At 43.2% G+C, this 143,272-nt stretch overlaps 5 protein-coding genes and 1 long non-coding RNA gene across 8 annotated transcripts in view; 3 read left to right on the plus strand and 3 right to left on the minus strand.

The window, feature by feature from the left end:
- Positions 1 to 7,308: 7,308 nt before the first annotated feature.
- PLPPR1 (phospholipid phosphatase related 1) lies at positions 7,309 to 86,251 on the plus strand. Its single transcript, XM_075726758.1, has 7 exons — positions 7,309 to 7,371; positions 50,441 to 50,629; positions 64,417 to 64,549; positions 74,889 to 75,139; positions 81,922 to 82,098; positions 84,068 to 84,199; positions 86,219 to 86,251. Exons 1-7 carry the CDS (start codon positions 7,309 to 7,311, stop codon positions 86,249 to 86,251), a joined length of 978 nt encoding a protein of 325 aa, XP_075582873.1.
- A 5,598-nt stretch (positions 86,252 to 91,849) lies between these two features.
- MRPL50 (mitochondrial ribosomal protein L50) lies at positions 91,850 to 93,258 on the minus strand. Of its 2 annotated transcripts, none has more exons than XM_075726848.1 (2): positions 93,173 to 93,258; positions 91,850 to 92,370 (listed from the first exon to the last, which is right to left on the minus strand). In XM_075726848.1, exons 1-2 carry the CDS (start codon positions 93,256 to 93,258, stop codon positions 91,980 to 91,982), a joined length of 477 nt encoding a protein of 158 aa, XP_075582963.1. In that variant the 3' UTR covers positions 91,850 to 91,979. The 2 variants fall into 2 exon arrangements, with proteins under 2 accessions (XP_075582963.1, XP_075582964.1); XM_075726849.1 differs by lacking the exon at positions 93,173 to 93,258 and adding an exon at positions 92,802 to 92,893.
- A 114-nt stretch (positions 93,259 to 93,372) lies between these two features.
- LOC142596608 (uncharacterized) lies at positions 93,373 to 101,492 on the plus strand. Its single transcript, XR_012831852.1, has 3 exons — positions 93,373 to 93,477; positions 96,468 to 96,567; positions 100,810 to 101,492. It is a non-coding gene; the product is annotated as an uncharacterized LOC142596608 (long non-coding RNA).
- On the minus strand, positions 95,126 to 105,182 carry ALDOB (aldolase, fructose-bisphosphate B). The gene is made up of 9 exons (XM_009478602.2): positions 105,147 to 105,182; positions 98,520 to 98,641; positions 98,028 to 98,239; positions 97,446 to 97,500; positions 97,131 to 97,291; positions 96,823 to 96,906; positions 96,162 to 96,336; positions 95,807 to 96,006; positions 95,126 to 95,586 (listed from the first exon to the last, which is right to left on the minus strand). The coding sequence occupies exons 2-9, from the start codon at positions 98,629 to 98,631 to the stop codon at positions 95,491 to 95,493; spliced, it is 1,095 nt and encodes a 364-aa protein (XP_009476877.2). The 5' UTR covers positions 98,632 to 98,641; positions 105,147 to 105,182; the 3' UTR covers positions 95,126 to 95,490.
- A 9,501-nt stretch (positions 105,183 to 114,683) lies between these two features.
- On the minus strand, positions 114,684 to 115,925 carry PGAP4 (post-GPI attachment to proteins GalNAc transferase 4). The gene has a single exon (XM_009478603.2). It carries the CDS (start codon positions 115,923 to 115,925, stop codon positions 114,738 to 114,740), a length of 1,188 nt encoding a protein of 395 aa, XP_009476878.2. The 3' UTR covers positions 114,684 to 114,737.
- Positions 115,926 to 139,340: 23,415 nt separating this feature from the next.
- The window catches only part of RNF20 (ring finger protein 20), an 18,257-nt gene continuing 14,325 nt past the window's right edge, over positions 139,341 to 143,272 (plus strand). Inside the window, exons 1-5 of one of the 2 annotated variants that reach the window (XM_075726172.1) lie at positions 139,341 to 139,372; positions 142,143 to 142,313; positions 142,448 to 142,615; positions 142,731 to 142,878; positions 143,039 to 143,221. In XM_075726172.1, the coding sequence (XP_075582287.1) occupies positions 142,185 to 142,313; positions 142,448 to 142,615; positions 142,731 to 142,878; positions 143,039 to 143,221 (628 nt within the window). In that variant the 5' untranslated portion in view covers positions 139,341 to 139,372; positions 142,143 to 142,184. Of the gene's footprint in view, positions 139,407 to 142,142; positions 142,314 to 142,447; positions 142,616 to 142,730; positions 142,879 to 143,038; positions 143,222 to 143,272 lie in introns of both variants that reach the window. The other variant, XM_075726171.1, reaches the window with a different exon arrangement.

Raw genomic sequence — 143,272 nt, forward strand, 5'->3', positions numbered from 1 at the left:
GAATTCTTAAAATCTCTGGCATTACTTTCTTCTGTGGATCAAATCAGAGATTCAGCAACACATTTTTAAGAGGCTGGCAGTTTAGGGATCCAGATAGCTATTCATGTAGCTTTCTTCATAACAAGGTGCAGTTTGTGTCAAGGATCATCATTTCAGATGTGCTGTGAACTATATTACTTGGGTATCAGTTTGCCATAAAATGGTTTGCTAGTATCTGTGCAGAAATGTTAAAATGTGACCTCTGCTAGCAGAAAAAGGTCAGAACTCTCATCAGAGAAGGTGTTTTTCTGGCTTAATACTGAAATGCTGCAAAATTGTCTATTATGATGGTGAACGTGTGGATTTATTTTGTGTATTGGTGGCAGGTTTTTTTGTTCTTTTGCTCGCTATTTTTACTGATATGTAATTAGTTTCTTGTCATTGAGTCTGGGGAGACACGCATGAGAAACACTTTCACTGACAGGCCAATTCCTTTGAAGGGCCATCGCTTAAATAGAAACCAGGCATTTATGCTATTAGGGAAGTTTATAATAAATTTTATTCTGCGGTGAGATCTAGATCCAGTCAACTGAGCTCCTGCTACCTCTGTTCAGCTCCTCTTTTCAGTGTTCTTGCAAAGTAGGAAGTTGTGCTGCTGATATGGGACTTCTCTGGAAGACAGACAACAGACACTAGGGAGATCTTGAAACTTAGAACACACATTTGTTTATGGTCAGCTACTAGGCAATTTGTCAATGAACAACTAAAAATCAAGTGCGACTCAAACATGTTAGGGTTTGGGCATACACTGTCAACAGTCTGACACTGTGTTACTGGTCTGATGGCCATGGTGTTGGTGACTCTTTGCCTCTTAGTCAATGGTGGATGGACTAAAGAGTTATTTGATGATGGGAAGCAGAGCTAGGTGAGTGTCTTCCCTTTTGCCCAAGCTCCATTGTGTGTATGCACTTTTCCATAGATCAAGGGCAACCAGATCTAAAGGATAACTTTCTCATCTGTAGGTCAAAACCAGTGTGTTCTGGCTCACTGAGACAATAAACTGAGTGCCAGTTGTCTCATACCTTCTAATTGTTGCAGACACAGTGCTATTTTCTTAGCTTTACTATTTGTATGCAATAACACCAAGCAAACAGTCTGTGTTATGTTTGGATCAAAGGCAGACAAACCAAATCACAGACAGGTCTTTATGCTACAATATAATCTGGACTTTTCTTCACACAATTTGGATTTTGGAATGATTTATACCACTACTCAGTGTTTCTGATTACTTTGAAAACACTAAAAATGTCTGTAATTTAACCAGGGAAACAATAAATAGCCATGACTGCCTTTTGCAGGAAAAGCTTACCTTTGATTCCTCAGGCCCTTTTGTATGCATTGGTTAGGTTGGTCATGTGGAAAAGAGCTTTGGAAAAGACATTTTAACCCTCTATTATCCTGTTGCAACCTGTTCAAAATTACATGCCATGGTTGCATTGGGATAATGAGGTGCCTTTGGACATGCCAGATGTGAAGTTGCATAGAGAGGATGCGAGGCTGTCATGTCTTGGAGTATGTTTGATTGGTGCTTGTGCAGAGTTGTGATGTGCATTCTGTCGTGGTTTCAGTAGCAAGCTAAGGGAAACCTCTATTACTTAAATGCACAATGAGAACTGCATAGTTCTTGTGCAGGAATTAGCAAGTACATTTCAAGTGTAGAGATTGTATAGTCAAGTGGATAGAGCACTTGACAGGAGTCTGAGAATAAGATGTCTTTCTTTAGCCTAGACATTGACTCACTGTGTGATGTCTGGCAAATTGCTTCAACTCTTTCTGGCTCTGTTTCCCCCACAGGAAATAGAGGACTCTGCTTTAGAATGAGGTCTCTAAGAGCTAGGGTAATAAATAGTGGTTGTAATGATACAGTTCTCTGCAAAAGCTTGGATAATAATCTTCAGCAGTGGCATTACTTTGAATTTGTTTTCTTAATTGAATGCAGGTTTGACATATGCAGTTTGGTATTTCAGTTGGGCAAAGAAATCCTTGATGGACTGGTGCAGAAGTTTTAGTGATTTTTTTTTTGACTAGTAAAAAGAATTATTGTTTTAATGAGAAGGAAGATCTTTATAATTTGAAGTTAATTGCCAACAGAGGGTTGCAAATTGATAATGCGAGGTTAAGCAAATTTACAAATGGGGGAATGCTTGTATTTTAAGTGTCTTTAACATTGTTGCAGAAACACTACAGTTGTGTTCCTCCTAATATAACATTTACATTTTATTTAGAAACAGAAATGCAGCTGCCGCTGAAAAGATCACAAAACTATCTAGATGAAGAGGGACAGGAAATCCAATCCATTTTTTTGTGCCTGCATCACTTCCTGGTACCAAATGATCAGTGGTTGCCCTCCTCACCTCTGGTCTGAGCAGATCTAGGGTTCTGCAGTGAAGTGATGTCCCACGTGTGCCAGTGGCTATGCTGCTGCACAGCAGTTACCGCATTTCAGGCTGGCAGCCTCTGAGCTAATGGCAAAAGAAACATGCATTGGTATTGACTAAATGAAACATTGGTTAAAGACTACAATAAGCGGTGCCTCTTAGCTTTTCTGGATTGTTGATTTTAGTATTTTCCACAGGTGCCCAGTTATCCACTGTGGCAGTATGTAAAGCCATAATGTTCATTTTCTCTTCTCACCTATGCAGGACATAGTTTAAAAAACATAAGGGTGACCACTGTCTCATGAGGAACAGGCAAGCAATTAATTGGTTTGGGCACTGATAACACAGAACAAGGATCAGTTGTACTGTGTCTGCTGCTGCTGCAGGATATATACTATAAAGGTTCAGCAAATGCTAGTTTGTCCTAGATATGTCCTTTTTACTGTCTGCTACGTGCTGACATAAAAAGCTTTAGAACATTCCTGAATGGGGCTTTTAGAAATTCTGCTGCTGGTTAGTAACCCGTAAGAAAATACCTTTTTTTTTTGAACATTCTTCTTTCCTCCACTCTTTGACTCTCATTCTTCTTCCTTCCCCTGGTTGGATCCCTGCGGCAAGAAAATCTCTTCAGCTTGTATTCTTTTTTCTTTGCTGTCCTTTTCAGTTAATTTTCAATTCACTTATGTATATTCTATGTCTTCACTTGTTCTCCCGGGAGATACCAGACAATAACCTCCTACACTGTAGTTCAGGGGCTTTCTGAAAATGCATGTGGGGTAAATTGAGCAAGATGAGAACTAACTAATGCTAATTAATTCACAGATGTTGTATTATACAATTATATATATTGTTTAAAGAGCAGAAGCACCTCATAATACCAGAGCTCCAGATTATTAATATTCCCTCTGCAGTGCTCACATACCAGGCCTTAAAAGGTCACAGCTTAGTGGGATCTAAAAAGGCTCTTACAGTTTTGCTAACGTTAGTTCCTTAACAATTGAGTCAAACTGATAAAAATAAAAATAAAAAATGGAGAAGGCAATACCAGGTGCTGATATTGTAGCTGATATTTCCTGTTGCTTTGGTCAGAGGCTTTGCACTATGAAAATTTGTTCAATGAGAAGAGATCCGGTCACGAGCGTTGTTCCCCAGGGCTCCATTTTGGGGCCAGTCTTGTTTAACATCTTTATCAATGATCTGGATGAGGGGATTGAGTGCACCTTCAGTAAGTTTGCAGATGACACCAAACTGGGTGGGAGTGTCGATCTGCTGGAGGGGAGGATGGCCCTGCAGAGGGATCTGGACAGGCTGGACCGATGGGCCGAGGCCAACTGGATGAGGTTCAACAAGGCCAAGTGCCGGGTCCTGCACTTGGGTCACAACAACCCCATGCAACACTACAGGCTTGGGGAAGAGTGGCTGGAAAGCTGCCTGGCCAAAAAGGACCTGGGGGTGCTGGTTGACAGCCAGCTGAACATGAGCCAGCAGTGTGCCCAGGTGGCCAAGAAGGGCAACAGCATCCTGGCTTGTATCAGGAATAGTGTGGCCAGCAGGAGCAGGGAGGTGATTGTGCCCCTGTACTCAGCACTGGTGAGGCCGCACCTGGAATACTGTGTCCAGTTTTGGGCCCCTCACCACAGGAAAGACATTGAGTTGCTGGAGCGTGTTCAGAGGCGGGCAACGAAGCTGGTGAAGGGTCTGGAGCACAGGCCTTATGAGGAGCGGCTGAGGGAACTGGGATTGTTTAGCCTGGAAAAGAGGAGGCTGAAAGGTGACTTTATTGCTTACTACAACTACCTGAAAGGAGGTTGTAGTGAGGTGGGTGTTGGTCTCTTCTCCCAAGTAGTTAGCGATAGGATGAGAGGAAATGGGCTCAAGCTGCGCCAGGGGAGGTTTAGATTGGATATTAGGAAAAATTTCTTCATGGAAAGGGTAGTCAAGCATTGGAACAGGCTGCCCAGAGAGGTGGTGGAGTCACTATCCCTGGAGGTATTTAAAAAATGTGTAGACATGGCACTTTGGGACGTGGTTTAGTCTACCCTTGATTGGTTTAGTGTGGCCTTGGTAATGTTAGGTTAATGGTTGGACTGGATGATCTTAAAGGTCTTTTCCAACCTAAACGATTCTCTGATTCTATGATTCTGTCTTTGTGGATTATAAAACAGGACTGTCACAAAACACTTGTTTTACATCTTCTTACGATTCCCTGGTTCTTTGGGCAAAAGTGGGTTATCTCTGACTGCTCTGCAGACTGAAGCATCTAGGAATTGCTGTAAGCTGTGTTTTACTGTCTGTGTCCCTAGAGAACTCAGTGCCAGCTGGAGAGAGACAAAAGATGGTGCTTCCACCAAGATCACAGTGTTCTTCCCCTCTCCTCTTCTCTTGAGTGAGCTGATGAAAAGACCTGCTATGACAAGCACAGGGTAGCTGAGAGTTTTCCCACAATCTGGGAATTAGCTGGCCTGATCAGGCAACTATTTGCTATTTTACTACTTATGTATGACACAAATGTGTCATCACATAGGAGAGAAGCTGATATGTAAAATGCTCTCCCATAGGCAATGCAGTTTTTTAAACCAGTGGTGCACAATAAGCTTAAAAGAACATAGCGCTACACTTTTATGACATCAGGAGTCCCCTAGCTTTAAATTAGGAAATTTTGTATGACTATTAAGAACCCTCAGCTTCTTTGCTAGTCTGTGCAGTTGCTTTCAGTCATCTGTTGGGAACATTTCTTAAATTCTTGGGTTGCCTTGCAGGCCTCTGCTTTGGTTACGAACACACAGCAGTCACAGCAGTTGGAACTGAAAGCATGGCTTGAAGTTACAGGATAGTGTTATGAAAGACCTTGGTTATTGCTAAGCTTGATCTGGGAGAGCGTTCATGAGGGTGCTGAAGTATCTTTGCAGTAAGCCATTTGAAAAACAGGATTTGCAAAAAAGGTGCTGATAGTGTATCTCCAGGATACAAAAGGAGTTTAGTGGAATAATGCTTTATAAGCTGCTCTAACTCTTAACCTGCTATTCGACCAGGCACCATGTGTTTGCCAAGTTAAAGGGAGAGCCAGAAGGCACAAGAGCTGGTGGTATGAAAAATGTTGTTAAAAAATGAATGATTGGAAATTTTTTCCACAGCCCAAACGGGATTGGATTAGCTTGTCTTCTTTTTTTAAACAATGACACTAACCTCTAAGATAAAACCTATTTTCTCCCCTAAGAAAAGTTGAAGTATGTTTGGAAAAATGGGCTTTTTGAAAATCCAGAGTCTTTGTGTTTCAGAACTAGGATACAGTGTAGGATGGGAGTGTCTGAAGCATGTCATAGGTAACATTTCCTGAGTATTTCGTTTGACCTGGAACTGCATTTTTCAATGGTTGATACTTCAGAAGCCATTCTGACATGGGATGTGGTTTTGCTGGAGTCACTATAGCTGTGTTGTGCCTAGAACCATGTTACCAAAACCGCCATATACATTGTGTATTTTACAGCTCTGGGTCAAATTGTGAAGAGCTGGGATAAACACATTAAGTAGTTCATAGGTGGCAAGACAAAAGCCTGCATCATGTTGCAGGTGGCAAGCACTGGCAACTGATCCAGCTCCTCAAGCTTTGTAACCTCTGCTGAACTCAGTGCACTGATAATAGTATTTCTTCCGGTAAACCGGCTGAGAGCTGGTGAGAAAGCACTGACCCCTTCGTGAACCTCACAGGCTCTGTATGCCAAGGCCTGAATTGCCACCCAGGTGCCAGTGAGGTCAAAGAGCCAGAAGATGTTGTGCAAAGCATGCTCTGGAAAATACACCAGCTTTCACCTCCTTCCTCCCTGGCCCTGGCCTGTGGAGATGCTTATGATCAGGGCAGGGTTTCTGTGTTAGTGTTGGAAGTGAGGTCGGGCCCACCTAAATCTGTGCTCTTGCTCATATTAAAATTGATAGCAAAGGATTTCCATTCTCTTCTGTGTCTCATGCTCTGTGCAAGCATGCACCTGGCAGCTCTGAGCTAGATGCTTTTCCAGCACCCTCTTCCCTACTAGCCTTTTCCTTTCTCTAAAATCATTTAGGCCAGACTTAGCTTCTTGATGTATTACCTCATGCATGCAGAAAGGCACACACGCTCTCAGTAAAAATTCTTCATGTTAGTCTTCTGTTCTCTCCTTTCCTACTTTTTGTGCTGTGATTGTCTTAGCACAGAGTGTTATAAGGTTGTGTTAATTAGAATAACCAGTAGCCCGAAGTAATGCTAAGTAGGTAGGATTTTGTGGGTTAATATACAAATTTATAGCAGGCTGGAAAGGCTCTGCAACAAGGGCCCAGTCCTTCATCGCATTTTTGTTGTATTTGCTTGTTAGGGGTTTTTTTGTGCGTAAGACATGCTGTCATCTCGAGCAGGTCACACTTCATGCAGATAAACATTTTGATCATGTGTACAATTAATGTACTATAAGTGTGTCTTTTAAAGTACAAGTTCCAAAGTCAATTACCAAAACCTCTTCATTTAAAACATGCTGTAGGCAGGACAGTAGGCTGAAAATGTGATTTTACAATGCTGGAGAAGAAGCCTTTGCTTGGGAGTGGATTGTAATTAAAGAAAACAGTTGTATTCCTTATCACTCTTTGCTGTGTAGATGATGTATCTTGTAATATGTGTCTGTCTCTTGCATTTGTGCTGCAAAATGAGTGCCACCTTAGGTTATTTTGTACAACCACAAGTTAGATCTTGATGGGTTTTTTTAGTCTGTATCCCTGGTCCAGTATGTCAGCGCTCCATGTTACAAACCTTGTTGTGTTAAATGTGGAGTTTGTAAAAAAGGGAAACATACTGAAATATCTTTGTCTTTTCTTTTTCAGGATAATAAAGTTTTGAACAGTGCCTCCGCAAGAAGTGTGATGAGAAATGGCTTTAGGAAACAATACCCAGAGAAGTTATTCCATCATCCCCTGCTTCATCTTTGTTGAGGTGAGTACAGCAGTCAGTTGCCAAGCCTACATGGAAGGCAGCTCTGGCATGCAGGAATTAAGTAATTTGTTGGCCATTTTGTTTGTAAGGAAGAATACTTTCTTACTTGATAACATGAATGTCCATCTTCATACTCAGTGCCATCAAGTTCCCCTGAAAACAGTCCTGCATAAGTTAGCTAGATCTTAGGTACAAGCATGTGAGAACAAGTAGATGCTCTGTTTTCAAGAGTTGCCTCTACCCAATTTGCCAGCTAGTCCTGTGGTATTTAGTAGAGTAGCTGCAGGTGTAGTTGGCAGCAAGCAGGTGATTGCTCATGTTCCTATTTTTCCTCAGACCTCTATCCATCTTGCTGCGGCACAAGGACTAGACCTTGTTTAAGGGAATGTCTGATCTCACAGTCTAATGGTACATAGGCTTAGGAAGCAACACTCACCTCTGATTTCAGTCCAGGTGGAACATAAAATTTGGATGAGGCATACCTATCCTTTAAGTGTGATGAAGGAGCTTGGCTAGTGCAAGGACTGTGAATTGACTAGCAGTGAAGTTACAGGAGTGGTTGTTCCCACAATGAAGTATGGCTCCACATTTTTGTTAAGGGTAGGGTTTTTTTTAAAATTGGCTTGTTATTTTACTCTGTACAAATCACTTTTTTGTGGTGCTTCTTTTACTTACCCTAACACTGCCAGACTGAACAAAATCATTATTCAAATCATTAGGTTCAACAGGAGCTTATAAGGCTGGGATGGTTTTCTTGGCAAGGGGGGAAACTCCGGGTTTCCAAGGAGGATGAAAGCTTCCATCAAATTTAGATGGTGAAAAGGAGAAAACTGCCTGTGACTGACCGTCTTCAGAGCCACCCATCTGATGTAGCTTGGATGCCATACTCACTCTTTGGCCCAAATTATGAGGCGACTTGTGCTCTTCCACAAGAGAAGCACTAAGAACAGTCAAAAGACTAATTTTGTAATGCTGGGTGTTGTGTAAGACTTATCCCATTTCCACTGAAATCTTGGAAAGGTTTGAGTGTGCTGCAGCAGCAGGTGTAATGGGCACTGTGACTGGTTGCTTTCCAGACCTCCTGAGCACTAACCTTTCCCCAGGGACATGGGAAAAGCATGCAGTGGTGTCCAGGACCTCTCTAACCCTTACTCACCTGGAGTCCCCTCCTCTTAGCGTCTTCTCCAGCCAGGAGATACAGTTCGCTTATATGCACTCCCTACTTTCTGTACTACCAGCTTAGCCCCCAAAACACAGTCGGATGATTGCTGGGTGCTTAATCTAATGTAAGTAGTAGTTTTCCTCTTGACTTGAATGGGTCTTCCTTGCAGGAGGAATCAGGCTGGTTGGAAGACGAGAACAGAGGAAAAGCATAATAAAACCACTAGTAACACTTGGCACAGGGCCTTCCCAGCTGCAGCAATGTGGGAGGGTGGCTCAGCCTTTCAGTGCTTCACAGGGATTTGTCACTGACATAATGTCCTGCTTCCTGGGGAATCTCTGTCTCTGCTCCCGGGGGAAACTGAGGAGCTGTTCTGACTGAGAAAATGGGTCACTACTTTACCCCATCAGCTAGAGAAAGAAAGGTTAAAAATAAGGAAAAAACAGCAATAAGCTCAGAAGAAACCAAATAAACACCATCAGGAATGAGATGTCTCAAATTTATTGCTTGAAACAAGCAGCTCTGAAGATTTTTAGTCCTCTTAAATGTATGAATTATGAGCCTGGTTGGCAGCCTATGACAGATATAAATTGTCCTTCCTGTAGACAGGACTGACATGAATATAAAAATAAATCTTTTTACAGGAGGAAGAGAAAAGAATTTTTTGCCCTGTAAGTGTACTTTCCTTTTCCTTTTGTATACTTGCCTTGCTGATTAAAACACAATTTTAAATTAAAAATCAGTCAAAAGCAGATAGGTGGTGTCTGAAAAGATGTTCTCTCTGCTACATTTGATGAAAACATGTATTTCTTCCCGTCTTTGTCCACAGTATAGATTTTTATTGTAGCACTACTGGAACTACAAATACACAGACTTATGTCAAGCATTGTAGCATTAAACAACAGGAAATCTGATTTCCTGCTGGGAGTGCAGAGATGATTGATAGTGGCCATTCGGTCTGAAAAGTCCCTGTAAATCTCAAGGCACACGGAGGGTGTTTTTCTTTTCCTACTGCCATGATTCTGAGACTAAAGGAACTGCTTTTTAGAGGAGCCACCCCAGATACCAAGTCCCTGTGCTGGATTGCCTGGGTTAGGATGGGCCCTATTTTTGTAGTTTAGAAGCAACCATGAGAATTGATTAGCTGTGGGACACCTGGCTGCAGTTCCTAAAGGTGCATGCAGGACAGCTAAAAAAAAGTTGCCTGCTTTCCTGATAACATTTTTCCATGTGAAAACAATCTAACAGCAGATATGCTAAGTGATCATGAGTAGGAAGAGAGATGGTCAGTAAATATTACCATAGGCCTGTTCCCAGAATGTGCTGCCTCCCCCATTGTCTTCCATGGAGTGTGGTCCTGTGATTAAAAGTTTTGAGGTATTTGCTTTTAAGAAAAAAATGCTGAGCCTTGATTGCCATGTCAGATGTCCTGCCAGTAGATACTTGCTAACTGCCCAGTATGCAGTCTGTGTTCAAAGAAGTTGTGATGGTTGTGGTGGAAATGACGTGTCACAAACAGTTTTGACTTTTTAAATGCCATTATGCTTCATTCTGTACAAATGTGACATTTATAATTTCAGTGGTTAGCTGCATTTCTGTTTTTTTCCATTTCATTTTCCTCACACTCAACTAACTTGTACTAGTTAGTTCTTTTAAAACCTGACCTGAAGACGAATGGCTCATTATAAACACTTAAATCCTGTGCCTGACTCTACAAATTCCTTTTTATGTTCAAAATATGAACTTTTTAATAATATAGAGATACCATGTGATGCCTAATCTATAATGACATAAATGTTAAATCAACATTTTCAGTCCCTAATTAGAAACACAATGTCACATTATGAGTAGATTTAAAGGCTAAATAGGGAATCATTAAACTAATTTTTAGCCACTTATCAAATCTGAGTCCCTCTCCCAAATAATGTAGGCAGCTATCTAGATGGTTCTTTATTGTATTATAAGAGGTATCATTAGAGTCTAGCATTTGTTACCAAACGTCTGTGAAGATTTGGTGTATTACATTTTGTTAAACACCTAAGCAATTAATTAGGAAGTACAGGAGACTAATATTCTCCTTTTCCCTGTTCCTCTTTGCAGCATTGTTTGCAGCCAGCATCAGTGAAAAGAGCCTTCAGGAGGCTCTCACCCAGCCTTGGCTTATGTGTAAAAGGTTGCAACAAGATGAGACCAATGTTGTTTTCCTCATTCAGCTGACATGTGCCACTGCTTTGAGCAGTGCATGGACTGTTGAGTACCTGGTCTATGAGGACTGCTGCTGCTAGCTGCTCACAGTTGTTAAACAGAAGTGCGAAGAGCAGGATGCCCTACTCCAGTAGCTTCCAGAGCCCTTTGGAGTCAATGATGGATGCAGAACATGCAGCAAATGCAATAGAGCTCCTAGCTGTTGGTATGCCCTGGACCTATGCCAGCAAATGCAAACAGTGCACAGCAGCCTGTTTGACCGTATTTTGATAGCCAGGACTGATCACTAAAGTGGTCTTAGGGATTGTAAGCTAGCATGAGAGAAAGTAGGAGAAGCAGCATCTGGGATGACAGGAAAAAATTTCTAACATACTCTTCTTTTTTCACATACTTTTGGCTTATGGCAGCATTTGTTGCCAAAACTTTTTCTGGAGCATCTCCTCCCTCTTTCAGCTGCTGGGACATGCGTGACAAAGTGCTGTCAGAAACATCTTTATGATGCTTCAGCACAGGTGTCTCTCTATTTTGCAACCCTGCTTTGCAAAGTTTGGTCCAAGGAGTGCTATGTTACATCCTTCACACAACATCCACATGTGTACTGGTTGAAGGTGGAGAAAGGTAAAAATCACAACTGGTGAAGGTGTGTTTTGTACACAGTGGCCCAGTTTTCTGCAGGCAGGGAATAAACTGTCATAACAGCTAAGCTCCCTCAGATCTAGGCAACATCAGATGTGTAAGTGGGAGAAGTGCAAAGCATGGCGAATCCCAGTTCTCTTCCTAGGGGACTGGTGAGCTGCCCTGAGGTCTTGATCTAGTAGTGCTTTCCATGCTCTGTGGTCTTTGTCTTTCTTCATCCTATTTTGGGTGTTAACTTTCTAGGACAAAACTCATGCTAGAGGCACGCTAGAGTGTAGGGGAGCTGAGTATAGTCTGGCTTTGAATGTAGTGGGTCAAAGTGATTTTACTTGCTTTTTCAGCGTATTTGATGATTATCATTAGTGACAGGAAGTGTAATGCGGTGTAATAATTGCATTTTCTAATTCATGTTGGAAGGATAGTTACACACTATGAGTAAAAAGCATCCCCACAACTATATGTGACTTCAGGGGGAAAGTATGCGAACAACTTTTGAGCCATTGTGTCTGTTTGAATGGTAGTTTTTAAAGAAGCAATAAGCAAGCAACACTTCTTTTTCCTCCAAAAAAACGCCTCTCATCTCCTCTGAGTCAACAGCAGTTATGACTATCATGGCTCTCTAGATAATAAAAGGAGAAATTTATTCTGAAATTTCTGCTGATGTGATGCTTTCTTATTTCTCCTCCTCCTTCTCACACGGCAAGTCCTGGTTTGAGGGCTTGAGTTGTTTCAAGGCATGAGTTATCTGAGGATTTATTTTCAAGTACAGTTACTTCTAAAGGGGTCAGGCACGTCTGAGGTGTGGCTTTGCACATGAAAACACTGCAATTTTCTGGCACCAGATTTAATTAAATTGTCTTAAACTGATCAAAGAGTTACTGAATACCAAGTGACTTTAATATGACTGATGTATGTGTCACATTGTGCTTTATTGTAGATTATTGTAATCCTGACATTGACAAGGTAAGTAGGGGCAGACTCAAATAAGCAACACCATTAAAACCTAAAACATTGGACATCTTTCAAATTCTGTAAACTGAAGATCCTACTTTTTGATGCTAAATCCATTATTCTGCCCTCAGGAAAGCTTTTGCAGGCAGAGTGGAAACTGTTTCTTCTTGACAACTTGATATATAGTACATTGCAAAGAACTGAAGATTTTGTAAGAAAAATCTCTTCTCCCCTTCCCCCTATGAATAAAATGAAACATGCTGCAAAATACAAAGCTCTAGTCCTGCTTCTATTCTGATGCAAACTTTTACTTGAGCTGTAGGTATGTTACAATCAGTGGGGTAGATTTTCCTTTACTTCTTGCTGGTTTAGTTTTGGACAGATTGAATCATCTTCAAACATCAGTTCAAACATAATTAAAAAAAAAATGTTTCAACTTACAGAAGCACAGAAAGAAAGCATTCTTCTTTCTCTGCCTGCCTACATTCTCCTGCCAGTATTTCAGGTAGTCAAGCCAACAGCTGAACTTCTCTTTAGCAGGAGAATTTCTGCAATACTGAAACCATTTCTGTAAATGAGATAAGTGCCTCTTGAACTCTTGTTTGTCATCAGCATCACAGCAGGGTTTAGGGAGCTATGAAAAATAAGTGAATTCAGAACAGTCATGACATATGTGGCACATTTTTTATTCTAATTTTTGTTTAGGTGTTCTGAAAACTCAAAAGATTTTGCACATTTGGGTGTACTGGCTGGTGCCCTCTAATTTTGAGAAGTGTTTGGGAAGTGTGAAATGTCTTTTTCTGTGTGGTGTGGTCCTCAAAGCTACATTTGTAAGAGGCATTCAATGGATTCGGAGTGACTTTCTATTTGTGTTTCTTTAAAAACAAGTCACTTGTCTCATGAGAAAAACTTGTTGTTTGCATTAGAGCTTTAATGGTATGGTTAAAATTGCATAAAGGATATACAAATGTAAGATCACAGTTTGGATAATCAAAATATAGGTTTTAATTTTGGTAAGGTAATGTACAGTTGTCCTAGAAAATGCCAAAAAAATCCAGACAGATTTTAATATAAACATTAAATAAAAAGGCATCCCAAGTTGAACTAACTTCCAAATAGTTGGAATGATCAGTGACTCTGTTCTGTAGCAGTATCCAGTATCCACCATGTGGGGCTTTTTGATTTTGTTTCCTGATGAGGCAAAAAAGAAGGATTTTCCAGCAGTTCGTGTGTGCCAGCTCAATGCTTTCCCTTGGTATAGGTGTCATGCACATAGCTATTTAAAAAACCTGTGCCTTGTTTCTCCATCTGTGCCATGCAAGCAGTAGTGCTATCCTGCTCCACTGGGATGCTATGAGGACAAAATGCCCTGAGGGACGTATCCTGTGCTGGTGTTGTATAAACTGCCTGTCATTAGATCCTCTAGTTAGACCGACTGTGTGAATTGATGGTGACAGATGCTGTGCAAATTCAGAGGAGCTCCTCTTGTAGCAGGGTGATGTTTCTGCATAATCCCTATGCTTCAGTGACTTCTGTTTCTTGGGATTCATTATTTCTTACTTTATTCGCTCAGCATATACATCAGTTTCTCTTTGTTACTCTTTCTAAATGTGTCTTTATGTTCCCCATTTGCCAGTCATTCCTTATTGGTTGCTTTCTTTGTTTCTCCACCACGTACCTCCTTTGTTCCAGATGACCGGATAACTCCATATTGTAAAATTGGCTTAATCACAGTGGATAGGTGTCTCCTGAATGTTGGATTAGTTTTGTGGAATTGCTAGGCAGCTTTCATATTACCTGACAATAAACTACAACTTAATTTTCTGAAATGATAATCCTCTAGATGCTTCACAATTGGGTGAAAAGCACAGAAAACTCATGGCCAAAATGAGCACTCTGGAAAAAAGCAGATTACTATTTGATTCTCCTTAGCTTCTTGAGGACTTTTTAGAGTTAACATTAAGGGACTGCCCAAGAGGGATTAGCAGCTTTACTGCATTTTTCTTTAAAACATAAATGAAAGAAGGATTGTATTGTTGCTCGCAGACATGTGAAGCCTATTTTGTATCTTCCTTCTTTATCCTGAAGATTTTCCATCGCAAATAATCCCTTTGACAGCCTGCATAATATCTTAGGTTTTGCACCAATGAATTTGGTGCAGTTTTCAAGGAAGACACTAAAGGTACCAAAATTTCTTTGTCTTTATGAGTAATAAAAAAATGCATTTGGTAGTAGAGAAGAATGTTGTTAACATACTGCTTTATCTGTTTCACTGTGCCCTGAAACTAGCCAACACTTTTGAGAACTACTTCAATTTATGGTACGTTGGTCTATATAACCAGGTTTATAAGAGAAGGAATTGTGTTTTCTTAATTACTTAGCAGTTAGAGAGATTGAACTTACTTTGTTCTTTAAGTAGAAATCCATTTTGTCAATTTGTAAGATTAAAAAAACCCATAGCTTTAGTAGATTACTGCTAGAAAAACTAGTAATCAGAATTGATTGTATAGAGATTTTAAGAAAATTGATTACAAAACCAGGTGCCGTTCATGCAAGTTTTCTGTATTATATGTGCAGAACTCTAAAAGCCATGTTTGAAGCCTTCTAAGATGGCAGGTATTTCCAGCAATGACTGGGCAACTTTAATTAGGCTTAAAATAGATAGCAATGTGAAAATACATATGACACAATATGTAACATGGGCATCTATCTCCCTATGGGATATTATCAGTGAATTATGAGTGAAAATTCCTGCTGAATTTTTCCCTCTTTTCTTTTCAGAAGTATACTTAGTTTTTAATGTTTCTTGCAGATTATGGTAGAGCAGTTGATGTGTTACTTCTTGTTTGTTTGTCTGCATGCTTCAAAAACCTGAGGGGTTTTTATATTTTCTCTCCCTTGCGCACAGTGTTGAGCTATTTATTTGCTCAGATATATGAAAATTTGGAGATCATTGCAGGTGCAGTGCATTATCATACTGTTGATTCCTGTGTGACACAACTGCACCATTTTCTCTGGTCTGCATCTGTGAACACACGTTTTTTTTCTTTGGTCTGTAGGAATATCCCTGGGTTTATTTAACATGATACTTAATTTGCATAAGTTACATGAAGTTATAAAAAGGGTGGAAAGCAATGAATAGGGACTCAAAAATCTGTACTAAGTAACCCTAAATACAACAATCAAGCCTTCCGAGAACTGATCAGCAGGAAAGATCTGAGAAACGCCAGAGCAAAGCAAGATGCTGAAAGCATATTTTGCAATATCAAACCCATTCAAACTTTCTGACAATGGTTTTGACATCAGGAGATTTTTCAAAAGTAAAATAGGTCTCTTAAGTACTATGTCCAATTTCATGAGGCTTGCAAAGGAATTGATTTCTGGCTCCTGACCAGCCACTCCAGGCATTGAAAAAGAGGGGCTTGTTTTAGCAGTGTTACAAGGGTGAAGTCATCAAGATCAGTCTTACAGCAAACAGATTTGTACAAATGATTTAGCTTTTGAAGAGTATTAGCATTTTCTGCTCTCTAGAAATTCCGACAGCATTTATAAAGAGCAGCTTTAGGAATTAGTCTGCAAAGTCTTGTGTTTTCTTTACAAACTTAAGGTATTGCACCAACCATTTAGAGCAAATGGCTTCTAAATTTTGGTATCTTCTCCCTCCAAAGCACAAACGGATAATCCAGTTACCATCACCTGAGTAATACCAAATAAATAAAGCTATTATGAATGCAACAGAACATGGTAACAAATAAAATAGAATACAGCTTTCTGGAGAAATTTTACTGTATGTTTCCATATTTCTAACTCACTTCGCTGGTGCACCTCAGCTTTCATGATTTATTTCATGACTTCTGGGGCAGTCTGAAGGGAGGCCTGCTACTTCCCATCTGTCCGTTCCCACATCCCAGCATTTTAGCAGTAAACATTTCTTCCTCTGGTATATTTCCTTACAGTCATACTGCACTTCAGTGGTGTATTCCACCGGGAATTTCTGTGAGGCGTTGAATATAGTACAAGTAGTTCTCAGATCACATTCCTGAAGTCCGATCATATACTCTCTCACAAAGGTAATTTTGCATGTGTCATATGTTTGTTCACAGCTATGAACTCAGTGGGGCTGTTGAAGAGACTATATGAAAACTGATCATACACAGATGTGTTTGCAGGAAATATGTGAGAGGGTGGTATCACTGGGAATTGATGATTTGAAAGTTGCTACATCTTGGGCACATGATGCTAAATGGGCATTCAAGTCTTAACACACATGAAATTGTTACTTGTGATGATGATTGCTTACAACAGTGATTAGAGATTGACCCTCATTTTTAGAGCTCATGAGTCTTCACGGATTATCTTTAAGCTTGATAATAAATAATTCTGATTCAGAAGTTCAGGTTTCATAAGATTTTGGATATCTGTGACTTTGGTATAAATATACAATGATAAATTGTATTAGCTTTTCCTGAAATACTCCAGCTTTAAATTAAAGAGTCAGGAATAAAGATGCATCTTCATCTTGAAATGGAGTGAGTTAATGGTCAAGATTTCTGTTGCAGATAGATTTTTAGAAGTGGTTGTTAAATGAATGACCAATCAATATTTTACTAAGCACATAGTCAATTTTTAAAGAGTTGTTACACAGCTCAAGAAACCAAATGGTTGTTCATAATGTCTGTAACTCTTACTTTTGGGTGATGTGCTTATTGTACGCACTGGGATTAAGATCTGCATCAGACTAGACATACCTAGAGTCCCGTGGCTGGCTGTGGTCTCTAGCGGCCTTGCAGTGAAGACTGCATGTTTGCAGAGGGTCAGTGCAAAAAGCCAGGCTGTTTTGCCCAAAAGTTTTAAATGTACCCCAAAACCCTGCAAAACACTTCTTTCTCATGTCACTTCCTTTACAACCTGATCACATGAGCAGATGAATGGGAGAACCCATGTATTAGGACACATGGGGGATAGGCTATTACTAGTTTAAAATAGGTTTGAATCATTTATTAACTTTTCACAATTCTACAGTGTTATTAACTTTTTATGATCCTACAGTAATTATTGATGGGATCTACCAAAAATATGCTGCAATAAGATTAAAGCAGCTTGGAAATAATGAAGCAATTATTACTGGAGTTACTGTAAGTTTTGTCATGGCTTCAGTAGGGTGAATTCTATAATTTAAAGGGTAGCTACATTTGGTCATGTAATGGCTGAATTATCCCTGTATTTCCTTCTCCCAGCTATTAAATGCTGCATGTCCATCCTAAAAATCAATAATCTATTGTTCATCGTGACTTAATGGCTTATTTGTGGAGCATAGACTTTGCATACCTGGAAGGAGCTATAATAATAATAATAATAATAATACATCAATACTTGTTACATACTTTATTAAAAAACAGACATTTCATGTGTGATTATTTTGTGCAGATGTACAGCATTATTGAATTAATACTGCTTTTATTTAGATTAAACCATGTATAACAATCTACTTGATTTTTCAAGACTCATTGTGAGTTTTGCACACTTCAGGGAAAGGATGAGGTTTGACCTTTAAATTTCTTCTCAAAATAGTTTGTGATACTTTGTTTTTCATAGTGGAACTATTGCTCAAATTTCCATTTGATTTATCGTTGTCTCTAATCAATACTGCATTTTTTATAAAATTATAGCAAAAATGTGTAAATGTACCTAATGAACATAATCTAGTTTCTTATTAGTACCTGACCAATATAAGATTCCAGTGATAATGGAGTGAATTAACCTTTCAAATAGATTGGATAGCAGTTACACTTTTATTAGTTTTATAGTTGTGCTAATCTTTGACTGGGAGCCAGTTAAATCAGTAGTCATCAGGGATCTTTATGATCTTATTTAAACCAGCCAAAGCAAAAGTCGGTGCAGCTCTGTTGCACTGGTAGGAAACATACTGAAACTCTCAAACTGATGAAATTGTGGGAACAGAGTGCTTTATACAGTGTTGGTTTCATATGAATACATACCAGCATTGGTTTATCATTATGAGTTTCAGGCTTTTAATTCGTATTGCAAGAGTCTCTCTGTAGAGAGAAAGGAGAAAAACAGTTTGGGACTTGGAAAAAACTCGGGAGTAGATACAATTCGAACAAGAAAGGCAGCTAGGGTCAGCCAAGTCAGTGAGAAACCTAAGTCTATACTTCTCTGAGTTAAAAGAAAGGTCATAGACTCACAGCATAATTTAGGTGGGAAAGGATCTCTGGCAGTCTCTAGGCACAGCATGGCTCAGAACAGTAGGAGCTGGATTAAGTTCCTCTGGGCTTTGTCCAGTTGAGTTTTCCTATTACCTTACTAGGCAACCTGCTTAGTTTTTGAGTATCCTCATAGCAAAAACGCTTGTCCTAATATTCTTTCTAGTAAAATGATGTAACCTGATGTGAAGGAGAAAGAATCTAGGCCCAACGGCAGTGAAAAGAGAAAGTAGGATGCAACAAAAAAGAGGATGGGTAAAGGAAAGCAGTGAATTGTAAAAAATCCTCCTGAATTTTACAGTTATGTGCAGTTGGAATCTTAAAACCAGTTATGTTTGCCCAGCCCCTTTTGTTGCAATAATTTCACCTAGGTGTTTGCATACCCAGTATGAAGATGCGTGTTGATTACTAATAGTCATTGTGTTGATTTCCTTGTACACGTTCCTTGTGTAGAACCCAACATGTTAGGTAAAGCTTCCTATCCCAAGCCTTGCCGCCTCACTCTGTTTTGTAAATCAATGAGATGTATCTCTGTGCTGCTTTTTCCCTAATGTCTGAAGTAATTTCTACTGGAGCCTTCTCCATACTCTCCACTATTTAGCTTCTTACAAAAAGCACATGTGCAGCTTAATGCCTCCTGTTACTGTGCCTTGGTTTAGTAAGACTCTAAAGGACATAAAACTGCCCTTTGTGTATGTGGAGACTTCTTAAAGAGAATCTTGATGAACATCAGTAATGTTAAATCCAGGTTCAGACAGACTATTCTTGAATTAAAACGAAACCTCTTCATGATAAATAGCCATAGCAAATAGTACTGAATATTTCTAGCTGTTTTGACAGAGCTAACATTGAAAAGAGAATGGTATCATTAAGTGAAAGGGACAAAAATGAGCACCAGAACCTAGGGATTTTATGAAAGTTTTCAAAACCCAAGTTTTCCCTTCTTCCCTACCCTGCATTCACAATTATGTAGCAAGACGATTACAGATTCTGAAAAATGAAGTGGTCATTATTAATTTTTTCATATGACTGCCTGCCAGTGATAAAGAGTTGTATGAAAGGATTGGCTCAGACACAACATGACTTGCAAGCAGCAGATGAGATTCCAAGTGATAAGGTAATTGGTTTTTTAAAAGCTTCCTGTTCAGTTGGAAAACTGTTGGAGGCCAATAACATGGATTTTATAATGCACTATACATATTAATAAGACTGTGTCCATTTAGGTGAAGTAAAATGTCTTTGATAGTTTCCTATTTAATTTAAAACATTGCCTCTATTTGGTTCTTATGACTGGTCTAAAAGTCATGCAATCTTGATATCAGCAGATAGTTTCTTTTGGCAGTAACTGCTGCATTCATCAATGTCTAACAACTGTAAACCTGCACTAGTCTATTAAATAACATCGGTGTGGAAGCACAAGCAAGTTTTATAAATTTTAATGAATTCTGTTCTATTAATGACAAAGATTCGGAGTTCCAGCCGCCTCCAAGGTTGTCAACTTAGGGGGAGAGACTTTATACCTGGAAGAAATAGGCAACAGAACAAGCATCTAAGGACATGATAAGGTCAGTGTTGTTACAATAAGACTAGATTTGATTTTCCATCTCCTACAGACGTTTTTGGAATGATGAATTCTGAACTGCCTTGATAGTGAGGAACTTGGTGACCTTTACTGGGCACAGCAGTTCAGTGCAAGGGTATTGGAACACAAAATACCTAAATACAGAACACGTCAGGAAATTTCCATCAGAAAACATTGTTTAGAATTGGGTTTTTAATGTAATTTCTAATTTGGTGTATTCACTGAAACTCTGGTAGTAGATACTGTGTTGTCCCACTAACTCACCTAGAAGGCAACTAGAGATCCTGGATTTTTAAGATTCATTGTTGTGACACAGCTTGATACAAAAAACATAAATTTATCCAAGTCTGTGCCTGCTAAGGCATTGTCACCTTTAAGACTAACAGGAAGGTTAAGAAGCTGCAGTTTGGGTTTATGCAGCAGAGCTCCTGCTTCTAAAGAGGGCCTCTCTGCAAGTCTGCAGGCTTGGTTTCTTGATGTTAGCAGGGGAAGCAAACTGGGCAGGTAGGCTTGTAGGGTCTGTGGCTTTGAGAGATTTTATGGTCAGAGGCAGATCAACTGCTTGGAGATACCAGCAAAGAGTCTTGTAGGCTCTTGAGTCAGAGAAAGATCTGGAAGACGTTACACTTCAGAAGAAGCATGTAGCCTGGAAGCTTTGAAGTTGAAAGATATCTCCCAGTGAAATATTTCTTTGTTTTGAAATTAAATTTGCAGATTTTGCTTTTCAGCATGCTCTGGTCCTATAGGATCTAGGTTAGGATGTAGCATAGCATCAGCAAGCAGATCCATCTGAAGCTGTGAGACACCAGCAGCACAAAATGATGTGCTGCGTTTCTACACTCAGGCACTGTAAACCAAAGGTAGGACAACAGGGAGCCACTGTGCCTCTGTATGTCTGCTGAGGGGATGGGGTGCCTGCAAGGCCTGCAACACAAGGGTCCTGCACTGTTTTCCCTGCAGTATTTTGCCTTGTCTGCTGTCCTTATATGAAAATCGAATAGGCAGCAAGGCTGATCACATCCCTATGCTGACCATTGTCTTGTAACCTTCTCTGCACTGCTCTGTTAATGCTAATTACACTGTGATTTGTTTGTGTAGTGCCACTGGAGATCTTTCTGTCTAAAGACATCAAAGTGCTTCACAGCTATTAAGAGGATACTGAGCTGATTTAGAAGAGAGAGGAAAAGAACTGCGTTGTCCCCAACCCAAGCAACCCTTGACCCAGGAGGATGACATCTTTCACCAGTAGAATATAAGGCAGTTGTGAGCCAGACTAAAAGCCTGTTTTGGCAGCAGGGCTCTGAACATCTGTGGTAAGGAAAAGATAGCTAGGGAAGGGTATAAAATAGGACTGCTTTATGGTGACTGTCTCTGATGTGGTGTTGGTACTTCCCCCAGTCAGAGGGAGTGTTGCTGTATTTGATAGCTTGTGTTAGATTTTTATTCCAGGTTTTTTTTACAGTTGCTTTTTGAACCCTTGTAAATTGCTAGCACCTGTAATTCCTATGTTAGGGAGTTTTACAGCTTACCTATGCCATCTGTGTTTTTGTTTATGTCACCTGATAGCTTCATTTAAAGTCTCCTACATCTAATGCTTGAAAAGACTGCAGTCTTTCCCTGTTCACCTGTGCCTTTATGCCAGACACAGCCATTTACACAGCCATTTCTGGGCTCTGCTTTGACACTTCCTTGATCTTCCAGGAACAACTTCTGGGATTATCAGGGGAGTCCTGCGAACCCTTGGAGGAATGTTAGGGTGCAGTGAGGACACCTAGATGAGCTGATCGCTTCTAGCAAGCTCTGCCAGCTGCTCCTGATCAAAGCAGGGCTCTGAGCTTGCAGATCTTGAGTCCTGCTCAGGGACAGTTAAGCACTCTTCCAGCAGGTACTCAGCAGAGGCCTCTGTAAGTCCTGGCCCAGAGCACAGCTCTCAGAGGCAGCTGTACAGCAGTTTGTATAGAAGGGAACTGGTAACTGCTCACAATAGCACCTGTGTCCTCAGTTATGCCAGTGATGTGTCACAGGATCTCGTCGCCAGCAGCCATTGGAGCAATTTTCCCTGTAGCAATGGAGACCTTGACTGGCACATGGAGCTGCAGAAGGAGGATGCAGCTTTGCAGGCCTCAAGCTGAAGAGGCACCTGGGGCATCTTGCTGTGGCTGGGGCAATGGGAGATGGCCTTTTGGCCAGCAGGATGGTTGTTCTCATTGAGGATCTGTGTCACCAAGTACTAGAGCTGTGGGAGCAGGTCAGCAGACTGGCCAGCATCAGAGGTGACAAGACAGAGATCAGTCAGGTCCTCTCTGAGACCCTGCAGCTTCGAAAGCCTGAACTTTCAGCTGCAGCAGAGGGACAGGCAGAGTCTCTGTGTCTCAGGTTGGAAAGCTGGAACTCCCATGATGGTGAAGGCTGGAAGCTGGTGACTTCTGGGGAAGGCTCCTGCTCCACATGCAGATCTGCAACTATGCAATAGATTCAGTGCCGTGGCAGCTCCCTGGCTGAGAGCTCTGTCCAGTGAAGCACTTGAGCCAGCTGAACCTGAACCATATAGCAAGAGTGGTGAGTGATAGTGGTAGGAGACTCACTACTCATGAGGAATGAAGGCCCCCATCTGCCAACCTAACCTGCTGTCTGGAGAAGTTTGTTGCTTACTGGGGACTCAGGAGTGGGATGTTGTAGAAAGACTGTTTCAATCCTCAGACTATTACTTCCTGCTGCTCTTCCACCTGCACACCAATGATGTCGGGAGTGATCTGGGAAGTACCAAGCGTGACTACGTGGCTCTGTGTGCAATGGTTGAGGGCTTGGGAGGCCAGTCAGTGGTCTCCTTGATACTGACAGTGAAGAGGAGGGCCTGAGGAGGACTGGAATGGATCCTGTGGGTCAACAGCTGGTTGCACAACTGGTGTCAGCAGCTGGGTCTGTCTTCAGTGACCATGGGACCCTCTTTGAGGATCAAGACTGCTTGGAAGGGGATCAACCTGGCCAAATGGAGCAAAAGCATCTTTGCCAACAGGCTGGCCAACCTGGAGAGGGGACCTTAAACTATTAGTGATGGGAGAGGGAGATAATGATGAACAATCGTGAGGAAGTAAAGGAGCAGGTTGGAAGGACCAGTGAAGGACCAGGACTGAGCAGAGGGCCCAGCATGATATGAACAGGAGACAAAAGAGCAGTTAAGTGGGATCCTGCCAAGCATAAGCACATAAGTAAGGAAGTGACAGGGAAAGCTCTAAAGCAATTTTTGGGAAATCAGCACAGCTGGATGCTTCTCTATCACACCACATTTAATAGCTTGTGACTTGGGTTTGTGGATTCCCCTGTGAGAGAACCAGATCACACACACATACTTGCTTACGATTAATTATAAGCTTTGGTCAGCAAGTAAGAACTGTTACATGCCAAGTACTAACTGATCCCTGAACCTCTGATCCCAATCACCATCCTCTCAATTCTGCAGAAAGAAGTAGGTTCGTGGAGCAACAGGAGGCGTCCCTGCCTGTTGGTGGTAATGGGAGCCCCTCCAGTCCACCCATCAGCAGCCTGTTCCCAGCACAAAGGGTTAACAAAGCAAGCTCATATTTGTAGCTGGTTTCTTGCCAGCAGTGCAGGTCATACCCTTAACAGGTTTTCTTTGTCTAGCTTATTGCCAGGTGTTCTTTGTCCAGCAAGTGGCAGTTTATTATTGGATTCAATGTTTCAGCTTGAGACCAGGTTTTGTGGTTTCTGAGTTGGGACAACATTCAAGACCAGGGATGCACACTCTAGCTTTGACAATATACAAGGCTGGGGACAAACGCACGGTCACACTTTCTGAAGTGCCTGTACACTAATGCACACACTGTAGGATGGAAATGAGAGGAATTAGAGGACTATGTGCATCTGCAGGACTATGATTTCCTTGGTGTCACAGTGATGTGGCGGGATAGCTTACAGGACTGGAGTGCTGCCATGGATAGACAGGCTTTTTCAGGAAGGTCAGGCTGGGACAGCAAGAAGGGAGAGTTCTCCTTTATGTAAGGGAGCATGTGGGACACATCACACATCTGTCTTGGGATGGGCGATGAGCCAGCAGAGAGCTTGTGAGTCAGAATTCGCTAATAGACCAAAATAGGTGACATTGTTGTGGGTGTCTGCTATAGACCGTCTGATCAGGAAGCAGTAGATGAGGTGTTCAGACAACTGGAAGAAGCATCACTTTCACAGACCTGGTCCTCATGCAGGACTTCAGCCACCCTAATATTTGCTGGCGGGACAACACAACAGAGCCCAAGCAATCCAGGAGGTTTCTGGAATGCATTGAAGACAACTTGGCACAGGAGATCAAGTTGCTGATGTAGGATGCTCTACTAGACTTCTTACTTGCAAACAAGGTAGGATTTGTCCAGGATGTGAAGGTCAGGGATGCAAAGGCCAGGGACATCCCTGGCAGCAGTGCCCAGGAGATGGTGGAGTTTGGGATTGTGAGAAGGGGGAGCAAGTCAGAAAGCAGAACCACAGACCTAGATTTCAGGAGAGCAGACTTTGGCCTGTTCAACGAACTGCTGGTAAGAATCCCATGGGATACTGCTCTGCAGAGAAGAGGCATCCAGCAGAGCTGGTTGATTTTTGAAAGATCACTGCCTCTAAGCTCACGATTAGTCCATTCTGATGAGCAGGAAATCAAGCAAAGGCAGCAGGAGGTCTGCATGGATGAACAAGGAGCTCCTGACTAACCTCAGACACAAAAAAGAAGTACAGAAGAGGCAGTAGCAGGAACATGACCCAGGAGGAATACAGAGGCACTGTCTGAGCATGCAGGAGTTGGGTAAAGAAAGCCAAAGCCCACCTGGAGTTGAATCAGATGAGGAATGTGAAGGGCAACAAGAAGGTTTCTACAGGTGTATCAGCAGCAAAAGGGAGATTGGGGAAAATTTGAGCCCACTCCTAAATGGGTTAGGGAACCTGGTAACAAAGGACACAGGAAAGTTTGAGAGGTATTCAGTGCCTTCCATGCCTCAGCAAGACTGGCCTGCAGGAATCCCAGGCCCTTTAGGCTGGTGGGAAAATCTGGATCAAGGAAGTCACCCTTAGTGGAGGAGGATCAGGATAGGGAACATTTAAACAAACTGGACAGACACAAGTCCTTGGACCCCAACAGAATGCACACATGGGAGTTGCCTGATGTAACTGCTTGACACTCTTGAGTATCTTTGAAAGGTCATGGTGATAGGGAGAGGTTCTTGAGGGCTGTGAGGAAACAAATGTCACTTCTATCTTCAAGAAGGGAAGGAAGGATGATCTAGGGAACTACAGGCTGGTCAGCCTCTCCTCAGTCCTTGGTAAGGCAATGGAACAACTAATCCTGGAAACCATTTCTAAACACATGAAGGACAAGAAAGTGATTGGGAGTATTCAGCATGACTACTGATCTCCTAATTGTGAAGGGAAAAGGACCTGGGGATGCTAGTGGACAAGTTGAACATGGTACAGCAATGTGCTGTTCGTTGTGCAAGGAAAGCTGACAACCTCCTGAGTGCCATCGGGAGGAGCATTGCCAGCAGAAATCATCCTTCCTCTCTGCCCAGTACGGGTGAGATACATCTGGAGAGCTGTGCTGGACCCCCCAGTATGAGAGAGACTCTTCTCTGGTACACAGTGAAAGGATGAAAGGCATTGGGCAGAAACTGAAACAGGAAATTGCATTTAACAGAATAAAAAGCTTTCATCCTTCAAGGGTGATTGAACACCAGGACAGGTGGTGCGGAGAGATTGTGGAGTCTCTGTCCTTGAAGATATTTGAAAACCAACTGGACATGGACTTGGTCAACCTGCTTTAGCTGACACTGCTTTGAGCCACAGGGTTGGACTAGGCAATGTCCAGAGGTGCATGCCAACCCCAGCAATTCTATGAACTACAGATGAAAGCCTGGCACCTTGTTCAGATACATTTGTAGTTGGTGGCTCCGTGTAATTGTTCTCTCATTTGCCAGATCTCCTTGATGCTGAGATAACTACTGTGACATGTGGATTACAAGGGGAGCTGTATTTCAGTTTTACAGATGGGGAAACTGAGGCACGGAGTGACTTGTCTACAGTTATTTCTTTGTCTAGGACCAGCATCTCTGCATCTGCATATGAAGTCTTTTATCCTGACTTTTGCTTCAGTCTGAGATGTGACTGTCTCAGATTTGCCTGAGAAAACTAGTAGCTGCTAGTTGAATACTCACCTCTTCTCTTCTTTGTAAATCTTTTCTTTTTTTAATGGTCTTGAACTATCAACAGAATTTTTCATAGCTTAAAAAAGTAGTTTGCTTTTAGAAGTAAACATTTATCAAGTTATAGCTCCATTGCACTGGCACAACATTTTAAAATATATTTTAGTAATAAATAAATGCAGTCATCTGTAAAGCTGCTGTCTCTGAAACACAATTATTCAGCCTTTTCCTTTCTTCTTTTCCTCAGCAGGTAGCAGAATAGGAATATTGAAGCATTAGTCATTTAAAAATGTGATAAAGTGTTTTCATGCATATGGGAAAAGGAGGGGGATTAAACAGATACTTAAAATGTGTCAGAGTGCGATGCTCCTATGGGAAAGAGAGGGAGAATATTAGAGAGACTGCTGCAAGAAGTAGTTAATAACAATAAACTAAGAACTTAGCAGCAGGGTGAAGAATTTAGAATTGCCATTTGTTGTAATTGATGAAATTATTAGAACATCATTTATGAAGGAAAGGAACAGGCCAGGCACACACGAGTAAGCACTCTCTGACTACGAGGAGAGTAGAGATCTGAATGCCTATCAAAATCTTCCTAAAAGACCAGTAGTTTGAGCACAGCAAAAGAGCAATAAAATATACCTCTTTTTGGTAAGTGCCTAGGTGGCTTGTGGAGCTACCACCAGTTTCGTGGAGGGAAAGCCCCTGCTGCAGCAAGAGAGCTGTGGCACAGGGTCTCTCCATACACATTTACTGCTGGGAAATTATTTGCCCATTTCTAACCCTGCACACCTACCCAGAGCACTTCCATAATTAATGAAGCTTTCAGAGAAGCAGACAGCTGTTAACACCTTTCAAAATCGATGGTGACATGACCATTTGTTTCAAAGGCAGCAGAAAGGGGCCCAAGAATGTACAGTGTCTAGGTGTTTGGCTTCTCTGAGGCTTTACATTTACCATTGGATTTTCTGGGTTGAGAAATATTTGAGAACAACAGTTCTGTCTTAGAAGAAAATAGAAGTTATTACTGTTCTTCAAAACCCCGCAGCTCTCCAACTTGGCAGTCTACCTGCAATGGTCACTAAAATATAAATGTGGGTATATGTACTGATTTGCTATGGAGTTAGGCTTCCTTTCTACTCACATTTGCATTGCCCAAAGCAACATCTTTTAAGAACCTCACAGGATTGGTTTCTGATTCAGATTCTCTCCTAACAGGCAGATTGATGAACAGAACTGTCCTGGTTTCGGCTGGGATAGAGTTAATTTTCTTCCTAGTAGCTGGCATAGGGCTGTGTTTTGGATTTAGTAGGAGAAGAATGTTGATAACACACTGATGTTCTAGTTGTTGCTAAGTACTGCTTATGCTAGTCAAGGACTTTTCAGCTTCCCATGCTCTGCCAGGTACACAAGAAACTGGGAGGGGGCACAGCCAGAATAGTTGATCCAAACTGCCCAAAGGGCTATTCCATACCATATGATGTCATGCTCAGTATATAAACTGGGGGAGTTGGCCGGGGGGCAGCGATCGCTGCTCGGGAACTGGCTGGGTATCGGTCGGCAGGTGGTGAGCAATTGCACTGTGCATCACTTGCTTTGTATATTATTATTATTATATTGTTACTTTATCATTACTATTTTACTTTATTTCAATTATTAAACTGTTCTTATCTCAACGCAGGAGTGATTCTCGCTTCTCACTCTTACTCCTCCGATTCTCTCCCCCATCCCATCGGGGTAGGGGGAGTGAGCGAGCGGCTGTGTGGTGCTTAGTTGCTGGCTGGGGCTAAACGATGACAAGAACAAAAGAGATGAAAGCATGGGCAAAAATGTCTGAGGAGAGAGCAGATTTGGAAAGTATTCTCAGTGTGAGGAAGGTGAGACCATGGGCTCTCTGATGAGCTGCTCTTCCTAACCGCGCACAGTTACCCTATGACTTTATTGTAAGGTTTTCCTCCTTGGAGAGGTGCTTCCCTGAGCCTGCAAGGCAGGGATGCTCGAGAGTGGAAAACAGCTTCCCCTTCTTTTGGCCAGATACGGTTCCAGCAGCTTTTAGATCTGTCAGCCTGATTGAGATCTTTTTAATAGCTTCTTTGGTCTTCCTGGAAGAGTAAAGTATGGATGAGGCAATGGTCTGTAGACCCCATGGCAGCTGTCTGCAAGAAGGTAGCTCCTTTCTTCCAAGTAGCAGGCTGGGAATGATCTTCAGGAAAAGAAAGATGCACGGGGTATGAGAATAAACAGCTACATTGGGTGGAGAGCATGTACTACTATGTAGAAGGCTATTCTGCTGTGACACACCTTGGCATTTGTCTAGAAGTCAGGATGGGCAGAAGTCCCCTCCTGACTATGTTTTCCCTTGAACTTTCCTCAAATGTGTTGCTAGAAATGTCACCCAATCTATCACTAACAGTTCAGTTTACAGTCTGAAAACAAGCACAGGGAAAGTAAGGATTGTGTTTCAGTGTGGTTTGGTATTCACTTTCTTCAGATCTTTGTTCCTTTTGTATTTTGCTTTATACTAGTTCTCCTTTTCATCTGATTCTTCCACCATCAGTCCCTCCAATCTTCAGAAATATGCTTGCTTTTCTACCTACACAGACACATCAGAAATCAAAATGTACCTCGGTATCTCTCAGTGAACAGCTTTGCTTATAGATACCACATGAAGATACCACAGAGCAATCATGAAAAGCGTACTGAAAAGATACATTAGTCTGTTGTGCCAGAATCCTGTGTCTTGTTGGAATATGTTGCTTCTTGTCATTTAAGGAATAGATTTTACTGACAGTTTCTATTTAAGTGAAAATAGTCATTAGATTAAAATGCCTTTAGAGTGGCTGGCAGATTTAACAGCTTTTATGAGCCATTTGTACAGTGAAATACCATCAGTCAATGAACCATTCTCAGGGTTGTACAGCAACTTAGAAGTTGTTGTAGCCAAGGGCAGTGTTTCAGCTTTCTTGGGCAGTCCTTGTATCGGACACTTTCAGAGCACACAGCCTTATGCAGATAGAACGTGTGTGTGTGTGCCAATCAAATCCATATTTTGTGTGGAATGACTGTGGTACTTCAAAACTAAATAAGCTGCAATTTTGTGTTTTGGTTACTGAAATTAGGCAGATAATGAATTATGACAAGATTTTGTGGCATTTCTAGTGCACTGGATGGCTCGTGTGAGTATAGTCCAGGTTAAGAACTGCTGTCAAAAAGAATCAAACTCCAAACAGCCCTTTCACAGAAGAACACATCTTGTTTCAAATTAGAAGGACAAATTCAACACCAAATTCTCATTAAAATTTCTGGAGTTGCTCTGAGCTTTACAAGACTTTTATTATTTTGCTATATGGCACTATTTAGGTATTTCAACAAGTTTCATGAATTCAGATATTTCTGAGGCTGGAACAGACCATTAGGTAGATCCAGAGTGATGTCCAGCAAAAAGCAAGCTGCAGAACTTTATCCAGATAACCTTTTCTTGAATATGATGTCTTGCTCATGACTAAGGCACCTCTTTCATAAAAACATCTCACACGGTGTGAAGATGTCATGAGAGGACAACTGTCTGTCCTGTCGCGTCCCATCTACCCCCGCAGTGTATATCTCATTTGGGTCCTTTTGCATTACCTGAGTCCCGGTGCTGCTGTGGCTGATCCCTGTAGTCACAGGAGTCTTGTTAGGCTTTATTGCACTGCAGGATGCTCTTTGCATTACAGTCATTGTCAAATCTGCCCTAAGCTCAGGGGAGACAGACTGCAATCCATTATGAGGCAGATAACTAGGGGAAGAGCTGCTCTCCAGATACATTGCCAGTGCATGGGCTCACTCCCCAGGGAACAGTTTAGCATAGTGAGTGCTGAGATACTGGATGTACTGAGGCTTTGTAAAACATGCTGTAAAACATGCTGTAAAACATTAATTTTGGGTGATGCTAAGCGGAGGGGCACCAAAACTATTACCATGGACTTCCGGAGGGCAGACTTTGCCCTCTTCAGGACCCTGGTTGGGAAAGTCCCTTGGGAGGCGGTCCTGAAGGGCAAAGGGGTCCAGGAAGGCTGGGCCCTCTTCAAGAAGGAAGTCTTAAGGGCGCAGGAGCGGGCTGTCCCTGTGTGTCGTAAGACCAACCGGAGGGGAAATCGACCGGCCTGGCTGAATAGGGAGCTTTTGCGGGGACTCAGGGAAAAAAGGAGAGTCTACCGCCTTTGGCAGAAGGGGCGGGCAGCTCAGGAGGAGTACAGGGATCTTGTTAGGTCCTGCAGGGAGGAAATTAGAAAGGCAAAAGCCCAGCTAGAACTCAATCTGGCCAGTGCTGTAAAAGACAATAAAAAATGCTTTTATAAGTACATCAGCAATAAAAGGAGAGCCAAGGAGGATCTCCATTCTTTGCTGGATGTGGGGGGGAACATTGTCACCGAGGACAAGGAAAAGGCTGAAGTACTTAACGCCTTCTTTGCCTCTGTGTTCAACAGCCAGACCGGTCATCCCCAGGGTACTCAGGCCCTTGAGCAAGAGGATAGGGATGGGGACCAGAATGGAGCCCTCATAGTCCAGGAGGAAGCAGTTAATGACCTGCTATGCCACCTGGACGCTCACAAGTCTATGGGGCCAGATGGGATCCACCCAAGAGTACTGAGGGAGCTGGCAGAGGAGCTTGCCAAGCCACTTTCCATCATCTATCAACAGTCCTGGTTAACAGGGGAGGTCCCTGATGACTGGAGGCTTGCCAATGTGACGCCCATCTACAAGAAGGGCTGGAAGGAGGACCCGGGGAACTACAGGCCTGTCAGCCTGACCTCGGTGCCGGGGAAGATTATGGAGAGGTTCATCTTGAGCGAACTCCACAGGCAAGTACAGGTCAACCAGGGGATCAGGCCCAGCCAGCATGGGTTCACAAAAGGCAGGTCCTGCTTGACCAACCTGATCTCCTTCTATGACCTGGTGACCCGCCTGGTAGATGATGGAAAGGCTGTGGATGTCATCTACCTGGACTTTAGCAAAGCTTTTGACACCGTCTCGCATAATATCCTCCTCGGGAAGCTGGCAGCTCACGGCTTAGACAGGCATACTCTTCGCTGGGTAAAGAACTGGTTGGGTGGCCGAGCCCAGAGAGTAGTGATAAATGGTGTTAAGTCCAGTTGGCGGCCGGTCACGAGCGGTGTTCCCCAGGGCTCTGTTTTAGGGCCAGTCTTGTTCAATATCTTTATCAATGATCTGGATGAGGGGATCGAGTGCACCCTCAGTAAGTTTGCAGACGACACCAAATTGGGTGGGAGTGTCGATCTGCTCGAGGGTAGGATGGCCCTGCAGAGGGACCTGGACAGACTGGATCGATGGGCCGTGGCCAACTGTATGAGGTTCAACAAGGCCAAGTGCCGGGTCCTGCACTTCGGTCACAACAACCCCATGCAACGCTACAGGCTTGGGGAGGAGTGGCTGGAAAGCTGCCTGGCCGAAAAGGACCTGGGGGTGTTAGTAGATAGCCGGCTGAACATGAGCCAGCAGTGTGCCCAGGTGGCCAAGAAGGCCAACAGCATCCTGGCTTGTATCAGGAATGCTGTGGCCAGCAGGAGCAGGGAGGTGATTGTGCCCCTGTACTCGGCGCTGGTGAGGCCGCACCTGGAATACTGTGTCCAGTTTTGGGCGCCTCACTACAAGAAAGACATTGAGGTGCTGGAGCGTGTTCAGAGGCGGGCAACGAAGCTGGTGAAGGGTCTGGAGAACAAGTCTTATGAGGAGCGGCTGAGGAAAGTGGGGTTGTTTAGCCTGGAAAAGAGGAGGCTGAGGGGAGACCTTATCGCTCTCTACAACTACCTGAAAGGAGGTTGTAGTGAGGTGGGTGTTGGTCTCTTCTCCCAAGTAGCTAGCGATAGGACAAGAGGAAATGGGCTTAAGCTGCGCCAGGGGAGGTTTAGACTGGAAATTAGGAAAAATTTCTTTACGGAAAGGGTGGTCAGGCATTGGAACAGGCTGCCCAGAGAGGTGGTGGAGTCACCATCCCTGGAGGCGTTTAAAAAACGGGTAGATGTGGCACTTCGGGATATGGTTTAGTCTGGTCTACCCTTGATTAGTCTAGAGTGGGCTTGGTAGTGTAGGTTAATGGTTGGACTGGATGATCTTAAAGGTCTTTTCCAACCTAGATGATTCTATGATTCTATGATTCTATGATTCTATGCCATTGGCATGTTGGATAGGACATAGACTGGGAGAGAAGAGCCTTGGTTGGCTCAGTACTAGAGGTCCATCTACTGTATTTTAGAACAGAATCTCATTTTTTTGAGGAGCTAACCCTGAATCCTTTGAAGCACAATTTGGAGAACAGTTCTTTGAGGACATCCTGGCAGACTGTTTTCTGTTTTCTAACCCTCCTGTGGGCAGTTGCATGAGATGCAAAGAACTTAGCCTACACTTAGAAGAATCAGTGACAAATGTTCCAAGTCTTCCAACCAAACAAGCTCTTTCAAAGCACTGTTTCTAGCAGTGGCTAGTCATGTGATGCTTGAAATATAGAAGTTTTTACTAATGTGTTAGATGCTGGATTTCATGGAGTTGGTAAGAGCTCTCTTAACAAGTCCTGAAGATGATCCCAGGATTTTGTACTGTTTGCTTTGGGCAAGCAGGATAACCAATCCTGGAGTGTAACTCATTTTCACTCAGCCCCAAGTGGTCACATGTATCTGCTGCCTCAGTATCTCTTCCTTTCCCCCCTCTCTCTCTTAGTTGCAACAGCAAGTCTTTAAACTTGGGGAAACCTGTATAGGGCTGCTTTGAAAAAAAGCTCCTGTTCTTGTCATTGGAGGTGCTGTATAAGTGTTATTGGTGCTGGTACATGCCTGAACACTAAAAAGTTCAGTGATGTTCTCTTCATTGGAAAATGCTCATTCTGCAGATGCCTTGATGGGCAAAAGAAAAGGGAAGAGGGAAGAGGAAAGGGAAAGGGAAAGATGCCCTTGGCTTCTTCTAATTTAATATCACAGTAGTCAAAATATATCTATGGTCTGCTTCTGTTGCTAAAAAAAACTTTTGGAACAGATGCTATTTTAATGCAGCCTTTTTCTCCTAAGAAAATTACTTACTCTCTGTCATAGTTTGTTGATCATTTTAAGGTGTTAAGTGCTGGAAGCAGCAGTTTCCTGGATGTGTGCCATTTGGAACTGGATAGAGCATTAATGCCACCTGCTGAAAAGCCTCATGGGACCTGCTCAAGGGAAGATATATGCTATATTTGGGGCTTGGAGGTTTCAATAACACTTGGTAATAGTGATTTCAATAACACTTGGTAATAGTGATAACATTCTTCATGTACAAAGAAAATATAAAAATTAAAAAAATCTGATACATTCTCCCTCTTGACAGATGGAATTTTAATTCACTTATACCCTTGCTTGTATAAGTCTCATCCTGACATATATCAGGAATGCTATCAGATCCAACATTACTCCATATTTCTGGGGTCTTGAAGGAAAATTACAGTATAAGCATCAGGTTTTGCTAAGAGAGGAGTCTCAATTTTCACACGCAGAAGATAGCTGCCAATTTCATAGGAAGTTCAGAAGGCCAATATTACTACAGCTGTTTGAGGAACACATTTTGTTTTACTATTGCATAACTGGTTTTTGCAATAACAAAGGCAGCAGGTTGCATGTACCTGAGGAAAATATGTTAAGTGAATTACAGGATGTGTATATCAGAGACAGAAAAAGCGTGGAACATACCATGCTATCCCAGATACTGGAGCAAAATCTAGAGGATCTGGACCTGAAAGCAAGACCTACGTCACTTCAGAGAGTAGTTTGCCACTGTAGCAGACAAACTGCTTAATGACCCACATCCTTAATGTAGGTGTCATCTGAATCATAGAATCATAGAATGCTTTGGGTTGGAAGGAACCTTTAGAAGTCATCTAGCCCAACCCCCTGCACTGAGCAGGGACAGCTTTAACCAGATCAGGTTGCTCAGAGCCCCATCCAACCTGACCTGGAATGTTGCCAGGGATGGGGCCTCCACTACCTCTCTGGGAAACCCGTTCCAGTGCCTCACTACCCTCATTGTAAAAAATTTCTTCTTTATATCCACTCTAAATTTACTCTCCTTTGGTTTAAAACCATTATTCCCTGTCCTGTCACAACAGGCCTTGCTAAAAGGATTCTCCCCATCCTTCCTATAGGCCCCCTTTAAGTACTGAAAGGCCACAAGAAGGTCTCCTCGCAGCCTTCTCTTCTCCAGGCTGAACAACCCCAACTCTCTCAGCCTGGCCTCATAGGAGAGGTGCTCCAGCCCTCGCATCATTTTTGTGGCCCTCCTCTGGACCTGCTCCAACAGGTCCATGGCCTTCTTGTGCTGAGGGCTTCAGAGCTGGCCGCAGTACTCCAGGTGAGGTCTCACCAGAGCAGAGTAGAGGGGCAGAATCACCTCCCTCGACCTGCTGGCCATGCTTCTTTGGATGCAGCCCAGGATTTGGTTGGCTTTCTGGGCTGCAAGCGCACACTGTTGGCTCATGTCCAGCTTTTCACCCACCAGCACCCCCAAGTCCATGTCCTCATGGCTGCTCTCAATCCCTTCATCCCCCAGCCTGTACTGATATTGGGGGTTGCCCTGTCCCAGGTGCAGGACCTTGCACTTGGCCTTGTTGAACCTCATGAGGTTCACACAGGCCCACCTCTCCAGCTTGTCCAGGTCCCTTTGGATGACATCTCATCCTTCTGGCATGTCACCCGCACCACTCAGCTTGGTGTCATCTGCAAACTTGCTGAGGGTGCACTCAATCCCACTATCTATGTCGCTGATGAAGATGTTAAGCAGCACTGGTCCCAGTACAGAGCCCTGAGGGACCCCACTTGTCACTGGTCTCCATGTGGACATCGAGCCGTGGACCGCTACCCTCTGGATGCGACCATCCAGCCAATTCCTTATCCACTGAGCAGTGCACCCATCAAATCCATATCTCCCCAATTTAGAGAGAAGGATGTTGTGGGGGACTGTGTCAAAGGCTTTACAGAAGTCCAAATAGATGACATCCATTGGTTTTCCCTTGTCCACTGATGCAGTCACTCCTTCATAGAAAGCCACTTGCCCTTGGTGAATCCGTGCTGTCTGTCTCGAATCACCTCCCTGTCCTCCATGTGCTTGAGCATAGCTTCTCGGAGGATCTGTTCCATGATCTTCCCAGGCACAGAGGTGAGGCTGACAGGTTGGTAGTTCCCAGGGTCCTCCTTTCCTCCCTTTTTAAAAATGGGCACAACATTTCCGTTCTTCCAGTCAGCAGGGACTTCACCTGACTGCCATGACTTTTCAAATATCGTGGAGAGTGGCTTGGCAACTACATCAGCCAATTTCCTCAGGACTCTGGGATGCATCTCATCAGGTCCCATAGACTTGTGTACATTGAGGTTCCTCAGGTGGTCTCGAACCTGATCTTCCCTTACGGTGGGAGGGGCTTTACCCCCCTGGTCCCCATCTTGCAGTCCATCGACTTGGGAGGGGTGAGGAGAGAGGTTGAAGGAGGCAAAGAAGTTGTTGAGTACCTCAGCCTTCTCCTCGTCTGTTGATACTAGGTTGCCATTCTTGTTCATCAGGGTGGGTACGCTTTCTTTAACCTTCCTTGTCTGGTTGACATTGAATGGTGCTTAAAGTCCCAATGTTACTGTGTATTTGAAACTACTCTTCATTTTTCTTATAAATTCCACTCCTTGAATCAAGTGATGATGTGACAATCTCAACTTTACTTTAAATACATCAGCTAAATTTTTGGCTTTTTATTGTGGAGAAAAAAAATACAGTGCTAGCCCAAGGAATGTAATTCCTGTCAAAATTTTAAATTAATGTCGCTTGATGCTACACATATGGACATACTGTGGGTTATTGTAAATGACACATAGATTTTAATACAAGAAGATCAGACCAGATTTGGTAACTTTTATGCCAACACTGAACAAAGTAAGAATGAGAGCATGGTGTGCCAGGAGTAAGGATCAACCATGAGTAAAAAACAAAGGAGCAGAGCCAATGCACCAGTTATGTCTTCCTCTTTAACTTTGACCCCTTCAGTCACCAGCTTACTGCTAGATTGACTTTCTGACAGAGGAGCTTTGTGAATTGCCTTCAATAATGTGTAGAAAAAAAAGTGTATTCTTTCTATTGTTTGTTAGTGTAGGAAAACTAACATAAGGTAAAATCCTACTGGCATGAACACCTAGATTCATTCCTTGTAATGGATAATTTAAATTATCAGCATGGTTACTTTTCCCTCAGAGTCAGTGGAGAGTGAAATGGTGCTATTGAAAAATTGCCTCCTGGAAATACCTCTCTTCTGCAGGTCAGTAGCTACTGTCAGAGTGCAACCATTCAGAGTGCAACCATAGGAAAGTGGGGTGTTGTTAGTCATTTCCTCAAATGTGCATGATCTGATGTCAGGGAGCAACTGATGCTCATGAGAAAGTATCTTCCATGAGCGTTGAATCCACCTATTCTTGCTGGAGATAATCCCCTTTGAAATTGCTGGCTGCAAATTTACTGATCATAAAATCAGCCTCTCTTCCTTTAAACTACAGAAAACAGGGACAAAGATGTATTTTTAAATTCAGGATAAAGCCCACAATAGGTTATTAAACAAATTGCTACTCTCAGCAAATGGCCTGGACTTCCAGCTCTACTTTAAAAAATGAGATGATATTGTGAAAAATACAGGGGAGAAACCAAACATATTAAAAACATAAACCACGGCAGACTCTGCATGGTTGTTTAGTAGTTTGGCATTTGGAATTTAATGTTGCATTAATGCCCCCTGCTGATAAGCCTTCAGAGGTCTACTTTGGATTAAGCTCAGTATTTAATAGTACTGTGCATCAATCCTTTCCTTAAATTAAAAAAAAAAAATCCAGTGTATATCTCATCATAACTGGATTCATCTTAAATAAATCACATTTCTTTTAAATCTGCTCCATAACAAGGCCTGTGCTGTCACAGAAGCAGTAACAAAAAAGTCCTTATAATTGTCACATATGAATCCTTTCTACTGTTTGTTTAGTAAAAGGGACAAAGGGATGTAGCACGACTGTGTAGGAAATAAATCTTAAAGGAGAGAAGGAATCTTAAAAATGTTGTAAAGAAAGCAGATTATTAGAATGAAATATAGCTTGCCAAAATAGAGAAATTGCAACAGATGTATTGCTATTCAAGGTTATACTAGGGGGAGCTAAATGATAGGCTTTTCACAGCATTTATTATCTATTTTCTAGCTAAAGAAAAGATATCATTAGTATAGATTTTTATAGAGACTCTCTTGCATATGGCAACACAGGTACCTGATTCCATAAGAGAGCTGGGGATTAATTTCCTCCCTCTTTAAGCCACGGGAGAAATGCTTTTCCTTTGCTGTTAGTGATTAAAAAGACACTACTGTGTTTTTTTGCAGTTTCCAACACCTGTGCTGCTGAATCTTTCCTCTTTATCCATTCATCTCCCTGCCCCTCTGAGGTTCATAAAATCTTGTGCAATTGTCCATAGCATTGGCTGACCACCTAAAGCTTGTAGGGACATCCACCCCTGTGTGTCTGAAGAGAGTGAGGAGACCTGTGCTGTCCCTTTCAAGCATCAAAGAGGAGTGAGTTTACAAAGGCAGTGCTGATGTAAAGAGGCCGTCCCAAGGCAGCCCAGTTTGTCAGCAGTGCGATGAATGCAGTGAGAGCAGTGTCAGGCTGTTACAAGACAGAGTATTGGGCCCACAGACCCCTGGGTGAAAGCTGGGTAGGGGCAGGACAGAGGCACTCCTGGTGCTCTCCTGTCCTCCCTGTGTGCAGGGTCCCAGGCAAAGATCAGGCGTTCTGCAGGGAAACTGATACCTGCCCGTGCCAGCTCTGCTCCCAGTCATCAATAGCTTGCACAGATATTGCCTTATGAATGCAGAGAACTGGGCATTTTTCCCTTTCAGCAGGAACTCAGAGAGATTGTGAAGGGAGAAAGACTGCTGCAGCTCAGAGCCACGCGGGCATTTCATACAGCAGTGTCATACATATGGTACACTTTTGCACATATGTCATAGTATTGAAACGTTAATAGACAAGAGTATGTGGGAAAAGGACAGCAAATTTTGTAGCATTAAAGCACTGATTTTTTAATCAGTGAGAGGAGGCTGCAGAGCATTGTTCAATGGTGTCGCAGCCTTACCATGGAAACAGAACTTGCGAATGCTATCTGACCCCTAACTTCTGTGCATCTCTTACAGGATCTGATGCATACCATGCAGCTACAAAATAGTTGGAAGTGCAGACCTTGAGTTACACGGATGTGTACAGCTTCTTGTACTCAAGTCACTAACATGAAGAATTAAGAGGAAGGCAGGACCAGTTGGGAAGTACCCAATTGACACTTAGCTTGACATATGAGCAAAGAGGGCAGCTGGTCTGGCCTACGACATGCATGCTTTCCTTTGGTGGTTCTTAAGCAGGCCAGTTAGCATCACCACTACCAGCATCCTCAGGAAACAGCATGGCAAATCTATAATTAATTTTCCTTTCTTGTTTGTAAAAGCATTTTTAATAGTCTTTGAATTAATGGGCCCTTTCCTTACAAAGGCAATGGTTACAGATTACAAGTGAGAAAAGGAACAAAAAAACCCCAGGACAGAATCGTTTATCCACTGTTTGGTCAGAAGCAGGCATGTGGTTCTTGGACAACCACAGCATGACATGGCAAATTCTTGAATACCCATTTCTGCTGTAGTAGGCAGCCAACAGCCCAGGATTTGAAACAAGGTGTGTCCATCTCTTGAATTTTCTCTACCACGAAGAAGTGTGCTGAGCAAGTAGGGTATGTAGGATAGAGGAAGAACAGCAAACTGCTGTTGATGTCAGTTATCTATCTTAGTTGATAAAGTTGGTGTCAAAGTCAGTGTCAAATTTCCGTGGATCAAGGAAAATTTGTCAACTCTCCCAGGTTTTTTTGGCAGGGCAGTATCATGTGATGCATTAATCTGATACGGCACCTTGTCTCCTCTCAAGCTCATACAGCTTTCAATCCTGATGTCAGAGGAATCATCCCAAAAGTTAGAACGTGCTCTAGCATCCTTGTCAGCAGTCTGAGAGGGAAGGTAGCCAAGGAGTTACTGAGTTTGTTCGTGGCATGTTGCTACTGTTCCCTTGGAAGGGTGGGGGATGTTTTCCAAGCTCTTCTCACTCCTCCTGGAATTGCCCATGTTTCCATCTACTTTTGCAACACCTGTAGGAGTTGCCCTTGCCAGGCGTCTGCCCAGGAGTACCATGGATATGAAGATGGTCTTCCTCCTATCTTCTTACACGTCCCAAAAGAATCAACAGAGGAGACAGAAACAAAAGCCATTACAAGCAAATCCATCTCTAAAGAAAACCCAAAATAATAGTGGAGGTCATATGCAGCTTAGATCTTTTTGTTGATATGGAGAATTATTAACTTTGAAAAGACGGATGGCAGGAGAAAAATGTATTTTTAATTAATAGGCGTACCAGAGGATTATAGCTTATAATGGACCTGTGCAACTGGAGTTCAGAAATCTGCCAGCTCTGCATTAGTCTTCTCACAACTACTGCTTCCCAGAAACTGGACCCAGTATCTCAGATTATTCCTATCCTACCTGGGTACCTGGGCAAATGCAAAGATATTTGTCTCTGGTGCTTTGGGCTTGGTTCGTATTTATACTCAGACCTTGGATACATAAAAGGTATTACACTGTTATAATACACAGCACAGCGTGTGGGTAGGTATCCCTCCTCCCTTCAAGCTGACAGTTTCAGTCTGTGATCAATCCATGGGTCACAGTTACCGTCAAAGAAAGTAGGCTTAAATTTATTACATAAGAATCACTGGTAAAATATAAGGGTCTACAAATTAAAAGGTTGAAAACCATTCCTTTGGACTGAGAGAGTTGGAGCAGTGTGTAGAGTGTATTGAGTTACACCTGATAATCAAGGTGCCTTGTACTGTTACTTATTTGATTTCCTACATATGAAAAAGTTGTACCAGTTACAGCATTTTTACACCTTTATGTCTCTGTTGCTATTAGAACTGTACTGCTTTAACTACACAGCTAGAGCTGGAGAAATCTGGGTTCTTCATATGGCTGAGCTCTTAGGCAATGTTAAACTTCTGTAGTGTAGCACATAGAAATTCTTCAAATACTGTTACATAAAAAAGGAAGCTGAAACAGTTTTTAACCAGGTGTCAGTGTTTTTAGAGACCATGCTACTCCCACAAAACTTATTTTCCTGAAACAAGTGCTTTAGGGAGATGTAAAGTCCTCTTTTGTCTGAGAGTGTCTTCTTCAGCCTTATATAGCCTATACCTAGTACCAACTTAATTACTAAAATGGTAAAGTAATACAATTAACTCCTGAAATGGACTTGTAAGAAGTTCTGTAGAGAGACTGCTCTGGTTTCTACACAGCTGCAGCTTCAAAAGCCTGTGTGTGCTAATAATCTCTCTCTTCTTCCGAGCTGCTTTCCAGCCTGTGCCGCCATGCTGACTGGACTTAAAAACTCCTGTAACAAAGCCATGTCCTATAACTGGCTGCTCTCAGAACAGATAATTACTTTTGTGTGCCGCAGTTGCTTAAGAAAACTGATGTCAGAATCAGATTGCAAAGAAGTCAATTATATCAGGTGAGGGCAAGAAAACACTTCTGAAGAGGAGCAGCTTAGATCACTGGTTTTCATATTTATTCTGACAGTGTAAAATATGTGGTTATTTGTCATAATGAAACTATTCACTTGGAATTATTTTACCATTAAGTGGAAGTCCAATATAGGTTGTTTTTCTCACTGTCTCCAAGTGCAGTACTTGTTCATTACACATTCCTCTAGCTGCTTTGTCTTTCTTTTGTAACATTTTCATAAAAATGCTGCATCCAATCTCTTGGCAACCTAAAAGAGTATGCAGTCAGACAGATCCTTACCATCTATTAAAAACATTAATTCACTGCAGTCAGAGACTGTAACAGACTTTACTGTTGATACGCTCTTCCTCTTTCTACAGACCTGGATATGCTGCAGAAGTGTGAAGGTTAAAACTTTTCAGGCATGTCATTTGTGATAAAATGGTATAGAACAGATGCTTAACAAACTGCTGTAGAGACCAAGTCTTCTGTTGATCCCTGAAGAATTCACACTGCTAACTCCCATTAATGTTAATGGGAGATGCGTATATACTACCCTCAGACCTCAGTGTGAAAATAGGCCTTTTAGCTGCTAGCACGTCTGGATCAGATGGACTTCTCATTAATGGTTGTCTCCATCTTCTTTGTTATTTGTTAAGGATAGGCTGGTCTGAAGGGGTGTTTAACATTTTCCTACCAGTTGACCACTCTACAATGTGAAAATGTAGACCTTTCTTAAGAAGTTACAGTTGGGGTTTCAGCATAGGCAATTTCAGGAGTCCTGAAAAAATTCCCAGAGACATACTGTGAAAAAGCTTGTCAAAGTAATTGTTTAAGTAAAATTATCATGTAATAATACAAAACCAGTATTTTCCGGGAGTCTGTAATTCTTCTGCCAGTATTTGAAGGAAGTTTGATTATTTAAGAAAACAAAATATAACTGATGGGATGTTTTAATTCTCTATTTATGTCAGGTACAAACACTAGAGGTAAGAATCTATATCAGGTGAAGGACAATTTAGTAAGTGGATATCAGTTGGCCACAAATAAATACGGACAACATTTACAAAAAAATTCTTGACCCCTGAACCAGCATGAGTTTCTGAGGCCTCACCCTAATCAGGATACTTCAGGAAACAGCCTCAGTAATTTTTTGATAGAGGCTTGATCTGCTTTTAGAAGGGTAAAAGTGAGTCATGAAATTTAACAACCCATGTGATTTCTTCCAATTTGCTGTGCTTCTAACAGTGCTCTGCTGCAGTGACAAGACTAGAGTTCCCATCTCCAAGGAAAAACAGCCTGGCTTCCTTCACAGAGAAAGACCCAGACCCTTCCCTGGGCAAAACAGTCTGGGATGCACAGTTAAATATTTCTGATATTATCCAGTAGAGAGCAAAGACATGCTGTTAACAATTACTTCCAGCAGTAACTTAGGAGTCCTGTGCGTAGCTAACGGGTCTGTTTTCATGACACACATATGCTGTGACTGTTGGATGCTCCACTGTGTCTATTCCAAGAGTCATGCTCTCATCACCTGGCTCAGAAAAGCACACCAAAATTTTTCAGGCTTTGCATAACAATTGGTCACTAGAGTTTATTCAGAAGGGAAGGTGGGAATCTGATTGAAATGGGTGGAGCAGTGAGCCACAGCATCTGCGTTGGCAGTTGAAAACACTCATGCAGGTTTGTGGTGCTCTGCTCATGAAATTTCAGTTCATGAACTGAAACTCCCCACTGAAGCTTGCTGGAACCAAATAAACTGAGCGAGGGTATCAATAGGTGTCTCACTGAGTATCTGCTAAGTAACATGTCATGGAATATGCTGGTGTGGTTTCTTTCAGAGGGAATAAAAATGTAGTCTTTTATTTTGTCATTTGTGTGCAAGAACAATTTTCCAATTATCAGTCATGCACATTAAAGGCATTGTAAGATATATTATCAGTAGGGTGTGAGAAGGCTGATAAGTCAAAAGAATTTACCTATTTATATATAAATACCAACAGTACTTGGGGGGTTTCAAATTCATTCATATGGATTTGCATTATGATTTATATGAGTGACAAAACACGCAGCAAAAGAAGATTTCTGCTGTGGCTATATGCCTGTTTAACAGGACACAGAGACTGTATGGCTAGAGAGTACATAAGAAATTTTTACAGCCTCTTCCTTTTTTCCCTTAGTTTCTTGCTCCTCTGTTAAGAATTCTGGGGAGTCTTCAGTATAGGCTGATCAAAAAGCTCTGCCTCCCACTGTGTCTATTGTATTTTTACATTAATCTCTGTCTTTTACAGCTTTATCTCCCTTTCCCAAATGGAGTTGACCGCTTGTTTGCAAAACAGGGGCCTCTTCTCTGTGGGTAACAGTAAAAAAAAAAAAAAAGCCAAATGATCTTCTCATTGTTGTTAAGGGAACTAGGAAGTGCTTTGCAGTGAATGAAGACAGTGTATGCAGTCTGGGACTTTAGTCACACTATCTGGTATTGTAATAATTTTGTTTTGGATGTGCAGTGGTCTCTGAGTTACGCTGTCAGAGTACTAAGGTGAAGGAGAGGGTTTCTGGATGTATCCCAGTAGCCCTGGGATTAGTGTGACTGAATTGTACTGCTTACTTTGAAGATTCTCTTTATACTCGGGATACGGTCTTACCTAATACCTGATTAGCACCTGCACCAAATAGTTGCCAGTTGCCCAAAGAAGATTGCAAGTCTTGCTTCATATTTTTTTGGCATTTAAGAAAGTGATTTTTTGATTGCAGAGAACTCCCACAACTTAAAGAGGAGCAAGGGTGTGCAGTGATAGGAAGATCTGCAAGGACAGAATCGGTGTGGGCTTTTACAGCAGCACAGAATTTAATGGTGTGGCAAGGGACAGGTGTTAAGTGCTACAGAATTAATCAATTTAAATAGCTGGCTTTGATGAAAAAAACACACAGCAATTGTTTGATTCCAGCTTATCAAGCTTTATCTAAAATCAAGCAGGAGTTTTTAAACGGGGCTGAATCAGACACATTGTATGTTTCCTTAACACTATCATGAATGAGCTTTTGCAGAATCAGGACATAAGCATACATCATTGAGCTTTTTCATGTGCAGATTATTGACTAATCTAGAAAAATCTGGTGCAGAAGAAAGGTAAATCTTGGCTGTGTCACAGGCTCTACCATGACCTAAGGGCAGTCATTTTATCTCTTCTGCTTTTGTCCCCTCTCTGTAAAATGGTGATAAGAGCATTTTCTTATCTTTCAATGGAGTAGTGATGATAAATATTAAGGATTATGACATGCTAAATACTGTGGTAATGGAGGCCATTAAGCACGTTAGACACTTCTATTCATTGGCTGCTTTTCTAAACTGAATTATTGAGCATTTTTCATTTTTCCCAAGTAAACTCAAGGAAATGAGTTGATAAGGATTAATAAACCCTACAAAATGTCAGTGTTAAACTGCATTGTGTTTCCTGAATTATGTAACTGGATGTTTTGTATCTTTGACAGCCTACCTGCTCTTCTTTATTGCTTCCTTCAATGACTGTAAACCTGAAAATAGGGAGAAAACGCAAAGTTGTTACCTGCTACAAACTGACTATGGCTTCAAGAATCAGGGATTTATACATTTGTCATTTTAGATCTTAGCTTTAGAAATCAAAAAAGGTTATGGGACTGAAGTTGATTAAGGCATCTGTGACCAGCAAATCAAAACAAATGTTGGGGAATTTTTATGGTACTCCTCGAGGCTAATTAAACTCACATTTGTGCATAAATGTAAAGAAAGCATTTCATGAACAATGCATTGGGAAAAGTCCTACTGCTATAAGTGGTTCTACAAGTCTGCAGAGATGCATCAGGAGCCGATTCCTTATGTATACTTGCATTAGCACCCATCCCGAGAGCAGTTGCATGGGGTACCTCAGCCCAGCCACAGATCCATCCCCTGGCCCAGCTCTGCTGCCAGAGGTGGCCCCTGAGTGCCTCCATTCCAGGATGGGCACAAGACAACGTTGTGACTGTTTCTTATCTCATCACCAAGGGAAACTTCACTCCCTTGCAGGGAGTCCTTCTGTCTCTGGCATCCCTGCTTCCAGCCAGTTTGACCCCTTCTAGCAGCTGGGCCTTCTTGCCCTCTATGCCAGATCATTCCTCCATCACAAATTACCACTGCTGAGCACTTACAATTTGAATTTCCCCTTCACAAACAAAAAACCTCTCTCATGCCACAATAAATACATATGAAATAATCACCAAGTGGAAGGGAAAGAGGAAAGGAAAAAGAGAAGGGAAGGGAAAAAGAGAGTAAGTTCTCCATGCTTCTCTTTGACTTTTGCTGAGATGCTGCTTAGAGTAGTGAATATTCAACATAAGGCCCCCACACAGATGTGGTCAGGTCTTCACTGACTATGAGCAGCAAAAATTTTGCTCACGTTCATGGTAATAGGTGGACTGTCCTTTCTGTACCTCACATCATCCCTTGTCATCATGGGGCTGTGCTAGGGTCTGCTGAGCTGGAGGACTAATTTCTGATGTCTCCTGTTGGCTGTTTCCCTGAGATGATGGACATCACCTACAGGATCTGATGTTTTCACAATTCAAATCTCTTTTTGCTGATAATAATGCTTTTTCTTTCTCAAAAGAACAAAACACAGAAGTGTGACTGAGATTGAGTTTATTATTGAGGTATCTGTGTTGCTGTAGGTCGATACTGACATAAGTCGGACTACAGCTACAGCTGTATTTTATATGCAGGAGGGGTTTTCTTGCAGCACTGAGGCAGCATTTGTCACTGGGAAGGTCAAAATTAGTTGTGCAACTACTGGCTAGAGAGTACATTTGAGATAAGTGAAATTTTCCTCCCATATCAAAAAAACATTTTGAAAAGCGCTTTTTTCCATATGACACCCAAAGAAGGATATAAGTTCAGTATCTGCTTTCTCCCTTTCCCAGTAACAGGGGAAAAACCAGCTGTCTCTATTCTACCATCTCCTGTTCTCTCCCCTGTGTATGCTGGATGGGGCTGGCAACCAAAAGGATGTCTGGGGGTGTGTCTGGGGTAGGAAGGGTGGGCCAGATTGCTTCTGACAGCCCTGGGCATATGAGGTGCTGGAACTGAGCTTAAATGCCTCTATATCCAGGCATCCTGCAATCTCTAATGTGTTTATCTGGGCATGTCAGGTAGAGTAGTGATAGTGTTGTTGCCTTCCTCTGATGTTAATTTATAAAACTGAGTTGCCCAAGGTTGATCAAGAAATCTATATCTGCTCAAGCACTTAAATTCAGGTCTGCTAAGTTCTTAATTATATGACTGTGTTTGTTTATAGGGAATTCCACTGACTCATCCAGGATGCTCTAAAGGCCTCTGGGGAATACACAAATAGAATCATAGAATCATAGAATGCTTTGGGTTGGAAGGGGCCTTTAGACCATCTAGCCCAACACTCCTGCAGTGAGCAGGGACAGCTTTAACCAGATCAGGTTGCTCAGAGCCCCATCCAACCTGACCTGGAATGTTGCCAGGGATGGGGCCTTCACTACCTCTCTGGGAAACCTGTTCCAGTGTTTCACCACCCTCATTGTAAAAAATTTCTTCCTTATATCCACTCTAAATTTACTCTCCTTTGGTTTAAAACCATTACTCCTTGTGCTGTCACAACAGGCCTTGCTAAAAAGACTGTCCCCATCCTTCCTATAGGCCCCCTTTAAGTACTGAAAGGCCACAAGAAGGTCTCCTCGCAGCCTTCTCTTCTCCAGGCTGAACAACCCCAACTCTCTCAGCCTGGCCTCATAGGAGAGGTGCTCCAGCCCTCACATCATTTTTGTGGCCCTCCTCTGGACCCGCTCCAACAGGTCCATGGCCTTCTTGTGCCAAAGGCTTCAGAGCTGGACGCAGTACTCCAGGTGGGGTCTCACCAGAGCAGAGTAGAGGGGCAGAATCACCTCCCTCGACCTGCTGGCCACGCTTCTTTGGATGCAGCCCAGGATTTGGTTGGCTTTCTGGGCTGCAAGCGCACATTGTTGGCTCATGTCCAGCTTTTCACCCACCAGCACCCCCAAGTCCATGTCCTCATGGCTGCTCTCAATCCCTTCATCCCCCAGCCTGTACTGATATTGGGGGTTGCCCTGTCCCAGGTGCAGGACCTTGCACTTGGCCTTGTTGAACCTCATGAGGTTCACACAGGCCCACCTCTCCAGCTTGTCCAGGTCCCTTTGGATGACATCTCATCCTTCTGGCATGTCACCCGCACCACTCAGCTTGGTGTCATCTGCAAACTTGCTGAGGGTGCACTCAATCCCACTATCTATGTCGCTGATGAAGATGTTAAGCAGCACTGGTCCCAGTACAGAGCCCTGAGGGACCCCACTTGTCACTGGTCTCCATGTGGACATCGAGCCGTGAACCACTACCCTCTGGATGCGACCATCCAGCCAATTCCTTATCCACTGAGCAGTGCACCCATCAAATCCATATCTCCCCAATTTAGAGAGAAGGATGTTGTGGGGGACTGTGTCAAAGGCTTTACAGAAGTCCAAATAGATGACATCCATTGGTTTTCCCTTGTCCACTGATGCAGTCACTCCTTCATAGAAAGCCACTAGGTTGGTCAGGCAGGACTTGCCCTTGGTGAATCGATTTTGGCTCTCTTGAAGCACCTCCCTGTCCTCCATGTGCTTGAGCATAGCTTCTCGGAGGATTTGTTCCATGATCTTCCCAGGCACAGAGGTGAGGCTGACAGGTTGGTAGTTCCCAGGGTCCTCCCTTCTTCCCTTTTTAAAAATGGGCACAACATTCCCCTTTTTCCAGTCCCCAGGGACTTCACCTGACTGCCATGACTTTTCAGCTATCATGGAGAGTGGCTTGGCAACTACATCAGCCAATTTCCTCAGGACTCTGGGATGCATCTCATCAGGTCCCATAGACTTGTGTACATTGAGGTTCCTCAGGTGGTCTCGAACCTGATTTTCCCTTCCAGTGGGAGGGGCTTTACCCCCCTGGTCCCCATCTTGCAGTCCATTGACTCGGGAGGGGCAAGGAGAGAGCATAACAGCATCTTGTTTTATGCTTGTTAAAAAAAAAATCCTTTTGAGCAGGTATGGTGTCTTGAAAATGTCAGGATAAACCATGAAAGTTGAAAAAGTAAGTACATTTTCAGCTATACATTTAAGAAATTGTATACCCGAGCAGTTCCTTCTAAAGCTATTATTATACGATCCAGATAAAATTACATCAGAGAATACATTTTTTTCACCCTGCTTTAGAGGTAGATATTGCATAGGAAAAAATACACAATCTAAATCTTTTGCGTTTCCAGCCAGTTCCAGCTGTCTCCAATGGACACCGCAGGACATAGAAGTGTGAGCAGGAAGGAGCAGCAGAGAGCAACTGCCTGCTACTGACCATACATGGTTAGGTTATCTGCAATCCGTTGTGGGGTGGTGGATTTCAAGGTTCTGGATCTTAAAGTTACTGATCATCAGAAGAAAGCCAAAATCTTCATAAAACAAATGCTTGATTAACGTTGTATGTTGACGTATTGCGTTTATGCTGTAAATCAGGGTGGGAGAAAGAGAGAATATGCATCTTTCGGGGAAATAATTATGTAGATTCCTACTTGCTTCAGCTTCTAAAAAGGGGATATGTGCTTTGTCTATATAAATTTCACTTGGTACCTTGGTACCATAATTCTGTAATCAGCAGAAGTTGATGGTTGACTCCATAGAGCTAATTGGTTCAGCTAAAAACATTAAACAATCCAGGCTGCATTTTCCAGGGGTGGAATTGATCTGCAGTCCTTAGAATCTAGCTGCAAAATGATATTGCTAATTTTGAAGGTAAAAAATGGGGGAGGCTGCAGAATCTCTCAACTTTGGCTTCACTTTGCCTTGCTTAAGTCTATCTTACAGGTTGCCCAGGGAGGCTGTGGAGTCTCCATCCTGGGAGATACTCAAAATCCATCTGGACATGGTCCTGGGCAACTGGCTCAAGATGTCTCTGCTTGAGCAGGGGGGTAGACCACGTGACCTCCAGACGTCCCTTCAAAGTTCAACCACTCTGGTTCTGTGATCTTCTACTTTTATCAGTGATTTCTCTGATTTCATGTTCTTTTCTGATTTCAGTCGAACACCCACTCAAATATACGATGACTTTAATGGCTGTCTTGTATGTCAGATCATATGTGCAAATGTTAGGTCAGAGGAATGCATGGATAGCTTGTAAGTGTATCTTTGAGATGGAGTTGCCAAAATTATTTTTCAAAGGTCTATTCTTATAATAATCTCACAGCAACACAGTTTTGATGCAGAAATCTTGGAGGCAAAATACTGAAAACAAGCCACTTTAGAGTTGTTATTTCACTTTATTATTATTATTTTCTATGGTGTGGCAAGATAACTTGTGTATGTGACAACTCTTGTAATAGTGGCAGGAGGCACTAGTGTCTATAAGGAGGATTCTGAATCAGATCGATCCTGCAATTGTCATAATTTCCAAATCAATATTGCTATTTTTGTAAGTGATGAGGATTGTGACGTGAGATTTCCTTTGCAGTCTGGCAGAGAGGGAACAAGAATGATGAATTAGTATATCCACTTAATTTCATGGGGTGAGATTAGTGACTTTATGAAGTTGTTTTGAGATGCATTGTTGAAGCAGTGAGGGAAGCTGACACAGACACTGACAATAGCTCATGTGCAGTAACTGTGGATATATATAAAAAAAGTTGATAGCTGAGGTTTTCCAACCAGCCCAGCAATAAACTACCAAAAAAGAGACAAGAAGGTTTCCTTGCAGTTTATATGTGTAAAGATGAAGATCCAGAATCAAGCCAGAGTCTTTTTCAAAAGCAACTGTGATGAAGTGGGGAAGCAGGCAGTGCAACCAGTTGTTCAGGGAGTCAGGATTTCCAAATAGGCTTCTAAAAGCTTTACTCGTAAGCAGCAGCTCCAAGGAAAGGTGAATGGCAGGAGGCAGATTTCCCTCTGGATGAGTCTTCATCGGGGACACAGAGGGCTCTTCTGGATTAGCACAGTGTGCACATTTCCCAGCATGGGCTTGCAGCTGCAGCAAGGAAGCATTTTGGCTTTAGCTTCCTTTATCCTTTGTAATAATCCTTTCCAGCTCCCTGCCACTGTGCACAGGTTTTAGCTTGTCACTGTTGGCTCCTGCAGTGCTGCCCCTCGTCCTGCTAGCTTTCATTGATCATCGCTGCCATTGACACTCACATGCCCTTTGATAAAGTAGCTGTCAAAGCTCCCATCCCTCTACAAGCCGTGCTATGGACCCACTCCTATCTCAGGCGTTCATTAGTGTTGTTTGCCAAAAGGTTTATGTAACAGATGTTGCAAAGCGGACAGGGAGAAACACAACCACTCACACACCAATATTGCACGGGCTGTCGGGGTGACGATAAAGGGAGGATGGTCTGCAGGACTAAAGTAGCTCGAAGGCATAGCTGCGTCTGTTAAAAAAGCAACTAACATCTCTGTGTGACCATGCTGTATTTTCAGCTTGTCATCATGGCTGGGACTGTTCTGCTCGCCTACTACTTCGAGTGCACTGATACTTTTCAGGTGCATATCCAAGGTTTCTTCTGTCAGGATGGCAATTTGATGAAACCATACCCTGGAACAGAGGATGAGAGCTTCATTTCACCTCTTGTGCTCTACTGTGTGCTGGCTTCAACTCCGACAGCTATTGTAAGTATAAGAAATTATTTGAATTCTCCACAACTGCTCCATAAATAATACCAATAGTCCTGTAATATCTTTGTCCACTCTTCTCTCTTTTCAGCTGTAATTGATTTACACTTAGCCAGATCTCTGTTTTGCCTTAGCCTAATATGATCTTCATCAGTTATCTCCAGAAATAATTATTCTGAGGTAATCACAATGCAAGACTGAGGGATAGAGCTTGTTAAGCCTTTTACAATAGCTTGCTCACTTCAGTGATTAGTTGTGAATTGCCTGGGCTCCAGGGAGGCTCTGATGCAAAGATGATGTATTACTGGAAATAAGAAAACAGTATAAACCTGGGTCAGACATGCAGTATATCCAGGATTATTTGCTGCTATATGAAAAGGACTGTTGAAGGGCTTCAAAAGGCTTAGATGAGCAGAAAGATGCTCAATACAAAGAAAAGTATGAATGCTATTTCCTTTTGATTTATAATCTCTTTATTTTTGGCAGTCACATCCACTTAACTTTTTCTTATTTGATTTTCTTTACTGTCCAACCAGTAAGCTGCAATGTAGCTGTTCTGATCAGATGAAATTATTGAATTAGCTGAGTACATATAATTCCAGATTATTGCAGTCACTGATTAGCAAAACTTTGGTCCTTCTCCCTTTTCTGTGCAGAAAGTTGCATATTTCACAAATAGCCAGCTTTGCTGCATTTGTAATTACATTGATAAATTCCTATTAGACTGCATCTTTATGTACTTTGTTGTTTTATTTCTTTCTCTTTATTTATCTTTAGTATTTCTTTCTCCTACTGACTTTGCTTTGCATCCCTTTCAAAAGTTGATTAAAGCTGTTCATGATGTAGTTACTCATGAAAGATTAATGCTGCACCACAGTCCATTTTAAGTTTTGGTCTGCAGTAATGTTAATGCATGAAACAGTGTAACACAGAATGTGATAAGAAATGTGAAAGGAATCTGTAGAAGAGGCTACAGTTTTTGGTACATGATACTTTCTGAAAATGAGTAGGGGTTTTGAGTTGGATTACATCATGAGTTTATGAAAATCCTCTGGAGTAACAGTATTATTTTCTGTATTGAAACTCAGTTGAAGGTTAAGACTTTCATTTTACTCTGTGCTGCAGTGCTAGCTGATTTGCAAATAGAAAAATAAATGCATTTCTCCAACTTCCCCCACATAAACATAGTGCCATTGTTTAGAGAAGTAGCTTTCACCGGCAGTGTTTGTAAGGGGAGATTGAGTGTCATTACTCTGCCTAGATGCAGTAAGAAGTTAGTGGGAGGTTTGTCCCTTGATTTGGCAGTATGGCATTGGGTGGGCAAGTGGTAGTAAGAATGTTGCTCTTTATTTGGGTCTTCTGTTTAATAAATCCTTGCTCTGGCAAAGTTTGCTGCAAACCTTTCAGGTTTTGCTCCACTGGATCAGCATTTTCTTTCTTTTCAGTGGCCCAGGAAGTTTTTCCTAGTTACTCTTATTTATGAAAAGCTGAATTGGAGTTTTCTGCAGGAGCTAAACAATGCTGGTTTTGTAGTTTCCATAGCCCATGTTAAACACCAGGAATGAAAATTGTCATGAGTCTCAAATAAAGTTTTTGGGTGCAGAAACCTTCAGCTTAGTGCTGTGTGGAGCTGGTGTGACTATCTCATACAATGCAAGCTATGAAGAGATGATAGCCTGGGTCCAGAAGTACAGTAATCACCCTAGATGATTGGATGCAGTGCTGGGTATAAGCTGGTAAGCTCTGCTTCTTAGGTTATGCTCTGCTGTTACACTGGCTATACTGCTTCATCTAGAGAAGATATGGTCAGGGACAGCACAGGGCTCTTCACACCATGGTTCATTGTGATCTCTATGTACAACTTCAAGGAGACAACAGATCAAACTTTCCTGGGAAAACATTTTTCTTTCCATTTTTAATGTAGTATGTATTAATGCATTATTTAATGCATTATTTGCATTATTTGTATTATTGTATTGTGTTATTGATACATTATTTAATTATTTAGTGTATTAGTATTGGGCTAATCTTCAACTAGGGCATATATCAGAGGGATCTTTTTCTGTCTTCCTGACTGGTGCTCAGCGCAATGTTTTTATATGAGTATTTTCACTTTATTTCTCATTCCCATCTTTTTTTGAGAGATTTCCTCTCCTTGCAGGCTAATTTCAGACTTCTGCCTCAGCTAGTAGCTGACTCTGCAGACTGAGTTTTGGCAACAATCATTAATAGAAAGCTAGTAAACGAGACAGAAAGTGAACTCAGAATCTCCATAAACTCTGTCCTTGCATTGCACTACTGGTCAGACCACTCAGAGTGTGAGTATCCCCAGCTGTCTGATACCCAAATGTGTTCTGCCTATCATTCAGACTGTCACAGTCTGGGAAGACATGTTTGATGCAGTTGAATCTCCCAGGGATTTCAGTGAAAGGAGCAAGTGCAGCCATTTCTATTTATACTATGATGATTGTACTCTCTTTCAAAAAAAAAAACCCAAAAAACCCAAAAAAACCCCCCCCACCACCATACCTCCCACCCCAACCAAAAGAACCCACACAGCTGCGCTTCGTGGGAGGGACCTTTGCGTGCATTCACTTTGGGTTAAGTTGTAGCTTCACTTCCTACACTTTGCTCTCAGAAATAATCACTGACATCCTGCAGCTCCACTATGAAGAAATTACTTAAGTCAAAGGTAATGCCAGTCCCTCCTTACAAGTACTTGTTTCCTCTCTGCAAGACACTTGCTGCTTCACTTTCTGACAACAGATTAGTTGATTTGGCTAAGACGATTTACAGTAGCAAATTTGATCTCTCTGTGTCGCCTGTGTTTTGCCACTGTCCTGACACCTCATGGCGTGAGAGGAACGATTATTGTTAGAAGGGGTGGAACCCAGCAGCAACGAGGGGGCACTCATGGTACTAGTTAACAGTGTTTCTGGAGCTATGGAAAATAACCTAGAAGTCAGTACAAGCTCCCTCATCTGAGACACAAGCAGTGTTTAAGTGCAGTCCTGTTTGCACAGGTCTGGAGAGGACTCAAAGCCCTGATTTCAGCCTAGTTGTGAAGTCTTATAATGCTTGCAAGCCAAAAGGGACCATCTTTGTAAATTTAATGGAACGTCTTTGTGTCTCAGTCATTTGGCTATGACAGTGTCCATGGGAAAAATGAATGCATGTATTTATTTCTTCCCTGACAACACTTCTCAGAAGTGCTCTTGTGGGTTGGTACTACTGTATATGTGTTTCCCTGCACTTTTAGTGGCAAAATAAATGAGACTGGCCTGGTTTTCTGCAGTTCTATTTGTTTTTCTTGAAACATGTGATGCTGTTGACTCCGTTCAACCATTTTTTTCTGCTACACTGGATAGTTAATCGTCATAAATCAGAATTACAAAAGCCTTTTAATGCTCCTACTGATAACCCCTTAGTCTCTGATAATGAGAGTTTCTTGCAAGGGGAGATGCCTGAATCTCATGATGACACTGTTAAATAAATGAAAACCATGTATGGCAGACTCTGTTCTGTGAAATGCATTTTTATCCCAAATGTTCTACTGAGGATAGGTCAAAGGCTTTCATCTGCCTTATTAATTTTTAATTTTCTGAGTGTGGTGATATTAGCATCTTTGCAGCAAAGTTGTAGGATATGGTGAATTTAGTAATAAATTGCACCTACATAAGCAAAAATTGCTTTTTCTTTGTAAAGAAACAACTGGCCATTTTATTTCATATTTAGTGATTTATCCCCTGAAACATACATCTTCAGACTCAAGTAGTAAATTTTGCTTTTGGCACTGGAAGAAAAGGGGGATTCCTGGAATCCTGTCTGTTTTGGATTGAACTTGTAGTTGTCTGTAGGTTCTGGTGCCACAAAAAGCTTCAGAGAATATGTATGGTTTCATCTTCATCTCATGCCAGTTGTTTCTACTGCTTTTTTTTTTTTTTTTCCTCAGAAACTTTCCCCTTCTTGCAGGCTGATTTCAGTTGTAGTGACATTGTTGGCAGTTGGTTATTGAACAAATGCTAAATTTCTGGTGTTCCTGTTGTCATGCTGGAATGCGTATAGGAATGCTTTCAGCCTGTCTCACAGTAAAGTAGAAGCTAAAGTAGAATAATTTTAATTTTTGCAGACAGGAATGTGCCATCCTTGACAGTCATGGCAAGCACTTGGCACTGTACGTACCAGCCAGTCTCTGGGGGCCAGGGAAGGGGAGTGAACAGGAGGGTATTTGTCTCCGTGACCTTGTAAGAATAGCACAGAACTTCAGTCTTCACCTGCACCACATTTCAAAGGATCAAAAGTTTCCAACTCTCCAAAAACTGCTTTTGTCTTGATCTTCAGGTGGCCTACAGCAGCATGTCTGCACATTTGGATAGCTGACCTCTGCTTTACAGAGCTTTAGACAGACAGCCCCTCATTTTGGTGGTTATAGGTACTTCAGGAAGGGTGAAATTAGCCAAAGAATAATTGTATTTTTTTTTTCAGAGTTGTAGGTCTTAGAATGCAAACCTTTTCCTGGAGGTAAATATAGTGTAGGTAGTTTACTCAGCTGGTTTTCCAGTGATAGGGAATGTAAAAATTAAGAGCAGTTTGAATGTTTAAGCTTGAGTTCCATGATCACAGGTCTGGTGAATTTAAAAGTGACCTGTCCCACAGCAGCATGTTATGCACAGCCTGGGAGAAAGCATAATATTTCAATTCACTGTCAATTCCAAAATACTGGGAGGGTGGGGTGTTAAGAAATAATAATTCTTTTAATTTTTGCCAGTATGACAACTTTATGAAAACAATGTTTAAAGTGGAACAAGTTGCTTTGCACAAATGTAGAATTTTCAAGCCATTTCCTTAAAAATATTCTGGGATGACTCCACCACATTCATCAGTGTCCCTCAAGACTAGCTTTCCCTGTGACGAGGTTACTGCAAATCAGCCAGTTCCTCAGCTGGTACTAAACAATCCTTCCAGAGTCCAGAGCTGCTGCCTGTGCTGCTCCATCCATTGTGATCTGTCTGCCGGCCCAAGAGAAGCAGAGAGGCTTAGGAACAGAGCCAGCTCACTGAAATGAATACTGAGCAGCAGCAGAAAGCTTCAAGGCCACCATTCTTTGTCTTCTTAAAGTGGAATAGGAAGCGCCACTACTGTTTTCACGCAGTCTTCAGTTTCTTTCCTTCCATTTCCAGGGAGGTAGTGGCAGCCTACATGTAATTGTTAACTGGCTGGTGCTATTAATTTGTGCAAAGGAGTATTTGTTTTCAGATAATGTTGGAATCAGTCAAATCGAACTGGTCTGATTATTAATTAGAAGATGAATTACAGTGTGATCAAGTTTACCTGAAGCAGGAGGAAACTGTTCAAACTTCACTCTACAATTTGCACTTACCTCCCAATCTTCAGAAATATCATTCCTTTAGGTGGTTTTCCTGTTCTCTCTGCCACCTTGCTTCCTTGGCTTTGGCTTAGTACAGCCATGTTATTTTAGTGATTTATTTCTAGAAGGGAAGACAGGGAATTTCTGCCTGTGTTGGCCGATTCCCCTGTGGCTGCTCAGCAGCAGATGCTGGGAAAACCAAGAGTGGTTAATGCAGCTCAGAGCTCTGTTACAGTAGCTTCTTCCCTGCTTCTTCAGGCAGAAATCCCTAGGCTCTGCTGGTGATGGTGCTGCCAGAAAGCACAGACTCCTGTGCTACAGTCTCCTGCCCACCATGCTTCACCCCTGTGCCGGCACAGTAAGCTGGGTGGCAGCGGGGAGGAGAGGTGAGTGTCAATGCCTGGAGCGTCCCTGACTCCTTGGTAAGGAAGGATATGTCCCATTTCCAAGGGGATGTACTACACATGGCACTCACATGGTCCTGGCTTCCAGGGCTGGCCTCCGTTTCAGCTTGGTCCCAGAGCAGGGGGGGATCTGCGCTCAGGGGCATTTGGCTACACCTTTTATCATTGGGAAATGGAGCTGGGGTTGTTCACAGGGTGAGGCTGGAGGAAGAGCCCCGCTGCTTGTCAGGTGTCCTCTGCAGGTGGTGGCTTGTCTCCCTCTTTTGAGGTTTGCCAAGGACCCAGGTTGTGAAGTGGTGAATGACAAGTTGGGATAAGTAGGAGGCAAAGGTGTGCCCATGACTCTGTGTAAGTGTTTCTATTCTGGTATTTACACACCATTCTGGAAAATGAATACACTTTGTTTGTTTGGTGTAACACTTTCAGGCACTTCTATTTCCAGTGTCTCCAGGACTTCATAATGGTCTTGGTCACATGCCAGTTTCTGAGGAACAATGCAGAGCTGTGGGAAATTTATTCTCTCAATGAGAACTTCAGTACAATTATTTTAGACAGTTTTACCACAGTCAATCTTTTCTTGAGGACAATGATAAGGCAATTGTGGTTTTGGGGCAGGCTAGAATACAAATTGTGGATTTTGGCCCTTTTGACTTGGAATAAAAGAAACCCATTTTCTCTTTCTGGAAAATGTCTTTTAACTGTTCTTTGCTGTTGTTTTCATTGAACAAAACAAAACAAAACAAAAAAAAAAAACAAACCAACCCAGAATGAGATAATAAGTAATTGAATGCAGATTAAGGTTTTGTCCTCAGAAGATTATGGGTGAGCTGGCTCTGCAATGTTCAGCTGAAGACATTCCTTCATTTCCTCTTACAGTTATGCAAAATACAGCATTGATTCCTGTGGGCTAGAGAAGATCTGTCTAGATGGTGATGGCAAGGATGAGAGAGAGTATCTGAGAAAACTCTCAGCTGATCCCTAGTCTTCATGACCAGCGATGGTACTGATGTTATCAGGGAAAACCTCTGCCCTCCCAGGCAGGCTTGGGTCAGGGTCCTAGCTGCAGATCACAGCAGAAATGCTGTGTCCTGGAGAGGGTGCCAAGGTAGCAACCGCTTGCCTCCTAAGGTGTCTTATCTCAATATGAATGTTGCTTAGAGTTTGCCGCCAAGGTTTGACTGTGGCCTCTCAGCTGTGCAGTGTCAATATTTGGCGCAGTAGGTAGCAGGTAGGATGGCAGATCAATAACCCTCAGGGCCTAAGGCTAACTGCCAGGGAGATCTAAGGAATTAAGGAACTAACAACACTAAGTGAAAGTCAATATGAGCCATGTTTTTAGTGGGTGCTGTAGAGAAGATGGAGATAGACTGTTCAAAGCACAAGCGGCAACTCTGCAATGGACACAAGCTGCAAGAAAAGAAACTGATTAAATATTAGGAAGAATCGTTTTACAATGACAGTAGTCAAACACTGAAACAGTGCCCGCCTCAAGGCCGTGGGATCTCCGTTGTTGGAGACACTTGCAATACGACTGCTCAAGGCTACAGCCTGCACTGGCCCTGGTTTGAGTAGGGCTTGGACTGGAGGCCTCTGGGGCCCCTTCCCAGCTGAATCACTGTGTGATTCTATGCCTCTGCATCTGTAGTGCTAGTGAGAAATTTCTGCTATTTAACTAATGACAGATGAATGGAGCCATGAGCTCCCATGTAGAGCCTGAAGAGGCAGCTGTGCAAATGCAGTCCTCAGATACACGGTGATGCAAAAGGGCAGAATTGCTTTTGGCCCAGTGCAAGCCAGTGCTGATGCAACATCTGCTGGAGCACTTTGCAAAGGTCACCTTTTGGTGGACAGGCCTGCTTTTCCCAGGGAGAGTTGTGTGGAATCATTTTGAAACTGGCTGATTGGGGTTGTACCCCATAACCCTCATCTGCTTATATTCTGTGGTTTTGAGTGCTCTGCACATAGCAAGCCAGTGCCTTCATTGTGTCTGCTCCTCCCCTTGGCTGCTATATGAATGCTGCAGACTTGATTAATTTAGTTCTTTCTGTTTGTGACATTAAAAATGCAGCCACACACATTCTTACAGAGCATTAAGGAAATGTCATACAGGTTGCTGAAACCTGCCCAGAACGGAGAGTGATGATGTCCCAAGACCCAGGTTCAGTTTTATTTGCTGCCTAAGATTTTTGTGTGTAATAGGATGATACTGAATGTGGTTTCTGTGTGTAAAGTGGTGTTAACAAGGATTGACTGTATCACAAGGATGCTGTTTAAAAACTCCCAGAAATCAGAATAATGTAAACTTTATACATAGAAGAGACAGACAGCTGTACTTCACATAATTCTTCCTAATATGGGCTCCCTATCTTCTTGCTGTGATCGGAAATGCCATCAGTCATACTTGTTCGTGGGAAGCAGCAGAAGGGTGGTGTTTCACAGGGAGACTTCAGGCAGTCCCAGGCTGTGGGCACAACTGTGCTTCCTGCATCTCTTCTCTGCACCCTGGCTGACACTCCTCCTTCTTTATCTGTGTGGAATTGCAGCTGAAATGAAAACTGTCTGTGGCAACTTTCACACAACCCCAGTGTTTGCTGAATGTGTGAAAAAAATAGAAAAATAAGAGTTTTCCCATTTGTCTCCCCTGAGTGAGTGAGTGAATGAGAGGCAGGAGTGCTGTTGAGATGCAGCTTCTGCCAGCAGCAACGTGGGACTGCATGGAGGCAGCCAGGCCAGACCCTGTCAGAGAAGAGGGGTGAGCAGTTCGACTAAGTTGCAGTGAATCTGTACTGAGTTTACAAAGGGAGGCAGGGAAAATGGATGGCTGGGCCCAAAGAGTTGTGGTGAAGGGATTTAAATCCAGTTAATGGCCAGTCACAAGTGGTGTTCCCCACGGCTCAGTATTGGGGTCAGCTCTGTTTAATATCTTTATCGACAATCTGGACAAAGGGATCGAGTGCACCCTCAGTAAGTTTGCAGACAAGACCAAGCTGGGCAGGAGTGTTGATCTGCTTGAGAGTAGGAAGGCTCTACAGAGGGATCTGAACAGGCTGGATCAATGGGCGGAGGCCAGTTGTATGAGGTTCAACAAAGCTAAGTGCCAGGTCCTGCACTTTGGTCACAACAACCCCATGCAACGCTATAGGCTTGGGAAGAGTGGCTGGAAAACTGCCTGATGGAAAGGGACCTGGGTGTGTTGGTCAACAGCCGGCTGAACATGAGCCAGCAGTGTGCCCAGGTGGCCAAGAAGGCCAACAGCATCCTGGCTTGTATCAGGAACAGTGTGGCCAGCAGGAGCAGGGAGGTGATTGTGCCCCTGTACTCGGCACTGGTGAGGCCGCACCTGGAATACTGTGTCCAGTTTTGGGCCCCTCAAGACAAGAAAGACATTGAGGTGCTGGAGCGTGTTCAGAGAAGGGCAACGAAGCTGCTGAAGGGTCTGGAGCACAGGGCTGATGGGGAGCGGCTGAGGGAACTGGGGTTGTTTAGTCTGGAGAAGAGGAGGCTGAGGGGAGACGTTATCGCTCTCTACAACTACCTGAAAGGAGGTTGTAGCAACATGGGGGTTGGTCTCTCCTTCCAAGTAAGAAGCAATCGGATGAGAAGAAGGGGTCTCAGGTTGTGCCAGGGGAGGTTTAGATTGGATATTAGAAAAAATTTCTTCACAGAAAGGGTTGTCAAGCATGGGAACAGCCTGCCCAGGGAAGTGGTTGAGTCCCCATCCCTGGAGGTATTTAAAAGACGTGTAGATGTGGTGCTTAGGGACATGGTTTAGTAGTGGACTTGGTAGTGTTAGGTTAATAGTTGGACTGGATGATCTTAAAGGTCTTTTCCAACTTACACAATTCTCTGATTCTATGATTCTAAAAAAGGAGGCAAGACTGGGGCGGTATGACTAGTGATGAGCCAGTTTGTGCATAGGAAGAACCAGACTGTGGCACTCTGCATGCATAGGGGTTTGGAGAAACATGACTAAGGAGGAGGATTTTGGCTGCTAGCGTGGTAGGGGTGTGAAGCAGGGGTGCGGTCCTCAGCTTTGCTAGAGGATTTGAATTGACATACAAGGCTAATGTCCTGAATGAGAGAAACTAGTAAAGGGAACAAAAGTCTTAAAGCTGGACCCATCCTTGGCTGTCAGCACCATCAATACTTACTTTTCTTCAGGGCTGCCCCCCGCCCTCACCCCACTGCACAGTTCCTACAGCAGTGCTGCTCCAGGATGCCACTTGAATGCAACCTTGTCTTGGTTGTGACACAGATTAATTCCTGGACAGTTTATCTTGGTTTATCCTTAAAGAAACAGCTCTTCTTGATGTTTACCCCAATCTATCTTTAGAATGCAGTTGTGCAAAGAATAATTCGGCAAGGAGACTGTAAGCTTATCAGAAAGTGTTATAGGAGAAAACATAAAAGATAAACATTCCATGTCCCTTTAAAAGCAAGTTACATTGTTTTGATAATTGATAATTAAATTAACAAACTGTTGGTAATCTGTACAGGAGTGCAAGGACTATTGGGTGCTAATCTTGTGCTGAGAACTTGAAAGGGGAAGATGTGATATTTCACTGTCTGAAAATGTCAGTTCACAAGTTGAAGGACTATCATTTCCAAATCTATCATGGACAAAAGGCTCTTGAAGAGGAAAATGGGACAGATAATTTTATCTGTCTCTTTGCTCAGGAGGAGCCAGGAAATAAGTAAAGCATGTGCACAGAGGTTTTTGAGAGCTGAATGTTGAGGAGCAAGTATTTGGTGACACTGCCAGTAATGGGAAGGCAGGACAAATTGAAGAAGTTTTCACAATGGACAGGCTGAAATCAGTAGAGGGAAAATGACTGCTGGATAGGTATTTCTAGTTCATACTGGGGCTTTGGGGCATCACTGTAGTATTTTTACCTAATAGTAATATGAAAAGGAATGTGAGCAAGAGTGTCCAAGCAACACAACCTATTGCATTCAGGCAACCAAAAACAAAATCACGTCTAGTGGCACTACTTTTGCTTGCCTATTGGCTACATTGTCTCAGACTGCAGATCACCTGTGCTTTCACTTCACAACCTCCAGGGCAATTTTCTTGCCATTTCTACTAACTAATAAGCCTGCATGATACATCAGTTTGTTAACCTTGCATTGTTTTCCCAGATGGAAAAACTTGCTTGCTGTTTTCTTTTTCCATCCATATCTGTGTATCTATATTTAAATTTCAGATTTAGAACTGAGTTGTACCAATTCCTGGGGTGCTGATTGTGTTCTGGCAGAAGCTAAGGTACTTAACAGTAGCAGTGATTGATTCTGGGAGGCCAGCTGGACAACTTGGCTGGATGCGGACGCTGCTCATGCAGAATCATCAGGTTTTAAATCATGAGAATCAGTGGAGTTATTTGACTTCAGAAATGCCTGGAACAAAAAAGAACAGTTCTTTGAGGAGCTAGTCACTCCGCATTCAATTTTGCACAGCTAGATTAGCTATTAGAACTAAGTGCCCAGGCCCCCATTGAATTTTTAGAGAACAGCAAGGCTCACTTTCTACACCCCACATTAAACATACAAGGAAACAAAATCCTCAAATTCAGGCAACTAAATTCAGTGCCAGAGATGGCACCACAAGAACAGTCCAGTTATGTTGAATCATCTTGTGTCACCTCACAAATACAGCATTATTACTATACACCTAAACTCTGTATTAAACCAAGGCACTGTTCACTTAAAAAGTCACATTTTGATCTGTTATACTATAGGAAGTCTGGGATAACTCCGCTTAAATCAGTGGAATGGAATTGAACAGATTTATAGCCTGGCAAAATTTACTCCTAAATCTAAGTGGAACTAACCTATCCACATGGGAGTTGCTAGGAGTATGCCACACAGCTAAATTTATAGAAATAAAGATGGGAATTGAAGTCAGAAAATATTCAGTTAACTTCTGATGGAAAGGAACTTTAAAAATGGATGTATTGTTAAAGGAGGACTATTAATATGTTTTATACCTAAGTCTCTCATACTTGAAAAGTTAGGGTTTTTTAAAGTCCACTAACCCATATCTTCACAGAGTAGAATTCCATCAGGGTGTGAATTGTCTCTCAATGTGTATGTACGGCCTCAGGCAGAGAGCCAAAGCATTAAATCAGCCTCTGAACGTTATCGTAATTCAAATAATAAATGGTTTGAAACAGTATCACTTTTAAACTGCTTTAGTGCAGATGGTCTTTTTCTTAATTCCCAGCCCTGTAGTCAGTGAGCCGAGCTTATTGAACTGCTTGCCAATTCTGTTAAGAGCAGATGGAGTGAAACAGGATAAAGGCAATATTTCAGTGTGGCTCCCATGCATTGGCTCCCACCCCCAGATGCCATTATCGACATATATTTTACAACTCCACATCTCTCGCCATCAGCCGTTAGAATTATAACGAGGTTGAGCATGCTTGGCTTGAATGTCAGTAATCAATAAGGATGCTCATCTGGCTTAATAAGGATAAACTGTTGCCCTTGAAACAACATACCATTCCAGCAGTCGAAGTGAACAGAGAGTAGTTCCTTGATATTTATACTAACTCTGGGTGTCTGTGTGCATGCGTGTGTGCGCACACACTTTTGTTATGCATTTCTCTGACCGTTCCCTAGCACTATGGATTCCTCTTGTGTGTCTTATAATAATGTACTAAATCAATTCTTTTGAGTGCTCCCCTTTTAAAAGCTCATTTCTTCCACTTCAGACTGTCTTTTTTTTTTTTTTTCTAAAGACTTTCATTACAAACTCTGTGTTTCTAAAAAGCTTCCAGTTTCCCCTTCTGAAGCCTGCTGACAAAACATGTTAGCTGGGATTTTCAGAAGTGCCCACTGTGAATGGACTTTTGCTGCCTCTAAAGTTCTGTCCAGCTTTAGCTAGGGCAGATAGACCTCTGTGCAACAGACTCAATTCTAAATGCTTAGGAAATACTGATCCTACTCCTATGGGAAGCAGCTGTCATTTTTATAGAAAGCATGAATGTTCTGATGACAAAAAAACTACATAATACATAAGCACAGCTAACATCAAGATCAATGGATCCCTGGAGACTTCATTTTTGATGTTTTAATAAGTAAAACAGGACATTTAGTAAATAAAACAGGCCAAAAGTCATCCTCTGGTCCTCAGACTAGCTGGCATGTGCAATCTGTGGCCAAATGGCTAAACTCTTTCTGCATAAATAGCAGTGGCTGCATGCAGCTTTCTTCATGGGACTTGTCCCAGGCATCTTCTGAGACACTGTTGTCACCAGACCAGGCTATGGCAGGGACCATGCTAGCAATGTAACAGTATGGGTGACTGCCCATGCTGCACCCATACGCTGGCACTTTTTACTTCATTAGTACAAATATGATGTATTTGTCCAGAATTTTCACTGACCTCCCCAAAAGTTTTGTGACTTCAGATCAATTTCCATTGCAGGGATATCCTTCATCTAAATTTCTTTTCAAAGGTGGCAGGAGATCTGTAACCTGTCTGGCAGACTTAGACAAACATACATTTGAGAAGGTGTGGAGGCTGCAGGAAGCATCCAGTATTGCTGAGGCTTGCTGGTAAAATGTTGGGGTGGAAGTCTGCAGCAGTAGTTTCCACTTCCCTGGATGTCTAAAAGCCTTCTGTCCATGAAGTCTATACTGTCAGTAAATTTTAAATGCTAATAGCAGGATATGACAAATTCCGTGCCAATGTGAGTAAAAATGAGAGCTTCTGTGATCCACAGTATTCATTAAAGCTCTGTTTGCTCCCTGTATCCCAGGAGTTAGTATAAGAAGGCCTAATATTTGCTGTATCTTGTCACTGAGTGCAAGAATGACAGATCCTTTTCTTGCCTGGGAGCAGGATCTGTGTCAGTTCATCTCAAGTGAGTAAGTTTAAGCTATGCTGTGGAAGTGCAATGTCCCAGAGACACCTGCTGTGTAGTAGTTTCTGTGGGCTGGAACCAGACACCCATGTTTTAATATTTGCTCATGTCATTTTTAACCTTCCGTTTCTTTCCCTTTCCTGGCAGATTTTTATTGGTGAGATATCCATGTATTTCATAAAGTCAACCCGAGAAACCCTAATTATTCAAGAGAAAACTATTTTGACTGGAGAGTGCTGTTACCTGAACCCACTGCTTCGAAGAATAATACGTTTTATAGGTAAGCATCCTGAGCACTGCAAGCTTAGTCCCTGTTTGCACCAAAACAGAATGAAACATCCTAATAATCTACACCACAAAATTAATTAAGCTGTGAAATTTTTGCAGGCGTCTTCCACCTTAGAGGGATAGTCCCTCTCGGGATTTGCAAGGTAATGTTCAAAATGTGCCATATCATGCTGTCTGGAGCTGGTTTATATCCTATTCTGCTGAGCTTAATACTTCTGGACCCTTGAAGAAAGGTTATGCCAATCAAATCCTTGTATGAATAATTCCATCATTGCTATTCTGTATAAGCTACCCATTTTACTTACAAATTGGTCCTCATCAGGCCATCTCTTTGGCATTTTTCTTTGCAGCTCTAATTTTAACATCCATAGCTCTGCCACACAATGTTCAGCTGAGCACGGTGTAAAAAAGCCCAGAGCCCACTTCAAAATAACATTCTTATTTTTGTTGTATTTGTTTTTTGTTAGAGTTTTCATTGAGTTAATCGCTGAGAAATGAATGAAGAAGTTCCGTCACTAAACCATTTGGACGTTGCTTTATATAGTGCTTGCAAACCGCTATGCCTTTTCCACACTCTCGATTAGTGGAAAAAATGCCTGTGAGACCTTACTGAGGGGATCGTCCCATGGTTCTTTTGGAGCAGGAAGAGGAACAGCATTGCAGCTTGCGTTTCCGCTGTGGTATGACAGAGAATCTGGTTGTCATCTGAAAGCTTTCCAATTCACAACCACTTAAGGCTGGCCAAACTGTACTTCTCAGTGTTCAGAGATAAAGGAGGGTTGGTAGCTCTCTTACTACTTCCTTAGTAGCAGCACAGTAAGAAGAGGGCAGCTCTGAACTGCACGTGCAAGGGGCTCTAGCTTCCCTCCTTCTCACTCTTTCATGAGAAGTCCCAAGTTCATGCATGGAATGGGATGGCTTGTGTCTCTGCTGGCATGGGAGAGTGGTAAACATGGCTCCCCACTGACCAAGATGGGCTTTGCCCACAGAGCATGATGGCACCTCCCTCCCTGTGTACCCGTAGAGGTGAAGTGTCCTTATACAATGCATCTTACAGAGAGCTGGGTCTGAATTCACAGTCTGAGTTAAATGAAGCAATGGGAAAAAAAGCTGAAAATACCTGGATCACTTCTTCCTTGCCTCTGCTGAATTTTTGAGCTTCATCTGGAAGAAAAACATCTACTGTGACAGTGGCACGGGTTGTATTGCCTCCATGGAGCACAGCCCTGGCTGCAGGCAGGGATACTTGCTCAGAGCATGGAGTTGAAAGTCTTACGCTGTGTTAAAGTTTTCATCAGCAGCAAATATATGCTGCAAAGGAGGAAGAGACATGGTTTTCTTTCTCCTTCTCCTCTCTCTATGCCTCCTGCTTTATGCACGGAAATTAGGAAATGAAATGGTTTTTTACCTTCTGCCACACTGGGGGTGAGCACAAACCACCTGTGGTTCATTACTCAGACCTGGCCTTTGTGCTGCTGATGAAAACAAAAGATATGGGAATGCAGTTAAAAGTAAAATACCCTTGAACTTCACGTAACCTCTAGGGTATATTGATGGATAGTAAACTGCCATTAAGAGAGAAGCAGGGTAACAGAGTCCACTGGGCCACTCAGGGCTGTTTGACTGTTCCAGCATATTCAGCATGTTGCAAAGTCCTAATCAAATACTCTTGCCTGCGGGGTCAGCACTAAAAGAGCTTAGACCATGCTTAGACTTGCTCTATATGTTTTCTTATTTTTTATTTATTCTTAAACATTCATGCTATTGTTTCTCTTCTGGTGAAAGAGAAGGGGGTGGCGATGATACAGTGGATATCTCTGATATGAACCCTGCTAGAGAAATCAATCTTGGCTTTGCAGCTGTATTCGTTTTCCTGAGAAAAATGAAGTTAACATTATTAGAAATGGCTTAAACTTTTTGTCTCATCTTAAACTACACTGATTGTTTGTTTTTTTTCTTCTGAAACCTGCAGTAAAATGAGAGAAGTAGAGTTTGTTGAAAAGTGGCTGAAATAATTTATGAAAAGAACTAAAAATAACCACACATTTTTCACTGACATTCCACCTGCATTTTGAAAACATGACATGGACTGAGCAGCTGTAGCCCATGCTGGATGATCAAGGAAGTTATGTCCATACAACTGCTTACTTCAGTAAGAGCCTACCTGGACGCTTGGCTCTGGAGAGACTACAGGTTGCTCATACATGGATTTCCTTGCATGCATTTTCTCTTGCTAAACCTGAGGGTCATACGTTACAGAGCAGATTAAGTAGGTTGTCTTCCAAGATACCCTAGCAAGCAGTCTGGCTTGTGGCAAAGATGTTTGCTGCCAATTTAGTGTTGGTACAAATTCACTGGAATATCCACATCTGATGATTTCTTTTGGCCCAGATGTGTGAACAAGAGTCTTAAGTGAGTACCTGCAAAAAGTAGTAATTGAACTCCTTGGAATATTGCCTTATAAGTCATTATGGCTGGTATTACTCAGAAGGATGAGAAAAATCCTTCAGTGTGTCTGAATTCTCATGTGTCAAGAAAAATGAATACTACTTCCTGACCCTGCAAGGCACACCATGGAGAGCTTTTGAGAGTTGCTATTCCCAAATTTTAGAAAGGCAAAGAGGCTTTTTCTCCCTCTGTGCCTGTAACTAGAGTTGCTGGGATGAGATGGGGTTTTAAGAATAGTAGCCTAAATGTGCTTTCCACAAAACAAGCAGCAAGTTGCAGGTACTTCACTGAACATTCACTTAGATTTTGTAAGGAAAGAGAAGCAAAAAGGCAAACTCCAGACTATCTTTTGGTGATGTGAAAGATAAACACCCTTGTCATACTATCTCCATGGGATCTTTTCGATTTGGTTGATAGACTTGAGCCTTTTCCCCTCTTGCTTTTTCTTCATGTATACAGAATGAAGCACTTTTTTGCAGTTTGATAGTGGAGCAAACAATGAAACAAAACCAAAAACCTACAACTCTTCTGGGATGTTGGTAAAGCCCCACGTTTCTTTTCCTTGCTTTTTCTTATCTTGCTCACTGTGCTCTCTGCTTATTCTCTCCTTGTTTTCCTCAAGCCCTCGGCAGCTGTCTGTTTCTAAGATTCTCCCCTCCTGAGTTTAGTGGGGACCTTAAATGTTGAGCTTTGTCTTAAATCCCTCCCTGGTTCTTTGTCCACAGGAAGCAGGACCAAAATTTCTTCTTGCTTCACGGCTCAGGCATTAATGCTGCATGTTGCTAGACGTTTGCTTTTGTGGCGAAGGGCTGCCTCTCAACTTGCTTCAGTGTACATCAAGTCCTTTACTGCAGCCTAGATTGGTGAAACCTGCTATGTTCCCTGTATTTAGAAAATCAATTCCTTTATCAGTGAAAAAAAGCTGGCTTAGCTTGGAAATATCAAACTTTGATATATGTTGCAATTTGTTCCATCTTCCTCTTTATCTTTTATACCTGCTTCCACAGACATTTATTTTGAAGATTTTTCAGGTCAAACAAGTGGTGTGCAATTGCTTTGGAGCAGTTTTTTCTATTTAAAATATTGGTGCTGCACTGCTATTCTTTAGTCATGTCATCTCTCCTCCCTCCTCTCCCCACCTCTCCCAGCAGTTTTATTACAAATTTCTGCTGCCAAAATTTGCCATTTACATGCTGGACCTTTGAGAAACCAGGGGGTAAGAATGGTTGTTTCTTGGGCCTCTGCCTCTTCTCCCTGTCTCCCAACTTGAGAACACACAGCCTTTTGTATTTTTATTCACCTTGTCTCGTGGTAATTTCCTGTTCAGTACTTTGTTAACATCTTGCTATCTTGCATTTGCTTCTGTGTTCTACTTGATCGTTTGTATCAAAAATAGAGGTTATAAATTATTTTACCATTATTTAGTGAATGGTTTCAGTCAAGGATTTAGTCTGTTTAGATACAGCTGCTGTCATACACCCAGGATCATGGATTCAGACCTTCCTGACTCAGTTTGGCAGGGTGACTAGAGTGTGTATTGTGTTGCATTTCATTATATTAGGTTTCTAATCCATGTGATTAAGTTGTATACCTGCAAAGCCCTGATAACATGCAAGTAGCCTCTCTCCAGTTCAGATATTTAGAAATACAATGTCCTTCATGGATTTGTTACCAGTGGATTTTACTTTGGACCTGTGTAATTTGCAGTTAACAAATAGCGCAGATCAGCTTCTCCTGACAGCTTAATTTAAAGCATGGTGACACCTCACAGTGGGCAGCTAAATAATGAAATTAGGGCTTTATTTCAGCAAATTAAGGCTTTAGTTCAGCAAATAAAGATTTACAAGGTTTATACACACATTGAGTTTATTCTAATAGGATAGATATACCCCAGAGCTCGGATGTCAATTCCCTAGGCAGCTGCAGGACATAGTTTGCCTGACCTTATCCTTCTGTGTGCCTTGGATCTGAAGTTCACTGTGAAACAATCCACATTCTGTTATTAACTGGCTGCCTTTCAGCAGAGCTCAAGCTGTATTTGGATGTGCTGCCTCTAACCTAAACTGCTGCAGCAGCTTGAACTACTGTGTGTCTCCCTTCTTATCACTGAAGAACTTCCACAATGAGAAACAGGTCACTGTGTTGGGGACAAATCAAACCTTACTGTTCCCTTTTATGCCAGGCTCTGAGCTGGCTGTTGTCTAGATGAAAACTGGTAGTTGTGAAGCTGTGAGGAAGAAAGAAATCTTGTGTGTCTGTGGGGAGGAGTCTTAAGTCTCCAGAGTACTTTTGCACTGGGAACTGAATTTCTTCTTGCATGCTCAGACCACATGTCTTCTTTGATACATCTTGAGGGAACAGTATCCAGGCAGGACACTCACAGGTGAAGCAGGCAGACACAAGAGGCAGCAGATGCCTGGAGCAATGAGCTTTGTGGTGTCTTCGCTGGGAGATCAAAGCCAGTCCTGGGATCAGATTATGAGTGCTCGGAAGAAGCTTGCTGTTGAGCCTGTTCCTGATGCCATGGCAACAGACAATAAATTTCCCTGCAACCCCCATGTCTCCAGTTGTAAAATGCATTAATGATATAGATCTCCTTTAACAACACCCTTTAAGATACAATGATGAAGGGTGGTTTGGCAGAGTCACAGGACTATAAATGTATGGCTTTATAGGGTGCACAGAACCATTAGAGCAAAACCTTCAGAGATGGGCTGAGGATCAGCATTTCCATAGAGCCATGAGTCCTTCCAGGAACTCCCTCCATTGAAACTGTAATATTCTTTAAAAAACGTAGGCATGGAAAAGGGGTTGGGGGACTGTGAGTGTGCATGTGTAATATGTACGTTTTCTGAGCAAATTAGGTTGAGTATGACAAATTGGGATAATTGTCTGGGCACTGGGAGAGAGAGGAGTGCCTAAATAAAAGCACTTAGAACACATGATGCTATGTTACCGAAGAGCACAGCTTCTGATGTCTCATGAGCCCTGCAATGCATTGTTTCTTTTGTCACTTTACGTAAGAGTTTCATGGATTTTCTCTAATAAAGCCTTCCACCTCCTCATCATCATTTCCACCTACTGGTTTCTCACGTCTCTCTTCCCGATGTCTTTTCAGCTGCTCTTCCACAGCTCTCAGGGGCATTTTGTTGATTTTTTTTTCTTCTTTTTTTTTTTTTTGCTTTGTTTCAAATCAGTGGCATTTTAAATGTCTGTAATAGTGAGAGTTTCCATGGAGTCAACAAGCAGCTGCAGTCACTGATGTTAGACAGATTCAGGGTGGAAGAAGAGAGAGCTTGAGCATGAGTTGCAGGAAGAAGATGGGGTTGTGCTGAGGTTACACTGAGTGAGGGGAGCTGGATTCTTCTTCAGGGCAGATGTCTCTGTTAGCAAAAGCAATAGACAGAGCTGGAGGTGGCAACACTGATGAACAGCCATCCAGGGAGCTTGGCAGGAGAAAGACTGTTAGAGTAGCATGTGAGTGAGAGCCCAGAAATTATGGGTTCATGCTTGGAGGACTTTTTGGCAGCAATTTAGGGGGAGGTGAAAGTGGAGAAATTAACACCGGAGCATTCAAAATTGAAGCTGCTGAAGATTTAGATTCTTCTGCCAAGGCAAGTGTTAGTTCAGGTGAGATGGAGCTGGAAAGAGTTAAGGTTCATGTTGTCTGTCCTTAGCAATTTTGAACAGGACTTTCCTTGTTTGTTCTTTTTTTGGTTTGCACATTTAGTTTGTCTAAGGTCTTTCTCACTGGAGGTAAAGATATGATCAAAACTGATCCTCAGTTCCTTTTTCTTGGACTGCGGGGCAGCTAAAGAGAGTAGCAGGGAGTATAGCCTACCCTTTATCTCTGGCCTAAATTGGTCTCTCTCCCACTTACATTCCGCTTACTGGTTTGCCTTCTAGCCTCTTCTTTCTGGCTGCTCCTGACACAAACAAACACAGTGGAGACCCAGGACAGTGAAAAAAAGTGAGGAAGCTTTTCCAGAAATAGCTTCTGCTCCTTCTTTACGGCCCTTTCATGCAGCCAAACTATGTGAGACGTGTGGATGAGAGGAAGAAGTGGCTTTATGTAAATGAAATTAACCTCTGTCCATCCTTTCTGCTAGTAGCCAGCTGTAGAGGCTGTGGGTCTTCTTCCTATGTGGGCTGCACTGTTTACATATTTTCTCAGCATATGCTAAGTTCTGGACTAAAGTTCACTCTCAGTTTTTCCAGGCCAGAGTAAGCGCAGTGAGATAAAGCTCATGCTCCTTAGCAGGATGACATCATCTCCCCATTACACCTGAGCATCGAAGTCTGGAAGAGTTACATGTTGTCCCATTCTCTCTCTCCGTGGCATTACATCACGGACTTCAGCTGTGTGACCCTGAAGAGCTAGGGCTAGCTGCCCTTCCCATGAAGCCTTTCAGCAGCAATTTGTCTGCCTCTAATAACCTGGCAATCATGTCACTGCATTCTCGTGCTCTGGTCAGTTAGCTTAGCTGCTGTAGGTCATTGAACAAATCCATCAAACAGATGGATTCCTGAGGTACAAAAACCATCAGGGGACTCTCCACCACTACCCAGGCTCACTGGTGTTACAGCCTTTAAATCAATTACAGCCAACCCTGTCTCAAAGTCTCCAGAGACTACATGATGTGTAATCAGTCTGCAAGGGTTAAATTCCTGCTAGCCAAATTCATTGCTGCACACAGCTACGATTTACATAAGGTGCAGTTTGGCAGAACTGCAAGAGGGGAATTAGAGTGATCAATATGCATCACAGTCAGAGCATGATAAAGGTTTCAACCATGGCATGTTCTGCTGTTCTGCAGAGTACTGCAGCCCTCAGCAGTTGAGTTTGCTTTTCAAATGCTACCAAATACTGAGAAAATGCAGGTGCTGAAACTTCTTTTTTTTTGAGAAAAACTCTGGACCACCTTTGTACCTGTGCACTGCCTACATACTGAAATAACTTTGAGAAGCCCATGAGCTTTTCCTGAAACACCTCAGTTCTTGGCTTGTACTTACTTTGTGATAAAGTCCATGGGCCAGACTGCCTGGCTCTTAGATTTCCTCTAGGTATTGTAAAGGGCTGGGTAATAGTCCTCACTGCATTCCCTGTAATTTGCACAGTGCTTCAAAAAGATGCCATTTAAAGCAAGCTGTGCCAAAAAAAAATTAAGAATTTGGCCAAAAAGCTGCATATAAAACAAGATTAATCTCTGGCATAATGTGCTGTTTCACCAGGCTGAAAAGATACCTGCTGCCTTTTTCCTTTTAACTTGCTTGTGCACTGGCTAACGTAGATGAGGAGTTCCTGCCAGCTGTGAAAAAACATGGATTTAAAATATTAGCAGAGGGGTAAAGTAAATAAAAGAGCAGTGTCAGTGCTCTCTCCATTTCCCTTTTAAACACAGGCACTTAGCAGGATAAATGAGAGGAAGACTGCCATGCCAGTAAAAAGACAGGGGCCAGTCCTGCAGTCTAGAACCAGAGGAAGGCTACCTCCTTCTTTGACCACCACTTGCTTTTTAAATCCATCATCACACATCAGTTCATTAATAATGAATAATAATATACTCATATAAAGCATAGTAATAAACTCAGTCCCCAAAATCGTCTTGACTGTGGTAAGGCTCCTTCCTAACCTTGGGGAACTGTGATGAGGACGAACTGCTCTGCACTGCTGCAGCTGCTCCAGGCTGCTACCCAAGGAGGCAGCTCTTCCCATCAGTAGTACCCCAGTGAGGAATTTGTGTTACAGCACAGCTGTATCAGTCACACCACACCTTCTCTGTGAGTAAGTGGCACTGGCAAGCCCCACTTGACACTTGTACGATGAATCCATTTTTAGTTATGGGTTTTATTTTATGTCAGTCTGTACAAGTGCCCTGTGTGTAGATAGACCCTGAATATTCAGAAGGACCTAACTCTTGTCAGCTGTAGCCCTTCTACTTCCTGTTAGCTGCGTGGTGGGTGACAATATCTGCAGAACGATCCTTGATTCTTGTTAATTTGATGTAAAGCATTTTCTGCTGCATTGTATTTCTGACTCCCTGATATTTTTTTTTTCTCAGACTATGGCAGTCTTGTTTTCTTTTTTTTTTTTTTTTTTAAACTCAGTACGGATAAGCAGTGAAGTTGTTACAACCATGGTGGTGCCAGCTCTTAAGATTTTATCACAGCTCTCCTAAGATGTTTTCCCTGGAGCTCCAGCTCTCGGTCATATTTAAATACACAGCAATCTCAGGTTATTTATAATTTAAATGACTCTTGCTTACAGAGCTACAAGAGGGAGAAAGCAAAAATATATGACCCTCAACATTGCCACACCAGAAGTGAATATTTATTTGTTCTAAATTTTTGTGACAATTTAATCCATATTAGTGATGGGAAGAAGGAAAGGAGAGATGATTTAGTCTTTTGGAACATTTGAGTTTGCCATTTCTGCAAACCTGCTGTTCTGTTCCTTTGGTATATAGGCAGTATGTGCAAGTAAAAGATCCTCATATATGTTCATAGCAGCTGTAGCAGGTATTGGTAACACTCATGGGGAGTCAGTGCAGAACATGACAACTGCAGTATCTGAGCAAGGGATGCTCCACAACCCTGGAAATGTTCCTGCATTCAGGTGGATGCTTCCTGCTATAGCTTTTCCGGGTATGTACTCCCAGTGACATGACCTGAACTGCAACTGTATGGAAATATCTTCCAGACAAAAGCATTAGGATGTTTCCCAGAGGACCTGCCAAATATTGCTAGATCAGGATCTTAATTTTTCAACATGAGGACAGTGAATTGTGAAAATCCAAACGGTACTTGACACTAGGTAGTTATGTTAAGGTAAATGCAGTATTGTGTCTCAGCAGTACACTGCTGTTTCAGGTTTTTGTGTTTAACCCAGCAGACAGATAAACACTACACAGCCGTTCACTCACTCCCCCCCCAACACCAAGTAGGATGGGGGAGAGAATCGGAAAAAAAAATAAAATTCATGGGTTGAGATAAAGATAGTTTAATAGCACAGAAAAGGAAGGGAAAATAATAATGATAATAATGATGATAATAATAATAATAATATACAAAGCAAGTGATGCACAGTGTAATTGCTCACCACCCGCTGACCAATGCCCGAGCAGCAGTCGTTCCCCCCCAGACAACCTCCCCCCCCCAGTTTCTATACTGAGCATGACGTCATATGATATGGAATAGCCCTTTGGTCAGCTTGGATCAACTATTCTGGCTGTGCCCCCTCCCAGTTTCTTGTGTACCTGGCAGAGCATGGGAAGCTGAAAAGTCCTTGACTAGCATAAGCAGTACTTAGCAACAACTAAACCATCAATGTGCTATCAGCATTCTTCTCATCCTAAATCCAAAACACAGCACTATGCCAGCTACTAGGAAGAAAATTAACTCTATCCCAGCAGAAACCAGGACAGTTCAGTTCAGAGCTGTTATGTTACCATTTTTTGGCCCAGATGCAGTAAAAATACATAAATATTTTTAACAACCCATATGCATGACACTTAACTGCAGGCTGTGAGCCTTTGTCATAGTGAAAACTTTACAGGCATAGTATAGGTGCAGAGTTTTCAGTGAAACCTATAGCTCACAGGTCTGTTCAGAGCTTGAATCACAAAAGTACTTAGGCACTTGCTTGTCATTTTCAGCCTGTTTCTGAATCCTTCTGGAGTTGCTGAGTTAAGCACCTTTCAGAGTTAAGCATGCAGTCTTGTGTCATGCCTTTGATGTATGACTCTGCTAGAGTCAGCAGGGGCTTTTTCAGCATAATGACTGCAGGGTTTGGTCCCTTCCCTCTCACTACATCTCTTCCTTTCAGGTGCCAAGGTGTTTTTAAACCTGTTTCAATAATCATTATTTTTAACCTTTCCTCACAGGAGTGTTTGCGTTTGGACTTTTTGCCACTGACATATTTGTAAACGCTGGCCAGGTTGTGACTGGGAACTTGGCTCCCTACTTCCTGACTGTATGTAAACCCAACTACACTGGAAATGACTGTCAGGCCCACCATCAGTTCATAAACAACGGCAACATCTGCACTGGGGATGTGGAGGTCATTGAAAAGGCAAGGAGATCCTTTCCATCCAAACATGCTGCTTTGAGCATCTACTCAGCTTTATATGCCACGGTGAGTGCCAGTGATGATTGCTAACTTGTATGAGAGGTTTCTGTATGTGCATCTAGATGGGGCCATTTTTCATACAATGAGTTTTTGAAGAGCATTGTTTTGGGGAGGGCTTTCTTCTCTATCTGTAGGGGGAAGTCCCCTTCTCTCTCTGTTTCAGCAATCCTAGTATAAGCAAATCAAATGCTTATTGCTTTTGAGGCACTGTAATGATATGGAGGCATGAGGTCCTAATCTTGTCTTTGCTGCTGATTTTCTCAGATGCCTTTGAGTATGCATTCAACCTCTTCTTCCTGCCCCTGTGTCATGAATATTAAAATGAAGTTGATGCTTAAATGGCTCGTGGATCACAACTATTTCTTTTGTTCACATGCCATGGGTTGTTGAACATTTAAAATGTAAATTGTGCCATTTCAATGGGAGGCTGAACTAGGCTGGGTTTTGGTCCCCTTGTTTAGGACCTGAATTCCCTGTGCAAAGAAGGCTGTTATAAAAGTCGATGCCAGAATTTTGCTGTTATCACAGAGAAATGGACCCCAGTTGACATCTTGACAAGGTGACACTGCTATACTGTCAGGAAGGAAATTGTCTGTCTTTAAAAATCTAGTGAAACAGACTGGCTGCTTCTTTGTGTTCTCTGGCTAAGGTTTCTGTAATATTTGAAAACTGATCCAAGAAGCTTACTCACAAAGTAGAAAACCTTGGTGGTTTTGCCGTTAAGATCTAGGGTCTTAGCCTGGTTCTGATCTCAAAGAGGCTTAACTAGGTCTTTTTCCCCCCAATAGCTTGACTCAAATGACTGGCAGAGTCTGTCTGTAGGTCATCAGGATTTGAGAAAAGCCTTAAATTTATTAATGACAGGGTATTTACCAAATATTTTACCCTGATCTTGGTAGCAGATGAATAAAGCACCACATTATTACTATAAAATGAAGAGGCTACCCGCTGCTGTTTCAATATCCATCTGTTTGCACTAACTGTTGCGTGAATAATGACAGAGATAGAAATTGGTAACTCCTTTGATCAGAATTTGTTGGGAAGTGTTTGGAAAGCCTGTAACATTTTGCATGCATTACTTCTGAACAATAAGCAACCATGTGTGAAATACAGTTCCAAATAAATTCAACATTGTTGTAGCAGCTGTTTTCATCACAATAAACTCTTAGGTAGAAGCTCCAGGATCAGGCTTGGTCCTGGTTCTGCCCTAAGCTAGTTACATCATTTCATGGAGTTTCCTTGCCCAACCTCCCTTGTTTCCTAGGAAGGCAAGTCTTCTACAAACAAGTCTTCTACAACTGAAGGGGAATAATGCTTTTCCTTCCTGAGCTTAAGTGCCCAGTAGTTTAGTGTTTCTGAGCCCTAGTCTTTCAAGAGTTACCTGCGATGGGCCTGCACTTCTCCCCACATAGGAAGATACCAGGTGAAGACAGAACATAGAGTTATTTCTGAGCTGCAATGTCATAAAAGTCTGCCCTTAAGGAATATCAGCCTACAGTGCGATTTTAGCCCAGTTCTCTGCCTGAAGACACCCTCTAGCACTAAAGATGTTGTCGCTTGTCTTTTCTCTGCCTCTTCAGCTGGGAATAACATGAGCATTACACAAGAAATGCAGTGTTCAGATCTAGCTTTGCTTAATAATTGTGCTGTGCACAATTTTTTGAGAGGTGTCTTGCTGATTCTAATATGCGTGATAATGTGGGCTGCTGAACATGAAACATAGCGTATTTGGTTAGTAATAGCTGTATTTTGCATAAAGCTGAAGATTTGAGGCATGGAGCAAGAAACATAAATGGCTTGAACATGAGGAGGCAAGAGAATAGAATCAGCACAGACATTGTCTTTCATAGTATAAATGTCTGTTGAGATCTGTGAGTCTCCTCCCATCACTGAACCTCAAGTAGCCTCTGCAGATGTCTCTGTACTGGTTTGTTCAATAGTCTGCTATTGACAATACTTCCACTGTGATTGGTTTGGCTTTGTGTTTTGGTTTTTTTTTAATAATCTGGGGTTTATATTTAATCAACTAAGCTTTTTCTTGTCACCTGCCAAAGAAGCTGAGTCGAACCCAAAGTACCACTTTTGTGATCTCTGCAGGCAGAGATGAATCTTGTATGCCTAAAGTAGGGGAAAGAGAAAGGATCCGGCAGCCCTGGCTTCCATACTTACACAAAAATTAGAATGGCATCTAATGAAGTTTTATTAGTCTCCCAGAAGTATCACAGGAAGAGATGGCAGTCACTGTACATAGTACATGCTGCTGTACAGTTAGAAACACATGCTTCTTAGTACCTTTCTCAAGGGAAAATGATAGGCTAGAAATACTTTAACATTTCTGGCAAAAAACAAAAAACAGACAATAAAATCATCCATTGCGTATGGGTATCCCACTTACATCATCTTTAAACTGTTACTTCATGCTCTGCTGAGAAAGATAACGGAAGAGTCAATGACAAAGACATCTAACAGATGGTAGTGTTCAAGCAGAACATGGAAAAAGTATTTCACCAGCACAACTGGAGGACCTCTTACTGTAGAGAGAAGGTAGATACCCTTGCTGATCCTTCTGTTTGCTTCTGGAGTGAAAGCAAGGAGAATTGTTTTCCAGTCACAACAGGGTCTCTATGGTTGAAAGATACAAGTAATCACTTACATTGACTGTTTAGTAGCATTTTTAGGATTCTTCAGCTAAGCTCTTGCCTAGCAGCATCCACAAGTAATGCTTTCCATCACCTCCACCTGGCTAGAAGACTCTACCTCATCACACTGGATCACAACCTGGCACATGTCGTTTACGCCTGTGTGCATTGCTTCTTGAGTAGATTAGAGTGATACAATATACCTGGACATGAAACTTTCAACATTTGGGAAATTCTGAATAGCCCTGAACACTACAGCAAATCCCTTCTGCAACCCAGGTCACTGTCACCCCACCAACAATTTCTTCCATTTCTGCATTAACACCTACCAGACTAATCAATGAAATTCAAGGCCTTGGGATTTCGAGCAGCTGCACTGAGCTTCTAGGAGACTGCATCATGTTCTACAATATACAGCATTGTCAAAGGCTCTGCTGCTTTCTTACTGTAGAAATCTCTATGGTAAAGGAAAAGCTGTAAAGCTTGTAGGACACAGAATTTTCCAGTATTGGTGTGAAATTCTGAACTTTCCAAGGAAAATAAAATATTACAAATCTCCCCACTTTCTGCTGAAAGGACGAGACAGACTTCTTCCACTCTGCCATCTTCCTCATAGATATAACATACATTCTAAATATATGCATATATGATAAATATATATATATGTATGTCTATTTTTAAACTTGCAAACAAAAAAGCCTCCTTGACTGTCTATGCTTTTGTCTGTCTGAAAAAGATGGGAGAGGAATTACTCACAGGATGAATGCTACTGTCATACATTGCACACTGCTAAATACACTGTCTGAGTGTACTGATAAGAGCACAGCAAAGCTGAATAGATAATTTATATAGTTAAATCATATGCACTTTTTTTTTTCATATTCACTTCCTTCCTCCCTCTCCCACCCATCAAATAATTGGTTTTGACATTTAGAGTTTTGTAAATAAATTTACCCTATAAATAGCAGAGTGGAAAATTTTCAAAAACACCTGCTTGTGTGTAGGAAATCAACGTAAGTGACTTTCACTGAGATTTTGGCCTCTTACACAAAGTTTGAAAACATGCTCTAAGTGCAAGGGTAAACACATTGTGAGAATCTTAAATAATACCTTGGCTTTAGGGACCAGGACAATAAAGATCAAACCGCAGTGATCAGGAAGTCTGACCAGAACGGAGAAGCTCTTCCAGTTTTTTCTGAGCTCAGTGTGTGATTTATGGACGAACTGGAGCATACCTTCTGGGAAAACAGTTTGTCTTGTTTTAAACCCTCCCCATGAGGTTTTAACAGATTTTCCTTGGCAATCTGTTCACATGGTTAATTACCCTCCTTGCTAAAAATGTTCTCTTTACTACAAATTTATGTTTTCCTGCTGAGACATGTGAAACTTCAAATACATTAGATACTTCCCATCTGTAAAAAGGAGAACTCTCCCATGTGAGTAACCCGAAGATCCAGCTTCATTTCATACCTGTAAGAAAACAAGCATGTGTGGGTTGTTCTCTGTAGCTAGGGTTTGCAGCTGTCGCAGCAGGACTGCATTGTTACTTTAAAGAGGTGATGCTTTTCCTTTGGACACTGTAAACTGCAGTAGTGCTTTGGTGGGGAATAGGAAAGCAATTCAGCTCCCTATGGCTCGTTTGAATTGGCTTCTGCTAAAAGAAATGCGTAGGGTGAAAGGATGGGCGGTAATTATTCACACAGTGGCACTTCACGACATTTTTTCCTATTGTTTCCAAAGAACCTTAACGTGAATTTTGGCGGTAGTCAGGTGCCCAACCGGCAAAGAGTGGGGCAAGATTGCCGCCTAGTGCTCAGTTGCTAGCTGTCATTTCAAGGCATGTGCTGCAGTCAGGTTTTAGGTGGGAAAAACAAAGCAAGCAGGAACCTCTCGAGTAGCTTAGTCCCATTCCCAGTACTATTACACACATAATATTCCAGTTTATAAATTGAATTCACATTTAAATGATGTGCTCAGCAGCACATTTAAGGGCAGAAAACTTCACTTCCCCAGGCACAGATCTGGCAAATTCAGCTGTTAGAAGTCCAGTACTGCAGTTTCTTGGCAGGTGAAAGTATAATTTTGCCTAGGTACAGGTCCAGACACAGTCATATCTGCCTTCCCCTGGTTGGTTTCTCTTGCCTGTCCCTTGCCCTTCCAGAAGATGGTTGCTGCATCCCTTCCCTTCTTCTAGAGTTACATATTGTATTAGGTTTAGGGCTAACATTTTTAACACCATCCAGTGAGGGGAAGCCAGCTGTAGGAACATTTGATGGCCCAGTCAGGGAAAAGGGAAAAGAAACATGGACAGGGAGAAGATGGTTAGACTAAAAAATATGCACAGTACAGCAAAATAAAGGAATATATGAAAGGTAATGAACTGAGTGACTTTGGGAATGGATATAATTTCTGCTTCTTGATCCCAAAGCTATGTGCCAAACCATAGTGACCTCTGTATACCTGGCTCATGAAGAAAGGGACAGGCATTAAAATACAGTAAAATAATTGCCCATGGTTGCCAAATAGATCATTGAGTGCAAAGCAAGCTGTGCTGGTAGTTGCAATTGGAAGCACCAAGCCAAACCTCCTTCCTTCAGCACAAGCACAGGAAAATCATGAGATAGCTTCAGCCCAGCCAAGCCGTTGTAGTGTTGGCCAGAGACTGGCAGTGTGAGCCAGCACGGTGTCCTTAGCTGCTGCAGCAGCAACAAAAAGAGAGCAACTCTTGGGTCTCCACCATCCTGCAGAGTCCTGCTCCGATTTCAGTGCTACCCATGGCAAAACGCTCAGCAGTGCCCTTCCCCAGAAATGAAGTCATCCCAGAGAAAGATGAGGTTTGTGACCTGCAAACAGCACAGAGATCCCAGTCGTGGTGTTACTGCAGATATAAGTAAAACAATAACAATTTTCTATGGACTTTTTTGTCCAGAAGACTAACAGAACCGTATTTCCATTTCTGACATCTGAAAAAGGGTCAAGAATGAAAATATTTTCATCTCTGGTGATTTTACTTATTTTTACAACAAGAGAACATATTTTTTCTTTACAAACAAAATAGCATCTTTGATACTAATTGCTGGAAGACACACTTCCATGGTTTGTAATCTTTCCATTCCCAGCAGAAGAGATATTTGTACTTTCACTGGATCAGATCTACACTATGTGAATCAGGTTCATTTACCAGCTGATTGGTTATAAGAATCAAATTAATTTTTCAAATGTATCTTCCTGATTCTGTTTCATGTATGGGAGGCAGTGTGTCATCTGGAGACATTTCTGGCAAACATATTTGACATACTTGCTTTGCTTATCAAAGCTTTGGAAATCACGCAGGCATCCATACTTCCTTGCTGAAAAGGGGTTTTAGTCAATTGTTTTGCCATCAGACTTGCTTTGCTTGATCTTTGTCATTTTGTGGCTCTGGAATTAATGACTGGCTGCTAATTGTGACCCACGTGGTTTTACTCTCTCTGTCAAAATGCATTTAAAATAAAATACAAACTGCCAAAACCATGTGGGGTTCATTAAAAAATATTCGGAGCACAGTGAAAGGTCATGCTCTGGAATTACATTTTCAGAATCAACTTTGTTTTGAAAGGAATCTCTCTCATACCCTGTGTTTCATTTCATCTTGCAGAAAAAAAGTCTGGAATGGTTTCTCTTAATACTCTCTGTTTCTTAAACTTAACAACACTTAGGAAACTGGAGCAGCTAGTTCATACATATGCTAGGCACTACCTCATGTGCACATTACAGTTTCTGCAGGATTATAAACATAAATTCTTGACTCCCTTTGCAAACATTTAGTCATGCACATTCAGTGTGCATGTTTGCTAGCCTATGAGCAAGTACTTGCACAAGTTAGGAAGTCAGTAAAACTGAGCCTGTACATACCAGCTCAGAAAAAGTCCAGTATGTAAATGCAGCTGATCAGATATTTGACATCCTGAAACAGCATTTAACAATATCTGTTTTGTTCTCTTAAAAGTGTTCTCTGAATTACCTTAAACACTTCCTCCATTTCCCAATGCTTTTTTTAATGACTCGTGGGTTTTGTCACATCCTTGCTGATTTCAGATTTGTCTAGGTGGAAAAAAGATGCGTTTCTGGCAGAGACCCTGTTCATTTTTGGCTTACCCTTTGTTTCAGATGTACATCACAAGCACAATTAAAACAAAGAGTAGCAGGCTAGCCAAACCTGTGCTGTGTCTGGGTACTCTCTGTGCTGCATTCCTCACCGGGCTAAATCGAGTTTCTGAGTATCGAAACCACTGTTCGGATGTGATCGCAGGCTTCATCTTGGGGAGTGCAGTAGCTTTGTTTCTGGTAAGCCCATCAGTCCTGCCGCATTCCTTTTAAAAATACTTCAGTTAAAAAAAAAAAAAAAATTACTATTCTCTTGTGGCCTATTGCAGCTGATTAATCCAGTTGCTAAGAACTAATTCCAGCCCCATCTAATTAACGGTATCATCAGAGAAAATCCTAATATGAAATCAGGTTGATACTAATTAATAAGGCTATTATGATGACATTTGTGCATTGTACATATTTCAAGATTACTTTAATTACTGTACATGTTGTTACTTGACCTGTCCTGCAAAATGCTTTAACGATGGTGTAGATTTCAACTAATGTCAAAAGGGGGGCATGCTTGAGACTTCTTCTCTGACACCCCTGTGTTGCAAAACCCCATGGTCTGCCTGGTATCTGGCAAAAATGTAGGATACAGGGTGTTGTCTGGGGCTCTAAGCACTGGTCTTCGTTCCCCATTTCCTTTCAGACCATAAAAGAAGTGCAACAGAAAGGAAGGCCAGGACAAACTCCTTGGGAGACAAAACAACCTCCCTTTGCAGCATTTGGAGTTGAGCTGAAATTGTTCACCATCTCATAGGATAACCAAATGCATTAAAACATATCAAAGGCCTTCCCACAGAATCTAGGAACAGTATCTCTCTGGACTTCGAATGTTCCTTGCTCCCCTGTTGGCTGTGTGGTTTAAGTGTTTTGTTTGGTGAAAGATCTCTTGCTGAGGATTTACCCACACAGTAGTCAAGGTGATTCTCACTATCACCAAGAAATGTGCCCGGTTCCATTTAATCAAAATGCGCTTCAAAACTATCCACTGCATAGCAACAGACCCTTTATCCCTGTAATAAGGAGGGATTAGATTTAAAAGATCCCTTAAATCTAGATTGTCTTGTCACTGACTTTTTTTCTATTCTGTACTTAAAAAAAAAAACCCAAGCCTTCACATATCATTTATTCCTGTGTTCCCTTTAAATAAAAAGATGTCAGCAACCTCTGACCTGAATCTCCTTGGCTTTAATATAAGTAGATTGTCTTATTCCCACTGGGAAAGGGAGTTTAAATCTAGCCCACACAATATAAGGGTCATCACCCCATATATTTGGTCAGGACAATCTATGTGCTCCCAGTACCTGTTTCTAGCAGTAACAGCCTGCTCCTGGCCACATTTTGGTCCTGCAGACCTTCTGGCACCTTGCAAGTGTCACAAGACCAACTGCAGAGTGGTGAAAGGGGTCTCCCCAGAGCTTGGAAGGGAGGGGTGCTGTGAGATTCCTGTTGCCAGCACTCATGCAGGCTACAGCCTCCTCCTCGCTTGGGTCCAAAGAGCAGCGAAGAAGAAGAGTCAGCAAGCAGCTGGGTGCAGGAACCGCTGTGACAGCACATGTCAGCTCCTGTATGTCTTTTTTTCCACTGTGTTCCCAAGTCCCAGCCTGGCATGTCTGTTTGCTCCTACTAGCATCACCATGTGAGTGCACTAAGCCTGGTCATGCACAAAGGAAGGGCTTGTAGGATAAGCACCACAGCAGTTGTGCTGGAAGTATGCAGGAATGGTGCTAAATGAGCTTGATGTCATCCAGATGTGAGGTAGATTCATCCATCCAGTGAGCTATTTTCGCTGTTTGGAAATAACGGTCAGTCTGAAGGCAATATTTGGCCAATAAAATGCATCATTGGGGTAGTCCGTGGTTCTGTGATGATAAAGCAGACATGGGAGTCTCTGCTGTATAAATCATAAAAAGGCTGAGAATGGTTCATCACCTCAGATTACAGGCCAGATGAAACCATTTACCAAGGTAGTCCACCACGCCAAATTATATCAACAAACACACTGTAGCCCCAGGCTGAGATAGATGATGCCCTGAACCAAAACCCAGTTAAAGTTCTTTGCAAAAAGTGGCAGTTTTGAGACCCCCAATGGTAATTCTTGTGAATTTTTCCTGGGGACAGAACGTGCTGACCTCACTTTTTTTTTCCCTGCATTACACAGGGGATATGTGTTGTCCATAACTTTAAAGGTACTCATGGAGCTCCTTCTAAACCGAAGCCTGAAGACCCACGAGGAATGCCGCTCATGGCTTTTCCAAGAGTGGAAAGTCCTTTGGAGACATTGAGTGCACAGGTACTGTAAATCCTCTCACCCAGACCATCACCAAGCACATCTTCTGTTATGGCAGAGTAAAAACTGGTTGTATACATAAGTAAGTACACAGGGAGCTGGGTTTATTCCTAACATTAAGCCCATTGAACAGAGTGAATTTGCATCAGGGGAGAGTTTCTTTTAAGGCATTTATCCCTTAAACTACCAAATACTGGAGACCTTCTGCCCCTGTGCACATGCAAAGCCAAAGCATTAGGATTTCGCATGCCTCTGCATGTCGTTTGTGGTAACAAACTTTTGCTCAGACGAGTAGAAAATGGACATAAAAGTAAAGATAATCCTGTCTAATTACACTTCAGAATGCTTTTGGGATGTCTTAAGGTTTTACTCTAACATTCGTAATCCTAAGGATGAACTATCCTGTCCAGAAAAACATTATCGAGATTAGGTTTTTATCCTTATTACTGTTCAGTATCTTCTATAAGAAGATGAAATCATATACTGTTTTCTATCTCTAATTCATCAGGAGAGACGTTAATAGCATTCTTTCAAGTTCACAGAAAAATAGGCTAGCAGGAGCATCATCATTGATGGTATTTCTGTTAAACTACTAACTTCAAATGGCTTGTGTTGGCGTAACTGAATCATACCACGTCCTTTCAGAACAGACAAGCAAATGCCACCTGCCAAGAATTTCTGCGAACAAGGAGGAACTGTAGTTTATAGTTATCTGAAATGCCCTGGTGTAATTTATTTGTTCTTTAAATTGTACTTCCTGTATTAGATGGCCTGTCATTCCTCTGTACATTGTATGTGGCAAGATCAATAGTGACTTTTGTTAAATCCTTTGACAAATAAACTGAAAGTAGGAATTAAAAAAATTGAAAAGACACTGTTTCGAATTCCTGGAAATATTTTGCTTAATTGAAAAGTCAATTTTGATTAGGCAAAGATTTTCTGGAAGACTTTCAACTAAATCTGCAGAACTGTGTGCATTAACTGTTCTCTTGGTGGACCTGCAGTCCAGAAACTAAGTGCTACTTATATATCCACATTGCATTGTGTGTGACAAAAGGGCTGAACAGGTGAAAATATTCATAGATCATGAGAGAGATTTTGTCTAGCCAGCTATTTATAGCTTCTGTGAAGTGCAGGTAGGGACTAGGCCTTAACTGTTGATGTTCACTGCAATAAATAAATTTGCTCTGATTCAGGGTATCAGTCTCTAAACGACCATACATCTACCATGCAGGAGTAGATTTGGAAAAAAGTGATCCTACTCTGAAGCTATTATAAACAAGTCCTTGGGAGTGGCTGCTCATTACTGTTTCTTTGGATATAGGAGGTGCATCGTCCTTCTCTGTGCAGATTTCTGCATCCATTCCCACTCTTGTTTTGCCTTGCACCCCCACAAACCCTGCAAATGCAGCATGATCTAAGGACAACTCAGTACTGCCACTGCAGTCCTGGATATTGGCTTCCAAGAAGGTTGAATCAACACTGTTTCCACCTCAAGAGGACTTCTGTGTTGCTATATATCTCTGGCTACATGTATTTTGGCATAATGACCCCACCTCGTATGGTTTTAAGCTCAATATGTTCCCTAGTATCAAACTGTGTAGGATCGACATGCACACATCACGTGAAGCCAAACCATGGTCTTTCAGACTCTTGATGACTGAGGACAGACCCAATGTATTAGTTCTGTGACTGTATGAAGTGCTTGAGCCTGTACTGACATGTCCTTCTGGACAGGATCCAGTCCAGTTTGAAAGTCTCTACTGAAAAAGTGGCACCTTGTTTTTCAAGCCTGTTAGTGAGTGTTCATAGCCCAGAAGCAGGGCTTGAGTTCAGCGTTTCCCACCATGAGCTCAGGATAGAAGGCAGCCACATTTGCAGTGATCTCTTCATTTAAAGCCCTACATTAGTGGGGCAACAGATCTTATTAGTGAAGGTTTTTCTCATTCATTTTACACACTAGGATATGTAAACACCAAAATGTGTACAAATGTTCATGTGTTTGCCTTTTCCTCTTTGCAGAATCACTCTGCCTCTATGACTGAAGTAACCTGAGATGGAAGATTGGCAACAGAAGCTATTTTTTATTACCTTCCAGTACAACACTCCAAGACACACAGTTACTAAATGTCTAACTGTGATGACCAGTATTATGTTATGTCTAGTTAGAGGCTAATGTTTTGTACTTTTTTTGTATGAGGAAGTGATGTAGCTTGCCCTGATTTTTTGTCAGCTTTAATATTATTATGCCAGAATTTAAAAGCAAAATGGAAAAAGAACAAAAAAAACCTTTTCTTGTTTAAAGTGTGCACTGAGGAACTACATCTATGGAATTGTTGATGTTGTTATGTGATATTTGTACACAATTTTTTTTTGTTTCATTTTTGAATTTATAGATCTTGGGAAAAAAAAAATCACTTTTACCTTTTCTTACCATAAGAAGTGCTTCTAGCAGTGGGTCAGATTCTGATCTGAGTAAGCTCAGCATAGATCTGAAGTAATTGCATATATTTAACTCAGATTAAAATAATGGTGATCAGGAATCTAACCCGAATGATCCTATCAACAAGTAATAAACATCCATCCTTGATTCAGTGAGCTACTTAAGCATTCCTTAGCATTATGGACTTCAGATAAGCCATCCAGTTTCCAGACTGCTTGGCAGACTTGAAGTATGTCCTTAAGCATCTTACTGAATCAAAGCTTGACTGTTCTGGTGTGGGTGATTGTGCTAGTTATTGAACAATAACTAAAACAACATAGTCTGCAATATAGACAGACTGGACATGGGAATTTATTGTAGTAGCTGATAGCATGTGAGCTGACTATATCATCTCCCTAGATCTCCATTCCTCCCTGAGGCCCAGCTAAAGCTCCCAGTGAAACCTGGCTTCAGGAATTGACTATGGGGATATACAGCCACCACTGTGGAGCTGAGGCTGTGCTTTAAGTGTTTCATAATTTCATCATAGATTTGTGGGGTAACTAGTGACACTGGTGCAAAGGAAAAGTGACACCACTTCTCCAGTGGAGTGGCATTACTTGGCATTCAGATTGGCATAACCAAGAAGCCACTGTTGCCCTGACCGTGTAGTTTTCACTGAGGGGCTTTGGCAAGTAAAAAAAAAAAACCAAAACCCGAACAAAAAACTGACACAGTCTGTGGTAGCAGTCTGCATTTTTGTAAATTCTGCCATACAGAATTTATATCAAAACTGCTATTTTACAATTTAACAACTTTGTTTAAGGAAAAAAAAGACAATGAAGTGTGGGTGGGGGGTGGGGGAGAAGAACAAAAAAGAGTTCACTTACAGTGTCTAGGACTGGGGCAAAGGCTTCATTACATGACTTTTCACTGTTTCTAGGATTTTCCTGCATCTCATTCTTCTAGCATGGTGATAACTTCTGTGTGTCTCCTTTAAAGAATGGAGCCTCTGTCTGTACTTTTACTGGAATGTTTACCTCACATTTCCATGTTGGTTTTTCTTGGCTTTTTTTGTATATTTTTTCCAAAACAGATGCAAAAAAAATTATCAAAAAACCAAAACGTGTAGCCTGGTCTCTGTCATTTGCCTGTGACACAAAGAAAATTTGGGATGTCTGTTTGTGTCTGGTCACACGGTGTTTCTTCCAGGTTGGTATTTTATTCTGACTCTGCTGATACCTGCTTCAGTTTTAGGAATCTAAGGATCAGACTTGGGCCATGCAGGCTTTCTGTGACCATGAGGAACCATCGATAGTGTTCTGGGCCCCTCATTACAACTTTGATCCAAATTCCACAGGGAAAATTTCAGCTGAAAAAACTTGGCTGTGGAACCAGTCCTTGTTCTGCTGTGTTAGAAGAATAATCACATGTTAGGAAAGCTTATCAGCAATGAATACTCCATTCAAGACGTCCTGTCAGCACTATCTAAGTCCACTCATACTGCAAAGGGTTAGCAGGGGGTTGAATTCTAAGAGAAAAACTTTATGTTCAGTAGCCTAGTTTTTGCAGCTGTGGACCCCGGGGTTGTGTTCTTCCCAAGTATGCTGTTACCACAGCACGAATCTTGTGTTCTTGGTCAGTAGCTTCCACAGAATAGGTAGTGGTGTTGTGCCCCTCTGCTTATCCTCTAGCATGATAGCAGAGGCAGTCTTTCTGAAGGTGGAAGATGTGGTTTTGAGTTTCTTCCCCATCCTCCAGGTTGAAGAAGGATTTGAATCTCCATTTTCCACTTCCTGAAGGTCTGCTTTATCCTTCCAGTTATAATGCAGCTATATCCACTTTGAAATAAGCCAGTGAGCCCTGCTCTCTTCTTGGACATGGTACACAGGGATGCCTACACCCAGGAGAGGTCTGCAAGTAGATGCAGATCCACAGGGGAGTGCATGCTTCTTTGCAAGTGCCTAAGTTCTAGATGACTGGATAGATGAAACCAGACCTATCACACACGTTCACTGCATTTCCCCTTGGCTAGCTCTATGTATTTGCTACCATGTTAGATTTATAGAACGCTCAGCCTTTTCCAGTTGACAGAAACCGCTTTGCACAGGAAGTCTAAACCTAACAGCACATTTGCTCTTCCCAGGTACCTTTCCATTCAGAAGCAATGTGTGTCCACCTCCTGGAATCTGTGACCCAGTGAAAAGTCAGCCTTTAGGTAGCCTTTGGATTTTTTTTTTTTTTAGTTCCTGTTCTGAGGCACATCCTTCTCTTATGTGCTGTGTACAGCAAGCTTAGGCAGCTAATGGTGGCTTCTGTAGTCCAGCCTCTCGACCAACTGTGTAAAATAAATACGTTGCAGTGGCTAGCTTTTCATCATGGAGTTGGATCATCTTTTAAGACATGGCCCTTGGGCTGTGTGCAGTTTCATGCACTTCAGCTATGAATCTGGCCTAGGTGACATGACTGGAAGAAGCGTCTGATCCCCCTGCGAGGGGGGTCACGGAGCCGGATGGCTGTGGCTTCTCTCTGCCCTGCAGCTAACTCGTGTCTGACAGGGAAGCAGGTACCCCTGCAGAGCTGTTGTTCTTGCTTCTGTCGGTGTGCGGATTGTGCCTCTTGGCTGTGCAAAGACTCTGGAATACAATTTACACTTTCTTTTGATCTTTTCTACTGGTTCTGCCTAAAATTAAGATCAGCCCTCCTGCAAATGCATGGGCGGGGCTTTTATTTATTTACTTACTTATACTTGGATTCAATTATAATGGCATTCAATAGAAATTAGGTACTTTTGAAAGCCCAAGGATAAAAAAGTGTTTAAGCACTCAGAAGTCTTAACCCTTCCATGGCACAGGTGTTCTATGCAAGACTTCAATCTCACTTCAGACTTCTGCTTTGTCAGCTTGTTACAACCAGTTAAAAGTTTTGCCTCTCAAACACCCATGTCTGATCTTCTTCCCTTGTACTTTAGCCCCTGCAGCTTCTTGCACAGGTGTGCTGGTGGTAGCATGAGATTTGCACCTCAGAGGGACTTAAGTATCTGAGATTAGGGAAGTGGCAATTTGACTCAACTCAGACACAGCAAAACACAAGACAAGGCTGTTGTCATGCTCCTTTCTTGCCAATCCTCCTAGATTGCAGTCTTCCATTTTTCACTCTCTCTTCTGATCTCATTACATGAGCTATGGAAGTTACGTACTGGGAGAGACAGAAGGCGGGGGATGAGCAGAAAGTGCAAGGACCACTGAAAGTGTTTTTTTAGATAGTGAGTACTGAGTAAGAGGAAACAAGGAGGCATATGTGTCTCTCCTTTGATTGAAAGCAGACATAATTTCATGAAAAAAATACTTCCAATTAATTGCTCCCAAACAGCCTCTGAAGCAGACAAAATGACACAGATTTAACTATTTCTCACACTGTGTTTTTCCATAAGCTACAGGAAAGGGATTTGCAAACAGCCAGCCTTCCACAGTGACCAGGTGAAACATCCCCAGTTCCCTCATGTTCATCCTGCAATGGAACATGCAGTAGTACTTAGGCTATTCTGTAATTCCCCAGGACTTAAAAGGAGAAAATAACATGTTTCTTAAATTTCTTCAGAGCTATGAGAAGAAAGCAGTACTTGAGAAGTTTGCCTAATAAAGAAACTGAGCACTGTAACACACAAAAGCAGCAGTTCCTAAGCATGCTTCAGGTATTTGTATGCTAAAAGAAATGAGGGGAGCTATATTTCAGGAGAGCAAGTGGTATAACTGGGGTATTTCTGGATCATTCCCAGAAATACTACTCTGCTGGTTTTGCCTGGGATAAAGTTCATTTTCTTCATAGTAGCTAGCATGGGGCTATGTCTTGGATTTGTGCTGAAAACTGTTGGTAACACAGGGATGTTTTCGCTACTGCTGAGTACTGCTTACACAGTCAAGGCCTTTCCCGCTCCTCACCCCACCCCACCAGTGAGCAGGCTGGGGGGGCAGAAGAAGCTGGGAGGGGACATAGCCGGGACAGCTGACCCCAACTGACCAAAGGGATATTCCGTACCATATGACATGATGCTCAGCATATAAAGCTGGGGGAAGAAGAAGCAAGGGGGAGCATGTTCAGAGTGATGGCATTTGTCTTCCCAAGTAACTTTTATGCGTGATGGAGCCCTGCTTTCCTGGAGATGGCTGAACGCCTGCCTGCCTATGGGAAGCAGTGAATGAATTCCTTGTTTTGCTTTGCTTGCGTGCACAGCTTTTGCTTTACCTGTTAAACTGTCTTTATCTCAACCTACAAGTTTTCTCACTTTTACCCTTCTGACTCTCTCCCCCAGCCCAGCGAGCGGGGAGTGAGTGGTTGTGTGGGCTTAGCTGCTGGCTGGGGTTAAACCATGACAATCACACATCAGAATCAAACCTCACTGTAAACCTGTTTTATAGAAAACATTCACAAAGTACCATGCATTTCTCAGACTGTTGCATTTATTTTGCATTTATTTATTTTCTTGTCTTCCTGACCTCAGTTTGCCTCCTCTGATTAAAAGCAAACCTGTATCATCAGTTACACAGGAAGAAAAACATATAGCTATTACATGTTTTTCCACAGCTGTAGAAAAACTAAGATAGAGCTAACATATATTAGAAAAAACTAATAGCTATTAGAAGGAGCAACAGAACTTATAAAAATGGGGTCCTTCAACAGACCTGGAAGAATTCTACAAGCTGCCTTGATGGCAGCTGTTTTTATAGGGCTGCTGGAGAGTTCACCATTACCAAGTTAAGAGGTTTCAGAGTTTCATTTGGCACTACCTTCATGTAGCAATTTTGAGTAGAACTTTATTTTAGGATGGCACCTGTGATGGCTTTTAAAAACCTTACTGCTGACAGGGTCTTCTTTTCAATCTCAGAGAAAAGAAGAAAAAAAAAAAGATGCTGGCTTACTTCCCCCCTCCTTCCCCAAGAGTTAGCTGGCCCAGCTGGCTGAACAGGGCTCCTGACAGAGCCAAACTGCACTTGCAAAAGCCCATTACACAGTTCAGAACCAAAGACAAGACGTTTACAAGGTGCAGGGAAGAAACAGGGAAGGTGGTCCCCCCTTTTGATCTGCACTGGACCCTGTAACTTTTGGGCATCACAGTAAAAGCCAGGAAGCATACATTAGTACCATTACCGACCACACTGTGTCACTGTTTCACAGGGAGAACTTCTGCTCTTTGCTCCATGTAAAATAAAACAGAAACAATGAAACCTGAGGACAAATAAATGAACTTTTATTTGCAATATTTATATATTCGGTTGCTACCACAGTGAAAGGGCCCTGCTACTGCGCTGCAGTCCTGCTTTAGCAGCACAAGCAAAGCAAAGCAATGCTTTGTGGTACGACTCACTGCTCCCAGGTAATCTTCAGGTTTGGGGGTAGCTCTGCAGCGCACAGTTCATCAAACTTGGACACATCCTTCACAGGAGTGCTATAGAAATTCAAGACATCCTCAGCACTGCACATCAGGTGAAGCTGTGAATTGGGGACAGCATGACCAAGTTCTGCTGCCAGCTGAGCCAGGAGGCGATACTTTAACCTGTTTTCTTTGAGGGGTGTCTGCTGCCAATTGTCAGGAAGCGAGGGTCCAAAAATCTCCCTGACATGAGACTCAAGGCAGCTCTGTATATCCTCTGGAGGAAGATAGTTTCTGCTGCGTAGTGGGGGACAGATGAGGCTGGGTTCACTTTTCTCTTGATGAAGTATTTTGTCCGCTTCTATTTCTTTTTCCTCCTTCCTGTTGACATAAGAAAGAAATATTTTCAGTCACTGGGCTACTGAAGACTGAGTCAGAGCACATTTCTATTCATGGTCATTTAAGATTGAACTCAATCTAGCCTGTAGAGAGTTTATACACCCCAGGGACACAGCAGATCCATTATGCGTGCAAGAACAAAAGTGCACAGGCTAGACCTTTGGTTTTCCCCCAAATGCTGCTCACCACATAGGTTGTCTCTACATAGCGATCACCTGCCTAGCTTATTTTACTAGTCTGAGTGTAAAAAGAATTTTAAACAGGTTAATAATTTCTTTTTCCAGTTACAGCTCCATTTTCTAATCTGCTGTGAAAAAAAGGGTAACAGAAAATAACCGCTACTGTGGAAAAAATTAGTGCCCACAAGTAAAAAAAATACGATCACTAGTTTTAACTAGAAAATCGAAGCCTACCCCAAGTTATCTGACGTGCCCATATGCCACAATCTAGTTAACACCACAAGAACGGTTTCACCTAAAAAGTTATACAGAAACAACTGTCTTTCACTCCCACTGTAGTACCACCCTGAAACATCTCTTCTTCCACACCTAGCAACTTCCCTTACCAAAGCAGGTAAGAGCATTAAAAAACATTAAGCCTGCACCGCCACACGCGCCTGCCAGCAGTGCACCCTCGGCAGGGACGCGACGAGGGCGTTCGTCGCAGGCCCGGAGGCCTACGACCGGACGCGCTCCCGACTGCTCCCAGGCCCAGCACGGGGAGAGGGGTCGAAAAATCCCCAAAACACAGGACGGCAGCCAGGACCCCCCTCCCCCGCCGTTACCTCAGGCCGCCCCAAAACGCCCTGCGCGCCGGAGTGCCGAGGCCCAGCCGCCGGCCCGCCAGCCGCAGCGCAGCAACCGCCGCCATGTTCCGGGGACGCCAAGCCGCTTCCCGGCAGCCGGCGAGGGAGTGACGTATTTCCGTCCCTCCCCGCACTGCCTCACGGGAACTGTAGTCCCGCCGCGCGCCGGCCGGTAACGGTCGACCCCGAATCGCCCCTTCCCAGTCCGGGGGGCATCGCCTCACCTGCCCCACGCAACCCGGTGAGGCTTGGCAACAGAGGGTGTGGAAGCAAAACAGCGTAAGGTAGGGACGTACGTCGTCACCGGCTGCGACTTCAGCGATCGCTGTGTGTATTTGCCGGTGAGAGACCGCGGGCAGCTGTCTCTGGGCGTTTTCGTCCCGTCTGTGGGGTGTGACGGCTGCTGGTGCTGTCAGCCAGGCCGTTTTCACAGCGAGTTTGTTCTCTAGGCCACGTTTCTGATCCGGGCACACAATTATGTGAGAATATAACTTTGCCTATTTTTTTAAAAGGTTGTTCATTTTTAAGCGTGAGAAACAATGCTGCATCTGCACACAGCCTTGCTTTGATTCATGGTAGTACATTCACCAGACGTCTACCTGCTCTGGTCACGAGCGCCTCGGTCAAAGAGAAACATAAGGAGCCTGGGCACAGCTGCCAGCTGCATAAGGCACAGCACATGTGACAGACGTCTGGCAAAGGAGCAGGAATTATGCAGCAAAGCTACAGCTTTAGTTTTATGAAGTGTGAGAGGGTTTCTTTTGACAGTTTGGGGCAACATTTTTTCCACTCTCAAAAGAAGTGATCTACGTAGATCAGTAGATCTGCTTCTCATCAGGAACAGAGGTTTATTTGAAGTCAGGTGCATGGAGACCTACATGACCACAACCGAACCAGAAAGGAGGTGATGTTCCTGAGTCCGGTATCAGCCTCTCTGGAGTGTTTTTTGGCAAGTCCCTTGCTAGTCATTCATGATTGAGGTCAGGACAGAGTAAAGGCATGCATTAATTATGCAAGGATTGGACACATATGAAGGACTTCGGCTATTTATTGCCCGTGTGAAAGAATGGTTACTCATGAAAAGAACACAAGGAGGTTGAAGGGCAGTGATTTTCCCTATTTTCCCTTTCCTTCCGGCAGGAGCAGCCTGCAGAGCTGGGTGGCTCCAGCTGCGCAGGCTTGGTCCCAGGTGGCCCTGAAGGGGGGTGGGGGGTTGGGGCGGGTGTCTTCTGGGTTGCGTGGTCTTTGCTGGTTGGAAGGCTGCTCCAAGGTATCGCTAGTTGATTGGTGTAGTGTGTTGCCAGGCTAATGTTCTTGTATAACCTTACGTCTGCTATTTCTGCCATTTTTGCCTTTCTTTCATAACAACTGTCTAATTGTGCTTTAGCTAACAAAGCTTACATCTCTAACAGGTACATAGTGACATACCAAAAAAGATCAAACTGTGGGCCAACATGCCTCCTTGCATGGTTTATGGTAATTACTGTGGAAAATGCCACCATAAAAGTGCTTTGGAAAAATAGTCTTTGCACAGCACTACCTCAGCCTGTGCAACACTAACTCAGCGTGTAGCAGCCTTATCACACCAACCATGATTCTCCAGAGACATGAGAAGCTTCTGAAGGTTATGTTATTTATCCAAGTCCAGCGCACTGCTCACCACATGTCTCTCAAGTTTTCTTGGTGTCTGTCAGACTTCAGTCAGCACGATTAATGTCCCCAGCTCTACCACTATTGGATTATTTGCCTGTGATCTCCTCAGGGTTTCCCAAGCTCACCAGCAGTAACGCTTTGTGACTTTATCTTTGCATAGGCTACTGAAAACCACAGGTGTGAAAGAGACTGTAAAGTTTATACAGAATAAAGAATTGTGAGATAGAGATTACTTTTCCATTACCATTTTATTCCCATGATTGAAGACACAGTCAGGTTTTGTAATTCAGGATTTTGGCTGCAAAATCTGGTAATGGGCAAGGGTATGTATCTGAATTGCTAGGGAACTACTTAATCTGCCTACTATTCTGAGAACTAAGTTTAAAACAGAGGGAGAGTGGGTTCGCAGTTCATTGGCAGCTATTGTTTGTTGTATGGAAAGAATTCCCCTTCTGTGGAATGGGCAGATGAAACAAGAATATCCCCTTGGTAAATTGTGGGAGTGAAGGGTGGAGAGGAAGCTAATCCGTTTTATCTCCAGTTTCATTCAGGGTAAGGGAAATTAGGTTTCTTTGGTTTTCTTTCATTTCTGAACATCTTCCACCTTGTGAAGAGGGACAGGATGAAGGAAGGTTCCTGCACTATCAGTAGGTGTAGCTGGCAGTGAAAAGTGACTGCACGGCAGCTGTGTCAGTCTTCCCAGACACAACGTACTGTCCTCTGCAAGCCAAACTATTAATCTGAAAAACAAGAAGGAAGGGGAAACCAGTTAGCTTGGAGTAAGACAGACAGATGTAGAAAGACAGCAGGAGTAACCAAGCAAGGCAGAAATCACAGAGTAACATCCCTGGTGAACGTGAAGCACCAGGAGGGGTGGGAACAAGAGAAGCCTTAGGAAGGTGACAGCATGTCTCCCTTCATGATGAGCAGCTCCTCTCTGCACTGGGGAGAGCCTTGTACCTGTGCCCGCTTGCGGAAGGCCTCCTGTGCAGCCTTCTTGTTCTCGCTTTTGCCAACCCATGCTGCCAGGGCAGAGGCTTGCAGGGCTCTCCCGTATGAAAAGGTCAGTTTCCAAGGCTTTGGCAGAGGGGACTGATTCATGGTGTTCAGGTTGACAGAAGCCTCCTCTTCACTCTGACCTCCCGACAGGAAGCAGATTCCTGCAAGAAAGAGGTTTTGAGGCTTAGAAACAGAGTGCTCCAGCCACCACAATCCCTGACCTTTATGTGCCAGAGGAGCAACTGCATCAGATGTAGGAGCAAGGCCAGCTAGAGTGACAGTGTGAGTGGATACATAGGAATGACTCGGGAATCACCAGGAACGGCAGCAGGAACGGTGCGCAGAAGAGTAGTGATAGTTGCTACAGCTACATCCTGAGAGCTGTATTTCTTGGGGCAGGAATGCCCAGCCGTCACCATGTTGGGTTTCAGCAGTGTCCCTTCCAGGTACACATGGTGGTCATTCAAGGCCTTGTAGACAGCAGCCAGAACCTGAAAACAGAAGGATTGAATACAGAGCTCTGCTCAAATCTTCACCGCAACCTGCTATGGAAAGACAGCTTTTTTCTTGGGAGTGTGAGAAGATCAAACTGAACTTTGCTTTCTCATGAAATTTACCACAGGGGTTGCAGCCCTAGAGACACAACTACTTTTGAGATGACCAGAATACCACTCTTCCTATTTACTGGATTTGTCCCTACAAACTGAAGTATTGAAAGAGGGGTAAGTGTTTTTGCTCCCAATCCGTCTTTTTAAGATTGAGAATGCTTATATTGGCAGTTTGAGTGGAAATCCAAAAGCGTGGATTCTACTCTCGTGTTTGCTATTAACTCATTATTTGACAGTGAGCAACTCATTTTTGTGATGCAGTTATGAAGTACCTTTTTGATCAAAACTCTCTGAGATCTGTGAACACAAACTCTGCATAAGATTAGCCACTGATTTGTGAAGGGGAGGAGAGGGGCAGGAGTCTCTTACCTTTTCTGTGACATACTGACAGCGCTGGAGATCATGGTCTCCATCAGGCAAGATTTCTGGCTCCACAATGGGCACCAAGCCATGCTAAGAAAAGAAAAACAGGGAGGGTTTTGGGAGTGTGGAAGAAAAACTGTCCTTTCTGTCTACCCTGACTTTGTTGGTATTCCTTCTTGCTGCGCTGCCCTTCTTCCTCATCTTTCCCAAAACCCTCACAGAGATCCACCTTTCAAGTTACCTGGAGTGTTATCACAGGAAACAGTGAGAAGGCAAAACAGCATCTTGGGAAAAGGTTGCTGGAGGGTAGATACCTGCTGGCAGATGCTGGCATAGCGTGCCAATGTGTTGGCATTCTCTTGGATGGCAAGTTGAGAAGGTGTTGTGCTGGTGATCTTCAGCACTGCACGCCACTTGCCAAAGTCAGCACCGTCTTTCTTGTACTGGGCACAGCGCTCAGCCAGTCCATCTAGCCCTGCAGATGAAAGAACAGTGCTTCACTGAGAGCAGTTCTTCAGGACATAGCTCTGAAAAGTACCATGACACCAGCCAAGACTGTGACTCGGGTGAGTCACCCCATGGCTTTTGCTGCACCAGTCATAGCTTAGGCTCCTTAGACCTCTCCTTACCTTGGATGGTGGTTTCTCCATTTGTTCCTGCTAGCGGTGCTGTGCCTTTATCCAGCTGTGGAGACCAGAAAAACAGGAAGGGTTACAGAGAGATGATCAGTTTCATCCTTATCTTCTTACCCATGGCTAGTCTGTCTTTGCAGGCCAACTCTGAGTAAAGTATGGGGCTGAACACGCTAAGGGTGCAAAGGAGGGAGATGTTGGAGCAAAGGGGAAGAAAAGGAGTGAATTGGGTAAGAGGAAGGGGCAATGTGTAGATGGCTGCAGGGAATGGTTTGAGAGCTCTGTCAGATGCGGAAAGGACTGGAATTAAGTTACTGTATAGAGGGATTTAATTGCAGTGAATGGTGAGTAGATGGGATTTGGTGGATGAAAAGTTCCTGCATCAATGCAAATGTGCCTCTGGTTAGTTGTACAAAACCAATGCAGAGAATGGTGGCAGAGATCCTCTAGTGATTTTAAAACCAAACACAAAAAAGAAAAAAAAAAGTGTTTGGCAGGAGAGAGTGCTGCCCCATATATAATTTTCACTGGAAACGGGGTTTGGAGTATGCTGCCAGCCAGACTTGTACAGATACTCACCTTTATTCCCACCACAATGCCTTTTTCTTTGATGAGAGCTGGAAATGGCTTTCCACTGCTGTCTTTCTGATAAAGAGTCTCATGAAAGAGGATCACTCCCCCAATGTTCTGGTTGATGGAAGTGTCTGAAGAGAAGAGGATCTCTCGAAAAGCCCGACGATTCTCCTCTGTGTTCTCCACATTGATCCTCTGCAGCCTGTTCCCCATGGTACCTAGCAAGGTGGACAAAGGTCAGACAGAGAGGTATTAGGCTTGGCTAGCCTCCTGGTCCCAGTAGGTAGTAATTAACTGGGGCTTCAGCTCAGGGCTTTCCTTCTCAACCCACAGTTTGTCAACTTTTGTTGCTATAGATGCAACCCTGCCTGGCTGAGTTGTTCCTGCTCAGTCAACAGTTTTTAAGTGTTTTTAATTGACTCTGCTGATTTCAAAGATGAAGCAAACTTAAGAGAAGCAGTCTTGGGTACTGCTAATTGATCGCTATCCAGAACTCACCCACTGATTCATCTGCAGCTAAGATCCCCTTTCCTGAAGCCACAATCCGCTGAGCAATGTCTGAAAGAGCTTTCTTCTGCTCTGGAGACAGTGCTGGGAATTGATGAGTCATGTTGACTTACCTGTGGAAGAGAATTACTGTTACAAGCTGGGGGAGACTGTATACACAAACTGTGAACCAGAGACACCACTTTCTATATTTCTATAGGAGGGCTCTCGGTGCTTGTCTGGTCCATGTTATCATAGGCAAACGCCCAGAAATCCATTCAAGCTCTTCTTGCTTTGGTGTGTCTGGCAAAACTAGAAGAGAGAAATGCAGGAGGTACATCCTAACACATCCTTCCAGAACCAAAGTGGGAAAAACTCTGCATTTTACATGGATTTGCCTAGAGATGAAAGAAAGGTCAGTCTGTCATAAAAGTGTGCACCAACCTACAAGTATGCTAACTGCAGACTCTGCAAACTTCTTTGCTGAAGCACTTAAGACTTTAGTACCAATCAGAAGAATGCCAATTATCACAGGGTTCACCTTTACATGTTTCCTAACAATGTTCCTCTCCAGTTCCCTAGCCTCTGTTGGCAGTACTTGCTACTTTGTCTCGTTGCCTTTACATCCCCACCTCCTGCCTTGCCGTGTAATTCTATCCGCCCCACGGCTGCCTTTCAGAATCCTAGCACATTGCTTATGCTGTGTAAGAACCTGGGGGTTCAGAAGGCATCACCACCCATTTCTATCTTTTCACCTGTGGCAGAGGCTTACCAGCTGCAGATGCCCAGCACCTGAAATCCCGGTTCTATCTTGTTATGACAAAATGCTTGATCTTATTAAGATTGTATGGCATTAAGTTACAGATTCTCAGATCGTCTGAATAGTCCAAGTTACTTCCCTATGTATATAAGCCTGTAAGCCTCAGACATACTCTCTTCCCTCTATCATCTGCTGTAGCTAAAGCAACACCCATGTTTTTATCAGCAGATGGTAAATCCATGACATGAATAATTAAAAACAACACAAAAGATTTCAAATAACAAGTTTTCCTCCAGAGGTGCAGGCCTCTGGGCAGAGTCTGCATTTTCTGTTCCCAAACTGAGCCTTAGAGGGGAGTGAGAACATACCATTTCCCATTTCACCATGTGCCAGAGATGGCCGGCAAATATGTCTCTCCATATAAGCACATATACAGGCAAATCCTCCACCTTCTTTCCCTGCACAATATTATATTGCCAGGGAATCCTTTTCTTGCCCTCCCTGCTGAAGGCCATAATGGGGAGAAAGGATCAGGGGTCTGGCTACTACTCGTGACAGGGTAACAGAGTTCTGTGCACCATGCCAAATGGTGGCAAAATTTTCTAGCAACAATGCCAACACAGTACTGTGACAACTAAAAATTCCTGTCTCTGATTTATAGTTGAAGGTACTTTGGTATTGGTAATGTTACTGTGCAAGATTCAAATGGCATTGTCTACCAGTACAGATCAATCAGATGCAGCATCCAGATGTCTGCTTTACCTTTTTGTGAGTTGTCTGAGACTAGAATTTGTCCTATGCAACTTATCAACAATGAGTCATTCTAGGTTTAGAGGGAATTTGAAGGCGTGCGTGATGAAGACTGCGTCAAATGAGGGAGGGTTCCCTCCTTTTCCAAGCGCTGAAATGCCTTGCTGTAGTCCTGTGAAAGCAGGCTTTGCTGAACTCTGCTCTCTGTATGCCAGGCTGTGGCCAGAGCTCTGGGAAGCATCCTTCTACAGCGGTGACAACTCCATCACTCCCAGCTGTTATCCTGGTTGGCTCACCTAAAAAAACTTGAAGAGCTATGGTTTATGCTGCATAGCTACTTAAGTTCACCTGTAACACTCCTTGTCCCTCACCTGCTTTCTGTTTTCAGAAATAGGAAGCTGACTTCTTGTTATGATTACTGTAATAATAGTTTGTATTGTAAGCACTTCAGTCAAAACCATAGCATTGTTAAATAAATTGCTATGCAAAATGATGAGGAATCACTCCAGTAGTTCACAGTCTCTGTGGAGAAGACTGGAAAATTGTGATCTGGCAAGAATATGATCTTGTCCAAGGTCAAAGCTAATGAACTGCTAAATCAGTAAGGGGATTTCAGAGCTGCAGTTTGGAGGTATGCTACAGCATGAGTAGGTGTATCCAGATAATCTTTAATCCAGCTGGCAAAATGACAAGATCACCAGTCACTCAAGTTATGTTATTGTGGGTATACTTGCTCTCCAGCAATGCAATAAGCAGTGAGACTAATGTCTGTTGTATCTTGCTTGTTTCCAGTGTTTGCGTAAAGATAACAAGGAGACAGTTATCACTCAAAACCAGCCTGCAAAGCAAATTACCAAAATAAGGAAATATGAGTTTTCAGTGGATAATGCTGGTCCAAGTGAGTACTCTGAGAGACTGAAACAATACAGTGCAGTTCCACAATTATGAATTGGAAGACAGCAGATTAGTTCCAGTTTCCATGCAAGTATCTCACTGAGTGTGAAGGAGTAGGTGGAGATTTGCCAAAAGGCTCCCCAAAATGATCTGTAAGGCCATGGTGAGTGATTCCCAGCTACCCTGCTGAGCTACAAGGATGAATAAATGCACAGTGTTTCTAACTGAAATGATGAAGAAATGAGTACAAACGAGCAGTTGTAAAGCTAATGATAGCTCTAGGGTCCAGAATGTTCAAGGACCCTCGATTCGGGACTTTATTTTTCTGTGATTCTTTCATAAGGAGCATAATCCCTGAGGATCTTCCCTGTTGGATTCAGAAAGGGTGTCTCTGCTGTAAGGTACTGCTCTGAGTATTTAAAGGGGAGTGGAGGAGTCTTACACTTCAGTAACACTTCATACAGCCGCCTGGTAAAGAATAAGCTCCCACCACATCCACAGAAACTTTAATGTCCCCCCTTAAAGAGCTGGATATGTCATCTTACACGTCCTGAGGAAAAACAGTTGCATCCAGGCTGCCAAAGCTGCACAGCTCATTTCATTCTTCCAAGAACGAAGCCTATTTGCCTTATTATTCTGCTTTATTTGTTTCATTTGACAACTTTTCCAGGCAGGAAAAAGCTCGAAGGAACTGTATTCTCAGTAACAGTATCTGCGTTGTCCCACCACTAAAGTTTTTCAAGAAGTTTTATTTTTATTTACTCATTTTAGGCTGTGGGCTAGTATCATAGTGTCACAAGCTCACGTGATTTCACATTGATTTGACATTGTATGAATACGATGTATTCTTTTTGTGGTAACTGTTTACATAACATTTTTAAAAAGTGGAAGAAAAAAACAAAAGAATAAAACTGCACAGAATGCACAAACTTGATGGCTACCTTGAGTGTTTGTCAGGCTTCAGCAGCTCCTTAGGCAAACAAAGTTCTTTTTTCAGCCCCCAGCCTGTGACCAGCAGGAGGTGGGGGTGGGAGGAAAGGGGACAGCACAGGTGTAAAAGTAAATATTGTATTGCTGAAGTCTCAAGTTTTTCTCAGCTACCACAATGGAGGACTGCAGGGGAAATATCTTCATGGATATCAGCACAAGCACTGCATCCTGTTAATATTAATAGTGAGAACCAAAGGGCAGAGGCAAGACGAACAGCAGAAGGAACAAACTGTTACATTCCACTTCAGGTCATCTTAGAAACATTAATACTTCATTGGCGTCTTTTCTTTCCAACCACCTCAAGTGACTGGCTTTTTCTAATCTTACAGAAAATCTCACCTGAGTCCTGGTTCGCAGACAGGAAAAGATTGGATTAGAATCTTGTTTTTCTGTTGGGTCTCTTCATTGCCTTCTTTTATAAAATTAGTTCCAAAAGTGCAGGACCAAACTCTCAAAGTATAGTTTGTATCCCCTGCATGTAGCTTTTCCTGTTCAGTTACTAGTAAACACAGCCCTTCAACATCATCTCTGACAGTTAGCAATACAAACCACATGTGCATGTCATTGCACTATGCACACAAGAGGTTCTGCTTCCAAAGAGCAGGTTTGAAGAACCAGAAGTTGCATATATAAATAGATAAATACAGTTGATAGGGAGAATGAAAAGTATTCAAAAATTTAGCCCATCACATGTAGGCACAGTGTTAACCTGACTGGATTTACTCCTCATTTACACTTGTACGCTTAGGAGAGACAGACACGTAATGAGTTATGCATCTTATATTCTCATTACAGTGGATAAATCTATTTATTGGCCTCACTTCTTTATGGACTTCCATTAAAAAACTATTTCTATGTAAGTCTGGTTACTTGGACATTGGGCAAACTGATAGGTATGAACGGCTGGGCAAGCCTGCCCCCGTCCTGCTGACGGAGCATGTTCTTATCTAGCCTGCAGGTGACACGAAGCTGGCAGGACTAGCTGATATGCTTGATTGCTGGGCAGCCATCCAGAGGAGCCTGGATGGGGGGCGAGAAGAGACCAACAAGAGCACCATGAAGTTCAGCCAGGACAAATGCCCAGCCATTGCCTGGGGGGCAGAGCCCTGGCAGTCATCACACCAGGGCGAGTGGGATGGGGAGACAGCTCTTTGGAGAAGGCCCAGGGCCCTGTCAGGCAGCAAGCTGAATGGGGGCCAGCAACGAGGGCCAGCAGCATCCTGTGTGAGCAGGGGTCTGGCCCAGAGAGCCAGGGGAGGACAGGGATTACTCTCCTCTGCTCAGCACTCTTTAGATCACATCTGGGTACTGCATCCAGTGTTGGGCCCCTGCAGTACAGGAAAGACACTGACAAACTGGAGTGAGTTCAGCAGATGCCACCGAGAAGGTCCTGACCGGGACATCAGCAAGGCTGAAGCACTTTCTCTGTGAGGAGAGGGCTGCAGTGCTGGGTCTAGTTCAGCCTCCAGCAGAGACGGCTTTGGGGGCACCTCTCAGCAAACCCCAATACCTACAGAGTGGTGATCGAGGAGGCAGAGCCAGGCTCTTCACAGCGTCATGTGATGGGAGAGTGAGAGACAACAGGCGTAAGCTGAAACTAGAGAGATTCAGACTGGATCTGAAGAATTTTTTTTTCACTGTTGAGACAGCCAAGCAGTAGAGCAGGTTGACAGAGAGACTATGGTGTCTCCATCCTTGGAGGTTGTCAAGACCCACCTGAATAAAGCCGTGAGCAGCCTGGTCTGACCTTGAGCAGGAGGTTGGACTACAGACCTCCTAATGTCCCTTTCAGTCTGAACTACCCTGTGGCTCTGTGTGAGTACTTGCTTTAGGGAGTTGAAGTGGAAGCAGTGCCTTCTGTATGTATGAAGAGGCTCTGAGGGAAGAACATGATGTTCTCCCTTTATCTTTGCAGTGGGAGTGAAGGTCTCAGTATAGCAAAATACTTCATTTCTCAGTTCTAAAAAGTGAGTCAAGGGTTTGTCATGGGACAAAAAGTTATTCAGACTTCTGTCACCTAGAAAAAACAGCAGATGTTTTTGATTGACATACTAATTTCACCATCTTGATAGGTCCTTTGGGGCACATATGCTGGTAAATTGCCTGGTTGGTTTTTGCTCTCTCTCACGAGGGTGAGAACACGGGTTTTTTCCATCTTCATGCTCTGTCTAGGCAATGTGCTGCAACATCCTATCTCAAGTGGATGGGAGTATGCAAGGCCTGCAGTTCCCTGTCCTGATTCCCACATTAGCCTCAGAGCTATACTCAAGCCCTGAGCAAATGCACCCCCATTTCATCTCTCTAGCAAGTATGAAGGGAGGTTATGTACGCTGGGACCTGGCCTCTGAAGTTGGTGCAGAGCACTCCTGGAGCACTCATGGTGGCTAGAGATGGCTGAGGTGGCAAGAAACTGGTTTCCTGGAAAAGTGTGGTCATTAAGGTGAGGCTGCTTCTCTCTCAGGGCTGGGTTTCTTCTCAGAGAAGGTAAAAAAATGCTGCCAGACTTGCACAAGAATTCAAATCTTGTAATGCCAGCAGGGGAGGCTGGGGGAAGCGGTGGTGAAGGTTTCAGGTGGGCTAAATAGTTTTGGGTGCCAGGCACATGGGATAGTTGAGAAAGTGATGGAGGATCACAGACTCAATGAGGATTTGAGTTTGTTGAGCAATTTCCTGAAGCTGGCTGTTCACAACTTGAAAGGTTACAGCCTAATTCAAGAGCAGTTTCTAGTTTCCTGCACTGCAGACTACCTTACATTCCCCTGCCAAAAAATCTTATCCACGCTACTGCACTAATACTTCAGAAGAAGCTGCCTAACAAACAAGCATAATGACACTTCTGTCACCACTGGTGTTTGTCAGGACCAGCTGCATTTTCCAGTCATTCTCTCTTCTCCTTGCAGAACATAAATTTTTATACTCCACAAGCACAACACATGCAAAGCAAAGCAGTAGAAAGCAACGCAGATATGTTATTGCTCTAGTCCCCTTAGACTAAGGATTCACTTACTCCAGGAGTTCTGAGCGACTAAGCTAAGTTAGAAAGCCAGTGTTAACAGCGCATGGGTCACATTGGAAGATCACTGCAGAATGGCTGAGTGCATATTTCTTGCAAGCTGTTCCTGGAACAAAAAAATAAAAACAAAACAAAAAACAACGCCCCAAGCCCACTTCAGATAAACACATTGTGTCTCAGCTGCTGATACACATACCACCTTTCAGTTTAGAATTGAAATTATTATACTTACTTGTTTGTGGACAGTGCCTCTGCTGCTACAAGCTTCTGGTGAGGTGGTTGCAGGCAAAGAGACCCGGTCCTTCTAATCACTAACTTTTATAAAATTCTTGACAGGTTCCCACCCCCCGCCCCGTCCACTCCTTCATTCTCCCTCCTCCACCGGCTGGCTGGGGAGGTGTCATTGCTGGAGGTCGGTCATTGGCTGTCAGACCACAACCACACACAACCAATGGGACCTAGTCTTGCTTCTGGTGGTCCTCCCCTTTCCCCTCCCCTCTACATATGAGGCCATTCAGGATGCAGTGAAACTGAGGTGTTTCCAGTTCTTTCAAATGATTCCTCCTCTCTAAAACAGACTGAAAAGAACTACAAGAGGAACCATGGAAAATGTTTACAGGGATCTTGGGCATAACTTTCCATTTAGGGTTAGATCTTCTGGAAGCTCATACTTAGGAAAGTACACAGCACAGGAAGGAAGAGTAGAAAACAAAATCCAGAAACAATGCAACAGATCCTTAATTGACATGAGTCATTATCATTTCAGGGGCTTACCTAAGTGTTACACTGATTTTCCTCACTTGAAAATTTAGCGCAGAAACATATTTTCCAATTCATATATGGAAAGACAAAATTCAATGCTACACTTACCAGGGTTAATGAAACTGCAAGTTCTGATTTCCTTTAATGCAGTGTATGTGTGAGAATGGTGGTTATCAGCAGAAATATGCCCACACTGAGGTGCACAAGTGCAAGCCAGTTTTTCCACCAAAATCCCATTGAAACACTTACCCATCTTACAATGACATACAAACTTCTCAGTTGCTTAGCAAAATTTTTCTGTGAAAAATGCTTGCTCCTTAAATAGTATATCATCATTCAAGTTTATATGAAATCACACTACAGCTATTCACCAAATCCAGGTAGACTGACTTGATTGCCACCCCCACCCCCCCATACTGCAGGTCAGCACTGTTGGAGGGACATACAGCATAGGGACTGTTAGGTAAACACCATACCCTCAGCAACAACACGCTCTGCTCTGCGACCTTGGACATTAGCATGACTTTAGCACAAAGACCCAGTGTTTGCCTGAAGAATGACGTCGTTTCTCCATTTGTTTGGCTCATATAGTGACACCTTTAGCCTTTACATGGACAGGGTGAGACACATGATTTTTCCTCTCACTGAGCAGCACTAATCTTCCTTAGGGCACTTCCTCCCTGAGCCTGTCTCTTCTAGAGCTGCATGCCAAGGTCAGTGCCTGTAGGAAATCTTAACAGCTTACATGCTGCCAGCAGCAGCACTCCATTACAGTCAGCAGAGAAACGTCTGAAAAAGCTGAGGATACAGTCCAATTGAAGGCCTTGTGCTTGTGTTGTTTTGTTTTCTTCAGTGTTCTCCTTCCTGATCCACAAATTTTTACTGAAGAATGCTGTGGCACATAACATCGACATAAAGCCTTCCCATCTTTACAGTGTTTGCTTTACATTCCATTTCTCCCATCCTAGCAGAAAGATGAACCCCATGGCATATTAAAGTTTCTCCACCACAAACAGAAGCATCTAGTATGGATTAAAAATATTGTTAATGAAATCTAAGACCCTCTTGACACCAAGAAGATGTCATACTGATGGTCTTCTTCAGGGCTACAGAGAAAATCAAGAGTTTGAGTCCTGTCATTCCTGGTTTGGTTAGAAGCTGTCACAGGTAGGAAAGTACTTAGAAGTGTTTCTTTCCCAGTGTCACTGTGATATGGTCTGACAGGCTATTAGAAGAAAGCTGGGGGGAGTCTTCTTGAAAAAAATAGTGTCTGACATTTAGCAACCACTTTAGACAATCCCCTGCAGTCCACCTTGTGTTCTTAACTGTTTCGGAAGTATATATATGTATTTCCATGTGGGTAATGGCTAGTATGTGCCTTTCTGGTCCTTCTGAGCCTATATCCAGCACTTCAAGCACTAGGATTACAGGTCCTAGGAGAGATTCTGAGGACTGAGGAGGAAAAAAAGTGAATGGATGAGATGGTTAACTTTTTCACTTAGTTTAGGAATGGGAGCCTTTTCAGGCAAGAATATGGAATGAGCAACCATGCTAGATAATGTCACTGTAAGGTTCAGTACTATTAACTTGCAGACGCATGACGCCAACCATGCTGTGCAGAAATTAATTGTAGAGTGATATTAAAACAAGACTGGAAAAGAGTACACACTTTCATTATCACAGCTATGTAATTATAGTTTGGAGATACTTACACCTCTGAAAATTAAGTTATTGTGGTATTGTGCATTCTTAAATGATAAGAGGGATAAGCTTGCATCGTGAGGGGAACACAGTGTACTTGCATTTAACCAAGCAATTAACTTGCCCCAGAAAGATCACTGCCTGCACTAATTATTCTATGGCAAAATTGGTGTATTATCCAAGTTGTAAACCTGTCTCACTGAGTTAGTGTTTGAACTCATAGTATTGCCAACTCTCTCAGCTTTCCAGTGACCCAACTAATTTTGGAACGGTTTCTTTTTTTGTTTAAGCTTTTTTCAGAGTAACGTGATACAGCCATGGGGCTGCAGCTAGCAAGAGGCTGTCTGCTGGTGTGAGCACCCTTGGTAGAGGTGGCTACATCTAGACATTACTTTGACAGAGATTGAATTTGTGGCCATGGACAGCATGACTTTGATAACAGGCGTTGCAATGCAGGAAGACTAGGACACCTTTGGTGGACATGGAGTGTGAGGAACACCAAAGCCCTGGTGGAAGGTGTGTTCAGAGGAATAAGAACACAGGTCAGGAAGAGGGTTCAGAAAAACAGGAGGCAAAGAGAGGCAGAGATCATGCAGATGAATGTTAAGGGGTACAGATAACAACTTTGTGACAAAGTGCTCAGTAATGGCATGAAACAGATGCCCTTTTCTAGCATCCACTGTTGTACCATTGTAGTGGTATGTGGGGTTTGTCTTCTGCAGTTTGTAGGGCTGGCCATGCAGGCAGGGTTTCCTGCAGGAGTTCAGTTCCTGAGGAAGCACCAGCTCTTCTCTGCCTCCCCAGGGTTCCTCATCCCCCTCTGCCTCTGGCAGGGGAAGGGGGAAGTACTGCAAAGATCCCAGGCTGAGGGATCCCCAGGACAGGAATAATGGAAAGGGAGGGCAGCTGAGCTAAAGAACAAGTACTCTCAGTTATTGGTATTCTTAAAAATAATTTTACAGAGTGTGGCAGTGATTGCTGATTCTAGTGAAGAGAAAAATCTTTTAATAGAGAAAGGTTTACTGTTTTTGGTGTTTTGGATGTGTGAGAATTGATTACTTAAATACTTATCTAACTAAGTACAGTGATTAAGTTTTTCTGAATGGATTATGGCTTTTTTATCTATTAATAAGAAAGCTAATATAAACAGTCTTGCAATATAAAAATCATTATAGATCACTCAAATCTGTGTTTGAAACATCACTGCAAACAAGATTCATAGTTAGTAACAGAGCTTAAATGTTCATTGTTGTGCCATGGAAACAGAAAATGGTGGTCAGCTATAAAAGAGAAGGATAATGTTAAGCCACAAGCGTCTAGCATTTCCTCTCACAAATGTGGCACAGCATAAGTGAATTTTGTACTTGAATGACTTGGAGATTTTGCTGATGTTGACTTTTCCATCTGAAATTACCATACAAGAGTTGACAGAAGTACACATTTAAAAATTTTAAAGACCACTAAAAACTGTCTTTACAGGTGGCTTTGGTTATTATTTAGGTCTTAATTTGTGGGTTTGCTTTCTTGAGTTTGACAGTGCAAGTACTGGATTTTCATAGTATAAGTTAATTTATTTGCTGTCCTTGTTATATCCAACCTTGCTATCAAAGGATCTGTCAGTTCCGCACTGAAGTTTTGAGTGAAGACTGTTGCTGGATGAAGTACATTAAAATCAATTGAAAGCCTGGTTTAAAGGCAATGGGTAAAAATTTTAGAGTTGCTTATGTTTCTTCAGGTTGATGATTGTGTTTTTTCTGTCTGTTTCTAGCAGTATCATTCTGATACTGATTTTGCCTTTAATTATTCATAGTAACTATCATTTTAAATTAAAATAATAAGTAAATGTGAAGAGAGACAAACTGTAGTACATCTGAGAAAGAAAGATGAAAAAGAAAGAAATGGATGAAGCAATTTCAGAGATTACATGGTCACCAAGAGAAAAATGAAGAAGCTAAAGCTTCCCTCTGCACTTCAGTAAATGAAGTACTATTAATCTTACCACCACTTTTGTATGTGGTCAGGCCTGTAAAAGGGTTTGAAATGGAATGGAAAAAAAACACTGGAAGCTGGAAGAATGTCTGAGTGTAGTATGCATCCACGTGAAAAACACCTGGCTCTGTGTGCCCCAAGAGTGCTGCCTGCGTGATGGGACTAAAGTCTAATCAGAGCAGACTTGAGCTGAGTCTGCCTCCTCCTCACCTCTCCACACCATGCTGGATGTTTCCTGTTTTCTGTACTCTGCAGTCTTGCTTAACTGTCTCAAAGTCCAGCTTGTTCATCCCTATCTAATCAGAGGTATTGTTTATTAAGTGGTTTGTTTTCCCCATTCACCTACAGCCCCCACCCCCAATGCCAAAAGCCTGGCCTTTAACTCCACTGAAAGAAATCACCTGTATTTCTGGCTCCACAGCAATGTCTACAGACATCAGGGAGGGTATGGAGAGTGTTGGGCAGGACAGACTAAGGGCCACAAAGAGCACTGAGGGGATTGCACAAGGGAGGGTTTGCTTGCTCTTCATTCTTTGCATCTTAAAGCTGGGCTGCAACAAACACTGTGACTTGGAATGAAAAACAGGCAAGCGTGTAACAATACTGTTATCAAAACACAAATCTTTTTAGTAATTTCAATGGTGGGGATAGCAAACAAGGATACAACTCTAAATCAGGCTGCCAGTGGCAACATTTCTGGGCTGTGCAAAATAGCTGTAACAGGACATGAAGATAAATGCAGTAGTGACACTGGTCTCTTGTGCCTCTGTTGACATTTTGTTTTTAAAAAAGCAAGTAGGCAAACAACTGGCTGCTATAATGGGAGACACTTAACTGTTTATTACCTGCTTATCTAAGCAGCACCTAGTCCCCCAAAAAAGCACACTTAGGTGCTGCATGTTAATGTTGGCATACAATTCGCAAAATACAAACTACAGCAGATGTCTGAAGTGGACCAGTTTGCTGAAAAGACCATTGCAGATGTGGTTTCTGCACTGTGGGAAGAACACTGGACACCATGGCAGAAATTCAAAGAGAAAATAGGCAGTGAAGAATACATAGCTGGCCAGAGGCTTACTAACAGGGCAAGAAAATATAACACTATTTTTCTTCATCAACATTTAAAAATCACCAGTGGTTACACAGCTGGGAATGTGGCATTCATAGCTTGCCATGCAGAACAAAGTCTTGGAAATGGACATGGATATTGCTGACTCTTAGCCTATTGGTACATGAATAAACTGGCCGATGGGGCAGATTCTCTCAAAGCATGAGCTCTCAGGACAGATAGTTTGTGGAAAGGAAGTTACTCTAGCAAGAGAGACACATGCAGTGAAGCAGCACGGACCATGGAGTACCTAATTCTATATGCATTTTTGGCAGATGTATGTTTTACTCAAAATTATTCAGAACCATATGTTGGGCCCTGACATCTGCTGAATTTGGATACAATGTCTATAAAGCTAGTGTGGAAATACACAAAAGAAACTCTTAACTTCGGTAGAGAAACTGCTAGTGCCTTTGTAACTACAGTGTCTCCCACAGAAGATTACCTTTTTAATTTTCTGAAATATATAGCTTTTCCATAGAAAAGTACACTAAGGTTAAATTCCAGCAGTTAGAGCTTGATTTTATCTCAGGTCTTTATTAAAATGCCTCAATATTTCATCAGAGAAGGGCCTGAGCAACCTGGTCTAGTAAGACCTGCTTTGAGTGGGCAATTGGACCAGGGACCTTCAGAGGTCCTTTTCAACCTGAATTGTTTTAGGATGCTAATTATTACATCCATGCTGATGCATGAACACAGAAGTATCTTTCTTAGTCAAATATAGTACGGAAAGAGATGGATCTGCCAGTCAGGAAAATGAACAGTGGCATACAGAACAGAGTTTTAATAGAAAGGTTGTTTATTTGGTAGAAAGTTTGCTTGTAAATATCTTTAGGAAAAAAGTAATTCACCCTGCACCCAGCCAAATTGCTGCTGAAATACCCAGTCTGGCGATTCACAGCTCCTCACAACTGAGAGGAAGGCTTTTTACTTCTCTCTTCAAATGCAGTGCTTTCTCACTAAGACATTGATACCTACTGTAGTTAGAAAATCCTCTTGGGCTTCTAATCTAATAGAGACCTATCAATTTATGTTTTGTGTTCTGCCGGAATCATGCGTATGTTGGATGCATCTTGGAAACAAAGGTAGTTTTTGTTTAATTGAATGACTTCCCCTGAATTGTCTTGGACGATAATGCCTTGAGTGCTGCTGTCTGGCCCATCAAGAATGAATCCTCTTGTGCAAGCAGTAGTTGCTGCACTGAAAAATAGTCTCTGAACTATAGGGAATGAATCAACACCCATGAAAATCCATAATGTTTGTTTCAAAAATAGTCACCAGTTTTGTTTTAATGTGAATAAAACCAAACTCTTAAGGCTGTGTTTCAAGGAGTTAATGCTAGGTCTTGAACTTATGTAGCCTGAGATATGGCAGATCAGCTGTGCTCCCCTGATAGAAAAAAAGAGGGAAAAGGCTTGTGTGTTTGAAACTGCATTTTTAGCCCAAACGGTGGAACAAAATCCAATAGGAATTAAGAACTCAAGAGTAATCTCCCATTTTCCGTTCCAAGGGCGAAGTACACTCCTCAGACTTGTCATTTCTAATAAAACATGTAGCACAGAAAACAGAAGCAAAAATCAATCTACTTGTGAAAGTTGAGAGGCAGCAACAGAAGGAATGCTTGCCTGAGATGGCACATTGGCATGGTGGGCACTGAGCCAGTACCTGAGTAACTCAGAAATAGCCCCCAGCAGGCTCAGTAAAAGAAGCACCTCTGTTGTAAAGGTGAATTGGGCACAGAGGAAATTATTCCAGAAGGACCTGAAGAATTTATTAACCTGCTCCTTGCACAAAAGAGTTTGTTCTCAACAGGTTTATCTGAAACTCTCTCACTGGCAGGTTCAAGCTGCTGGCCCCCTGCATATTGTTTGGTCTCCCAGTCCACTTCTCCCATCTCTTATGCCCTGAAAATTGTCTTCTAGTTTAGAAGGGATGCCTCAAATTCATGTTCTTAATTTTCAGCTATGAAGCTCAGTGAAATTACTGACCTCCCCTGGACTTCTGGGATGACAAATAAAGTATTACTGGGCACACAAGGAAAATAACTTTGAGACAAATGGATAAATCATTTCCCACATCAAAACATTTATTAACTCCATACAGTTAGTTGGTTTCTTTTCTAAGGTTTCTTTCTTTCTTTCCTTTCCTTTTTCCTTTCCCTGTCCCATTTATTGTATCTTGCTTGAGATTTTCTTTGCAAGAATGAGTATGAATAGACACTCGTGAAAAGAACAGGGCATTGTCCTGGATTTGTATAGTACAAAGATAGAAAAAGAGTGAAGAGAAAGCACACCGCACTGAAACATTCACCGATGAAGATGCATAAACAAGCTCTATTTCCTCACATGTGCAGGCACTTAGTGGAATAAATATACAGTGACCCTCAAATCCTGCTATCTTAACCATATTATAGTAAAGCCTGAGAATAGGTTTCCCCACCTGCCACTGTGTGACCACTCTGCTATCTTTGGGGTTTTCAGCTGCTGCGACTAAATTGTGGTTCTGCCTATGCAATTTTTCTTGTGTCCTCTGACAGAAGAGGTGCTTTGCCGTTGGAATGACATGGAATCCACAAGCAGTTTTTACTCACATCTGATTTCCAAAGGAGTTATAAAAGTGTCCCAGCTGATTACTGACAGCAAAGCACTGCTCTGTGTTGTGAAGCCATTTCTCAGCTAACTTGCATTAGCATTTGTGCTGTGTAATTGATACCTATTGCGTGCTGACAGCTGCAACTTTCTTTGGTTTCATCTCTCAAGTTTTATGTGTTTCACATCTACAACCAGGCTTGTCAAGAGCTTAAGGCATAAATGACCTGGGAGAGACTGGGGGAAAGAAAATTCAAAGTAGAGCTCTTCCTTCACCAAAAACAAAAAAACAAACAACCCCCACTAACCAAAACTCAACAAAAATATTGTACTTGGTTCATTCCAAAGCTAGGAATATGGTTTCAAAGATAGTTCAACCAAACTCCACATATAAGTGAATTTGATTCAAAGCCCACTACAGTCTTAAGTGGGCTTTTCATGAGACATAAACATTTTGGTGACAGTTTTGATTCTGCATGAGATCTCTGTCATATGCATGGTTATATATTTAACTGTGCCCACCGCTGTGGTACAAAGTACCTATCCCAAATGCCTAACGTTAAGGTAATGGGTCAGTATCAGAGTGGCCCCTTGATGTGTTGTGGTATTCTTGCCTGTTTTTATGAACAGCTAGCCTTGTTTCCTATGGGTATTTCACTTGCTGCTAGGAGCAGTGAATGAACCACTTAGGCTGAGCTGTGAATTACAGCTCCAAAATGAAACAAGGATCCTGCACAATAGTGGCACCTGATCCAGTCTTTCCTTTGCCTCTGTGCTGGTAGGAAGTCAAGGTAAATTCATCTTGAATGTCTAAGTCCAACCAGCAACCAATAAGGCCTCTTTCAATAACCTGGATCCACTACAACTAGTGGTGATACCAACCAACACAGTAGTCATCTTGTTTATGTCTGCAGTGTATCAGTGAAAATGTGCATTTGTGACCTGGCTGTGTAACATCAACGGCTGTTACTCTGTTTTCCTATTCCTACCGTCAGAGGTGATTTTTAATGAAGCAGCAGAGGCTTTGCTTTCAAGAGTCTCTGTTCCAAGAAAAAGGAGTGGGAAGGGTGGAGATGCACGCAAGATCTGCACAGGGGACAGTAACAAATAGAGGCTTCATAAAATTTGAAGAATCTAGGCAAAATTTGTGGAAAAGTTCACATAAACCACTGCTGCTTTTGAAAGGTCTGCTCAAAACCACAGCTTTGAAAAAGACAGAGGTCAGGTATCGGACCTTAGTAAGGATGGGAAAATAAGGGCTTTTCCTCCTCACTAGTTAAATTTGAAACATTCACTTTGTCCAACATTTCTGTTGGCCTAAGGTGAGGATTTCTGTAACCAATGTAAAGGAGAGTAGGCAGCAGAGCTGTTCATATTGGTGTGACAGCTTTTCCCTAGGAATGATTAAGGAGAGTAGACAATCCACACCCTCAGCTGGAATCCTCCACTCCCCTCCCACATGGCGCATGGTGATTAGTTCCAAGTATATATTAAAAAAGGTCTGCATGTACATAAATTTATTTTTTAAGAAACTTGTGTTTTTTTAAAAGAGAGTTATTCTTTGTCCACCTGGAGGCACAGGATGCCCAATGTGAACAGCACAACATCCAAGTTCGCAGACTTTCTGCTCAGTGGCAAGTTCTCTGGGCTTTGTGTCTGGAAAGGCATGAACAGATCACAGCAGTTTGGGGTTGTCGTTTAGCCGAAGGCTGGAATACATTCCCACGTGCTGGACTAGGTTGGGTTCCACCACATAGGCGTTCTCCCCCTTAGTACGCAGCAGCGAGTAGAGGGCAATATCCTTTGCAAAACCCTGGCGGCAGTGCAGCCCCTTCAGGTAACCTAAGGTACGGCGAGCAGAGGGAGCAGAGAAGAGCATGGCAGGTGTGCAGCATTCGGTGACCGGCACGATACTATACAGTGGGGGGGCCAGCCGGCGCAGCTCCAGCATGTAATGCCGTCCCACCAGCTCTGACAAAGCCATACTGTACAAAGCAAAGAACAAGACAATGGGCCAACTGAGGCTGGGGCGCCCAGTTGCCCAGGAGTACATGCAGTTCAGCACAGGCCCCAGAAACATGCCCAGACCTAACCACTCGAGAATTCTCATGGGTTCAGGGTTGAAGTAGCGCTGAAGCCTCTCGGGATGGTAAAGCTTGAAGTAGAGTGCATCTCTGAGGTATGGTTTGGAGAACCGGGCCAACAAGAGGTGCTGCAAGACAGAAAATATGTCCTCCTCTGGCACAGCATCATCTTCCACTACGAGGACGTATTCTGGGTTGTACACTAACAGCGACTGCTCAAGGCAGAAGATGTAGTCCTGCTTCTCCTTCTCAAACTGGTTCACTCTGGGGTCAGGGTTCTCCCCAGATTTGTCACGACTGACCATAGGAAAGAAGCTGCTCAGCAGCCTGACATCCTGATGGCTACTGGGGTCTGACTCCACATTACAGAGGAGGATGTGGTGGCTCTGGCAACGTGCACCACATTTCCGGAGGAGGCGGTGGAAGTGGGAGGCCACTTGCAAGACATAGTGAAAATCATTGCGCCTCTGCACAGTGATAATAGTGACCAGCAGCAAGGGCTGGAAGGCATCACTGCCAGAGGGCTCGGAGGTGTTTGGTATCTGCAGCTTCTCAAAGTAATGGAGGGCAGCCTGACCCTCCTGCTGGTTCTGCTCCAGGAATTCCTGGCTCATGGGGTTCAGGTGCCAGCACCGCAAATAGAAGTAAGAGTGAAGGAGCCGGTGGCAAATCAAAGGTGCGACCACACCAAATGTCACCACAGTCAGTGTGAGGAGATGGATAAAAGGACTGGACCAACGGCACCACCTCCCACAGTGCTGCCAGGCTTGGTGTAACATGACTGCTGCAGAGGGAGGGCACCCCTGCTCTATTCATGCCCTCATTCCTTCACTTCTGATGCATCTTCCCTGAATTGCAAGGCATCGCTGGGGCAGTGGCTGCCAAATCTGCACCATTTGTCCAAGCCTAGAGAGGAAGAAAAAAGAGGGTTAATGAAACAGGAACTGTCAGAGTGGGAAGACCATGATTTGAAAATGGAAAGCTGAGGGCTAGTCACTGAGTAAGACTAAGTAAAAGGCTCCTGAGGAGCCCTTTGTGGTGGGGCATCACAGAATTGTCACGAGAGGTTGAGGAAAGATGAGCCAAACTTAGTTTCCAGCAAAGTGTCCCTAAGGCCCTTCCAGCACCTAGGAGCTCTGATCTGATGTAGCTAGACAGGACTTAATGTTGTGTTTGTTACAATGCTTCAAACATGTAACAAACAGGCAACGCATGCACGATGTGTGGAAATCCCTTTCTGGTAAAGGCAGAGAACTTAGATAGCACCGTCTGGTCACAGTGACATAGTAAGACTTGGGCCATAGAACCAAAGGCAGACCTCTTGTATCTTAGCCTAGCACACATTTGAGAGACAAACTTTTACCTCTGTGGAATGACACCACATACTTCCCTTCTGTTGCTCACACACTTCAAAACGCATGCTTTTTCACTTTACTCCCCAGAGTGTGAAGCAAGATAACAAAGATACCAATTTACCTCACTAAGGGCATGTGTATCCCAAGGGCGGGGGGGGCGGGAAGAGAGAGTGTGTGTGTGTTTGTCTCTCTCTCAGATGTCTCCTCCTCTCTGGACCCTGTGAAATACACAGTCACAGCAAGATTAACAAGTTGTAATTGAGCCACTGACTCATATTTGTTATTTAAAAGTTTGTAATTTAAAATTAGACGCCTTTAATTTAAAACTGAAACATTTCTATAAATTATATCTTTTTTGTATACACCCCCCCCTTAAGCAAACATCCACCTTCACAAAAATAAGATTTTGCCATATTTGGCTTTTCTCTTCCACTTCTCTGGGCTGCCATGAACACCTAACAGCCTGGCTGTCAGAAGCTTACATAAAATCAGGGCAATTAGGCTATTCAGATGAATTCTCTTGTGCCAGTAATTTCACTTTTCAATCTGCTGTTTAACTCTCCCTTTTACTTTCCATTCGCTCTCCTTATGAACTGAGTTATCCATGCCCCCCCAGCTGACTGACTGTGCCCCATTCAGTGGAGAGTTTCTCCCATTTTTAACCTTCTGCCTTCACCAAGTTCTGATCATCAAATGGTGCTCCCAGACCAAAATGTTACCTTTTTCCTTCTCTGCACTGTTGTCTGAAGCAGCCTAAGCAGTGATGTATGGATGGAAAGAAATCAGGGCTGTGGCATTTCTTTTCTGTATCAGGAGAATGGACCATGTAGAAGAAATGACTCGGAGGACACTGAGCAGGGTCTAAATCTGGCACTACTTCCAAACTGCCTTCATTCCCGTAGTCACAGATTTGCTGCATTTACCATCAAGAGAACCGCTTCCTACTGCCACACAGGAATCTGACCATCCTATATGAAAGGCCTTTTACGAAGATTTATGAAGATTAATGGAAAATATACAAGAGTTATTGCAAATATTTGTTAGAGACCAAGCACTTCATGCTGTGAGATCTCAAACCATCCTTGGATAGACTCTGGCATCAGTGTTGTGCTATCTTATGATTCATGAAAACACAAGACTTCAAAGATTTATTGTAATTAAATAGAGGTAACAAATTTACACACTAATGCATGAGAATCTGCAGTGTCTTCCCATATAGCTCTTTTTTTCTTTCTAAGTTCACCATCTTGTTTCACAGACACTGCACTGTATTACATCAGTGGACCTTGTAAAGGCCTTAGAGGCAATTGCTGCATTTCAGCTGCCAGATCCAAGCCATGATGATCATGATCAGATGCAAAGACCTGGTGTTTCAATGCACTTATTCATCCAAAATCCAGTGCTTTCCTTTTTCTCATTTTCTGCTGTCACAAATATTAAGGGAACACACAAATGCAGATCAGTAATCTACAGCTTACATTGACAAACGTTTGAGCCTCCTCTTGATGCAAGCAGCATTGTTGGCACTGTCACTGAGCCAGCCTCCAAACTTGAAAGTGAGGACCACAGTGGGAAAAGGAGATGAAGAAAACCTAGGAGGTAGTTTAGTTCTCAGGGAGTAAAGAAGCTTACTTTCCATGTGCCAGTTATGCTGGAGATCTGAGCAAAAACCATGAGCCTGCAGTGAACTCTGTAGCTCTTGGGATACACATTGAAGCATCAATAATGCCCACCCAAGCATGAGGCCTCCTCCCTCATACCATCTTCTACTGAAAAGGGAGAAATGGGTGTCATGTCTTCCCTGCAGCAGCAGGAACAGCTGGCTGGTGGCCAGCTGAGCTGTGGGGCCTGCAACTTAACAGGAGGCATCAAAGGGAAGCTCGTCTGAGGTCTTGCTCTTCTGCAGCCCATGTTGTTCCAGGGTCAGGCTCACTTGCACCACGAGAAGGTACTCCCCAGGTCCCTGTGGGTGGAATCCCTTTGAGCCTGCTGGCTGGTGGTCAGCTCTCCACTGGCCCTGTGGGCTGGGAAAGTTGTGCTGGGCCTCCACCTACTGGTGTCCCAGCTCCTGGCACACGGTAGGGTAGCTAAGGTGGCACAGGCAAGCACCACCCTCTCAGGAGGTATCTCCTTGCTTCATACAAGAAAGCGGGTAACTTTGAAAAAGCACACAGGACTGGAAGCCAGCCATGCAGGTCACAGTGCCATACTCACAAGCGTGTCTGACTTACCCTGGCTTCACCTCATCACAACTCAAGATCTTAGAGCTCTTATTCTGGTTTTGCAACTCGGAATGCCTCAAGGAAAACAACCATCAAACCAGCACTTTTGCTTCTCTCCAGATCTTCCTCTGCTGCCCAGGCTGTTAGCACTCACATTGACTGCCACGCTATTTATCAGTTTATTTGCAGAGGAAAAGGCTGTTTTCACTGGGTAGTGGAATAACCACAGAGGCTAAGAATGGTCAGGAGCATATTAAAGTGGGTCAAATACTCTCGTTCATGCCGAAAACAAGCTGAAGGCTCTAGAAAAGAGGGGAGATGCTGACCTCCTTCCCACTTTTTGGCTGTAACCGGGAATCCGAGAGTTCCAAACAGGCTGTTTTCTAGTCATTAGGACAGTTCTGACTTTACAGAAGCTATTCTGTTTTCAACAGCTGTTGGTGCTGTCACTTTTTTTTTTTTCCCTTTTTAGGGGAAAAGAAAATCTTGTTTGTTCTTCTTTAAGTTTCTAAGTGGTATTTCTGACAGAAAAATGAAGTTTGAGGAGAAAGACAAGAATCAGAATTGGATTTTATAGTGCTTTAAAAAAACGTGTATGAATCCTGAATAGTAACTGCTCTGCAACCACATAAATACTTGCAGTGGAGGCCACTTTTATGTAAGTTCTGTGTAGAATTGAGCCATTGCTCAAACATGTTTAAAAGCTGTAGCGATATAAAGCTATATATTTGGCTTGTTTCTTTACTTAGATCCTCATGATGAAGATTCCTTCCAGAAACACCAGGTTCACCTGGTTCCAAATCTACATTCCCATCTTCATTAGTCCCCTAATTACTTGGCTGAATTATACTGTTCAGGAAAAAGTTACCTCTGCACACACTGAGGAAGAGTAGAAAAATGAGTAATGTCCTCTCTGGGGTGCAGCATACTGTCTGCTGTGCTCGTGCTTTAAAAGAGAAAGCTGATTTTCTGTCTGCTCCAAACTCCTCTCCACAGAGGTATTCCTGCAGGCAGGCATTCCTGGAACAAAGCTTCCTACGTGTTTCAAAGCTGCGAAATTTTAGGAGGCTCCTGGATAGCTAATGTAAGAGAGGGCATCTCTGTCTTCTACTGCCTGCTTTGTGAGACAAGGCTGTAATTATTCCTTTATGATTGCAATATTAAATGATTCCTTTTTGCCTAACTACACTTCTTTTCAGTGTCAATATGAAAAGCTATTCCTTTCCCAACATAAAAACAGCTGGATGAAGTCACGTGGTCAGAAGCCATAGAGTCATCTCTCCAGGAAACAAAGGTAGGCTCTTGGAAAATGTCATGCAAAGGCCAGCTGTTACAGTCCCCACCTCAGCCATAATGGTGGTAGTAGTAATGGTGTTCACATAAGTCGTAGTTTGACTTGTGTGTTGATCCTACTGTGGCATCCCAAGTTGAAACCGTTGTGCAAAAAGCACTTCTACCCCCAACCTACCATTGTGCAGACAAGCTGCAACCTCAGGACCGAGCTCCTCTGCTAACTAACCGTCTCTGGCAGAGACAAGAGCCTTGTCTTGGCTGTGATATTGTTAGTGCACCAGCAAACAGTCCTGCTTCAAACTGATGCAAGCTTCACAAAGTCATAAAGAGCCATACAGATCTTCTGTTTCACATATGCATGCTGACAGCTGACTGTTGGTTGGGTACAGATATCCCCAGCTTCCAAAACCTGAGGTCCCTACCATGAGCTGATCCATATTACTGGACCAGATGGCCAGCTTTTCTCATCTGTGATTTCTTGTTTTCTGACAGCTTTTAGTAGGTCAGGTGCCAGATAATACTTCTGCAATCAGCTCAGGATCACCTTGAAAACAGCAGTGTCCAGCAGAAGCCAAGAATTCACAAATCTGACCATTACACTTAGATGCCAAACTGGGAGTTCAGCTCCCTAGAAAATACAAAGCATCCTGGCAAGAGCTGTGTTTCTAAAAACATTCAGCAGAATCTTCATGGTAAGAGCTTAGTGGTTGTTCTTTGATTGTATTTTACTAGCAGGTACCAAATATATCTCTTACCTCTTCTACTTCAAGCACTGCTTAAAGCAGTTGTCATTATGTTGTTTCTAGACAATGAATGTCAAATGAGCCAGGTTGTTTCATTTAACTTTCATCCAAAATACTTCCTGCTATGGCAAAGACCAGGGCTGCTGGTGATGCACCTGATCTCTCAGTTCTCTTAGAACTTTACTTTTTGTTTCTTAGGGTCTATATACTGAAGGTGTAACACTGCTACGGTCTAACAGGTTAATGACAGTTTGAAGCGTAAAAGAAGTGGCTATGGAGGTGGAGAGGGTTTGGACTCGGTCCTTTGCAGGACTTACGTGGTGTAAGATGTAGATGCACACCAGCTGTTTTGATCTACCATTCCTCAGAGCCTCTCAATGAACTTTGTGGCTGCAAAGGATGGACACTCCCTTTTTACAAGGAGCCACATGGAAAAGACAAGTGGTAGTGGGTACAAGTTACTTCTGGGGAGATTCTGATTGGACACAAGAGAAAAACTTTTCACAATGAGAACAATCAGCCATTGGAATAATCTTCCCAGGGAAGTGATGGATTCCCCAATGTTGGACACTTTCAAGACTCAGCTAGACGGGGTGCTGGGCCATCTTGTCTAGACCATGCTTTTGCCAAGAAGAGTTGGACCAGATGACCCTTGAGGTCCCTTCCAACCTGGTGTTCTATAATTCTATGATAAACTTTTTCTGTCCAGGGAGATGGAATTTAAGCACTATTAGAAAAGTGAAAATGCACAGACATACAGGGAGTAACCCTGTCCAGTTAGGAAACCCCAGAAGCTGCAGAATTGCATCTTGAATGTAAATTTACTGATAGGCTGGCCTGCTGTTCTCATTTAACTGTAGTTATCTTTTACAGGCTGTTCGTAAATCCTTAGAAATCCAGGGACCACAGTTTGAAAGCTACTGAACTAACGGGCAAGGTACACAGATGTGGCAGCTGGAAGATACTTCCTCCATTTCACTTGAACTAAGAAGGTAAAACTATGCCACCAGTGAAACAGGCTGTGAACTGAGTATATATTAATTACAGTTACTTCCCCCAACTTCTGTCTCATTTCTCATGTATATTAATTTTCCTCTATACATAAATCTGAAGGGAGCCCATTCTCAACACCTGCTGACTTTCACCTGGCTGCCTCCCTGCTAAGCAATGTCGTGGGGAAGCAGTGCTCTTCCCTGTTGCTGTCAAGCAGTAAGGTCAGTACTCAGACAAAGTGGGAGCAGAAAGCAGCCTAGAGAAGAGAGTTCTGCAAGATAATAGCTTAACACAGAGACTTAAGGTAAGGAGTTTTGTAAGGAGCTGTCTTTCAGAAGATAACATCAAAGGCTTACATGGCTTTAAAATTATGCAATCTCTATCTGTCTGGGTTTACATTTTCTTTTGTGCCAGAGGTAAAAAAATCTGGTATGTTGTTAGAGAATTTGATAATCATATGTATAAAAAGTGCTGCATATTTTCATAGAGATCTGCCTGGAGCCCTCCAAAATCTTAAATGTGGCTTTTGGTTTAAGGTCACTTGTGCTTTAGTATCCCTATTTGTTAGAAAAATTACATTAGACAAAGCTGCTGCCAGTAATGGTAACAGCTATTACTTTTTGCTGTCTGCTCTTGGAATCTCAGAGCTAACTATGCATTGACTCATTAGAGGTGCTACAGATAATTGGTATTTTACCTCCTTGTGTCACAGTCTTTTGCTAAAATAAGACTAGGGCCCCTGCATACAAGATACCAGAATGGAGCCCTCATAGTCCAGGAGGAAGCAGCTGACGACCTGCTATGCCACCTGGATGCTCACAAGTCTATGGGGTCAGATGGGATCCACCCAACAGTACTGAGGGAGCTGGCAGAGGAGCTTGCCAAGCCACTTTCCATCATCTATCAGCAGTCCTGGTTAACAGGGGAGGTCCCTGATGACTGGAGGCTTGCCAATGTGACGCCCATCTACAAGAAGAGACGGAAGGAGGACCCGGGGAACTACAGGCCTGTCAGCCTGACCTCGGTGCCGGGAAAGATTATGGAGAGGTTCATACTGAGTGCGCTCAACAGGCATGTGCAGGTCAACCAGGGGATCAGGCCCAGCAAGCATGGGTTCATGAAAGGCAGGTCCTGCTTGACCAACCTGATCTCCTTTTATGACCTGGTGACCCACCTGGTAGATGAAGGAAAGGCTGTGGATGTCATTTACCTGGACTTTAGCAAAGTTTTTGACACCGTCTCCAATAATATTCTCCTTGGGAAGCTGGCAGCTCATGGCTTGGACGGGCGTAGTCTTTGCTGGGTCAAAAACTGGTTGGGTGGCCGAGCCCAGAGAGTTGTGCTAAATGGAGTTCAGTCCAGTTGGCGACTGGTCATGAGCGGTGTTCCCCAGGGCTCCATTTTGGGACCAGCCTTGTTTAATATCTTTATCAATGATCTGGATGAGGGGATTGAGTGCACCTTCAGTAAGTTTGCAGATGACACCAAACTGGGTGGGAGTGTCGATCTGCTGGAGGGTAGGATGGCCCTGCAGAGGGACAGGCTGGATCGATGGGCCGAGGCCAACTGTATGAGGTTTAACAAGGCCAAGTGCCAGGTCCTGCACTTGGGTCACAACAACCCCATGCAATGCTACAGGCTTGGGGAAGAGTGGCTGGAAAGCTGCCTGGCTGAAAAGGACCTGGGGGTGTTGGTAGACAGCCAGCTGCACATGAGCCAGCAGTGTGTCCAGGTGGCCAAGAAGGCCAACAGCATCCTGGCTTGGATCAGGAATGCTGTGGCCAGCAGGAGCAGGGAGGTGATTGTGCCCCTGTACTCGGCACTGGTGAGGCCGCACCTGGAATACTGTGTCCAGTTTTGGGCCCCTCAGTACAAGAAAGACATTGAGGTGGTGAAGCGTGTTCAGAGAAGAGCAACAAGGCTGGTGAAGGGTCTGGAGCACAGGTCTGATGGGGAGCGGCTGAGGGAACTGGAGTTGTTTAGCCTGGAGAAGAGGAGGCTGAGGGGACACCTTATCACTCTCTACAACTACCTGAAAGGAGGTTGTAGTGAGGTGGGTGTTGGTCTCTTCTCCCACGTAGTTAGCGATAGGATGAGAGGAAATGGGCTCAAGCTGCGCCAGGGGAGGTTTAGGCTGGAAATTAGGAGAAATTTCTTCATGGAAAGGGTAGTCAAGCATTGGACCAGGCTGCCCAGAGAGGTGGTGGAGTCACCATCCCTGGAAGTGTTCAAAAAACAGGTAGATGTGGCACTTCGGGACATGGTTTAGTCTAGTCTACCCTTGATTGGTTTAGAGTGGATTTGGTAGTGTAGGTTAATGGTTGGACTGGATGATCTTAAAGATCTTTTCCAACCTAAATGATTCTATGATTCTATTCTATACTGTACACAAATATAGCAAGAGGCAGTTTCTACCTTACTGGATCTTCAGCTTAATAATATAAAAGATAGGAGGGAATCTGTTTTTCCCAGATACATAACAAATCAGCCTGGTTTTGTTATCATGAACAACTACCATTTTATAGTTTAACCATACTGGTAATCCACACAGGTAAATTAGCTAGAATAGCTATTGAAAGAACAGCTACTAAATGTGGGGTGTTGAAGTAACAGCAGCTCTTTGCAAATTAAAGCAATCTGAACAGACAAGGACAAAGAATTCTTGGTGTTGGAGAAGTCTGTCCAGAAGGAGCTATTCCAGAGCAGCAGGAATGACGTATTCCAGTGCAGCTATTGCAGAATAGCTCCTTCTGCCGTAGCTCCTCTATTCAATTTCTATACACAATTATGCCCTCTGGGTTTGCTAGGAAACCAGCCATTTCACTGAAAGAGCAACAAGCAGATTAAATTAGCTCCCTGAGTGTCTGTAATTTGGGTAGGTGTGAGCCATGCACCCAGTCTGAGTGAGCAGCACTTCGGTTCAGGCATCACCGACAAGCAGGTCTGACTGACACCAGCTCTGCTGTGCAAACCCTGAGAACTGTGCGAGGCCAGATCTTCTGAGGAACTAAGGAGTCTAGGCCACATCTTACCAGGAGCTAACAGTACCGGCCTGAGCTGGGACTAGACAACACTACAACTGCTCAGCTGCACTCCTGCACATACACCAAAGGTGGGTTGGCTACGAGTCAATCACTTTACGCTATAGATGCATATTTATGCCCCCCAGCCCACTGAGCTCTCTGGTATGGCAGTGGACTGCACGGCGGTGACCTCCTCTTGGGCACGGATGCCTCTCAAGGTTACTCCTCGAGGCTGAGGGACCCCTTACCGCGCATCTGATATCTATAATGAGGTAAGTGACCTTTTACATTAGACCTAAAAGTATATTGTGTGCTAGCGACATTTACATAAATTCAGCTATAGGTTAAGTATTAGAAGTGCAGTAAGTAGCAGTGTTTGACAGCCATCTAATCATTGCTGAAATCACCAATTACATTGTTGTTCAAGTACCATTTCATTACAGCTTAATTATCAATTATTGTTAAATCCCATCATTCAATTATTGCTTAGTCATAATTTGATTATAATTTAATTATCACTCAATCATTAATTATAATTTGATGGTTGTTTAATCATTAATGCAATACTTGTCTTAATAATTCACCTGTGACAGTAGGGCTGGGGGGTGAGGGAAAGAAAAGGGAACAGATGTGGTGGTGATGGCTGCTAACGCAGAAAATGTTGCAGCTTTACTGTTGTTCATGTATGACTGTAAAGAATAAAACACAGTAATAAGCAAACAGGATATTATTTTTGTGAGCAAAGGCCTTTGATGATAAGGCCGTAAGTTTCCAGTTGGGATAGGTCTATATAACAATAAAACTGCAATACTATACCAGGCAACAAACAGAATGTTGTGATTCTAACCTCTGTTTGAAAGAAAAAGTGTTTAATCATATTGATAAACAGCATTCCTCTTTTACCAGACACTGGCTACTAATGTTAAGCAGTACTACTGGGTTTTTCCTCTGTATTCACCACTGGGGTCTGAGGAATACACAGTCTTCCCCCTGCCTGCCACCATGTATGAAACAGACTATTTATCCTGCTTACAAAGGCATGGTAAATGGGAGCATGGTAAATGGGATGCCCTGGTTCTGGGGCATATTGGTGATCCGTTTGAGCCCCAAGGGAAGAAAATGGGATAAATACGTAGCTGAAAAATAGTCTGTTATATAATTACTATTGCCCTTGTTGGACACAGAAGAAAGCAACAGACTTCACATGTGCAGGAGGGTATTTCTCCTGGTTTTTGTGTTTGCAAATGCTTGCTGAACCTGGTGCGCCATTGGTTGTACATAAAACAATTTTCTCAGCAACTACATGAAAGCAAGCCAACCTATGAACCTCTAGCGCACACTGGTATAGTTTCATGTCTTGCTGCACCACCAGCACAGCTGCAAATCTCCTCAGCAGCCTATGATTTTACGTGTCAGTGACTTCAGCCTTCAGGTTTCTTAGGTGCTCCTCTTCCTCTTTGGGAGAGCTGCCAGGTTGCACAAGGTAACCCTTAAAGCACTGGGATTAATAGCGGTTACCTCAGTGATGATGGTCAAAGAGCAGAGGGCATTAGATAGGACAAGCTGATCCCCCGCTCTGCCCTCCCTGCAAACCAGCAAAGACACAGGTGGTATTTCAGTGTGCCCAGTCCTCAACCCCCTTGCTCAGACTTTTGACCAGAGGAATTCTGGCCACGCTTTTGCCTGGCCCAAGGAGGGCTCCTTTGGGCGGCACCAAGCACAGCGTGGAAGCTGCCTGGTTTTGGCTGGTTTTTTGTTTTGGTTTTTTCTTTTTTTTTCCTTGTTTCCTTAAGAGAGTTTCATTCACCTTCCCTAAGGGAATGACTGTTTCTTTAAGCCTCTGGCCACCTTCTCTTCTGCTTGTCGCCATGTACAGTCACATCCTCAGAGCAAGCATAAAACACTTCCACGTTCCCAGGAGGCTTTCCACCTCCCCCCTCGCTCGGCTGCCTCAGCGCAGGGGCTAAGCCCAGGTGGCTCCCACAAAGCACGCCCTTCCCCGCCGCTAATGAGTCGGTGACCTGGTGCCTCCCCTCGCCCGGCTCCCCAAGGCTCGCTGCAGCCGGCGGCAGAGAAAAGCCCCCGCCACCCTCGGCTCCGCGCTGGCGGCGCAGCGCAGCGCCTTCCCAGAGCCACGCCGGGCGAGGCCGGCCCCCTCTCCCCGCAGTCGCCGCAGGAAAGGCGAGGACCAGCCCCCCGGGACAGCCCGAGCCACGCGGGGAGACTCACCCCCTCCTGCTCGGCAGCCTCGGCCCCCGCAGCCGCGGCAGAGCCCGGCGCCCCGCGGAGCCCCCGCCGCCGCCGGCGAGGGGACGCGCAGCTCTGCTCTGCTCGTTGCTCGCTTCTCTTCCACAATTTTTTCTCCTCCCTCTCGGGCGGTGAGGGTGGGATTAAAGGCATCAAAGCCTGGACATGTGACCGAGATGCTCGGAAGGAGGGGAAGGGGAGCTGACAAGAGCGAGAAGCCGAAAACCGGGGAGCTCTGCGAAGGCAGGTTAAGACGCAAAAAAGGTGCATTGCCTGAGCGCCAGAAGGACTGCCGGAGCAGAGACCGCAGCGCAGCCGGAGTCCCTTATTCCTGCCCTGTGGTCCCCGAACGCTCCTTCGGGAGCAGCGAAGCGCCAGCCCGGGCAGTGCTGCAGAGCCCTGCGGTCCCTGCGGGGGCACAGACCGCCCCGAGCCGGGATATCAGAGGTACTCCAGGCCTGTGTCAGGTCTATTTATCGGCTCCTACGGCCACGCCTTTGCGGCACTGCCCCGTCTTGCTCCTTCTGCATGGCGCCCGTCCCTCCCTAAGTGGGTAGCGGGTTTATTTTTGGACTCTAGCTCTGCGCCCCACGCCGAGCCCTTTGCCAGCTGCCCAAACCAGGATGCCGTGATCTCCAAATGGTGGAGAGAAAGATCACTCCCCACATACTCAAGTGGAAAGTCGGTGCTTCAGAGTTACCAGCAGATTGGTTTACGTACATGTCAACCGTGATATGTAGAAATGCTAAGCTTCCGCCATATTAATCTGTAACACATTTATTACAGATGTCTTCGTTGAAGTGGGGAGGCTCATCAGCTACACCAAAATTTGTATCAGGCTGCAGGATCCAAAAATCATATCAAGCTGACCCAAAAGTGCCTCTGACCTGTTCATTTCCCCTCCCCGTTCTCTCTGTGTTCCATTTCCGTGTTCTACACACATACCTTCCAGCCCTGTGACCATAATAGTTAATTATACAAATTGTTTCTAACTACAGTTACCTGAAATATGCCTCAGAGAAAGTTCTCTGTCTGTCATCGTAAGGAATTCTGAGAACTACTTAGTTTTCTGCCTGCAGCTCCAGAAAAAGTGAGTGCATATATTTAGGCTAAATTATTTTCAGGCTCTGACCTCTCTTACTTCCAAGAAAATTCTGGAAAAAACCCACAACAACAACAACACAAAAAAAAGAAAAAATCCCTTACGCTGTTTCAGTAAAATACTACGTTCTGTTAAGCACACCTAGAATTTTGCTAAAGCCCAGTCCTGTGATCAGAAGCTTCTAGCATGATGCATGTTTTTGTTTTTTAAGTTTAACGTATGAATTGATGTTATTCCCTCTAATAAGTGTTATGAACAAAGGAACTCAGTTATGCATGCCTGCGATCCTTCCTTACAAGTGGCAAGAGCTGTCCCTCAGCTAAGGCTTCTTGTTGCAGAGACAACGTGGATGAAGGGGGAAAAAGTGAGAGGAACAGTAATGCTCATAATAATAATACAATCAAGCATCACACTGGGGTTCCTATAGCGACTTACTCTTCTAGGAAAAGGTGAGGCACGCTGGAAGGTCCACAGGTCTACCTAGATGTATGTTACTCTGAAAATAATAAGGAAAGACAGTAGAAGAAAGCATGGTTTCTCAGGTCATTTGCTTTCCAAAATCCTTCTTTGCTGACCACCTCTACCTCTTTTTCTACCAGTTTTTAATGACCATGATTCATTCCACTTAAATGTTCTCATGCCTGCAAATATCAATACGCTGGGAACACAATAGATCCTGGAACAGAACAGAGGCAAAAGGCCATATGAGAGTACTGGAGGTGGGAAAGAGATTATGCATTCCTGGGAGGTCCATTAGCATGTTCTTCCTAGGATTAGAGTTGCAGAATTTGTGAGAAACAAAAAATATTTATTTTTCTGCTTCTGTGTCAGTATGTGTGGGAGAGTGACTATTGAATGACATCAGTAGAAACACATCACATTGCACCCAGTATTACATTTCAGATGGGGTTTCAGCCAGCAGAACAATTTGGCAGTAATAAATTAAAAGGAATGGGCCAGAAGGCCTTTTCTTCAGGAATAAATATTTAGGTAATTGTAATTTTGTGAGGAGCCTTTCTGTATAATCTTCTGTGCTCCCACTTTGCTCACTTGCCTGCTTTTCAGGGAACACTTGACTTCCATGCATAAACACTTCTTTCTTTAAAACAGCTTCTGTTAGACCTGAAAGACTGAGGCAGGAAAGCCACAAGTGATTTTGGGGCAGTGGGACAGTTTATACAACAGCCTGTCATCCCTGACCACGCAATTCTTATCACAGTGCTGTGTCCTGCTGTGAGCTAGCATAAGGGAGACTGATCTGGCTGAAAAATAAACCTTTTCTTATGATGGATTATTTATTTTCTGGATCACCTCATTTCTTCAGTTCCCCACACCAAATGACTATGTCAGCAGAACAGGGAGGGGTCTGGAGAGCAGATGAGCATTTGGGGACATGACCGCTCATGCAGTAACCTAACTGCAACCTGAAATGCTCAGAAGAAGTAGATACTTCTGAAATTACTCAGCCTGTACAATAACAGGACAATACTTTATAACTGGGAAAAAAATCATGTGATGAGAATTATATCCAAGAAGGGGAGATTTAGACTAGATACAAGGAAGACATTTTTTACAATGAGGGTGGTCAAGCACTGGAACAGGTTGCCCAGAGAGGTTGTAGATGCCCCATCCCTGGAAACATTCCAGGTCAGGTTGGACGGGGCTCTGAGCAGCCTGATCTGGTTAAAGCTGTCCCTGCTCAGTGCAGGGGGTTTGGGCTAGGTGACCTCTAAAGGTCCCTTCCAACCCAAAGCATTCTATGATTCTGTGATTCAGCTCAGCCATTCAGATCCGAGTATTTTCTGTTGCCAAAGGAGCCTTCCCCTCTGCCACCCACTGTAACAGTTTTCACGGCACTAGCATTTGTGCAAGGGAATGGAGCTAATGTTTTCTTTTGCTTTGCTTCAGATCAGGTGCAGCTCCTGCTGTTCATAAACAAGACTGCTGGAGGACAAGCTAGCCAGGTGACATTTACATATTTGCACAATGTGGAAAGCAGCAGAGCAGAAATTCATGGTCTTGGGGACTGCTGAACTGAGAAGCCTGGTTACTTACGGAGTTGTGTCGCTTGTGCCCTGTGCATCACTGTCAAAATATCCTTAGCTTCCATCTCATGTTCCTTGCCCCCTGCCCCCAATTCCTTAGCTTTCCTCCCACACAGTAGTCCTACTGCTTCCTGGTTTTACCAGAAGGCAAGGGCATGAAGGTGTACATACTCTAGTTGATTCTGAGCTATGTGTGCTGCTTATCCAGCCAACAAATCGAACATACAGGTTCCTGTTCAGTGTATGTTGAGGGCTTTCATTGCACAGGAATGAAATTCTCTGCTCTACAAGAGAATGCATGAAGTATATAGCAGCAAACATATTCGAAACTTACCTCCTTCAGACAGTTGCAATGAAATTTGACAAGTGTGTTTAAGATTTATTAGGGACACGGAAGAAGCTGTGAAAAGCCAGAAAAAAAAAAGAAGGAAAGAAAAAGAAGAAGAAGGGGGGAAAAAAAAGATTTTGTAAGCCTGGTGTCCTTAGGAAAAAATCCAAAGTGATTGCATTCTAGCAGGAGGAATGAATAGTATATTTAGCACATGTTGTACCAGTATGCACATAACCTGGCCAGTTGTAAAGGCTGTGCCTCTTCTACAAACACTTTGGGAAGTTCTCCAGTGCAGTGGAAGTATTATTCCTTTATGTTCAGCTACCAGATTATAATAATTACCTGGTTATTCCTGTACCATCAGCTGCACAATAGGTATCTTCTCCTTGTAGGTATCTGCTGTCCTGGTTTCAGCTGGGATAGAGTTAATTTTCTTCCTAGTAGCAGGCATAGTGCTGTGTTTTGGATTTAGGATGAGAACAATGCTGATAACACACTGATGTTTTTAGTTGTTGCTAAGTACTGCTTATGCTAGTCAAGGACTTTTCAGCTTCCCATGCTCTGCCAGGTACACAAGAAACTGGGAGGGGACACAGCCAGAATAGTCGATCCAAACTGCCCAAAGGGCTATTCCATACCATATGACATCATGCTCAGAATATAAACTGGGGGGGGGTTGGCCAGGGAGCAGGGATCGATCGCTGCTCGGGAGCTGTCTGGGTATCGGTCGGCGGGTGGTGAGCAATTGCATTGTGCATCACTTGCTTTGTATATTGTTATTGTTATTATCATTATTATATTGTTATTATCATTACTATTTTACTTTATTTCAATTATTAAACTGTTCTTATCTCAACCCAGGAGTGTTTCTCACTCTTACTCCTCCAATTCTCTCCCCCATCCCATCGGGGTAGGGGGAGGGAGCGAGTGGCTGCGCGGTGCTTACTTGCTGGCTGGGGCTAAACCACGACAACTTGAAAAGCTAACTTTTTTAGTATTTTTCTTCCCTGTTCCGTATTTACAGGAAAAAATCCACAGAGTAAATCAAGACATATTTCTTGCTTACATTCTGCTTTTTAAGAAGCAGCAGACTTTTCTGATGGCTGTTTTGAGTTGGAATACAATATTAGTAATAACCAAATTACATACAGTGGCTTTCTCTGTTTTTCTTTTAGACTCGGTATTGATCACTGGGGACAAAAAGTATTCAAAGTCCTTTGTTGTTTACTGGAGACACAGTGAGCTTGTATGTCAGAGCTATTGTGTTTGACTTTAGACAAGAGTAGCGAGACGAAATACAGCTCCAAAGGGGATGAATTCATGCCGGCTTAGCTGTCTAGGGTACATTAATGTTCTCTGAAAATGCTGAAATATTTTTATCTCCTTTTCATCCTGGTCTGTGCATTTGGTTATCTATTCACTCTTCATATATTTTCCAGACCTTCCCGCTATATGGCCTCCTATATACTACTTCATTCCAGACTTTTCAGGCTTATACCAATAATTCATCTTGTGATACATTATTAAATACTGTTCCTGTAATTTCTTCTGCTTAAGCTGCTCACATCTGAAGATGCTGGAAACACACTGCTAACTGTAGTCCAGTTCTTTCTTTAGAGAGTATTGAACATGGACACACATGCAAAGCTTTTCTATGCTTCCTTTGCTTCTCTGATCAAATCATGGCTGTTCATAGCAAAAAAAACCACCAGTGTGAACTAACATGAAAATGTGTTAAATGATGGCAGAATTTCAGAAGGACAAGTGTGATTGCACTCAGAGAAACCGATGTATCTTAATGAGCTTAGTTGTATATGCTCTGGTGATCTAAATTCCTGTCTTGCTCCAACATTCTGACTCTTACAGACCACAAACTGAGTATTTCCAAGAGAGGGACAAAGGTTTTAATTCAGAAATAGAGTCAAGTGGCTCTCCAAACTATCTGTTAGAATACACTGGCTCTCAGTTACTTGCTCTGTGTTGCAACATAGAAGAATAGTCTGGAACAGTGTACTTTTTGCAGATGCTAAAAAAGAGAATGGGGTAAAGAGGCAAAACACAAGATTTCCAAACTGAGGGTCATTCTCCAGGGACTGCTGGAAAGCTTTTAATTTTCCCTTGCAGAATGGCGTAAAGTCATCTTGTACGGTCACTGGGCACATTTCACTAACAAATTCTGCCTGTGTGAGAAGCACAGAGTATTAGTAATTCCTCTGCTCTCTTTCACTGCAAATTTTAGGTGTGCACTTCTGGAACTAAAGGTTCTGCTACTGGCATGACAGAAATGCCCTGTCTAGCTGAAAAGTTTGGGTACCACTCATACAAGATTTTAACTACACAAAGACTCCCAGGAAAACTGTATCAAATTACGACTATTTTAAAACTGCTTCAAATCTCTAAGGGACAGCACTATTTGAAATTTAAGAGGTTTTAATTCAGTTTAGCTGAATGGTCTTTGGAAGTGAAAGAAGCAAATTAATTTTAGCCTTTTTTCTGTATCACAGAGACTAACCAGTTCACTTTTAGTTCATACTTTTAATTCATTCAGATTCAATTTTTTGAATGTTCAAGTTTAGACAAGTCAGTTCTGGTCAGATGACAATGGAATTTCATTCCTACACCTGGGCAAAGTGTAATTTGTATCTCCCTTCCCAGATGTGTGTCCTAAGTATTCTTGTATGTTGCAGGGTGAATTTAGATGAGCAATAATTAACTAATTTTATTTAATAAAAAAGTAGTACAATTTTTTTTTTTTTTACAGTAAAGCAAGACCTCACTTAGTCTAAGTGCATTGGCTACAGTTTTATGTGTTCATTTTCTTTAGTCAGTCTGCCAAGAAAATTATACCATCTTAAATAATATGAACAGCAATTGTTGGATAGATCAAGGATGCTGTAGAGTGGTATATTGTTGTGTGATCTGATGTACACACTGCATTGGCTGGATATTATTAGGTACAGTTCTACTACTGTCCCTAATAAATGTGTACCTAGCATAGCACACTGCAGCATCGCCTTTTCATTCCATTTCATGCCCACAGCAAAAACACTACCTACTTCACAACATTTGTGAGAGAAAAACAAAAATTATGCTATTTTTACAGCACATCCTTAGCTACAATGAGGTAAAGACAAGGTCATGCCAAGAGGATGGGATACTAGAACAAACCTTAAAGAACCAGATTTTGAGCAAGGACTGAAGCTTTGTGCTTCAAAGCTCAGACTTAAAAGTTAATTTTCTTATTGCTCATCACACTTTGGTAACAGCAAAGTGCCTCTGACACACATCAGCCAAGGAAAGGGATGTCTTTTAAGATACTAGTGTTTCTATTTTTGCTTCAAAGCACCAGTGGTCAAAATAGCAGAATAAGACAGAATCATCTTGGAGTCTGTAGCCAGTATATGAGGAAATTAAGGGGGTAAGGAAGTTCAGTCTAAGCCCTTCATCTTATTTATTTATTTATCGTAGTTGTTTTCCCAAGGGAAGAGCTCTATTTGCTTTGAAGCCAAAGACCTACACACACATGACAGGATCTGGTACTTTTATTTGGGCATATATTCCACTAACATGCATTTTCCTTTTTTTTTTTTTTCCCTTTCTTGAGACTTTCCCTACCTTTCCTGTCAACTATGTGATCTGATCCAGTAGACTCTGAGCATATGCGCAAGCTACCACTAGACACACTAAGGGTTGCGTTTCATATCTGCTCTTCTGTGGTAGCTGGCACTGGGTTATCATGAAGTAACTTCCGTGGTTCCAGTTTACAACCTAGCAAATGAAAGGCTGACTTGCATGCTGAGACAAAAAGATAATTTTTCCACAGAATTATTTATAGCAAGGGCTTTGCTCCATTTAATTCTGGGGTCTGGTTAGCTCTTTCAGGGCAGTTAGTCTGCTGTGAGTTGTTGTGGATACTATTTTGCTTTGCCCATTCACAGTGGTTGCCTGAAGGTGGCATTTTTCTAGCTTGTTATCTTAGGCTAGCAGCTTCTTGTGAGGCCCAAGTCCTCAGGTCTGTTTGTCCGACCTCTCTCCTTGTGTATACAACTTGCAATCCCCTTCTCCATCTGCCACTGACAGCATCAGGAGCCGACTGGCCAAAGCTCTTCCATCCCCTCTTTGGGATACACCTGTGTTCTGGTATTTCCTCAGCAGACTCCAGGGCACATGACCATTCTGGCAAAAGAGAGGATTTCTCTCTGCCCTCCAGGGCAGAACCTTCTGTTGGCCATGATCTCCGAGCGAGTTTCACTAACAGGTTTTAGCAAGATCAGCTATCCCACCATCTCCCATATGGCCTTTCCTCTTGGACGCAACACAGTTCTGCCGGATGAAAGATCATTTTAGGTACCATCCTGGGTGTGCCAAACTTCCAAATTCAACTGCATATCTGCATGCTGCCTGTCTCAACACATCTGGGTAATGCAGTTCCCAACACTGTGTCTCAACATCCTGCCTTACTGAAGAGGAAGCATTTCAAGACAATGTATTGGGCTTTCGTAACAAACCTTAGTATATGCTACTACTCTTACAACTTGAGGAAGAGCCAATATTTGAGTTTTTGTAGGTCCTTTTGATTTGGAATAGAGATTAACTGGTAATGGGTGATGTTCAGCACAACCCTGGTCACAAGGCTGTGCAAGTCTTGTTTACACAAGGAGAATCAGTCAATCTGAGTGTTCTTTTGCAGTCACAGCCTTAGCATACTAACACTACGAGCTCAAAACTGGCTCTTCGGTAGGCTGTTCCTTACACAACTTTATGTACTCAGTTCATCTCTGGGTCTCTGGTGTGTTTCTTCATATCAGTGTCCCTTCTGCTCATGCCAAAACAAGTGGACATCCTTTCCAAGAAACTCTTTGCTTCAGTCGTTCAAATTCTTAAGTAGCTGTAGTTTTGAATGAAGTATGGTGCTTAACTCTCTCTTACAGCACTTGCAAGTGAAGGACTGTGGTTGAACCTGCCAGTTTCAAGAAAAAGCAACCCTACCTGTCACATTCCTAGTAGACTCTAAATAAATTGCAAATTGCTGCAGGACATCCTCAGCAGTTCCTCTTCAGTGACATTACATTGCTCAGCTCTCACAGTTTCTTCACAAAAGTATCTCAAGGATTAATACTCCCTCTCTTTCTCTCCTTAGCATTCATACTTATGCTTGAATTTTTTCCCACATCTGCTGTATTGTCCGTGCATAACAATTCACAAGGACGTGACCATTAATCTGTAAACACCGCTAAGCGGAATGGCACATTCCTTCTACTGAAAAGGAGCAATTGTCTCAGTGCTCAGAGGAAATGACTGTCAGGAGTTACATAAAATCAGAGTGCTAATGGAGGGGAGGAGGAGGAGGGCAACCTTTGTGTCTTGAGTTTGCAGGCTGTGTGGAATGCCACATAGGTATCCTGAAGCACAGCCATCTCTTCTAGCACTACAATCTGGCTGGATGTGAGAACTTTCCCTTTTAAACACCATGTTAGGGCAGGCCCAAACTCTACCTGGTATGCAGTGTATGCAAACACTATCTGCATGCAGATCAGGTTGAATGCTTATCTAAAGCACAGTAATTGACACAGATATGGAAGAGAATGTACAGAGTGGGAGGGTGCTTTGCAGGAAAAGGCTTTTTCATTCTCTGTGGAGGAAATGCCAAGGTGCATAGGGGTAAAAGACACAGACATGAAATTAAATAAAAGGTTGTGACTGTCCCCATTTCAGTTACAATTTTGCTGTGATGAGGTAAAGCTAGTCTGCATGGAATCAACACCCGATAAAAATTATGTAGAGGGGAGAAAAAACAAGTATGAAGCAAAGGCAGGGAAAACACAAGGACTGAAAGCTATGCTGACTTGAAGTGATTTGGAGTACATTCAGTTCAACAAAAAAGCTCCTTTTAGTTTCAAACATTTTGGTCAATGACTGGCTGCACCTAGAATCAGTGACTTACCATTTCTTACTCAGCTTAAGGGGTCTCCAGGTGCAAGGAAATGCTGTGGGCCAAATATGCATTTGCAAATGTTTTGGATTTTAACTAGCAGTGGTTTTGTTGTCCCAAATAGGGCTCGTTTGCCTGGTGTGCAATAAGGCTATCTTCACACACTGAGACGAGATACTGTTTATTCACACAGTTGCACAATTGTGGGTGCTAGGTGGCTTTTCCACAAAGCTAGCACACCGAATCATCAAGTCAGCATCTATTTATACACATTAATTACCCTATTTAATTCCCTAATACATATGCAGTGCTATGATTGGTTAAAATCTCTTCACCTAGTATTTTAATTAGTGAGCATGTTGTCCTTCAATTAGTTGTCCTTCAATTTGAGTCTGGGGTGTAATTGTGATAGGGGGTTCATCAGTTGGTGGTCACGATCTCCCCCTGCCAGAATTACCTTCCCCTAAATTTCCTTCTTGGCAGTTCTCAAGCAACTTTTTGTGGTTTACTGATCTAGTCGGTCATACATCGCCTAGGCTTCTGCTCTTGGACAATCTGTTCAGTAAATAAAAGCATAGTTTGGGTAGGGCCTTACAATGGATATCTATAGCAGCATTGGGTTTGGACAACAGTTTGAATGCATGCAACTTTTAAAAAAATCCTCCGAGGTACTCACTTTTCTAGTTCTGTTACGTGAAGTTTATTTTATGCTGCAGTACTGTGTAGATACAGACTTCAACCAAGCTGGTCAACTTCCCCATCGCAGCTGCTCTCACACTTGCTCACCAAGCTGCAAGCAGCTCACCAAGCTCCTTCTGGCAGCTGGGCTGGGGGGGGTGGGGGGATGCAGGGAAGGAAATCATAGAGGAAGCTTTGTTTTTCCTTCAGGAACTCAAATGTTTGTTCAGCCTGAAGTCTTGTAGTGTATTACTAGGCTAGCCTATTGCTCTTGGGCATACTGTGATTTGCAACGTGGGGACCGTCCCTTTTTTCCCATTTCCCAGCAGAGACAGCTGCTGTGGAGTTGGGGAAAGAGAACCCCAGCACCTGCATAAAAAGCTTGCAGCTGCTGAAGAGATACAGATCTACTTTAAACTGATGAATAAAGCGGGAACCCTGTCAGTCTGATGATGTTTGTAGGTGTTTTCATGTTTTTCTACAAAGATGGTGTATTGAGTTTGTGTGGCAAGGTTTTGGTAGCTGGGGGGCTGCAGGGGTGGCTTATGTGAGAAGCTGCCAGAAACTTCCCCTATGTCTGATAGAGCCAATGCCAGCCGGCTCTAGGACGGACCCGCTGCTGGCCAAGGCCAAGCCCATCAGCAATGGTGGTAGAGCCTCCGGGATAGCATATTTACGAAGGGGGAAAAAAACCTTGTGCAACTGCAGCCAGTAGAGAGGAGTGAGAACAAGTGAGAGGCACAGCCCTGCCAGACACCAAGGTCAGTGAAGGAACAGGGGAGGAGATGCTCCAGGTGCCGGAGCAGAGATTCCCCTGCACCCCTGGTGCAGCCCCTGCTGAGGCAGCTGTGCCCCTGCACCCATGGAGGCCCACGGGGGAGCAGAGATCCACCTGCACCCGGGGAGGGCCCCACGCCGGAGCAGGGGGACGTGCCCCAAGGAGGCTGTGACCCCGTGGGAAGCCCACGCTGGAGCAGGCTCCTGGCAGGGCCTGTGGGCCCGTGGGGAGAGGAGCCCACGCTGGAGCGGGTTTGCTGGCAGGAGCTGTGGCCCCATGGGGGACCCACGCTGGAGCAGTCTGCTCCTGAAGGGCTGCACCCCGTGGGAGGGACCCAGGCTGGAGCGGTTCATGAAGAACTGCAGCCCATGGGAAGGAACCACGTTGGAGCAGTTCATGGAGGACTGTCTCCCGTGGGAGGGACCCCAGGCTGGAGCAGGGGAAGAGTGTGAGGAGTCCTCCCCTGAGGAGGAAGGAGCAGCAGAGACGATGTGTGATGGACTGACCCCAACCCCCATTCCCCGTCCCCCTGTGCTGCTCGTGGGGAGGAGGTAGAGAAATGGGGAGTGAAGTTGAGCGTGGGAAGAAGGGAGGGGTGGGGGGAAGGTGTTTTAAGATTTGGTTTTATTTCTCATTACCCTGCTCAGATTCGATTGGTAATAAATTAAACTGATTTCCCCAAGTTGAGTCTGTTTTGCCTGTGACAGTAATTGTTGCATGATCTCCCTGTCCTTTTCTCGACCCGCGAGCTTTTTTGTTACATTTTCTGTCCCTTGTCCAGCTGAGGAGGGAAGTGATAAGAGCGGCTTTGGTGGGCACCTGACATCCAGCCAGGGTCAAACCACCGGTGTGCAGAGATGAAGACATTAAACCTAAAACATCAAAATTTTACTTTAAACTTACATTATCTAAAAATGTTACTTCAGTCTTGGTTGGAGCGAGGCCTGTGTGGTATATGAATTTTTATGTGTTTTACATATGTAACTGTTACCTGCATTACAAATGTTTACATGCACTTTATATACACCCACAGAGCTCTCCGCTGGAACACGGACAGGCGGGCGGGTGTCGGTGGGGGACACCCCCTCCGGGGGACGGGACTGCCGCCGCAGCCCTTAGGCGACCCCTCGCTCGCTGGCCGCCCCTGGCGGGAGGCCCAGCCCACGGCGTCCTCCCAGGGCCCGGAGGAGTGCGTGGCGAGGCGGCAAGCCCTCCCGCGGCTGCCTGGGCGGCGGCAGCCACCTCTGGTACGGATAAGGGCGTTGGCGGCAGGCGCCTCCGCGGCTCCATGGCAACGGCGGCCATGTCGAGCAAGGGCAAGCGGCGGGGCGAGGAGCGTCCATGACGGCTGAGGGCGAAATGGCCGCCGGAAGGGGCGGTCTCCCATCGCGCCGGCCGAGGGGCGGTGCTGCGTGACGTCTGCTCAGCCGCACAGGGGATTGGAGCGCCGGCGGCGGCAGAGACTTCCGGTGGGCCGGCGGAAGGTGGTGTCGGAGGCGGCAGCTGGTTTTGGGGCGCGTAGGGGGTCTGTGGGGCGGCCGGGGGGGGCCGGGAGGTGGGCGTGCGGGCTGGAGGGGGTTCGGGGGCGCGGGCGCCATAGCCCCGTGAAGGAAGGTGTGGGCCTAAGGTACAGGACCTGTGGGGGTGCCGTGGGGAGCAGCGGTCGGTGTGGGGCTGCCCGGAGGTATGCTTCGGGCAGCGGCGGGTGCGGGGCTCTCGGTGCCCGGGGAGCAGTGCCGGAGAGCCCGGAGGTGCGCGGTAGGGGTGGCTGGAGGTGCGGGAGGCTGCCGGGTGTGCGTGGGGTCAGTGGCAGGAACATGGGGGTCCTCACTGGGCGTGGGAGACGGGAACAGGCGTTAGGACACGTCCCTGACTGTTTTTGGGTATCAGTGGAGTGGCCCCTTACATGTGCTTGGGGAGTCTGGCGCTTTGGAATGGGTTTGTTGCTCTGTGTGGAGAGAGGAGTCTGTGGTGGGGGACGTGGAGCTTCATGTACTCTATGTGGGATAGTGTCTCTGGGGGAGATCTCTGGGGTTTGGATGGATGGCCATGACAGGTTTTTGGAGAGCTCCAAAGGGCTGTGGATTATATGAATAAAAAATGAAAGTGTAGAGAGTGGCTGGTGTGTGTAGGAAGCTGAATGGTGAGCTTTGAAAGGTTTCTTGACTACAGGGGCTGCAAGTGTGTGAAAGGGCTCAGATGCAGTTGGTGGGCATGGGTTGTAGATGAGTGGCTAAGTATTGGGCCTGGGGAAGTCTGCTCTCTGCAGATGATTGATGGTGGTCCCAGCAGATGACTTTCAGCCAGTGGTAGGTGTGGGGAGTGCCAGGTGGAGGTGTGTTTTGGTTTCTGTGTAAGAGGGTTTTAATCATAGGAGGGGAATTAAGACAAAGCTGAGTCCCTGGTAGGGAAGGACAGTCAATCTTTGATGAGTCAGTGTGATCTGTTTGGGGAGAGAGGAATGTGAATAGCCTGGGACTGAGGGTAAGGTTGAGTTCCTAAAGGAAAGAAAGGGTCTGTGATAATGAAAACTTAGTGGGTCAGGTCCTTGTGTACAGTATGTGAGGCAGTGAGTAGTGGGGAGAGGAGGAGCCTAGGGCTGTGAGGGGTGGTGTCAGGAGGCAATGAGAGAAATATTTTGTCTGTGGACAAAAAATATGCAAGGCAATAGTCACTGGTGGCTCACTGGACTGATAGGTAGCAGATGTTTTTAGTGGCAGCTGTTACCCCCCTACCACCTCCAATGGCCTAGTCATTCTAGCTAAAATCAGTGCCCATTGAATTGCATTGTTAAAAGGAGGAAAACAATTAAGTGGAAGTTGTCTTTGTTTATTTTTTTAATTTTGAGATGTATGTAATACTTATGTTAAAAGGTTACAAGAACACTATATGTGCTGTTTCAGTAACTCATTTAGAAATAATCTTTATATTATTTTGCATGTGGTGAAGAGCAATGCCAAGCTAAAATGCTTGTTAAATAATAAGATTTGGCAAATGGTATACCACCTTAAATCTTAAAAATACAGTAGCCTTATTACTTTCAGTAGAACTGCTTAAGTAAAGCAAATACATAAGAACTGGCAGGTTCAGTTTGAAATCCTTAGTTTAACTGTAAATGCCATTATAGATTTAAATGGAACAATACAAATCTTGCTTATATGGTCTGCATTTCATTTACTTCTGTGTTTCTTTTAGTTTAGAGGTAGAGAGGGAGCTGCGGATTGAGTTGGCACAGCATCAGTGAATATGGGAGAGGAATGCTGCTTATGTCTAATGAAAATCTAATTGGTTTTGTTTTCTATCACTAGCTGCTATATTTGTTTTGGAAACCCTTTAAGAAGATATTTGTTACTTTGGTAAATCATATTGTAGGGAGCTGCAGAAAATACTGTTCAAACATAAGAAAAAACTGTTTTAATGCTGAGGGTCATAAAGTACTGGGATAGGTTGCCCAGAGACATTGCCAAGTTTCTGTCTCTGGAGATACTCAAAAGCTGACTGGACAGGGCCCTTGGCAACCTGCACTGGCTGACCCTGCTTTATTCAGGAGCACTGAGCAGGTGATCTCCAGAGATCCCTTCCAGCCTCGGCTATTCTGTGATTTTGTAATGAGTAGTCCAGAGCTTTTCAGATTGCATTAACTTGGGGATAAACACTGTTCAAACATGTCTGTGTCTCTCCTGATACACAGGAAAGCTCTTCAAGTGGGTCTTTACAAACCTTGGCTTGGAATCGCTGTTCAGTTCCATAGGATTTGTAAGCTCTCTATGTAAGGTCTTAAAGGGCTGATCTTCAAGGTGTTGCTGCCCTTGGCTTTAACTGACTTTGAATGTTGATATAGTAAGAACAATTTGGTTGGTATGAAGTGAACTGGTGCCAGATATACACAGTCTCTGTTTCCTGTTAAAGTCTAACCCACATAATTTTTGTTAATACAGAGAGAGATCAAAAAAGCAGTGACTGAACCTGCATGAAGACTTTTTTCCAAAGAGTGTGATAGGGTAGAGTGCTTCCATTTTGACATTACAAAGCAGTGGGGTTTTTTTCCCATCAACTTGCTGTTTGCAGTGCTAATCCTAGTGATGTCTTTTCAGACTTACTGTTTGACCAGTATTTTCCAAAACCTTTTGAGTTCTGTGGTCTGTACTGTGTTGGGCATCTTGTTACCATGTTGGATCAGTATGTTAAAAATTGAGTTGATTGTGTGGGTGTGTGTTTGCTGGGTTTTTTTTAATAGTGTTCTTTAATGTTCAGGAAGAACTTACAGAAGGCAGGAGTCTATATGCTTTGGTCACCATGTCTGGAATTGGCAATAAACGGGCAGCTGGAGAGCCTGGCCCTTCTGCACCTCCAGAGAAGAAGGCAGGGGTTGAAGATTCAGGGACCACAGTGGAGACCATTAAACTTGGTGGTGTTTCTTCAACGGTATGTCTTCCTTGCACACCCCTACTCAACCTCTTGCATTTTTTAATCTGGAAACAAAAATATCTTTCTGCCTTCTGTATGAGCCCTGTGATCTGGCTTGTGTGCAATGTGCCCTGACTTGTGCCTTTGCACAGGAGGAGATGGACATCCGGACCCTACAGACGAAGAACCGGAAACTGGCAGAGATGCTGGACCAGCGGCAAGCCATTGAAGATGAGCTACGGGAGCACATTGAGAAGCTGGAGCGTCGGCAGGCCACCGATGACGCCTCTCTGCTGATTATCAATAGATACTGGAATCAGGTTAATAACACGCTTTGTTATTTTATATACACTGTTCTCTTCTCTTCTTCTGTTCCACTGCACTCCTTTTATTCACATCCATTCTTTTTCTTGTCTTGCCTGTCCGATCATGCAGTTTGATGAAAATATCCGCATCATCCTTAAGCGCTTCGACCTGGACCAAGGTCTTGGAGACCTTTTGTCTGAAAGAAAAGCACTGGTGGTACCAGAACCTGAACCAGACTCAGACAGTAATCAAGAGCGCAAAGATGAGAGGGAAAGAGGTGAGGCACCTGGCTGGGGACAGTGGAAAAGGTTGATTTCAGCTGTGGACAATGTTGATGTCTCTTTCTAAAGGGTGACAGAGGCTTTCTGATGGTGAAGACTAGCGATATGCTGCCTGCCAGAGCACATTTACTTTTTTGCATCTCTCTCTGTTCCCAGGGGAGGGACTGGAGCCGGCATTCTCCTTCCTAGCTACTCTAGCCAGCAGCACTAGTGAGGAGATAGAATCTCAGCTGCAGGAGCGTGTGGAATCTTCCCGCCGTGCTGTTGCCCAGATTGTGACGATGTATGACAAGCTGCAGGAGAAAGTGGATGTGCTGACCCACAAGCTGAATAGTGGAGGTATGACCAAGGTGGCTGATCCCTAGCTGATGCTCAAGAATCGTCATCTGC

The sequence above is a fragment of the Pelecanus crispus genome, chromosome Z (assembly GCF_030463565.1).
Source record: "Pelecanus crispus isolate bPelCri1 chromosome Z, bPelCri1.pri, whole genome shotgun sequence".
NCBI classification, from domain to species: domain Eukaryota; kingdom Metazoa; phylum Chordata; class Aves; order Pelecaniformes; family Pelecanidae; genus Pelecanus; species Pelecanus crispus.

Coding starts and splice junctions, on each gene's coding strand:
- PLPPR1 (XM_075726758.1), top strand. CDS start 7,309: ATGGCTTTAGGAAACAATACCCAGAGAAGTTATTCCATCATCCCCTGC. Junction 7,372..50,440: donor CCTGCTTCATCTTTGTTGAG/GTGAGTACAGCA, acceptor CTGTATTTTCAG/CTTGTCATCATGGCTGGGAC. Junction 50,630..64,416: donor CTTCAACTCCGACAGCTATT/GTAAGTATAAGA, acceptor CTTTCCTGGCAG/ATTTTTATTGGTGAGATATC.
- MRPL50 (XM_075726848.1), bottom strand. CDS start 93,258: ATGGCGGCGGTTGCTGCGCTGCGGCTGGCGGGCCGGCGGCTGGGCCTC. Junction 92,371..93,172: donor GCGTTTTGGGGCGGCCTGAG/GTAACGGCGGGG, acceptor TTATGTCAACAG/GAAGGAGGAAAAAGAAATAG.
- ALDOB (XM_009478602.2), bottom strand. CDS start 98,631: ATGACTCATCAATTCCCAGCACTGTCTCCAGAGCAGAAGAAAGCTCTT. Junction 97,501..98,027: donor GCATTGTGGTGGGAATAAAG/GTGAGTATCTGT, acceptor TGGTCTCCACAG/CTGGATAAAGGCACAGCACC. Junction 95,587..95,806: donor CCTTCCGCAAGCGGGCACAG/GTACAAGGCTCT, acceptor CTTGTTTTTCAG/ATTAATAGTTTGGCTTGCAG.
- PGAP4 (XM_009478603.2), bottom strand. CDS start 115,925: ATGTTACACCAAGCCTGGCAGCACTGTGGGAGGTGGTGCCGTTGGTCC.